The sequence below is a fragment of the Phaseolus vulgaris genome, chromosome 1, assembly GCF_000499845.2.
Source record: "Phaseolus vulgaris cultivar G19833 chromosome 1, P. vulgaris v2.0, whole genome shotgun sequence".
In the NCBI taxonomy this organism is placed as follows: domain Eukaryota; kingdom Viridiplantae; phylum Streptophyta; class Magnoliopsida; order Fabales; family Fabaceae; genus Phaseolus; species Phaseolus vulgaris.
This window is the reverse complement of record NC_023759.2, coordinates 5,478,449-5,622,627: the sequence shown is the minus strand read 5'-3', so window position 1 is coordinate 5,622,627 and position 144,179 is coordinate 5,478,449. Positions and strand designations below refer to the sequence as shown.

Sequence of the window (144,179 nt, the reverse complement as noted above, 5' to 3'; positions counted from 1 at the left end):
TTTATATGAACTTTGTCCGTTGAGTTTTGATTATCTTTGGACTTAGATATTTCCATTTTTGTATTGTTAATCTTCTCTTTCGTATTAGACGCTGAAATAGAAAAGTTTTGATGTACATCTTTAATTCCCTTTGATAGCTTCTAGAAAGAAAAGAGTATTAGTGAAAAATATAAGGTATCACTAAAGCAACATCTTTTAATATTTATGAATTATTTAAACTTTCTTTTTTAGATATTGCACATTTAAACCACATTCAAAAAATTTCTAAGTTAATATTAATTCAAAACATTGAAGCATAATTATATTTAATCTTTTAAGACTTTTACAGTGTAATAATTTTTACACAAATTCTTTCCAAAATCATTTAATTTTATATGTCGCTTGTATATATGACAATTTTAAAACTGACATAAAGAGTCTATTTTAACCATCATAAAAAATGTTTCTTGACGAGGTTATTCCTTACACTTGATGTTCTCGATCTTTGGTCTTTGATAGGAGTACCTACAATTGCACCATGATGCTCTAATCAATTCTCGGTCAATACAACGAGTATATAGCAATAGTAAGATATTCATTATCTTTTATCTTAGTGTATTTACTTATTTATATAAATCGCATGGGGTCCCTACCTATACATATAACTAGAGTAGGCTCTAAATCATGAATAGTCATTGATTCATTCGATACATAAAAATTTATCCTCTTTTTGACGTTTTTGTTTTTTCGTTTTCTTAATAGTAGTTTATGACTTTTTTTTACTGTGTGATACTTCCTAATTATGTGATTAAGCTCTTATCTTGGTTGTCATATACTCGTTGAAGATGTTGCTGAGATGCTAAGACGATGATCTTGGACACTCGAGTAGTACATAAACAATAAATATTAATAAAATATTTATCTTAATAAAATACATAAAATTATCAACATGAAAAATTAAAGTTTAATATTTATTTTGTTTGTTTCTTAAGAAACAGAGAAAAATAAAAAAATGAATGTAAAGATTATTTAATTGGAAAATTAGATAATAATAATAATAAATTAATATAAATAATTTATTTATTTAATATTTATTAATGATAATATTATTTGTATTTATTTGTTATTATAATAAATTAGAAATATATTTATAATCAATTATAGAGTCATATGATCATAAAAAAAATATTTATTTTTTCTTATTTTAGATTATGTAGTCCTCATTTATTCAAAAGTTTATATGGGAAAATGGTAAGAGTTGACTTTTGTGATGTTTTTGAGGTGAGTTGATAGAAAATACATTATGCAGAAAGAGTCTAATGTTTGCCCTATTATGTAGGAGACATTTATTGATTGGCAACTACTTGAATCACAACTCCCTATCCTATTAATTATGTCCATTTCTTCTTTATCTTATTGTGTAGACTTATTGCATATGCTAAGTGTAGACCACATGACTTTCATACAAACAAGTCTCCAGGTTATGCTTTAATAATTGGTCTCATTAAATCTTTTACTTGCATTTCATATCAAGATAATCATCTCCTCAAAATATATTCAAAATGTATAATGCTAACTTGTGTTCTATAAATTCTAAAAATATATATCAAAATATAAAAAATGTTCAACAGTTTTTCTACATAGTTTATTATGATTCACTAATTAATAAGAATGAATTATCCACCTGTATATATAAATTCAATACTCTTCATTTCTAGATATATAGATTCTCAATTTTTTTTTCTCCTTAAAAACACAATTTCATCATATATATTGTTAGTAGTCGCTATCATACCACTCATAATATATAGTCTTATGCACGAGTTAGCAGTCTAGACGTGAGGAGTGTTGGAGATCTCACAACGACTAGAGATTAGAACCTTTCATAATATATAAGTGGGTGCAAACCCCACCCCATGAGTCAATTTTATGGGGTTGAGTTAGACTTAAAGTTCACTTCTTAATATGGTATCAGAGTCGTTTCGAGCCTATCCTAACGAGTGTTTGTGTTAGACCTATTGTGTCACCTGCTATCGGGCCGCTATCGGACCACCCATAATATATAGTCTAATTCTTAATGTATATTTTTATGTTTTTTAAATTTCAAATTTATTTGTATTTTAAAATGTTTTACATTCAACATTGATTTTTCTTCTCAAATAACCTGAACTCGTTTTCATCAAATTATTTATATATTAAAAGGTGTGTATAACATAGAAACATAGATTAGATTGATTAAATTCTTCTGCATGATTTTTCCACATGTATTGCATCCCAATACATTAACATCATATAGCAATATGATGAAATTGTCAATATTACACAAGCCAAAAGAAGCATATGATAAAGATAGAAGAAAATGGACATGCTGATATATATATTTCAACACCAAATTTTCCTTTTTGCTGTTTTTTTTCTTTCTTAAAACACTAAAGGTTAATTAATTACTTAACCACAGGGATAATAATTCCAATTAAGAAGCTCATCAATCATCTGCATGGCAATTCTATCTTCTTCATCTTCTTCTTCACCATCACTAGCACTTTTTTGTGGAGACCCTTCTGATACACTTGACTCACTCTCTGCATGTTTCTTCCCAAGCTCCACCCTGACTATCCAATTGGAGTCTGAATGTGGTCCTGCACCCTTCTGCCACACTCCAATGTGGGAATTGTCAGCATCCAGCCTGAGACATGTGAGGGATGGAGAAGGGTCTTTGCAGCACTTTTTCAGCTTTCTACTCAGATGCTCAGCAAGAACATTGGGAGATGAAAAAGGGTCTTCACAAACAGTGGCAGTGGTGGTGGCACCTTCAGGCTGATTCAACGGTGGTGCAGGGAAATTGGTCTTGGCATTTTGACCATTCATCAAAATGGCTGCTTTGTCATATGCCCTTGCTGCAGCCTCTGCTGTCTTGAATGTCCCTAGCCACACCCTTCTCTTCCTGTTCATTCAAAACAATCTCAGTTAACACATAAACTTTGAACTCATACTATAACTATAACATATTTCTAATCATTCAATGTATCAAAAAGAGTTTTCCAAACGTGTACACACTCATTGGAAATTTGTTGAGAAGTGAAAAATCACGTCTGAGAAGTAGAAGCTACAAGATATACGTAACCAAACACAGAACAACAAAAGATCATTTCCTAATAACAAGGAGATAGCAGTTGAAAGTATGAAGTATGTGAAGAGGTGATTACAGCAAAGGGTGACGAATTTCTGACACCCATGAGCCCCATTGGCGTTGCCTCACTCCTCTGAACTTCTTTGCTTGTACCATGGCTTTGTGTGTGGGTGCTCTGGGTCAGGAAAAAGGTACTTTAAAATGAAGACAACCTATGTACGAGGTTTATGACATAGTATAATGCCAAATGTTGAAGACTTATATAGTGAGTTTGTGATAACTTGTGTGAGACTTATATATATAGATTGTTGATTGATTGGTGGGAAAATGTGGTCAAATAATTACCCAATGTTATTTATAAATAGAGTAGGAAGAGTTGGCATTAACAAATTATAATAATATATAAGTAAACTTAAATTCTTTTTTTAAAATTCTTTTTTTCAAAATTAAGTTAGATTTTAAAATTACTTTTTCAAAATTATTTAACTTTTTCTGTTTTCACTTGATATGTTTAATTATAGATTTTCTTATTCTTCATAAATGTCTATTTAAAATTATTGATCATAGATATTAAACCCATAAAAAATTATTAAATAAAACTAATTTTAATAACAAAAAAATAATTATATATTAACTAAATTAAATGATAAATTAATTATTACTAAAATTAATAGTTAATTAGATAATAATTTAGAAACTATTATTAACGATAAAAATTACTTTGATATTGATAATTCTTTTAATTTCTAAAATAATATTTAGTTTAGTTAATATATAATAATTAGTTATTTTTTTAAAAAAATTAATTTTTATTTAATAATTTTTTATAGTAAAGTGGTATAATTTATGTAATTTTTCTAAACTTTAAAATATTTGTATAGTTATTAAGAGAAATATGTATAGTATTATTTTCGACATAATCTTTTTTTTAGAGCATTATAACAAGTATTTTAAGAGGCTTATGTATCTCTACACTAGTGCATTTAATTGAATGAAGTTAATTTCTGTTTTTTTTTTATCTTCCTTATAATTTCATTTGAAGCTTTGCAGTTGCATTAAAAGTTTCACCTATGTGTGGATGAGTCCCTAACTTCTTAACAACTTAAATAAATGAGCAACACTGGTAGGGTTACCTTTCCAACACCCCTAGCTGTGCTCCAAACCAAACAAAATAATAGTAAAATTTTCTCTTCACTTTTAATCTACCAATTTTTTTTATTACATAATCATAATGGAATGTTTTATTTTTATTTTTTCAAACAGTAAGATATCTATTACATGTTCATATTTTATATATATATATATATATATATATATAATATCATTGCTTTTTCTAAATTTTTGACAAAAATCACAAAAAATATGGATTTAAGAGAAAAAAAATGAATTATATTTTTTTATGCTCAACAAGGCAACGTAAATTGAAAAGACAAGGTTAGAAGAAAACAAGTGATTCAACAAAAATATTGGTTAACTTTTATAGAAAATCATAAAATTTTATGGATCTCACTCATTATTTAATATGTCTCACTTGTAACTTTTGTAATTTTTAAATAAATTTTAAATTGTTACAAAATATAATAAGTAGTACTCCTCATATATATCTATTATACTGCCTCTAACTTTTGTTTTTAAATTAATTTATTTTTTTTATGAAATGAAACTTAATACATATTTCTTATGAAATTAAAACAACTTTGTACTATAATATTAAATATTTATCATAAATTCAAAATATTTTGATATATTAAATGTTTACAATTACATTATATTGAAAAGGTCATATATTTAGAATTTAACTTCCGCGTTGCTTATTTTGTGGGTCGATTTAATGATGTTGGCAAGTACGTTGACTTTACGTCTTCATCTTCAACCATCTTGTGATTCTATAACACATTTATTACATAAATTAATATTATTCTTTATTTATTAAATTCTTATTTTTTTAATTTAAAAAATTCGCAATTTTAACTTTTTTGTGTGTGAATGATTATGTCGGTTGAAAATCTAACAGCACACTTTTAGTTACGTCTTTTTTTCTAATTAATTATATTGTTTTATCCACAATAAACTTAAAATCCTAAACAAGATTTTAATTATTTTAGTTAAGTTATTGACAAGAAAGTGATAAATTATACGTGAATAATATATTTATATAATCTAACTTTTTAATACATATTTGACTAGGTCCATGGGTCTTAGTGATTGATTACCTTGTTAATCAAGTTTTACCTAATAACGACATGCTAAACACGATAATTAACTAATAATTGCCTTATTGATAAATTCGATGAGTTGAGACATATAGTCAACCAAAAGTTTGACCCCATTATAAATTCTAGGAATATTTGGACTATGCACATTACATTTTAATTAATTAAAGTATTTTCAACGATATTTTAAATAAATATGTTAAATTTTGAATTTAATTAGACTAAAATACAATACAATAAAATATATAAATTAAGGATTAGACTCAAATCACAAGTTTTATTAATCTGGAAATTAAAATAATAGAATATATAAATATTACAAAAAATATTAAAATAACAATTAATTTTAGAAATAAAAAATAATTATGTATTAAATAAATTATATACTATTTTTAAATTAAAAAAATAACAACTAATTTAAAAAGAAATATTTACTATATTATCTAAGTTCAGTACAAAAGAATCATGAAATAAAAACCAATTTTAGAGACAAAAAATAATTAGTTGTTATAGTCACAAAATTAGAGACTATCTTAAAAACAAAAACAAAAATTAAATTTTTTTTGTTTCTAAATTAGTTTCCATTATTGTTAAATAGTTTCTAAATTGGTATCTAATTAGATACCAATGTTTTAACTACCAATTATTTAAATTCTAAATTTGATAGCAAAAACTTTGGCAACTAATTAAACTAATTAGATAACAATTTAGAAATCATTTAACAATAATAGAAACTAAATTTGAAACAAAATGTTTGTTTAGTTTCTAATATAGTCTCTAATTTAGTCACTATATCAACTAATTATTTTTTTGTCTCTAAATTTAGTTTCTATTTCTTGATTTTCTTGAAGTGGTTATATATTATAAAAAAGTTAAATTAATTTTTAAATTGATATTTAACATTGGTTATCAAGATTTCAACTATTGTTTACTTTATATTAATTATTTTAAATTTTAAATAATTAATAATTAATTTATATATTAATAATAAATACTAATTTATTAATTAATTTATAAATTTTCATTAATAATATTTTTTTTAATTTATAAAATAATATATAATTTAATTAATATAGTAATTAATTATTTTTTATTTTTAAAATTAATTATTATTTAATAATTCTTTTATTGAAAATTAAGAATCATATAAAGTATAACAAGTAGATGAAAATTGCAATTTAAATAAACAAAATATAAACAAAATTACTCTTTTGTTTTTGTAATCTTGTGAACAAGATTTGATAGTTGGACTTTTTTTGAAAGAAGGTGGGGATTCATCATCCTTAGACTATTTTATTACTTTATTTGCAAACCCACAAGAACAGAGGTGTCCATGGTTGTAGCTTCTCGTGCTTTTCAATTTATTGTTGGAAGGGACGAAATAGTGGACTTTCAATTTTCAACGGGTGCCTTTTATTTTTTTGTTTTTGTTTTTATTTTATGATAAAGAACACTCCAAAATGCATAATTAATGTTTTGACAAATTCTTTCTTCATACTCAACAACCTACATTCATCATTCATCACAATCAATTCAATCCATAAAATATTCCTTTATTTTAATTAAGTTTTTATATTCGAAGAAACCATAAGATAACAACCAAGAATAATAATTTTTCGAATTTGCTTAACATTTATTTCTTGATGGATAACAAGAAATAGTTTTTTTTTTATTAATAAAGGAGTGTATAGTATGTTCCCATCCACATACAAATTTAAAGACTGTATAGCAAAAAATAATTAAAAGGGTTAAATTTTTTTTTTTTCAGTACTAGGGAAATTAACTTTTATTTTTAATCTAAAACTTTAGATCTATTGATTACTTGTAGTAGAAAAAACTATTAAAATTTGTTCTTACTAATTTTTTGGTAACAAACTGATATCCAATGTGAACTAGAATGTTAAAATATTTTATATTAACTTATTATTGACGTGACTATTATAATATTATACAATAAAAAAAAGTTTGTTTGTTAAGTAAAAAAACATGTGATCTTGCTTTTTTTTATATGAGAAACAATTTTTTTTTCTTCTTCTATATATATATTAATTTTTTTATGCTTTAAGTCTCATGTTCCATCAATGAATTCTTTATCAAGAAAAGCTACTTTACAAGTATTATTGCATTGTGTATCTCTTTTAAGAATTCAGTATCAATAAAAAGTTTATCATGTTAAGTTTAGATTAAATTAATTGAATGAATATTGTGCATGTTCGTATTAGAACTTTGATGTAAAGGTGAAAATGGAGTCTTGTGTCGCGATATTTAGTTTGATTAAATATATATGTAAGTTTGAGTATAGAACAAATTGAAATTTAGGGTTAAAACTTGTTAATAAAATTAAAATTTATAATATTCATAATGAACGGTTGAATTTCCTTAAACACTTGAATCATAATGTGATAAGTTTAGTTTGTGTTCTACGTTGAACTATTACTAAAAGATGTTAAATAAATATTTATTTATGAATATCAATTTTATAGTATAGATTCATGTGTGGTCTATGCTCGATGAATGTTATGAATTAAAATGTATTATTTAGTGTAAATAGATTCATATATACATTATTAAATTATTTACCGTATCTTACCCTTGTGTTTGTCGTTGAATTGAAATCCTATTTGTAATTATGTTTTATAGCATATATTAATGTTGGATAGCATATATTTGAGATTATGGTCCAAGTTGAGCCTTTAAGAGAATAAATTCAATGTTGGATTTGAGTTTCTTATTATATTTTGAATGAATGTATATAATTATCCTAGGATTTATTTGAATTAGTGATAGTTTTATATGGACCATCTTTTGGATAAAATAATATAAGTTGAGAATAAAATTAATAAGTAAAGTTATATTATTATTTTTTAGAATGTTATAGTGTGTGGAATGAAATGTATATCTAAGTGTTATGTTTGTTAAGAAATTTAATATAGTCGAACATAATATATTGGTGATATATTTACTTAGAGTTCAACAATGTTTAAATGATAAAAATGTTAGTATTTTGTAGGACTTTCTTAATATATATTATAGTTAATATATACGTGATTCGAGAATATATATATATATATATATATATATATATTAAAAAAATCATGAATTATGAAATACAAATAAATTTTTAAAGAAAAAAATAATTAGTTGATATAGTGACTGAATTAGAGATAATTTATAAATTAAAAAAAATTTAGTTTCTAAATTAGTTTCATTATTGTTAAATGATTTTTAAATTGGTATCTAATTAGCAATCAAGATTTTTCTAACAAATTTAGAATATAAATAATTGGTAGTTAAAACTTTGATAGCTAATTAGATACCAATTTAAAAATTATTTAACAATAATATAAACTAATTTAGAAATTATTTTTTTTAGTTTCTAAAATGGTGTCTAATTTAATTAATATAACAACTAATTATTTTCTTTATCTAAAATTGATTTCTATTTCATTATTTTCTTTATTTATATATATATATATATATATATTACATGTGTCTGATGGTAAGATGCAGAATTACAATAATTTTCATTATTTATTTTTGTATGAATGTTTTATTGCAGACCTTAGTATAATGATATATTTCTTTTGAGTAGTTTAACTGTGTTATTGTTTTTGTGATGACTTGCTATGTATTGAATACATGAGACGCATGTTCAAACTTTATTATTTCATTTTTCTTTCTTTTATCACACGGACCATGCATATATATAGATTTATGTTAAATTTAATTTGTTATGCATACTCTTTGTTAGCAGTTTTAGATTTTTTTTTTTTTAATTAGAGTAAGAAATCAAATTATTATCATCATCATTTTTTCATTTTCATATATATATATATATATATATATATATATATAAATTTATTAATGTGAATGTAATATTTCTAATAAAAACCTTCACTATTATCACTATTACTTATTAAATTTGTAAAAAATAAAACTATTGTTATTATTATCATTATTTTTCTTATATATTGAATAAAACTAATAGATGATTGAGACACTACAAGAAAAAATGGTTTTAATGAGGGTTTATTTTTACATTAAAACCTCCATTAAGTCATTTACCCAGGGTTGTAGTTTCCCCCGCTAAACCATCTTTGGGGAATGTGTTTCCCAGGGTTTTTTTAAACCTCAGGAAAAGTCTTTCAAAACTCTTGTTAAATACCATGGGTTTAAGAACCTCCGTAAAATACCATGGGTTTCAAAACCTCTGTAAAATACCATGGGTTTCAAAACCTCCGTAAAATACCATAGGTTTCAAAACCTCCATAAAATGTTTTAGAACCTCCTTAAAAAATACCATAGGTTTCAAAATTATGAAAATTTGTTTTTTTTTTATTCCTTTACCATTTAGGCATTCATGTGTTTTTTAAACCACAATTATTTGTATCTATTGTATTTATTTATCTATGTTTGTTAAAGTATTTTTTTCAATAAATAAAAGAAATAAATGGGACCAAGCTTTATCTTCAGCAACATCTTAGGATGAAGATTAAGCAGAGATAAGTTAGTGTTTAACAAGCTTTTTATTTATTTCTTTTCTCACTAAATTTTAACATTAAACACCATGCATACAATAAATCAACAACTCGACGATGATCAAGATAAAGTACACATATCGGTCCAAAGATTTATTTTGTTCCGCTTTATTAGTTCAAAAAGATTACTTATATCAATAGACTACATCATTCTTCAAATTTATCCCAAGAAAATTCATTTCTCCGAAAATTAAATTCATAAAAACTTGAAGGACTAGACTGATATTAAAACAATCTTTTGAGAATCAAAATATTAATCTATTGTAATAATTAACTTTAAGCACAATACTCCCTTCAAAGGTATCCCAATTTCTAACCTTGACCAAATTGAACGTGGTCACCCCCATAATATCATGTTGAGCAAGTCCCAATAATTCTAACCCTTCCTCCCCACAAAAATAGAATCAATTCATGTTTGACTAAACAGTATCAAACGCACATAAACCCCACGGGTACAAAACCTTGACTAGAGAACCTCCAAACTACAGCAGTAGTAATGCATTAGAAGATTCAATGATCATTAGGCACCTTAATCTTATCTAATAACACAAAACACCTAATAAAAGCACTGAAAAACATTTAAGAAACCAAAAACAGTGAAATGAACGTAAGAAAATTAAGAAAGAAAGGTTAAAGCATAAGAGAATCTGAATGCATATATGAAAGGAAATGAATGCTAAGAAATAAAAATCTTGAATGGCACGAATGCATTGAAAATAGAATTGAAAACATGAAGAAATTGAATCTAATAGAAAGATTGAAGAAAACAAAAATTGAAAAGCAAGTAAATCAGAAATTGAAATGGATTATATTGAAAACTGTATATTAACTGCAGAAATGAGAAACAGATAAAAGCATGCGTGTTACAATTAAAAAAAAACGTGTTATACTTAGAATTGGAAAATACAAAAAATATACATACATTTGGATAGGAAAGTGAAGGAACAAAAGGAATGGAAGATAATGATTTAAAGGTCCTATCATAGACAAATGCTAAGGAAATAGAAGACAATGGGAGAGAACAACTATCATGTTCAGCTTTATATATAGCTAGTTCATCTAGTTCATCTGTTTAACTGGAACTTGAATTGGAATCCTGAGAAGACTGAAACAAATAGTACAGAATTGAAAACAAATGTGAAAACATAATGACTGGAAAAACTGGATCAGAAACAGTGAATGAAAACAAATGGTTGGGATCTTTTTTTTTTTTTTTTTTTTGAGCTGGAGCAGATTTAACTATGAACCTATAGCAACCCTTGTACAATAGCTAACCATAGATCAAACAAAGACCATCAAAAGGAGCCTACAGGACTGCCTAATCAACAACTAAAACCAAACAGATTATAAAGCTAATAACCGTACTGGCTATAAGCTTTTCAAAGCTCTCGGGCCTCCACAGATAAACCACCCTTTACTGTAGCCTGTGATCAATTGGTTAGAATTACTTCTTACATAAATGCTGCTCTAAAGGACTTGAACCTGCAATATAAAGTTATTAGAAATCTAGCAGCTTTTGGACTCAAGCCACCATAGCGTCATGAGCAGCAAGCAAACCCTTTCTTACACATGTACTATTTGGACTCAGATTCTAACATCTCCAAGCCTCTCTTATTCCAAGTACCATAAACCAGCTCCATGCTAACATAAACTTAACTCACCTTTGACCCCGCACTCCCCTCTTTCAAGCCACCAGAACTTGACATACCAAACTTTTGTTCCTCCAACAAAGGCAACCTTACAAGCAGGACAACAACACACCAACAGAACCACCACTCCAATTAAGCCTTACCTCTCCTACCAACACCCTACTCCCATCACCAACTTCCGGACCGCACCAGGAACCTCCAATCTATTCCAAAATAGCCTGCATAACAACCAGACCATCCACCTCTCCTCACCCTTTGGCTAAAGCTTTGAACTCTAGTACCACCAAAGATAGGAGAGCCACATACTGCACCTGCAAAGGCCACATCGCCCCCTTCAGTCTGAAATGGCGTCAACATAAAAAGAGCCCTTTCCCCAGCCTTACTTCTTCCAATCCACCCAGACCATCCCACTCATACTATTCAATTCATTTTTCATTATTTTACCCATTCTATGTGTATAATTCTACCCTACAATAATTTTGTCAATGCGTACACTTCATCTAGAGAAAACACAATGAGCCAAGAAGCACAAATCTAAAAATAAAGTTGATAGTATCGAAAGCGTAAAATCAATGCCAACTGAAGAAATCGACAATGGAAATAGAGAAAGGATAATGAAAAAAAGAGCAAAATAGATGGTGATGACGGTGGTGTTGCGTTCGCCGGAGAGAACAATGGTGGTGGAGCGTATAGGGGCGTGAGAGAGAGAATATGTACTGAGAAGAGGAAGAAGAAACCAATTACCGTGGTGAAGCAGTAAAAGCAGGTCCGTGGTGGAGGAGGAGAAACAAGTCCGTGATGGAGGAGGAGAAGCTCTGTGGTAGAGGATGAGAAGTAGCTCTACCATGGAAGAGGAGAATAGCTCTACGGTGGAAGAGGAGAACAATAATGAGCTTTTTAGTCAAAAGTTGGAAAAAGTGTGAGTATTTTCTTGAGGTTTAAAAATACATCTTTGGAAAAGTTAAAAAAAAGAAGATATTTTTTCTTTTTTTATTAAAAATATTTATATAAAATAAATAAAAATTAATTAATTTTAATTAAATAAATATTTAAAATTAAGAATATTTTTAAAAAAATTTATATGTTTAAACTTACACTTTCAAAAACTTTAAGAATTTAGTTATCAAATATATTAAAATTATTTTTTAAATTATTTTTTTAAAAAAAGTTTAATTATATTTATTTATTGAAATTTGAGAAAATTTAAAATATTTTATTGATGTTTTACAATAAACATTTCAAATTTAATGAAAATTAAAAAAACTCCATTATTTTAATGAGATTTTAGAATAAATTAATGAAACTTAACAAAGGTTAAAAAGCCTCAACTATTTTTGCAGAGGTTTTAAAATAAACCTTTGAAAATTAACTAAGGTTAAAAAACCTCTATTATTTTGCGGATGTTTTGAAATAAACCTATGGAAATTAATGAAGGTTAAAAAAACATCAGTTATTTTGCGAAAATTTTAAAATAAACCTTTGGAAATTAATGAAGGTTAAAAAAACCTCCGTCATTTTGCCGAGGTTTTAGAATAAACCTTTGGAATTTAAATAAGGTTAAAAAACCTCCGTTATTTTGTTGAGGTTTTAGAAAAAAACCTCCATTAATTAAATTAAATTCTAAGGTTATGTTAACCTCCGCTAAATAACCTTCACTAAAACCTTTTTTTCTTGTAGTGAGAAAAGTAAGATAAAAAATTGTATTTATGAGATTATAATTATTCTTTAATTTTGATTTCATTTTCATGAAAAGTCACGTATATTATTATTGAATTTTATACATTTATATTCTAATATGTGCTCATTTTCTAATTTCAGAAATTTAAAATTATAGTTTAAAATCTAATAATACAATATTAAAAGAAATATCAAACTTTAAAATTGTTACTGATGTAAAAAATAAAATGTCAATAATAGCATTGATTATTTTATTTTAAATAAGGAAAAGTTAAAAAGAAATATTAGTCAATTCTTAAATTAATTAATATTTTTTAGGAAAAAAATTCAAATTAAGATATCAAACCATAAAAACCGATGACTAATAATAAAATAAAATATACTCTATTAATGAAAAAAATCATTTCATTATTAATAAATATTTTTATAAATAATATAAAAATTACTTTCAACTTCATAAAAAGACAAGTATTATCTTAAATCTTATTTCATTCTAAACATTTAATTAAATTTAAACAATAATAATAATAATGAAAAATAATATATCAATAATTATATAAAAATCTTTTTTGTTACTAAAAAAATCTCCATATTTTCACTTGAAACTAAAACAATTTTTTTTAAATTAGCATATTCAAAATTGTCAGTTCACTTTACATGTTAATTTTCTCATTTTAAAAATGAAACCACCTAATAAATTTAAAATAAACATTTTCTTATGATATTTACTTTATTACATGTATAGTATGTGGTTGTAATGAATTAGGCCACAATTATATACAGTCAAGTAGGATTTTGATAACAAGGTCGAACACATATCGATCTCTTAAAATAATAACCACTTAAATATGAGTTTAACATAACTAATATACATTCAAGACTAATATAAGGATTAACAGTGGTATATACACTAATCAAACTCATCAACTTAAAGGCCCTACGACTCTATAAATAGATTGATCAAAGTCATGGGAATGTATACATTTAATAACATTTATCATACCAACCACCGAATATCGAATATTGACTTGAGTGTTAGATGATCTTTCACAGGTACCTCTTTCTCTCGCACATTCCAACCAAGATCCAACCCTTTTGACAAAGAATTTGAGACTTATTAGTGAAGGAAAATACCTTCTTAACCTATATAAGAACAATTGGCACCCACCATGAGGTTGAGAAGGACACATGATAACTACGAGAAACATGACCAATGAGAAGAAGACAATAGATTCAAGAGTAACTAAAACTAAGCATATGGCCCTTCTCTTGACACTTCAATGGTAAATGGTCGTGATGAAATAGAAGAATGCGGAAGAGATTCACATCTTGCGGCAGGAGAATGAGGAGATGAGGAGAAGGCTCACGGAAGGAACACATTAAACTCTCGAGAATGAGTTCGTCGGGGTACCCTGCCAAGAAGGTACCACCCCCTGATGCACTTCTCGTTGGCCATGACCTGACCATTGGAGGCTGGTAATCAAAAAGCTGAATCTTGGTTGAAAACTTTGTCCCACACCTTAGAACAATAAGAGGAGCCCACTGACATCCCTTTGTCGATGGAATTATGGAAGCTCAAATACACTCAAGCTAGAAGGGGTTAACCATAGATAAATATGATGGGACGACGGACCCCGACGAGCATGTCGATGGTACACAACGCAAATGAGCTTATACACAATGCAAATGAGGTTATACACAATTATTGATGTTGTTATATGTCGAGTCTTCCCCACCTCGCTAAAAGGTGAGGTGCTCAGTTGATTCACTTGACTACCTTCTTTATTAATTGACTCTTTTGCCACACTAATAACCAAATTCGAGACCCAATTTGCGACATGTTGACCTCACCACATAAATTCCATTGTGCTAGTGAACATTCGACAAGACAAGGATGAATCACTACACACATTTATGGAGAGATTCATAAAGGTGGCCTTGAACATTCATAACTTAAGTCTCAAAGTAGCATTGCATCACATGATCACTGCACTGAGGTCGGGACCATTTGCGGATAGCCTGTACAAGAAATTGATAGATGACCTAGATGAACTGCGATGCAGGGTTGCGAAGTTCATGCAACTAATGGAGTTGTGCGAGTTTAGAAGCAAAGCAAGGGTTGCGATAGTTGCAAATAAGAGGGAGACCAAAAAGTTTGACAAGCAATAGGCAGGTCCCAAGACGAGAGAACACAAAGTGCCAAAATTCTTAAGATACATACTTCTTAACGTAGATTGAGGTCATATTCTCAATCAACGAGGCTCTTAATATCGAGCTCATTCCCACTCCCAGAAAGGTGCCAACCCCATCCAATGTGGACACAAACAAATCGTGCAAACATCACCACAACTTCGGACACACAACCAAGGAGTGTCAGGCACATCTGAGAAGTTAATCCAAGTTGGACATCTGAGAAATTTCATCAAAGAAGCTGAGCACCAAGTCAGGACTATCTCCTAAGAAAAACCGTGATAGAAGTCACTGTTACACCAACTATCACCGAAATGAAGAAAATAGATCGAGGCAAGCACAACAACCACGAGTAGAGGAGACCTAGGATGCAACATTACGATGGGTCATAAACACAATCGCTGAAGGATATGATGGAGGAGAACCATTAGTGTTAGACCGAAAGTGCCATCTCAAATGGTGCAATATGATAACACTATAACATCGTCGCCTAGGAGAATGCTATCGATCACCTTCATCGATGTCGACTTCAAGGTCATCGACCCATTACAAGATGACCTCGTGGTGATTACAGTCAAGGTGGAACAATTTGTAATTATGAAGACCCTAGTAGACAAAGAAAGTTTTGTGGACATATTGTATTGGAAGACCTTCAAAAATTTGTGGATATCCAAAGACAACATCCAACCCTATGACGACCAAATTGTAGGGTTTTCAGGCAAAATGGTGGACACCATGGGATATATAGATCTCTACACAAAGTTCGGGGAAAAGTCACTCAATAGTAGGATAATCAAAGTTTGATACCTCATTGTCGACGCTAACACGTTATACAACATGAGGTTGGGGAGACATTCTTTGAACAAGCTTGGAGCTATAATGTGCACCCCACATTTAGCCGTGAAGTTTCCCTCAACCTCCGGAGACATCATCACGATCCACATAGACCTAAGAGCAGCCAGAGAGTGCTACGCCACTAGCCTTCAAGTGAAGTGCCTAATGCCAAACATCAAGACCCAACGCCCAAGTACAATCACGATAGCGCTAGTGGATCTCAACCTAAGGGTAAATTATGAAATTTGAGTACATTTGGGTGAGAAAACTACAATCCTAAAGCTCGGAGGGGAAGAATGTTGCATGTGTGTGGCGAATTTGTTGTCACCAGTTGAAGTCAAGATTATCTCTCAAACCCTTATAAAAAATGTCGACCTATTCGCATTGACCGTTGTTGATATGTCGGGCGTAGACCCAAATCTCATCTCACATAAACTCTCGAATTATTGAGAAGCACGTCTAGTATCTCAAAAGGAAAGAAAGTTGAGGGATGAGAAAAGGTAGACTGCCATCCGAAGAACCTAATGAGCTCATGGAGGAATGCATCACTAACCTATACGTTAGAGATATTCTCAGCACTCAGCTACTATTCATAATACAAAAAATAACAAATGGTGGTCCCAACAAATGAGCCCCCTATTTATAGAAAATGAAAGTAGACGAACACAAACGTAGCATCTTTTCCCAACCATTAGATTGATCACCCATCTAACAGTTGCAATCGCCTCGGGCACGGATCACAAAAAAGACGTCACCTCATTGTCCTCACCAAAACAAAGCTTTCTAGACTCTATAGGCCTCAATCCCTTGAACTTGGGGCCGATAGGTAGTCGAGATCACCTCATCACAACCACCATGGTCTCCCCAATAACAAATGGTCGAGACAGCTTTAGCATAACTAAAGAATACAATTTTTTTTTGCAAACTTTTTGAAGACAAAGACAATCTCAATGTAATAACTATAGCAGAAACAAAACTCTACAAAGCTAAATTTTGCAAGTCTAAAGGGCAATTGTACTATATATGGCCGATATGGGTTAGGCCACAATCATATAGCCAAGTAGGACCTCAACAACAAAGCCCAACACATCTCGACCTCCTCAAACAATGACCACTTAAATAGGAGTTTAACACAACTAATTTGTACTTGATGTCAGGCTAAGATTAACTGTGGTATTGACACTAATGAGACCCTTCAACCCAAAGATTAAATACGACTTTATAAATAGGTTGACCAAAGTGAAGCAAATGTCAGCATTTAATAACATTTATTACTCCAACCACCAAACATTGAATATTGACTTAAGCGTGAAAGACCTTTTACATGGATCCTTTACTCTCGCACAAGCGAGATTCAAAATCAAATAGTTCAAATCCTGTAACAAAAAATTGAAGATCTAACTGTAAAAAATAAAAATAAAAACTTCACACTCTAAAAGAAAAAATTCACAAAAACAAATAATAACAATTATAACAAATTCACATCCTCACATCCACGTGAGTGTCATTTATAGAAACAAATAAGTTAAGAGTTGGTCTCAATATCATATATTCCAAAATTAAGTCTCGAATTGTTTTAGAATTTCATTTATGTCTCTAACATCAATCTATTTTTTTCATCTTGATTCTTGAGCAAGCGTTATGTTTTTCAATTTTGATTCTTAATCATATATTAAAAATAATTAAATTTTTGAAAAGCTATTAATGTATGTTATACCAAAACGTATTTTTTAAGAGTTTCTGCCTGTTATCAGCCAAACATGTGTACCCTTACCTTGTACGTCACGACATAATAATCCATTCCCATTAACACCTGCAAAACCAGAAACAAGACAACAACTAACAATAAACTTAAAAACATAAGAAAGAAAGAAATATAACGTAAAAAGATGGATACCAAACACCAATTGTTTGGATTCAAAAGGTCAAAATGTGTGCCAATTTATGCAAATTTAGGTAATAGCTTCTGATGTTTTCTTTCATCGTGTAACATTTTTCTCGACTCTCTTGACCCGCTTCTAAAGAATTGCTGATTTTAAATATTAATTCAATTATAATTAATAATTAATTTATGAATATTTATTATCTAAATTATAATATTATTTTATATCTACATTCTTCAAATAAATTAAAATTTTTCTAATTTAATTTCAATAAATTATTTTTAACATTTTGCGTATATGATGTAAAAACTAAAAGCATAAGAGAGATAAGATAAATTAAAATTAAGTGACGATGAAAATGTCATCTTAATACGACAAATTAATAATATCATCTCATTTCCATTGAGTAATATGTATATTCATACGCATTCTTTTCAGTGTTAGAATGTTACATGTTTTTTTCTCTCTAATAATATCAAATGTTAAAAAATGAATTATAATTATATAAGTCTTTTCAAATCAATATCAAATAATTATAAAAATAAATAATTCAGAAATCTTAAACTTAAATAAAATAATCAAACGTGTGTCTCATAAACAAATTACAAAATCAAGAGAAAAAAAAAGTTAATATAAGTTTTTTAAAAAAACTTAATAAATTCAAAATATTTTAATAATTCAAAATAAAGATAATTTTTCTTATAAAAAAATGATTATATATATATATAAGAGATACAATAGGTGTGTCAATCTTTTACATAAACTCCACCCCCAAAAGATAAGATACTTAAACTATTTAGACTTCTATCTATTATTTAGACGAATAGGATAAAGATAAAGATAGATATTGAGATAAATACGTATATATTTATTATTGTTTTTATACTTAATTTAAAAAATGAAATATTAACTATATTCGTACGTCTATACAGTCAAATAATTCTTACGAGGACGGATTTATTAATCTTAATTATGATAATGATATTATGATTAGAGATGTTTTAGCAATTTTTGAGAAAGTAAAAATGAGATATAAATTCTCCGTTATATTAATATATGAAGAGAAGGCTTAACTAGGAGCTTATCACCGCCGACACGTTAATTGTAAATTGTGCAGCAAAGACTAGGGTATGGGTCAGCGTTGACCTCTACTTTACAAAATCTATGTATGCTTAAGTATTAAAATACGATTATTGTATAAACACAAATGAAAACTATAATAGATTAACTATTTAATTAATAATATTAGTGTATAAACAATTACTAAGTTAATCTATCATAGCTCATCTATCCTATGTATAAGAAATTATTTTTAAAGATTAATATTAAAAAATTTAGATTTTGATATTAACGCTTAACATGAGACAAACTTTTATATAGATTTTATCTCGTAATTTTTTTATATATTTTATTTTATTGAGTATTAGTGACTCTTTATCATTAACTTTAAAGTTAATGATGTTATAAATTTGTATCGATTCTCTTCGTCTAATATTTTTTTTTTCTATATGAGTAGGTGTATTATAATCTAAAATTTCATTTAATCTCTATAATTTAATATACATACATAAAACATCAACAATCCAATAATATTTCCTCGATTACTATCAACATAACACATGTATTTATTTATTACAATAATATTTACTTACTAATATCCTAACAACTTTCAATTCACTCTTAAATCATAAAAATGAACAATAATATAATTAATACTTAATATTTAATATTTAATATTTAATTTATTCAACTAACTTAAATTTCAAATACAAAAATTGTTAAAAGAAATAAACATATAAAGTTTGAATTAGACATATTCCAAACAAACTCTTTTTCTTTATTTTTATCAAAGTAAATCAAAATTCACTAAACAAATTAAACTTAGACATGGATTAATGGATTTAGTCGAATTAGTTCACATATTAGACATTTATTCTTTGGATAAGATACACGAAGGGAATGTTTATTTGCTCAACAAATTATAGAAAACCAAACAATTATGCAAAATCAACTAAAATATATCTAATAAAAAAATAATAAATTTTAACCCTCCAATAAAGTTTCAAACATATATTTAAACTTGTTTTCACTTTATAATGTTCACATATACCAACTCAAGTCAAATATGACTTGATAATTGGTTTAACTCACTAAATTGGTTTAACTCAAATCACCTTTACAATGTGTTTGTTTCCACTGCTTCATTGTTCATGCAAATAGAAAGGTAGATGACCTAACTATTTATATCCAGTGAAAGTCGCGGATTTGCAAGCACGAAATGATGGGGTTGATTGTTTTTTTCTTCTTCACTGAAGTGCATAGAAAGCATGGAAAGTCATGCTAGCATATAAAGATTGATCATGGTGCCCTTAACTTTATGCGGGAATCTGCACGTAACAGTTGCATGTAATGTCCTAACCAACACAGTAGCAATGCACAACTTTGCAGTGATTCTTGGACACAACTTTGCAATGATTCTTTGACCCTTTAAATTGGGTAACATTATAGGTGGTGTTCTTAAATACTCATCAATGGAGGTAGATGAGTTCATTCACAATTAAAAGCGTAAATGTTATGAGGTCTGAGGTACTCTATTTTTGTTGTATTGAAGCTTTTGGTGTGTTAGTTTTGTGCTTTTGTGGAGCTTTCCTGCATATTTCTTGGTGCTTTGGTGATTTTGTGGAGCATCTTTAGTGGTGCAGCTTTGAGGTAAGAACACAAACCCAATGACTATTTCAGCATAAAAAATGTTTAAAGGAATCATAATCGATTACATGTTTGAGATAATCGATTATGCTAGTTTTTCCAGTTGATAATCAATTATCCAATGCCTTTGAATAATTACATAATCAATTATGACTCACTTTTTAAGTGAACATCGATTATATGATGCCCATATAATCAATTATGGTGTTTTTTTTAGTCACATAATCGATTATTCCGTGCCTTTGTAGAGTTACATAATAAATGATTCTTGGTTTTTTCACTGAACATCGATTATACCTAGGCCATAATCAATTATCTACGTGTTTTAAGTGGATAATTGATTATCCTCGTCACTTAATCAATTATCTTGCATGGTTTTGAGATTTTATCAATTTGATTTGGTTCATTTGTTGTGTTGATGATGTTTTCAAAGTTCACATTGGTCTTTATTTGGTGCACGAGTCCCCGGTATTGAAGACCTTCTTAATCAGTCACAATTTTTTACTGAGTGAGAGCATATGCTAGAGTATGGCATGAATTTTATAATAGATTGATCGTGGCCCTAAAGTAATGAATTTTCCCTTCTTTCAGGCAGCATAGTTTGATTTTAGCCATCATTTGGAACATCAAGGATTGAAATAATTTGTGATGCTGAGATATGGATGTTTTGAGGATATGATGAGAGTCTTTTACACAAATCTTAGGATCATAGATGATGTACCCCCTGTTCCGAGGTGAACTGAAAGAGGATTACTGGTGGAGCTCTAGATTGGATGTTGCTGGCTAAATTGAAGTATTAGGGACTGAAAATGAATGTTGCAAACCTTCCTAATGATTTGAATTACGATTGTGATATGGCATTAGCAGCCATGATGAGGCCAGGGATGTAGGGTCTTGATGTTAGGACTGTAAGTGGTCTATCAGTGGATGATAAACTTCTCCATTACACATTTGTTCACATCTTAAGTCCACGACAAAGTAATTATTCTCAATTGTTGCATGAAAATATTTTCATATTATGGGAAATAAAAAATAATATAGTGATTAATATAGGCCCCATTATATAATGGCACAAAAGATCAAATGTCAAGAAAATAACATGTTTCTTTCCTATGCCATGCTCATCACACGGATCATGAATGTGTGTGAAGTCAATTTATAGCTCAAAACAAGTCTCGAGCTCGGATGATCCCACTTCTTTAGGAAAAAAATAGTGAAGAAGTTAAATATTCATCATGTACAAGTGTGTGGTAGTATGAGACAGATCAACTAGAGAATGAGGAAGATGACGTTGATCCAACCATTCTAGACGAGGATGTTCAAGATAGTGCACCTTAGGCTCCATTCTAGGATCACTCGGAAATGATACCACAAACTTGGAGTGAAATTCAAGAGTTGCATAAATCAATAAAGATTATGAACCTCAACATCAACACACATTTCGATAGGGTTCATTACATGATTCAGTAAATTCAGTAAATTTGTTTATGTTGAAGCGAAATTTATGGATAAAGTGTATGCATAATAAATATTAAGCAGAGTATATATATAAAGAAATATGAAATTATAATATTGTCTTGAAAAATAATAACAATAATATAATGAACTATGTATTATTTTAAAGATTTCAGAATATAATGAAGTTGTTGTTGTAGATGGTTTGAATATTTGCTATAATTCATGTTTTTTTTTAGTTAACTCTAATACAGTACTTACAAAATAATGTTTTCATTTTTAACTACTAATAATTTAAATTAAAACATCTAAATTTATAAGAGAACTCGTTTAATTAAAAATGGTGCCTGACATATTATAAACTTCCATACATATGACTATTTTTTATTAAAAAAATCTTAAACTTGACTAATTTAAATTAACAGTAAATAGATATGTCTTGTCAATATAACTTTTTTTTTCTGACATTCAATCAAATTTAAATAATTTATCATGTCATTATTTCCATTAAACTGTAATTTAAATTAAAAATAAAATTAAAGTTAGGGTAGAGTTGGTCCATGTCTCTTTCTCTTTTAGGAGCCTATGTTAACATTTCTTTCTCTATGTTCACATCTTCCCTGAATATCTCTTGTTAACACTTTCATTATTCTTCTTGGGAGTTAGGTGGAGATGGAGGATTGAAAAAATGGGGTAAAGAGTCTTCATAGGCAGTTTCTTCCTACACCCTACATTTTTCTTCCTGCACTTCCACAAGGTTGCGCAAAGACAAAATTGTCCCTATATAAACTGTACATTTTTTTTTTGTATTTCGGATTATGAAATTCGGTAAATTTTCGGATTGAAGCTTCCGGTAAATTTTCAGATTGGCGCATCCGGTAATCTCCCAGATTGATGCTTCCGGTAGTACATAAATGATAGTGTTAATCCAAAATAAAAAGATGCAAAACATCCATAATTGAAAAAACCATTCTAGATCCGCTAATCCATAATTCAAAATATGCATTCCGTTCAAAAATTGATAATGAAAAAAATCATTCCGGATCCACCAATCCGTAATATAAATTAGGTTTCCGGATTCAACAATCTAGAAATCAATAATTTATGCAAACTTTGCTTCTGGAACACCCCCTCATCCAGAATGCAACATGATTCACTTCCGGATTGATGAATCCGTAACACACTCCCAAATCCCGAAATTGTGGAGGTCAGTTTCGAAATTTACAAAATTGTGGGGGTGCAGGAAGAAAAATATAGGGGTGCAGGAGAAACTGCCGTCTTCGTATTCCTAGCTTAGAATTTTTTTTGTTTAGCCCAATTTCTATGACCGGTGCATTATGTGGGTTTATAGACTGTTTCTTCCTACCCCTTTATAGGTTTTTTTTCTATTCCATACAAAACGTGAAAATACCTTTTTATCATTTTTGTATCATCCCATAGAGTAGTTTTTGGATTATGTAATCCGGACACACATTTGAAAAAAGACTTCTGGATTACATAATCCAAAAGCTAAAAAAGACTTTAGAATTACATAATCCGAAAAATAATCATGCATCCGAAAAAAAACTTCCAGATTATGTAATCCAGAAGCTAATATTACTATTATTATTATTATTATTATTATTATTATTTTATAATTATTATATCAATTTTAATTCTAATATTTTGAAATTATTAATTTGTTTGAAAAAACTATATAAATAATCTGTTTATTAATGATTAACCTATACAAAATGCAGTACTTAAAACATTTTTTCATAAGTTGTATTAAGCTTTTAAATCAGATTAAACTTTAAAAAACTAGCTTAAAACTAATCCTATATTAAAATTACGCTTCAAACTCTAATTTGAATCAAACTACAAAAATGTAGTAACTCCAAACCATTTCCACTCCTATTCTTAAGCAACCTTCTTTATGAGCAAGATTCATTTGATTGTGTTTCCGACCAAAAGGGTGAGAATATCATGTTTTGGATTCTCTTACAATTTCTCAGCAACCAAACGTGCCCATTATTTTCAAGAACAAAACATCTCGAATATTTGCTAGCTTTATGTCTCCCCTCCTTTCTTTTATCAAAGTCTAAGAAATTCTCTACTTTTTTATTTATTCAATACTGTTAATCTGCATGCAGCATTGAATTATTCCCTTCAAGAATTCACATTTTTTTGTGTGAAAAATCTCTTCTTCTTTGACTTATGTAAATGCAGCTGTGTAGGTACGTTCCACCTTTGGTCTATGGCGTGCATGGGGTGAGTTCTTTACTGTCTTTGTTGTTTGTCTTGGTTTGGCAGCTGAATTTTCAATTGCTGTTTTTTGAATGTGACTATTCTACTGCCCCACTTATTACTTAATCTGTAAGAAAATAACTTTTTCAATGTGTTATTTATAATTGTGTGATTTTGTTTCACCAAGTGAGTTTTGAGGTTTTGTCTAGCAATGAGTGAAAATGGGTCAATATGAAAGATCCAAAGTCACTAGTTGCCTTGATCAAGGTGATATTGCTGTTTTTGTGAGGCTGATTTCTAGAAAATTGAAATTTTTATTGCTTTGCATCTTTTAATCTTTCTGGGTATGTTAAGGTTCTTCTCTGAAGTTTGTAATACTTTTTTAATCATGTTTTGGAATCTTTGCTTGCACTTGCTTAGTTTTCAAGCAAGCAAAAGATATGTCAACAGGGTAGCCTGATGGGGCTTTTTGTTGTTTTTCATTCTTTCTTTGGATTCTTTGGAAGTTTGCATAAGATACATACAATTTGCTTCTGTGAAAGTTTCATCAAACAAATGTGTTCTAGGGGTTGCTTTCTAGAACCGTTGGTTAGATGCTTTGGGAAGAAACCCTCATTTTCAGTGTTTTGTGGTGATTGGTTTCGGGTTCTTATGCTCTCTTCCATGGATAGGTTAAAGCTCAAATGCAAGGGTTTTTTCTGTGTAAGAGAGACTTATTTTATGCTTATTTCTATTTTAGGAATAGGGTTTTTCCTATTTGCTTCCATTGATATCTTGTCAAAACAGTTAGCACTTACCATAGTGCTAGCATATATCTCTATAGCAGTGAGCCTTGTAGCTGTTCTAGGCACAGGTTTGTTTCAATTTTTTCTTGTTCATATGTAAATTCAGGTAATTGAAAATTCAATTGACAGGAAAAAGGAAAAACTATATAGTACTGGTTTGAACTTGATAGTTACATTTAAATTTTGAGAGCATTTTTCCATAATCTTTCATTTTACAAATAATCATGTATTTGTGTTGTGTAAGACATTGATTGTAAACAAATAAACATAGAAGTTAGTTATATGAGGAAGTTCATATCTGTTATAATTGGTACCACCAGCAATTCTTCTGTATCATCAACATCATCTTTTTATTCAAGCTGGTAGATGAATGTTACTAATAGTTGGTGTTGATCATGCTTATGGTTTAACCTGCTACAGAACATAGGTTGTCTTGGATGCTGCAAAAAAGCTCCAGGGATTATTTCAATGGATGAAGCTTCTAAAGGACTAAGAACTCGAGAACTAGCAGTGACTAAAGTGGATGGACCAGATGGTTTCTGGAGCAGCAGCACCTCTGAATTAGACCACAGTGCAGCTCACTCGCAGAGAAGCATCTCATCAATCGGAAAATCAAATAATCCTTCTGATCCTCAAAGTAGTGGAAGCAGTCAAAGTGGTCCTCCTGAATTTGTCAACCATGGCAAGTTTGCTCCTATATGTTCATTATCTGTTGGTTCTCTGCTATGGAAACACTCTTGCTTGATCGTTCATAGAGTTACTCAAGTCTTAGCTCTTTTTTGCTATTGTTTTAATATTGAGAAATGCTAACTAGATACTTCTATAAAATTTATTGAAAATATAAAATGTTATAGGTTTCACATCTTACTTAATGAGTCTAACTAATTACTTTGTAATTTTTGACAAATTTTAACCGATAGTAGAGACTGTGTTAGAAAGAGCAATCAGAAAATGTGTTGCTAGTATTCGTCTTTAATATTTTCACAAATGTTTGCATCAAACACCTTGAACATCAAGTTACAGTTACAATTCAACTTCCTTGGTGTAGGTCGCAAGTCATCTTCTTATGTTCATTCTGAAATGCAACTTCATTTCACATTTTTCCTTTTTCCTTTCATGCTCTAATTGAAGAGAGAGAGAAAGAAGAAGAAGAAAATAAAGGGTTCAAGAATAGAAAGTGAATTGATATACAATAACTGAATGTCTTGCTATATTCCTTTCTCTATTTTTCTGTTGTTGTAAACTGTAAGTGCAATTTCTTTAATCTTGATGTATCCTTGCAGTCAATTTACTTATGTAAAACAGTACTAAAACTACTGTTTCTGGAAACTGTTTTCAGGATTTTGGTTTATCTGTATGCATAATTCTTTGATTCCATTCATTTCTGACTGAAAAGTTTGATCCATGCAGGGCTTCTTCTCTGGAACCAAATAAGGCAACAATGGGTAGGAAACAAAGGGTCTGAGAGTATCCCAGAAATTCAAGAACCAAGAATAAGGTAAATAAACATAGACATTCCAGGGTGAAATCTCAAGTGCTGAGTTAGAATATGTACTCCCTTTTTCTTTCAAGAATGCGTATAATTTTCTGCACTAAAGAGAAGCAATAGATAATTTTCTGAGTTACAATAGTGCTATGTATGATTAATGTCAAACTGTGTAGCATTCATTTATAGTTATTCTTTTTAGACAAAACTTGCATGCAGATTCTTAAGTGCTTTTAGTGGTGCATGCTAATACAAATTATAATTTTACTTTGATAGCTTATGCTGCTCACCTTTACCATAACTTTTACCATGCAAATCTTGGAGTTGAAACTCATTCTAATTAGAGAGCATAAAGTACCTAAAAGGAATTCTGTACAAAGATATGTCTTTTTGAGGTGTTTGCAAACCTCCTAATTCTGAGCTTATGTTCCACAGTTACAATGCCACCAGTGACACCCTACTTGGGAACAACAAGCCCTTTCCCCAACGCATCCCTTTGAGAGTATGATTTTCTGAACCTAGTTCTTCATCTATTCATATTTTAGTAAGAAAAACACTAGCAACACATTCTTTTGAACACAATATTTTCTAAAATTACAAAAAAATGTGGATTTCACATCCTATTTAATGATTCTGTCTCATTCCAATCAATGAAACCAAATTGTAAGAAGTGTGGTAATTAGCATTGTTTTTCTTGTAATATCCACTTACTCAAACAAAAGGGGTAGCTTGGTTCACAAGCCTCCCACCCTTTTCTTGAACATATCACTAATTGTTTATACCATATGTTGTGATAGGAAATGATTGACTTTCTTGTTGATGTTTGGGAGCAAGAGGGTTTGTATGGATGACCAAACAAAATTGTATTTTTTTTCCAAGGATTTTGGAGGAAAGGTGATGTGGAATTTGTTTGTTGTCACAATTGCTGTGAAGGGAAGAACTTCCAAATTTTCTCTTTCTCTGTGTAGCTTCTTTTCTTGTTCCAAATCCATTAGATTACTTCATTTGTATAACTCTTGATTCTTTGGTGGAGTGATTCATAGACAAATTATTCATCTGCAAAGGGATAATTCAGCTTCAGCTGCTGCAAGTTTCTGTAATATCTGAGACTTGAGAGCCAATGTTTGTTCTTCTCACTAGTCATTATTAAATGATGTGACAATGTACAAATAAAGAGAGTGAATAAAAAATATTAAGAAGGACAACTTGAGTTAAAATAATTGATTATTGTAAGAAATGGTCTAGAATATATAGTTATAACATTATTAAAACTATATAACCTTTGAAGTCCTTAAGAATAATATTATATGCATTTTTTTTCTTGACTATTCCTTTATGGTTATATAATCCAGTTTTTATTTTTATAATAACCAATTGCTCTCACAAGCTCCTTGTTACCTCCTCAATGGAGATCTTAAATTGTATCGATTTTTTTTTTTAGTTTTGAAAATGGATGTCTTTGGAATATGTTGTCCAAATATGTCTTTGAAAATGGATTTATTCTGTGCATGATTCATTGAAGATAAAAGAAAAGGTTAAAAATAAAACCTACATTAAAAATGTCATATCAAGAAGTAATTTACAACATGAAATGAAATATTAGAATGTGAGTTTTTACCACTAAACATAGATATTTCCAAATATTATTTTGTCTTACTATTATTAGCTTGATTTTACTCCCTTTCATTTCCCACTAAAGTCAATAATCCCATAATACCTTAAAAATTACAAGCTGAAAATTATTAAAATGATAAATTAAACATTACTATTATTTAACTTGCCGATTAGATTGGAATTATCATAACCTCGTATAAGAATGTGAAGAAAGTACCAAGGAGAACAAATTTGTAGAAATTGTAAATTATTATTATTATTATAAGGAGAAAATTAGCAGGCGTGTGAGATGGGAAAAAAAGAAATAATTATAAAAAATAATTAGTTGTTATAGTGACTAAATTAGATATCATTTTAGAAAAAAAAATGATTTTTAAATTAGTTTCTATTATTGTTAAATGGTTTCTAAATTGGTATCTAATTAGCTACCAAGGATTTTGCTACCAAATTTAGAATCTAAATAATTGGTAGTTAAAACCTTGGTAGCTAATTAGATACCAATTTAGAAACCATTTAACAATAATAGAAACTAATTTAAAAATCATTTTTTTTTCTAAAATGATATCTAATTTAGTCACTATAACAACTAATAATTTTTTGTCTCTAAAAATGTTATATCTTATTTTATTTTATTTTACTTTTTTTTCTTATCATGAGTTTTCTCAAGTCCATTATATTAGAGACCAATTAAACTTGGAGTGATGTAAATGTAGTTGTCTTAACAATTTTTTACGCATAATAAGAATGGAACAACAAATTCTCTACTATATGCATTTAACTTAGAGTAGATTAAGTTTCATCTTTATTTTGTTTATATATAGTCACACACTTTCAATTAACATTTTATTGCTTATTTATATTTTAAATATGACAGTAATAAGAGTTATATTTACATACACATATAATCTCTGAAATTAGCGAGTTACACCTCCACAATAACATTTTAAAGTCTTAGTACATTTTGATTACATATTGATTAACATAGTACATTTTGATTACATATTGATGAACATATAGGTCACTATTTAGATGATTAAGTGACTGATTAAGTACTTAATCAAAAGTTAAAGTCATATAGACACACCATTAATGCCTATAAATAAGTGATATATTAAGGTATTAATAAAAACCACATTTCTAACTATCAAAATATTGACAAAAATAACCAAAAATAGGATTAATCAAAATAAGATACAATCAACTAAAATTACATTGTCTTGTAATACAAGACTCAAATTACCAATAAAAAACTACTTTAAGTTAAAAATAGTTTCATTATCGATGTTGTTTGCACTATTGAAACTTCTCAATAATATTGAAGGCCTCTCCAAACCCTCTTTCTTTGCATGGGATTATCTTTAGCTGAGATGATCTCGTCGTAATGAAAGTCATTCAACATCAAAATTTTCTTCTTCAAGTGGAATCTTATAAAGGAAAGCAACTTGATGGAGCATCTTGTTGAAGCCTTCCTCGTGTTAATCAATAATGTATCGCTTGACCTCCAAGGTATCTCCCTCTGCTTTCCCTTTTACAATTTGCTCAACATAATCTTTAATCAACCACGAATCTTAGACTTCAACTTCTTCTCATTTTCTTTGCCAATAGGTGTTTCTCCTTCCAAGAAGACCCATAAATGGTTATTTGAATGCACCTCACCTCCTACTATTTACTTTTGTTGTCTAAGAGATATAGACTTTAGGAGCATCCTTCAAAGAACTTCCTAAGTCGGTCATTTCTTTATTTAGCTTTTTCCCCTCCATTGAGGTCTCCCATTAGCTAATTTTGAACCCATAATCTTCTTTAGCAACATAACCTAACCCATGAGTTTTAAAAACAAGTTCAACAACTTCAAAGGAGGGGTCAACTTGTAAAATTCCTTCTAGGTTGAACTTGAGGTAAAAGTTCACCCTATTTGACAACTAAATTTTCTAGCCAAGAAATTCACTAGTTGTTGAGCTTCGTCTAAGCACCAAAAGTCCACTAATGAAGTCACTTTGAAAAATGCTACGAAGGAGATCTCTCCTAATGATGCTAAATTTTTCTTATATTTTCTACCTTGATTTGACTCTAATGACACAAGTCAACACAAGGTTATTCTTGTAGGTGACTTTCTTTTCCACCTTCATGACATGCATCAAGAGACAAGTCATCCTTAGTTGTTTGAAATAATTCTTGTTCCTTGAATTTAACTAAGTTAAAATCACACAAATAAACAAACATGGTAAGAATAAAACATAGCGTAAAAATCTAAACGACGACGTGGTGACAAAAACACTTTTAGAAATTTTTGGGTGAAAAATTTATGGGAAAGTTGATTTAAAACAATATCTTCATTTGTCATCATTGATCTTAATCAACACATACCTTATGGAATCCCACACCAATAAGAGAACATTTTTCTCACTATTCATAAAATAACTGACAATTTGCTAGCTCACTAGCTCCTTAAATGTTTCAATCTACACAGGCTTGCAATTCTACTCAAACACCGAAAGTTACAAGCACTCACAATATTACTCAAAAAAAATTCTAAGAAGTGGTACCTTCATGTTTTACCTCACTACTTATTTATGGACAAACACAATAGCAACACATCACTGTTGCAAACCCCACCAATCGTTACATTGTTTTCATCCAACTGTCGTAAACACACATATTTTTCCACTTCCTTAAAATTGCCAAGCTCCAGTAAATGCTCATGAATCCCAGCATCATGCATATATTTTAGACTATTTATCACTTGCATACACTTGAGTCTGTGGGGTCAACTTGTTGTTGACTAAAGAAATGAATTTTTTCTTCTTAAAACACCTCATCACTTACACCTCCTCCAACCTAGAAGATCAATGTGTGAACGTATATCCTGAGAACATCTTGGACTATCAAGTACACCTCAGCAATAACCTTTCAAAGTTCTAACACATTGATGAATACTTATGCCACTAATGAGATGAATAAGAACCTAATAGTGTTAAAGTCTATATGAATACACCATTAAGTGACTTAATATATACACTCACATCTTGATTTGAATGCTTACAAAAAAGACATCCAACTTAAGAAATAAAAACTATCTTAATTTTAAAGAACTTATATGAGCTTTTTATAAAAAAAAATCTATATTCAACTTATAATTCTGTCTAGTTATTCTAAAATTTCTATTTCACTCCAACCTACTTGACAAAAACAAGCAAATCATCAAGACTTTTTCAAATTTACTGAAAAATCTATTCCTTTTGCGAAGCATTCATTCTTCCTTCATATCATGGTCAAACTACAATATCTAAAACAAATTACTATTTGCGAATAATTAGTATTCCAAGGTTGTTAAGAAAAAGGTTGTTGGAAGACCATATCATTGAAAACCCAAGTGAAGGCAAGAACCGTTGAAAATATGAGCAAGAACCAGTAAGAATTAAAGGATATATATATATATACATATATATATATACATATATATATATATATATTATATTTTCCAGTGTTGAAATTTTGCAACACAAATCTAGAAGTTTAGTTGTGACTTTCTGCTCATGCCATTGGATTTGTTTGAATATGAGAAGTTTTGTCGAGAAAGTATGTAAGACGGATGTGAATTTTTTTTTTTAAAAAAAAACTAAACAAGTCCTGTCAATTGAGGCTAAGAGTAAGTTACCTAAATTTTTCTGAAAATGTTTCAATTTTAAGGAACTAATATTATTATAATTATTGTATTTGAGATATTATATCTTCCCTTGAATATTTGATTATCCATTACAGTTTTATCCTAAATTGTAACACAACAAAACATGTATGATCATTAAAAATAATCACTTTCCATGAAACAATTATTAAATTGTTGTAACTTGGAAAAATTGAAAATGAAACCCTAATATTGCCATTTCATGTATCTTTGGTGAGGGTAATGTCAAAAAAAAAAAAAAAAAAACGAGTTAGAAGGCAACAATCATTTAATAAGAAAAGAAATCAAAGTGTATTCGGAAAGAATTTTGTTTACTTTAAGTGAGAAAAAAATCAGCTTACGTATGCATAGTTTGTAGAATTTAATTTTTATTCAAACTTGGTTTTAAATCCTTACATAAGTTCATTTTAATTTGAGGAAAAGAAAACTTCTATCCTCCTTTAATAATGCTTACGAATAAGCTTTTTAACATATATATACATAAATTAAATGTAAACTTTATTTTTTTTTCTTTTTTATATTTTTCTCTTTTAGAAATCTTTATGAAATTAGTTCATGTCCTTAATTTTGTTATGTTAAAGCTCTCACAATTTATAAAATTATAGTGTTATTGTCACTTTGTTAGGTAAAATGATTATAGTTATATAAGAAGATGGAGTTTGAGTCATGAGGAAAATGAGGTACAAATGACTTTAATGTTGGGATAAGAACAGCAATGAAAGGGTAAAGTTGGTTCCCTTCTAAGGCAGCAAGAGTCAAACACGTTAAGAGAAAAGTAAGACAAAATAAACTGTGGCAAGTGGCAAATCACTTATATAAAATAAGGTGTGAATGAATTCACATTCAAGAAATGTATGGCCTCCAAATTGGACCACATAATACAAATATATCATATGTGTCCAAAATATATTGCTCCATAGATAGGGTTGTTATGCTGTATACATCCTTGTAAATATTGTGTGTAACATTAATATATTATAAGATTTAGAAGTAATTATAATTTTAATTCATGTTATCCCACGCACGAGTTGTCATTCTCGGTGTGAGCGGGTGTGTTAGAGATCCCACGTCGACTAGAGATGAGGACAATTCATTGTATATAAGTGGGTGCAAACCTCACTTCATGAACTGATTTTATGGAATTGAGTTAGACCTAAAGTTTATTTTGTAATATGTTTAATCTTTTAATTCAGAAGTAACACGTTATAAATTATATTTTAGGTTGTGACATAAGTTTTAATCTTTACAGTTTTTTTTATTGAGCATTAAAGAGATACTTCAATCCGTATAGATAAGTTAAAAGTTTTGAAACAAAATCTAAAACATACCAAAAAAATCACCAACTGACAACACAATAAGAAAATTATGAGCAAACAATGTTTCCTATATGTAGATTAACTATAACAAAGGATTTATCTGCTATAAAACACCCTGCCCATCGAAAAAAAAAAACACTTGAAACACTAAAAAAAATATGCTGCAGACTCATGCAGACACTAAAAAAAATTTAATCATATTTATTGTTCTTATCGAAAATGAGGTTTCTAGTTTTGATGTGGAGGATTTCTTTCTGAAACAAATTGTTTGATGTTGATCAATTTCAAGAATAGAAAGAGTGTTCACTTATAAAAAAACTTTTCGAAACTCAAATCAATAATAATGATAAACATATGTAAGTATGAGTGAATATATAGAGTTCAATGACTACTTCCCGAATAACATTCATTCTTATAAGCATATGTCAATTAAACGGTAAATATATTGTAGTGAGTAAAAAATAAATGATCATTTAATCAAGTAAACTTATAATATTGTGATTCTCCTTATATGATGAATTTTTGTATTGATAAAACTTGAACTATGTAAGTGGTTATTTTACTTTAGTGGTGGGTGAGTAAATGCAATGACAAGAAAGTCGCATCTACAATAACATCAACAAACATATCAAGTAGTTCTTTTTCTACTTTATTGTTGTGTGGTTTCTTGTATAAACCAAATGACTTAAATAGCATCTTAATGTGAAAAACAATTTTTTCCATAAAGTTAACTTATATTAAAAAAAAAATTGAGATATATTAGAAAATTTTAACGAATTAATTTATGTATAAGTTAATTTTAGAATAAAAAGATACGATTTCACCTTTTTTTCTTCTTAAAAGTGTTTACAGAAAAATTTGTCCAAACATATCTCTAATCAACTGTCACAAGTAATCTTTCAATCAAAGAGATGTGAAATAATTCTTAAAAAGTTTATACGAAGATATTATTTTAAAATGTTATTAGATTATCCTAATGATATTTATATTCACTTGGAGAAGCTTCTCATGTGAGACAAACTTGATAAGAAACATTTTAAGCTAACCTTAAATAACTTTTTAAAGTTACGAATCCCTTTAAGATTTTGAGATGTTAGTATTGGTTTTTATCGTTATTAGTGGAAACACAGAATAATCGTACTTATGTATCTATATTTTTTTTTCTTAGTTTTTATGATCTAAAAAATAATTTTGTATGAATCGAAAATAAAAAACAAAAAATAACATGTAAAAAGATATGAATTAAAAAACTTTTTTTTTCTTTTTCTTCAGTTTGAGTCTCTCTTCTTCTTTAAATTTTTTCTCCTCTTCCTTTCATAGGTTTGGGATCAGAGAGTGTAATGATGTTCACAATAAAGTTAGGATTGACTTGATGATAGATGCAAAAGAATAATAGTTTTATCAAAAAATATAGTTGTTTGAAATGGAGTGAAAAAATTGATTAAAAATTAATGTTATTTTATTTGATATGTGAGATTTGATGTAAAAACGTGTGAGAGTATTTTTTCTTTCTTCCTATTGTTGCCCTAAAATAAAAAAATTAAAGAAAAAAGTGAGAGTCAATTTACTTATAAAATCTGTACATTAATATTAAATTAAAAAATAGTTTAACAAAATCCGTTAAATGCAAATTTTTATGAATATTTGAATATCAGATTAAATATAAGATTATCAACGATGAAGATCAAACATTAAGACAATCAACGGTAGAGATCGAATGTAGGAGGTTATGAGTAGTTAGGACCAGTGACGTATAAATATTAGGTTTCTATTTTGTAATAAAGGTTGGAATTTGTAAACACCCATAAGAATTTTATCTCTTTCTTTTATTTTCTTTATCATCTAATTTACGCATTTTTTATTTCTTTTTTCTATTTTCTTACAAATATCAAACATCTTTATTCGTAATGATGTTTGTGATTAATAACGTTTATCTATAAAATTGGATAAATAGTCGATTTAGTATAATAAATATTAATAAGTTTCGTTTTTAATACAATAAAAAATTATAATTATAATTTTAATAATTTTGTTAATAATTAATATAACTGAATTCATGTTGTTTAATAATTATCACATGTATTTATTAAAGAAAAAATTAAGATTATTATGTTATTAGCTTCAAAGGAAATTACTAAAAAAAATTAATTTATAAAATAAAAGAAAAGTAAAAGATAAAGAGTTTAATTGTGATTTAAAGTTAATTTTCTCAACAAACACACACGCAATTATTAAAGGTTAAATACATGTTCCATTATATTAACAATGTTTAAACAAAATTAAAGTTTTTGTATTAAAACTGTAATTTTTTCTGATTATATTGAAAACAAAATATATTTATACTGATTACAATAAATAAACTATTTACCCTATAAAATTAAACACAAACAAACATTCCCTAAAAATAAATCATGAAATAGAAACAAATTTTAGAGACAAAAAATAATTAGTTTCTATATTGACTAGATTATAAATATTTTAGAGACTAAAAAAATTATTAGTTTCTAAATTAGTTTCTATTATTGATAAATAATTTCTAAATTAGTATCTAATTAGCTATCAAATTTTTTTATACCAAATTTAGAATTTAAATAATTGATAATTAAAAGATTGGTAGTTAATTAGATATCAATTTAGAAACTATTTATTAATAATAAAAACTAATTTAAAAATCAATAATTTTTTTAATCTCTAGAATGATCTCTAATTTAGTCAATATAAAAACTAATTATTTTTTGTCTTTAAAATTGGTTTCTATTTTATGATTTTCTTATAGTGAGTGAAGAATCTACAATTTCTTAAATATTTGTAAAATTATGTTTATTTTTACGACAAAATTCACTTAATAAAACACATAAACAAAGTTTGAATTACATAAAATAGATTCATTTAAGATCTAAGAAAACAATTATATTTACACAAATTGAACCTAAAAAGGGGATTCTCCATTTATTATTAAAAAAAGCCAAATATCCTGAAAAGTTGGAAGAACTTACTAAACCTACCATATTGGGTCAAACTCAGTAGGTCACATGTGTACTATGTGCACAAAAACTCACCAAAGCCTTCACCACACTTAATTAATCTTCTTCTTCAAGCAATTATCATGCGTGAACAATTAATATATACGTAAATCAACTTGCATATCTCCATGTTTCTCACTCTATAAAGCATAGAATATAAATAATGAATAAAAAAATTGATTCGAATATATAAACATTGGCATGGAGAATAAAAAAGTAGATTGAGAAACATGCATAGTATGATCATGATTCGTCATAGATATACAACACATAGTCAAACACAACAACAATCCACAAACTTCCAAAATTTGGCTGAGTTGGCATGCAACAACATAAGAAAAAAACTATAATGAATCCTTGTTCTTGGTACCTAGTTCTAAGGTTGCAAAAACAATTTCAAAACCTTGTAATGAACCAAGAACACTATGAGTGTGTATATTATAAGTTATAACACAAGTGGATGACATGCATGCTTCTAGGAAAAGGGAATCTCTTTTTCTCTATTTGTTAATCATCATCAATCCAAATACAATGCATGTTTAGGGTTAAGAGAAAATCATGATTCATAATTATAGAAAGCCTTGGCCAGGGTCAAAAGTAGCTGGATTCATAGGGTTTCTATTCAAAACCAAAAAAAAAAAGATGGTGATCATTTATCAACGAATATTAAATCTTCATAGAAAAAAAAAACAATTAACACTTGCAATATTATTACATCACCTCTTACAAAGAAACCACAATTGATCCCACGTTCCACATACACAACTATACATTTAATTAATGTAAATACAGGGAAATTCATCGGATCTATACATACATACATACATATATATATATATATATATATATATATATAAGCATGCATATTTAATCAATCTAAAAAAAAGGTTGTTGTAAGTTGGTATTTTAGTTTTATTAGTGAAATATCTTGGCAATCAGATTCACGTATTTTAGTAGTTTTTTTTTTATCAAATATATTTTATATGTTGATGCTAAGAGTCAATTATGCTCTCGTTATTGGAAAGATCCATGTATTACAGTGTCTTTAAGTTAGACTTTACATTCTTCTTTTTCTTTGAAGCATTAGATTTATGTCACTTTAATTATAATATTTTTTATTTTCTTTAAATTGATTGATTTTTCATTTACAATCACCAACATTTTATATCTTGAAATAGCATTTCAAGCACTAGTGTAAAATGTAAAAACAACTACTATTTATTTAATGTGTTTCTACGGTCAGATACAGTCTTTCAAAACGCGGTGATATTTTTGAAATTAAGTTCATTTACTAATTACAAATAGTTGTATTCTTAAATATATTTTTATCCTAATTCTGAAGCGTACCACTTACGTGTTCATACTTTCTTTCTCTTCTTTCGCTTTGCGTTTTTGAAGCTCTATTCATGCTCTCTTGTTCCTCTCTTCTTCTGCGAGTTTCATTGTGTTTTCGTGCCATTGTAAGTTCGTTCTAGCTCTGTTTCTTCTTCACCAATGATTTATAAAAAAAATTTCGTTTCCTTTACTTTGTTTGTTTTCTTGCATTGCTCAAAGTATTGTTTCATTGCCTTCACGCTTCTTGTGTGTGTTTTTCTTTGCTCCGTCACTGCTGTACCATCCGCTGCCATCGCTGTTGCTGCCGGTCTTGTGCCTCTCTTCACCAAAGTTGCCTTGACGCACAAGGTTGGTGGTGTTTTAAATTTTTTTGAATTTTTTTTAATGTTATGAATTTGTTTATTTGTTTATTTTTTATAATTTGTATTTTTTAAAATTTACATTATTTAGTATTTATTATAATTTGTATTTATTATTAATTTATATTATGTTAGTTGTTAGTTTAGAATAGAATTATCATGTTGGTATTGAGTTCGAGGGTGTTCGACCCTCGACAATTAATACGTGATGATATTGAATTCAAAGGTGTTCAACCATCGGCAAACGCATGAGATATAACACTTATTAGAAAACACCTGAATGATTATTACATAATATAATGGATCGAAATTTGATTAATTATGTTCGCATAAGTGATGAGTATGAAAGAGGAGTAGATGAATTTATACAATTTGCGCAACGTAACACGAATAATAGTGGTCATGATGGAGCAAAGATCAAAGTTAAGATTTTATGAATGGAAAAAAAATATAATTAAAAGAGGAAATTCTACCAAAAGTAGGTTAATGAGGAAAAATTAATCATCCACAAATTTAAGGGATATTTCATACCAATAACAATTATTTCACGTATAAATCATGTCTAGTTGACCAAATTTTTAATAAGGATAAATAGTTCATTTTTTTACTAAGGATTTTATCCTTTTTTCTTCTTTTCTTTTTTGAGTATTTTGTATTGCTAGTATAGGGTCTGATATTTGCATACTTGCAACAAACTCGATAGAATTTCTCGAAAGTACAGAAGAAAGGATTTGCATCTAGGCAAACTAACTCCACGTAAAAAAAAGTTAATAATAGTTTATTTAATTAGATGTCATACAAATGTGTAAAGGATGTGTTCATACACACACAAACATAATGATAATTGTATATTTATGTGTATGTTTGTTATGGAATTAATGTAATGATGATAAAGTGCATGTTATTAGATTTCCTTATCAGTTTGGGACATATAGCATAAGATATAGAAGTATGAGATTGTATGTGTTTTAAGTGTAATTTTTGATAAATTATGATCTTTATCGTGATCATTCAAGTAGTTGCATATTGCTCAAATGATGTCCAATCAATGACTCATGCTTGCATGCACCTCTAACCATCGCTCAAGTAACAATATGAACGATCATGTGAAGACTTCTGGCTTGAACAAAATAGAGATTGAAACACTTTCTCTTTTTTGGAGTAGATGGTGCTCAAGGTCACTCAAATGTTAAAGTTTAGCGGTGGTGCACGAACTTCTTGAACATGTGAGACCATGTAATTACATGTTAGCACTCAAGTGATGATACAACTTCTCAAGTGATGTAACAACCACTCAATTCTTAATAAAATTGTGTATCTCATGTTTTTTTGAACTTGTTCTAAGTTACACAACAAATCACTACTCAAAGGTTGTGAGAACGCTCCAACGTTAATGAAAAGACATTTTTAAGTTCAAAAAAATATTCACCAATTACAGTAACCAATACATTATTTATTAAAACTTCATTCATAACATGTTTCTAGTCGACAAACCCAATTGAAACTACAAATGAGAGTTTACCAAAATTGACGTACAATATGACAAATCAACAAATTAAAATAAAATGATGATGACGAACTTATACATGATAAAACTTTAACAAAAATTGACTAGTCATAGAGATTCAAATATTGAAATCAATTTTTTTTTATCATCAATTCAAACTCAAATTGATATTCAATGTAATTTTCTAATTGTAAATTTGACATTATCTTATTCTCTAGGTCGGTTTTACATTTCCAATAATAATGAAATATATGTTTTGAGTGAATATTAAATTTCTAAAGATAATAATAAAAAATATTATATATTTTAACATATAAGAAGGATAAAGAATGCAATACGAAGCGCAACTATATTGACAGAGAAATATAATTTTATTGTATATTGTATCTTAGATAACTTTATTTTTTAAAAATAGCACATATTAAAATAGAATGTATATATATTTTAGTATTATTACTCATTGTGTTGTGTATATGCTGTTTATTATAATTTCTTAAAATTAAGTTTATTTTAAAAAGAAAATAGCCCATACTAGTAGTTTGTGTTAATGCATGAATCCAATGAAAAAGAAAAATCCCTCTGGCATTAGCTTCGTGCCACCTCACACATATATGTATACTTTATATGCAACTTACGTATTTGACAAGGAATTGTGAACTATAAAAAATATTAATGTTGTAGTTTTAGGAATACCCATCACGTTGAGGTTGTGTGAGATACCAAACTTCAAATTTAACTTAATTCTATCAAATCAATTTTTAAAATAAATTTATTTCTATTTATATTATAAAATATTATTATTTTTAATTTATATAAGATTTTTATTAAGTAAATTATAGTTAATCTGTATATCATATCTAATTTTCCTAATAAATCGTATTGGTTTATAAACCATTATATATTCATATATTAAGTACTTAATTAGTATATTAGTATATTGTACGATTATTTACAAGCACATGTATGTAGAAAACATTTAATTCAAGGGATGAACTGTGAATGATGTTTTTTATCTGAAATATATATTTATATATATATATATATATATATATATATATATGATGAATACACCAGACGTATGTGATACGACATAATATGAAATGAATAAATTTTACAAAATATCAAACATGACATTAATTATAATATGATATATAAATTATATTGAAATTAACATTTAAAAAAAAAGTTAAAAATCACACAAAAAAAACTATTTTTTAAAAGATTAAATTACAATAATTAATATCTCTTGATATTTTTTTTCAAATTACATTTATATTATCTGTTTTTTTTTCATCATTACTATTATTTTTTATGAGAAAGGATATTGTTTTTAAAACTCAGTGGAGTTTAGTTATAATGTAAAAAAAAGATGACAATGTAAAAAATTTTAGAAACAAATTAAGGTTTCTCTAATTAAAATCATTGATTACAGACATTATGTACAATGCAATATTTAGAATTCCCAAGAACAAGAACAATTCATGAAAGCTAGAAACTCATGACATTAAAAATCTTTAAGAAAACCCTTCTTGAGAAGTAAAAACAAAACTAAAAAGAATATATAGAAAGATATCGCTAGGGTGTAAATGTGAAAATAATTAGCCTATTTTGCATTTGAGTTTGACTCATTTTTCCTTTCTTGAAATATTTATTTTTAATCTTTCTAAGACATAATCCAACTTCCATATATTCTCAACTTCAACTTTGTTGCATGTTGACACAAATAAACTAAAATTTAATAGTTGTCACATGTTTAACAACAGAATAATAATTTACCCATTATAAACTAACTTGTATAGGTATATAATGAGTTTTTTTGTTTAAAGATTTCGGTGCATGTTTTGACACAAATAAAACTATAATTTGAGTATGTTCAACAATTATGTATGTAAGTTTCAAAATGAGCCAACTCTTTGGCTATTCAAAATGTGATCCACCAAACTCACTTTATTGGAAAACAAATACACATGTTGACTCAACCTAAGGTGAATTAGTGGATTGGCTCATAAGTTGGCTTGCCTAATTTTACAAAAATATAAGCATGCTTACCAATGACATGCCACCTCATCATTTAATGTTAATATTAAAAAAAAAACTAAAAATGTCAATAGTAAATAACTGAAATACTAATATTAATCAAAAATTTGATTAGATACTATAATTTTTTTAAAAGTTTATAATTATAAGATATTAGACCAATAAAAATATCATTATCACTAGTACAAAAATGACATACTACAACAATATTTTAGGCCAGTCAAACGAGAATCAATGTAAACAAAAATGCAGTGACTTTTTTGTAAATATTTTGTACATATTACACCGGTTAAGTCATTTAATCGATGTAATATACTACTCTAAGACTTACACTTTTAATTTTTTTTTTGTGTTAACATGGTATATTACACCGGTTGGATGGCTTAATCAGTGTAATATACCGTACTCACAACAACAAAAAGGTTTAAAAACACTTAAATGAGAGCGCGGTATATTACTCCGATTGGATGACTTAACCGGTGTAATATACCAAGCTCTCACTTAATTTTTTTTTTAAACCTTTTTTTGTTGTTGTGAATGGGTATATTACACTGGTTAAGCCATCTAACCAGTGTAATATATGGTGCCTAGAGCAAGGAAAAATAAAATTAAAAAATTTAACTCTGAGCAGTGTATATTACACTGGTTAGATGACTTAATCGGTGTAATATGGGTTAGTGTTGGGCTTGAGTTGCTGGTTTCTCTTTGTTGTTGGTTGGTTGTTTTAATTCTCTTAGGGGGGAGGTTTTGGAAGTGCTTTTCGATTTGTATAAGGGTTGAACCACTCCTAAAATGTTTTACATTTATTTATTATTTCTTGTTGATAAAAAAAATGGACCATTCAGAGTAAAAAATATAAATATTACATCAGTTATTACTAAAACCGGTGTAATATATTTGTCTTAACTTATTTTCAAGCTCGCGCCTCACTGCTTATTCGTGCTACTACTCTTTTGTTCCATTCTACTCCTTCGTCTTCCATAGTCGCTGCTCCTCTCGCTTTCATTCTCGTTGTTCCATTCTTCTTTGCCTTCTTTTTCATTCTCACTTTTGTGCCTCCATTTTTCTTCCTTCATCGTTGCCCCCAACTTCGTTCATCTCCTCTCAGTTCACCACTCTTACTTTTCAAAACTTTCTTTCTTCTTTGCGACCACCAATCTTGCTCTTCGGTGTGCTACTGTTCTTTCGTTCTTCCTCTTCGTTGCCACCAATACTACCGTCGTTGTGCCTCCATTGTCTCACAACATTGCCCTTGTTCCGCGGCCACAACTCCTCCATTCACATTCCAAGGTTAGTTTTTTATTTTGTTTTTTTTTTAATTTTAATTTAATTATTAATATAGTTTTAATTATTTTTATAAATAATTTTTTCTGCTTGGTTTCACTACCGCCGCCACAGCTTATCAGTTCACGCTCCAGGTTAGTTTTTTTATTTTCAAACATGTTAATTTTAAAGTTAATTATTAATTTAGTTCACAGTTATTTACATAGACGATTATTTTTATTTGTATTTGAAATATATTGTATTATGATGAACGTCTTGGTATAGGGTCTGGGGGTGATCGACCCTCAACAATTTGTAATGTGTTTTATAATGTATTATGTTTGGAATATATGTTGTTTTAATTTTTATATCATTCTATTTACAATGAACACTAGCTTAGAGATGGCAAAATTGATCAGTTTGGTCCGGTCCGACACGTCATTGACACACTAGAAGCGGGGCGAAGTGGGTTAGGCCGCCAAGGATATACATGTTAAAATTGGTACTCACCCTGTTATAGGGTGGATTGCGGCCTGACCCGCCACTTTTCAATTTTTTATTTTTTTTGTTTTTGAATTTATTTATTTAGTCATGGTCATTTATATCACTTTTAGGACAATAAAAATACAAGAAAGAACAATAAAATTGAATCAAAATTTAATATTCTAATAAAAAAAAGTTTATTGCCTAACAAAATAAAATAAATATCAACAATATTTCATTGATTCAAATGATGTATAAAGAAATTAATGTAAATAAAATTTTATATAAAACATTTACTGTCACCAATTTTAATTTCAAAAGCATAAGATTACACTCTAAAAGTGTCAAAATTAAAGAAGGAAGGGCTAGCCCGCCCCTCCCATGGCTTGTCGGATTGGTCCATCAGATCCGACCCACTTTGTTATCCCCACACCAGCTCCATGTCCTCTTCTTTGCATGATCTCCTTATATTGACAATAGAGTAAAATAAGATGTTTGATACTTAAGTTAAAGATGAGTTATAGGAAAAGAAAACACACATATATATATAATAAAATTATATTTTATTTAATTTATTTGACATAATATTGATATAACATTTTTTTAATCATAGTAAGATAAATAAGAAGAAGATTTCTAATATAGTAAAGATAGATAAATATTTTTGTTATTATCTAAACTTTTAACTTCTTATCATTTTTTCCTATTTATATGTTTATCAACAATTTTATAAAAAATATGGTGTTTGAGAGATATTCAAATTATTAATGAGTGAGAGTTTATTTAGTGTAAAAATATTATAAGAATATTTAGGACAAAAAAATAAGAAAAAAAATCTTCTTCATAAATAATATATTAAGAAATGAATTTTAAGTATAACTCAACCTTACAAAATAATCTTTTGTATTCACTTATATACTATGAAATGTTCTTATTTTTAATCGATATGAAATTTATAACACAATATATTATAATTTTTTTTACATTTTTATTTTTAAATTATGTATAGACTTATTTTACATCTTATAGAAGTTAGAAAAAAATTGTCGAATAATAAATAAGATGAAAGTGTGGTAGATAGTTGAAGTTGTGAATTGTTATGATAATTGATGAAAAATGTTTGTGGGAGAATAGGAAGATGAATGCATGAGTGTTGTTTTGACCTAATAATATTGAAAAGAATTAAGTAAGAAAGTGAGGGCATGAACTTGGATGAATAATTTGGCAAATGAGTTTGATTGAATTGAATGATGTTTGTGGTGGTGGGTTGGGTTTGTCTCTTTGTCTCGTGGTAACGCACAAAAGGAGTTGGCTGCGTCCCAAGTTGGGTATCAAACATTGTGCTTCAAATTCAAAGGGATGTTAACGTTGGTGGGGATAGGTTCATGAACTGCTTTTTTTCTTTTCTTTTTTCTCAAACTCATTTCAATAACATCACAATTTTCAACACTTTTCTCTATAATTTCATTCAATGAAATGCTTTAATCTCTAGTCGATGTAGGATCTCCAACACATCTCCTCACCTGAGAGTGACAACTCGTACGTGTGATAACATATTATGGATGGTCCGATAACGATCCGATTGCGATTGACCTGATAAGCCCAACAAACATTCACTAGGATAGACTTTAAATAACTCTGATACTATATTATGAAGTGGACTTTAAGCCTAATTCAACCTCATACAACCGACTTATAAGGTGAAGTTTACACCCACTTATAAACAATGAAATGCTCTAATCTCTAGGTCGATGTGTCATCTCCAACGCACTTCAAACATCATATAAATGAATAATATAATAATCTATTTTTTTATATTATTTTTCATTTTATGTTGTCAAATAATGAATAATCACAACTATTAAAAATCTATTCTTTTATGTTATTTTCATATGATGATGTGATGATACATTCTGTTTAATATGAATTTTAATAAAAAAAATATAGTCTAATCTAGATTTGAATTTATCAATTTTTATGCTGTTCACAAGTTAACTTAATACTTAATAATTAATATTCATTATAAGATAAATAGATAACATTTATTTTTCAAATTTTAAAATTTGAGACGTGATATTAGGTATAATACAACATTATTATGCGTTTCTTTGACTTTTTTGTTTAATAGATAAATGATTAGTTAGTATAAAAATATTTACTTTTAATTTTAGAGGATTAAAAAAAAAAATCACTTGAAGTTAGTTTGAATACTATATACAAATATTTATAAGAGAGTAAAAAAAAGTAAAAAAACAAAAAGATAAATTTGACTTATTTATCATAATTTTTTTTTATCTTTCAAAAATAACTATAAATTTGACATAGTATTTAATAATACTTCAAATTAGAGACTATTCAAATTACTTTATCATGTTCAGTGTGTTTTATATTACACGATAGATATTAGAGGATGGTCGTTTACGACAAAATAAAAATAGAGGATGAACATACCAATTTTTTTTACAATTATTGGTTTTAGAAAAAATAATTTAACTAAATAAGAATTCTTAAACAGAACTCAAACTTTTCATAAATATTATAACAAACAGCATAATTAAGAGAACAATATGTGAATTAAAATTTATAAATCTAAGTTTGAATGATTTTTTTTTTCAAATTAAGTTTATAAAATCAATGCCCTTTATTCTATTCAAAATGTGTGTTAAGATAAAATTGAATTTGTAATAAGACCCAAATAAAATTAAAAAAAAAATCAATGTTACTTTTTGAATTGATAATATATATATATATATATATATATATATATATATATATTCTTGAGTTCATCCATTAATTCATATTTTCTTAGCTTATTCAAACAATAAAAGTTAGAAAAAATAACAGTCTTAAATAACTTATTTAACTACCCATGTCACAAAACTAAAATACCTGAAATAAGTTATTGCTTAAAATTGATAATATACATGTTTTGATATTGTTTAGAAAAATTTAAGAAAGATAAAAATATTACTAATAAAGTTTTGGTGAGTTCAAAGTCTTCTCCCAAGAGTCAGAACATGGGCCAACATTAATTAATGCTTATACAAATATTTATTAATTGGATTTATTAGTTAAAAAAAGTTAAATTGATATTTATAGGGGGAAAGTTAAATAAATGGTTACAATAATAACAAGTGAAATTATCAAAATGAATGATTAGTAGAATATTAGAAGTATAAAGATTTAAAAAATAAAATAGAATATAATTTTTTTACATGAAATTTTCTTATCTTTTATATACAACTATTTATGATAAAATTTCAACTTTTTGGATCAATCCAAGCCGTTAGATAATTATTTATTTATGTAAATAAATAAATTATATTATTATTATAGTAATAAATATTTTAAATTTTTTTTGAAAACTTGTTGTGATATAAGGTTGTTGTGATACAACCTATGAAATTCGGACACTCCTCTTAAATGGCGTATCGGTGTCGAATACTCGTATCGGATATCGACACTTGTAGGATACTTATTCGTGAAGTGTCTAATTCAAAAAAGTATTTGTTGAATTTCTGACAATTCTAGTTCGCTTCTAACACAATTTTAAAAAGAAAAAATACATTAATTTTTTAAAAACTCAAACTTATTGTATAAATTTTTATTATGATTATAAAAATAAGAAACAATTTATTTTGAACCAGTCATGAAAAATATTTTTTTCTCCAAAAAATAATCTGAAACATACTTGTGCACATAAATCTTTATTATCATTTTATATAATTCACTATAAATATCGTACATTTTAAAGATTATACGTATTTTCGTATTGATATCTCTATCGTATCAGTCTCTGTGTTACCTAGGATACTGCACCATATCAATTGAACAATGAAGTAAAAAAAACACTATTTTTTTTTATTTTAAAGAAAATATCAATAAAGCTCTCTATCTCATATTCAAACATAACTTAAATCACCACTAAAAAAAACTCCCAAATAACTTTATTAATATCATATATGATTCATCCTATTCTAAAATCATATTCAACATATATATTCAATCCAATATACATATAATCATCCATACACCACGAGTTTGACCCATCACATTGAATAAATCTAATTATTAATCCTACTTAAATAAATCTAGGTATCTACAAGCTTAAACTTATCAATCCCATTTCAAGAACATTTCTATTTAATATATATATATATATATATATATATATATATAAATTTATTAGTTGTCGTAGAAATGCAACATTTTCTATTTAAAAAAATATATAATAAAAATAAAAATCTTTTAATTATTCCCTGCATGAATATTGACAAAAAAAATAAATGTGAAAAAGGTAATAATTAATTATTAGTTAAGAATAAAAATGGTTATTTTACAATTGAACAGAGCCCCAATAAATTTTATTTCTATTTTCTTATGAAAATATATTACAACTTTTTTTGAAGATCATCTATGTTGTTCACTAATTAAAACTAGATTTTTATTTCCACAATTAGATATTGTATTATAAAAAAATCCACAAATTACTAAATTACAATAGAAAAAAAAAAAGGAACACCCAAATAACTGCTTGTAAACTTTACTCACAGAGTTTATGTCTTGGTGGGTAGAAAAGACAAAAGTAAAGTAAAGAAAGGCAAAAGAAAAAAAATAAGAATTAAATAATTTAATTGAAAAGTAAAGAACTATTTTAGAATTATTTGTCTTCTAAACCTTCTACAATAAGCAATTATTTTGATGTAATGAGGATGAGGTCCTTCTTTTAATCAACCAAAACCTTAACCTTATGCTAAATTACAGACACAAGTTTTTGTGTTTTGAGGAAAGTTGAAAGCAGTGACAGTATCTTCCCAATTACTATAATTCCCAATAAAACCAAAAACAAGAAGCCATCTTTTCACATTAAATGAACAGATTGATCAGAAAATCAGGTCACCATTTTCAGAAAATGAAATAAAGAAAAGGGAAAAAAGCAAAACCCATGAGCCACAGTGGTTTGTGGTTTCTGGTTTTTGGTGGTGGGGGAAAAAGAATATTACAAAAAAACCCCACTTTGCTCAGATACATTGCATGTAGGAAACCGTTCAGTGTACGGGAATCTCTTTCCCTTTCCAATAAAAGCCTCCCTTTTCCCAAACACTTACCCTTCATTTTTTCTTCAAACCCCTTTTTTTCTCTCATCTCTTCTTTCTCTTTTTTTTTGCCCTATCTCATAGGGTTCCCGCGATCTTCACCTTCTTCCACTACTCGCTCTCTCATGCGTTCTTGCCCCCTTCAATCACACACCGCCGTCGCAGTTCTTCTTCTTGCTCTTTTCCTTTTTGCTCTCGTTCGAGGGTTCTTTTGTGAGGAACGCTGTGGGCTTCTCCGCCCGGCTTTTATTCACCCGTGCCCATGTCTAAAGTTCTTGGCTTTTCCGGTGAGTTCGCCGACTCCTGCTGTTTTTGCCCGCTTTGTGTTATGGGTTTTTTTTTGGCCCAACTTTTTTGGAGATTAGTTTTTTAGGCTGTGATTTTTAGGTGCGTTTCACGTTTCTGTTTTGTGATGATCAAGGCTGGTTTTTAATCTTTTGGGGATGGAATTTAATGGGTTGGTCTTAGTTTTTGTTAATTCGTTATGGGTCATGGGTGATTAGGTGGCTGCGTTGGGTAAATAGAGTGGAATTTCGAATTGCATGATAAAATTTTTGGCTGGCATATGCTGAGTGGTGCATATGGATTTTAGAATGGTTTATTCTTTTCGCTGGTAGATGAATTTTGTATGCAAAAAATCGTTTTGATTACTTAGAGAATCTGATAGGAGATATAAACATATTCATGGCTTAATTGTTGATTAGAGGTTGAGGTAATTAATTCAGGTAGGAAGCTGTTTGAAGGAACTTTTGGATCTTGTTTTGTAGTATGTTTTCAACGGATGGTTCTTTTTTGTTGTAGTTTGTTTTTATGTTTAAAGTTGATCTGAACCTGATGTTGGTTTAAAGGATAAACGGGAATTATGTTGTTAGAGTGGTTGAATCAGCATGTTTAACCATTTTTATATGGTGAATTTGTGCTAACTGAGTTTGTGCATACGTTTGGGTTCTCAGGAGGTGATGACTTTTGCCCTGGGGGATCACTATACGCCAACCCCAAGGAAGCAAGTTTCTTCCTGCCCCTTGGCCCTCAAGTTGATGTATACTTTCCTCCTAGGAAGAGATCGCGCGTCAACGCTCCATTCGTGTTCGATGGAGAATGGTTTGAGCAAAAGCAGAAAACCTCAATTGAATCCTTGCCAGATGAGTGTCTCTTTGAGATCTTTAGAAGGTTGCCCGCTGGCGAGGACAGGAGTGCATGTGCTTGCGTTTCCAAGCGCTGGCTTATGCTTCTAAGCAGTATTTGCAAAGATGAAATCTGTGTCATCAAGAATTCCAGCGCAGAAAACATTAAAAAGGATGGTGATGATGTAGAATTTGGAGGTGAGGGATACCTCTCTCGGAGCTTGGAAGGAAAGAAGGCCACAGATGTTAGACTGGCTGCCATAGCTGTTGGGACTGCATCTCGCGGAGGGTTGGGGAAGCTTTCCATCCGTGGAACCAACATGTGTCGCGGAGTGACTAGTGTTGGTCTCAAGGCAGTTTCTCATGGATGCCCATCTTTGAAGTCTCTTTCTCTATGGAACGTTTCTACTGTTGGTGATGAGGGCCTAATGGAGATCGCTAATGGTTGTCACCAGCTGGAGAAGCTCGACCTTTGCAAGTGCCCTGCAATTACTGATAAGGCTTTGGTTGCAATTGCAAAGAACTGCCAGAATCTGACTGAGCTGTCATTGGAATCATGCCCTAATGTTGGTAATGAAGGTCTACGAGCTATTGGGAAATTCTGCCCCGATCTAAGGTCCATAACCATCAAGGACTGCACAGGTGTTAGCGATCAGGGAATTGCTGGATTGTTCTCAACTTCTTTGGTTCTGACAAAGGTGAAGCTCCAGGCACTGTCTGTGTCAGATCTCTCTCTAGCCGTTATTGGACATTATGGCAAGTCTGTTACTGATCTTGTCCTTAATTGCCTCCCAAATGTCAGCGAGAAGGGGTTCTGGGTAATGGGAAATGGTAGTGGGTTGCAGAAGCTGAAGTCACTCACAGTTGCATCATGCAGGGGAGTAACAGATATTGGACTTGAAGCTGTAGGAAAGGGTTGCCCAAATCTGAAAATTGCACACCTTCACAAGTGTGCCTTTCTGTCAGACAATGGGTTGATATCGTTTGCTAAGGCTGCTTCTTCACTCCAGACCCTTCGATTGGAAGAGTGCCACAGAATCACCCAATTTGGGTTGTTTGGTGTCCTTTTTAACTGTGGTGGGAAATTGAAGGCCATCTCTGTGGTGAGATGCTACGGAATCAAAGACCTGAGTTTGGTGTTGCCGACTGTATCTCCTTGTGAATCACTTAGGTCATTGACTATCTCCAACTGCCCTGGATTTGGCAACGCCTCCCTCTCTGTACTGGGAAAGCTGTGCCCTAAGCTTCAGCATGTTGAACTGAGTGGACTAGATGGAGTGACTGATGCTGGGCTTCTTCCAGTGCTCGAGAGTTCTGAGGCTGGTTTGGTAAAAGTGAATCTCAGTGGTTGCACAAATGTCACAGACAAAGTAGTTTCATCCTTGGCCAATCTTCATGGTTGGACTCTTGAGAACCTAAACCTTGATGGTTGTAAAAACATCAGTGATGCTAGCTTGATGGCAATTGCTGAAAACTGTGCATTGCTATGCGATCTTGATGTCTCCAAGTGCTCAATCACTGATGCTGGGATAGCAGCCCTGGCACATGCCCAACAGATTAATCTGCAAATTCTCTCTTTGTCAGGTTGCGCTTTGGTCTCTGACAGGAGCTTGCCCGCCCTGAGAAAGGTGGGCAGGACCCTTTTGGGACTGAACATCCAGCACTGCAATGCAATTAACAGCAGCACGGTTGACATGCTTGTAGAGCTTCTCTGGAGGTGTGACATCCTCTCATAAGCTGAAACAATTAATCTCACACTGCAATTTAGGCCAGGATCACATCTTACAGGAAGCTTCTTATGCTTAGTGTTGCACAGTAGTCTTTTTTAGGTTCCATTAACAGGTCTTCGTCATTGTCATCATCCAGCTGCTCGGTTCCCTTTTTCCGGAGTGTGCAGTCATTTAACCCCCATTTTTGCAGGTTCCCACAATGGCACCTGTTTTTTTGGCATCAAATGCCACCTTTTAAATGGCTGCATGTCTCTGAGAACATAGCTACCGGGCTCTGGAGTTAGCAATCTTTGTTACTGCTGTTGGCACCTGATGTTTCAACCTCAGCTTTGCATCGGTTTTGCCACCATGTGTGTCCTAGTTTTATAAGTTTTTACGGCTACCTGTACCACTCTCCCAGTCCTTGTTTACCAAATGTGTCATGTGTTTGAACTATGTTCTTCACATGATGTTTGGGTATCAGTTTTATTCGAAGGGCAGGTTAGAACTTCCTAGGCTATGTGGTTGCAGTTGTCAGGTTTGTTTTTATGAAGTCTTTTTTTAAGGGCTTGGCTTTGGCAGCAAGTTGTACAGGTCTGCCATAACCACAACCCTTTTCCCTTTGGGAAGGGTTGTTTTTTTCACCAAGTCCTAGTTTTTTAAGGCTTCATTTTTTTTGAACCAGGCACTGCAGCTACTACATTAGCCAATGGTGTTCATGTCTTCCCTTTTTGCTGTATGTTATGATGAAATGTAATAAAATAAAAATCAGTCTCATTTCATGAGGCAAAATCAGATGTGTTGATATCTCTCATCCCTTTGATTATATCCTTTTTCTAGTTTTAACTCAACTATTATCCCATGTTCATTATTAACTCATCTTTATCCATGTGGAGAAGCAAGTTTTGATATATACAGAAGAAAAGGATACATACAGAAATGTGAACGACATTTCTGCATAATAAGGCTGTGAAAGATAAATGCCACAGACTCTTGGTAATAATAACACTGACAGATTCAGCTACCTGGTGGATGAGATTCCTTCTTTTGTATATTGTGAGAGGATAGAGTCGTGTACAGTGTTAGGATGAGTTCATAGCAAACAAGGAAGTGAAATAACTAAATAACAAATAGTGAGGGGGAGAATGGAAAAGAAATTAAAGGAGAAATAAAGTATAAATTTAATTAAAGTATGGAGAAAAAGACATTATTAAGTTTATATGTAGATAATATAAAAGATCAAGGAAGAGATATTTTCTTTGATTGAAACAGTAAAATGGAAAAAGAATAATACTAAAAAATATATATTTTATATAATGATATAGATATTTTGAAATGCTACTTAATATAAAAATATGCTTCAGTTTTATATTTTTATTGTGTAATTAGATATTGTATTTTCACATCAATCTGTTAATTTTTCAAATTTCAAAAACACTCAAAGCTAATCTCATTCAAATTTCAGAAACATGAAGCTGCTCTTTCTTTCAAAAGTTCACAATTTCAGTCAAATCCTTAATTTTTCGTATATTTATTTTTATTCAATTAAATTATAAAAATTTAAGATGTTCATTTAAGGTGATTAAAAACTTATAAAAATAAAGAAGGTGAGAAAGAAAAGAGAAAAGTGAAGTATGAGTCGTGGAAGGTGAGTTTCCACAAGTTTGCCACTTGAAAATGTTATTGATTTGGAAGCATTAAGTAATAATATAAATAAAAAGTTTGGCGTGTGAGAAATGTGGTTGAAATTGAAAGGAGAGAAAGATGATGAAACAGTGTGACAGAGTTGAAAGTGGCACATGCAGATTCACATGCATTGTTTGTGTAAAGCAATGAATGAATGATTCATGCACCTCAATTTCCGAAGCTTCCCTTTGCGTTTCTGCCACTCACCACTGCAACAACAAGACACAAACAGCAACTTAGACCCTCCAAAACCCCACTTCTCACCCACTTCTTTCATTTCAGACCAATTCCATGCTTTTCGTTTACATTCTTCTTCTTCTTCTTCTTCTTCTTCCTTTTTTTATTTATTTATTTTAATGCTCACTTAAAACACTGTTACTGTTAATGTTTTTTTGTTGCTCTTATTCATGATGGACAAAATATCTGGATCCTGTTTAACTCATTATAGAACCATTTGTGATTTTATTCAAATATGTTATTGATGATCCTTTTTAGTGGCAAATCCTAAGTGGTTAAGGGTATCCCATTAGATGAACCATTCTTTTTATCCTCTATTATTAGGGCTAGGACTTTTTGTGCATCAACACTAATAGTTTATTGATTTTTTGGCCCTTTTTCTTTCTGTTTACAGAGAATAAATATAGACAGAATATTTCTCTCAAACTTGTAATCCTTATGTCAAATGATGCTTCCTCATTGATGCTCGTTTCTGGTTACAAATAAAAGAAAAAAGATATTGTTTGATACTTGTTTAAAGTGTTGCATCACATTGACAAAACAATTTAAGAAAAAAAAAAGGTAAAAAAAGAAAGAGAGATTTTAAAATATGTTAATTCTAAATAGTGCTGTGCATTTGTTTGACTTTATAAATAGAGTTTTTTTTTAAATAATCTTTTGTAATATGACGCTTCAAGTCATTTTGAAAAAATAAATGATTTATCTATAAATCTATTTATTTTTCTTTAAAATTTTAAAAAATAACATTATTGCAAAAAAAAAAAAGAATTTGGTTGATATTGTTTAGGATTTGAGAGATTGAAAGAGTTAGTGTGACTTTCAAGTTTAAAAGTTTTTTAAGGAGAAAATGGTGAGAAAATTTTGAATTCCAAAATGAATAATATTTAAGATAGAGTAATTGATCTGATGAAAGGGATTTGAAGTGGTAAAAAGTGATATAATAAATATATGTTTATGGTTAAATAAATAAAAAATTAGGGATATAAGTAAGAGTAGAAAAATGGAAGTGTTTGGCAGAGAAACAGTAGAGAATGAATGGAAAGTTAGAGAAATGCATTGCATTTGAGTCTGACAATGAATTTGTAGTTTTTCAAAACTCTTTTATTCAACAAAGGACACTCTGAAAACGATATGGATAACTCTCCTGCTGCAAAATTTAACACATTCGTCTAATTTTTTTTTAATGAATAAATTTTAAGAAATTTAGTCTTATCAATAACTCATGTTTATAACCACAATTTCAAAGTAAAAAAAAATTGAAAAAAAATTGTGTTTCATTTTGTAACTTAATTTTTTTAAATTAGACAAACGTTGTGTTATCGTTACAAGAAAATTTCATTTTAGTGTTCAACAAAAAATAAGAGTAAGGGTGAAGTTTATTCAAGTTGAACAAAAAATAAATGTCAAATATTGTGTCCATAATGGAAATATTTAACTTAAATTAAAAATTATTAAAATAATAATAACAAGTTAGTGTTTATAACGTGGACACAAAGTAGATGCAATGAAAAAAAATTAAGTTAGAGAATAATATTAGTCTAGAATGGGAACACAGATACAAGTTAAAAATTATTAAAATAATAATATAAATTAGCGTATAGAACGAGGATATAAAGTAAATACAATAAAAAAATAAGTTACAAAATGAAACTGCACACAACGTGAATGCAAGTTAATATTTTATTACATTTAACGTAGGTTTAGGCGACACTAATATTTGTTTCCCAAGTAGTATCTTCAATGGCGACAATTTACTCACATTTGCTTTCTCACGTAGTGTCTCCAACAACGACGTTAAGTTTAATTATTATTGGAGATCCCACATCGACTAGAGATTGAGACATTTCATAGTATATAAATGGATGCAAACCTCACCTTATAAGCTGATTTTATGAGGTTGAGTTAGGCATATAGTCCACTTCTTCATATGGTATTAGAGTCATTTTGAGTCTATCCTAGTGATTATTTGTCGGACCACCCATAATATAGAGTTAGGCTTAAACTCCACCTCTTAAAAATTATGTAATTTAATTTTATATCCACTTTAGTGTCTCCTAAAACTACGTTATAGTTAAATAATATATTTTTCTTTATATAAGCTTAACTAACACTATCTTGTAAATTAGTGTCCCATTGGAGACCGTCTCTAATGTATAACCGCTAAAAGATTGACTTCCGTTTCTATTGGGACGCTAAGTTCACACTAACCTCATGTAACATCTCTCTTTTTCTCTTTGGGTCCCTCTTTTGAAAACTATACCGTCATTATTTCTTGTAATGTATGTTTAGTAACACGATTTTCGTTTATTTAATTTTCTTTCAAATGAGGTGGTACTTGTAAATATAACTTTATTTTTCTAGCAATTGTTCTTACATGAATTTTTATTTTTTCTATTTATTATGTTTTGTATACATTTATTTAATTTAATTGATAATATAAATGGAATTGATAGATTGTTATGCATGATTTTGTTTTATGTTTAGATGTTTATTTAGGTGATTTGATAATGTAAGAGAGAGAGAAGAAAGACTAAGTTTGTATATTAATACTTAAAATGAATACATTGTGTTTGTTATCAATTATAAAGCAAACAGAAACAGAATATAAATACCATGCATAGAGTTTTTTATGTATAAACTTATGGAGGAGTTATCTAGTTAAAATAATAATAATTTTTTTAATTGAGAATTAAACGAACTTACATACTTCCAAAAAAGAAATAATTGAAAAAATTTCAATTACATAGCTTCTGTACATAATGATCTATTTATAAAAGTGATGATAAATTGATAGAGAAGAATGGAAGAGGAGGTTAAGAACATGTAAAAAGAGAAAAAGAAAGAAAAGAATAAAAAGAAAAGAAAGAAGTGGGACTTTGTCCTACGCGTCTTAAATCCAACACACAAAAATTAATAAATATGTTATGTGGATTTTTATTTAATAAAGTCATGAATGAATTTAAAATTATAAATATATTAGGCTTTTATTTTTAAATAATTAAATTGTTAATATATTTTTATAAAAAATAGATTGATAGTTAATAAATTCAAAATTTATCCTAATGACATAATTAACGCTCCTAACTTCAAGAATGGTTTCCATATTTTATTTGGAAGCTATTTTAGTAATTAGGGTCAGTTTTAATAAAAAAAATTATGAAAACAATAAAATTAAAACCATTTACGAACATTAGATCATTCATATTTTAAAATACAACTTTATATAAAGTCGATTTCAATTACTTTTATATTTTTACATAAAAAGTGTACTATAAGTGAGTGATAACGGTATTTCATGAGCCATAACTGATACCCAAAATATGTGGAAAATATTTATGATGAATTAGTTAGCAATTGAATAACTTAATGAAACATGTCCCTATTAATAAGATACCTCAATGCATGTCAGTTAACGACCCGTGATAGCCGGGACCCATGACCAAGTCTATAAATAAGATCCTTCATGAAGAAGTAAGATACATTTTGATCATTTTTATCAAAATACACTTTTTACAAAGCACTTACTTGAACGTGTCAGAGTACCTGGTCATCCCTCGACCGGTCGAATTTCATACTCTTCCTCACTTTGGTTTCTAGGAGAGGTAGGGAACGTGCACCTTTGATAACTATGATCACTCATGACAATCCCTCTTGTCCGCGTACGTTTATTACCAGATCCGATAACAACGATTCTCCGTCTCTGACCAGGAGGTATCACATCTACAGACATTAGCCCCCCAAATGCTTAAAAAAAAAACTTAAAAAAAACAATTAAAAAATTACAAACACCTCAACAATTATACACTTAGTTATACTTAATTATCATATAAGTACTCTACCTATACAGATCCAATTGCCCTCTGCTTATACAGGTAAAAAAGAAAAGATGTTGAAGTAAGGATTGAAACCATGACTTCTCTAGTTTTGTTTTGGAAAAAAAAAAAAAGTTGTGTTTTTAAACAATTTATCCTGTATATGTAAGTAACTCAAAATTTGCTTCTTTTTGTAGTTTTGTTAAAAGTTCATTTTGCTTGATAAAAAAAACCTTGCTTCGATTAATAGAGAGGAAATAAATAGAAAAAAAATTTAGAATAATTGAAATATAGAGAAAAAATGGAATAGAAATATTTTTTAGGGATAAATAGGAATGGGAATAAAAAAAGTAGAAAATTTATTTTATTGGTTTGGATGAATGAAATGAGAGTAGAAAAATAAATAACATAAAAATATTTGTATACAAAATCAAAAATTAATTTTATTATTTTTTCTTAACACAATTTTTATTTATTATTTTAAAAAAAGATTTTATTTTTAAAATTTACAATGGAAAATAGAGATGCGATAATAAACCCTCTCCAAATTGCGACCAACATGAAGAGATTTACAAAATGGTGTTAAGGGAAAATTTTAACTTCTTTTTGTTTCTTTTCCAACCAAAGAAGGGAAAGTTTAATTATTTCTTCCATTTCACTTTCATTTATCTTCTAAATGACTTAATATAAACATATTAATGTGAGTTGTGATGAGAAAAGCAAAATTATTTTAAAAATTATTTTAAAAAATTGATTTTAGTTAAAATGATTTTGAAGTAATATGGTTTATGTTCATATGTTTTTTTATCATAAAATAAATTATTTAGTAAAATCTAATATAATTTATTATCCGAAACAAAAGCTACTTAATTTTTTTTCAACTCACATGATCAATTATAGATTTTAACCAATTTTTACAATAAAATTAAACATGTAAAAGTTTATATAAATTTAAGTCAATTGTTATTTTATGATAACCATAGAGAACCTTACATAAAACCTAAGTCATGCTAGTAAAATATTTTTCCCAGTGATTCCTTATCGATGATCCTTTTATCATTCCAATTAGATGAAAATATGTGGTTGTTTATTCCTGCACCTACGTACGTTTTTTGGCACCCCCATAACTTTTTAAATTTCAGAAATATCCTTCTATAGAAAAGTTAAATTATATAAAGTTTTGGGTTTCTCTCTTGAGTTGCAAGATGGTTTGCAGTTATTTGTGGTACATGTAGTTGGAGGAGTGTGTTTATAGTGGATTTTTGTTTTGTTTTTGGTGTGGTTTTGATTATATTTTGGATTGTATAATTTGGATATCCACTGTATTATAAAATTTGAAATGTGTAAATATCTTTCGAATTTGTTCATTCAAAACTTGTTCTTAGACCAACTAATTTGTAATGTAATGTTATATTATGGAATTTAAAATCTATAATGTTTTTCTTGATCTGGGAATAAGTTCTTTGTCCAATTTGACAATACACATTTCAAATCATTATGGATTGTGTAGACTGGAACATGTATTTTTGGATTTGGATAAACATTATAAATTTTACAATCGGAGTACAATGTTAAGAAATATATTGAGAGCCTAAATTGAAAGATGTTTCCGAATTTATAAATATCTTTCAGATTTCAGATTAGAGTCTGGTGTTTGACTTTTGGATTCACCAATTCAAAATGTATTTTCAGATCCATAAACACACCTTTTGAATTGACATTGACATGGAGTGTCACAAGGGTAAAAAAGGGAAAGAAAGTGAAATGTAGGACAAAAACATATTTTCAAAGAACCTATGAGGTTTACATAGGTGGAGGAAGTAACAGCCAAAATATGTTGAACTCCATTGTTAGAAAGAAACTTTGGGCCTAGATCTACTATTACTTGAAATATTTCTTTTTGAGTAAGTATAAGACGCTTAAGTGTAAAATAGTAAGATAATTATATATGTTTGGAATTGCATCGATGTGATTTTATCATCTGAAAACGTGTTTTCAAATATGTACTTGCTTTATCTTAGTTTTTTAGAATGTAAAAAAGGTTATAATAAAGTATTTCTTACAAAAAAAGGAAAAACATTTAAATAAGAAATCCATCAATAATTTCAAACCTTTCATGGAAATTTAGACTTGTGTAATGAGAAGTTCTAGTAACATTATTTATGAAGATATTTTAAAAATACTCTTTATTGTAAGTTAAAATTTTATTAAAAATTAAAAAATGAGTAACATTTATATTAAATAAAAAAGAACGTAAAATTGGGTCATTTCCAATACATAAAATTTTAATGCAGTCAAGCATACCATAAAAAAATGGGTTAAGTTAAATAAAAAAAAAGAGTTGAGAACTAAAAGCATATGATATTAAGATGATGTTGAGGACCAAAAATGGCAAGTTAAGGAGAGATTACAACACAAAAATAGTGGGGGGAAGAAGCAAAACTTGAAAGTCACATAAGTACAGCATTGAATAAGTTATTGAAGTTATTCAAAGGTAGGTGTCATGTAACAACAATGGCATGCCTACATCATTAGTTAAAACATTCTTTAGTTGATGTTGGGGAACAAAATATTCACTTTAAAAAAACAAGTGATTGAAATAACAAAACTTTTGCTACAACAATGAAGTGATATTTTTTTGCTACAACAAGTGTGGCTCAATTGATTGGTAAATTGTTGTAAATTCTGATGTAGTTAAATTTTACGGATGAAAAAATGATGAAAAATATACAACAGTTGCCCGATAGTAGAGATAAAGTACCAAATTCCAAGTGAAATTAGTAAGAGATTGAAAGTGCATTTTGAGGAAAATGGAGGGAGACAGAAGACTGGCAATTTCATCATTAGCCTAATTGAAGAAAATGTGTACTTATTGACCTTACTGCATGCTGCATGTTCACGAGTATAAAAGAATGAAGGGTTAAAAGCAAAAACTACAGTCAAAATGTACTACACAATGAGAGCAAGAAGTGGATTGTTATAGTGACAGAAGAATTTGATCTGTATGATTCAGCTAGAAGGGCCACAACACAAAAAGCTTGTACATGAGACAATGTCAAATTGTTTAACAAAACAAAGGCCTGAACAACTTGAACCATCACCAGATAGCAAACTTTCTCAAAATTTTCCTCCAAATAAATTTCCATTAAACAGACAAGTGCTGCATATACCAAAACATCAACTAGAATAACCTGGCAAATATTACATGCATTGCTGCAAGCGCGAAAGAGAAGAATGAGAACCAAACTGCCAAGCTTGGGAGTCAGTAAACACAGAAAGAAACAATGCTGCTTGGACATCATGATGACAACTGACAACACAAACCATAATGCAAATCTGCAAGCCTTCATTGTCAAATAATTTGAATCATATGCTTCTATAACATCTCATCAGATAATGAATCATTCTTGAAAAGTAACCTGCTCTTTTGTTCATTGCTGTGCAGCAACAGGTTCTTGTGCCAAGGGGGGCAGAGGTTTCTCTTCAACTGCTATATCAACATTCACATGAGAGTCTTCACTCGACTTATTATCTGAAGCAGCCACATTCAGAAGCACAACCTCAATTGTTTGACTGGACAAGATACTTTTCTCCTCATTTGCTGCAACCGTGTCGGTTTTCACTTCTCCTGTGGCATTGGATATGATAGTATCCTTTTTAGCAGCATGAGATAAGGAAGACTTTTCATCTTTGATAGCCTTGGATGAAGTATGTGCAGTTGTTGATTTTGATGCACTGTTCCTTTCGGAGGCCAGACGAGAAGGAAGGGATCTTCGATGCGGCTTCTTTTGAAGGACAGGATTAGGTCCCTTACTGGGGTTACTCTCTGACACTTTCTCATCCAGACTTAAACGAGCTAATCTTGAACCACTGCTATTGTTTCCATCTGACTCTGAATTAGCTGAAGTCTTCTTACGACCAAACTTGGGAGATTTTGGCCTTGTAGTTGGTATCTACATTAGTAACACCCATAAGCAAAAGATGCTTAATTTTCTAAATGACATGACCAAAAACTTGCATTCTCAAAAAATGACCTTTTAGTTATACTAAATTTTCAAAAATGTCGCTGTAATCTAAAAAAAGTGTACACGTGTTGTTGGATGAGTGTTAATAAAATTAAATTTGAATGAAATTTATTTTAAAGTGAAATGATTTATGCTTTTAGATGTTTTTACTCTAAACACCAGTAAGTAAAACCTAGTATAATTTTTCTTATCCGGTGAAAATTTACTTTTGGACTAAGAATCAATTCCTGAGTGTGCTATCAAATAAGTTAACATTACTTTATTTGGTAGTTAAACAAGACTTTGGATGATCCAACCTAAATCCAAACATATGCTGATGATGGTATCCTACAATTGTGAAAATTTTTACATAGGTCTTTACTGGATGACTTATGGTCAACTCTATTAATGGATACTCGCAATTGTCTGCAAGTCATTCTATATCTATACTGGTATTACAAATTATAGGGATTTGATTATTAATTTTTGTAACTAGTAAGGAACTAACAGAAAAAATAGTAAAAATTATAATAACTCATTCAAAAGTTTTTAGAAGCATACAGATCCTGTTAAGAACTTTTAGATTGGAGGGACCTATCCTGAAAACTCAGTGAAGTGACAGGGACATTCAGAGTAATTTATTTAGCCTTATCAGAACAATATAACACATTCAAAAAACAATTACAACTACCGTTGCTCACAATGATATGTTTTGTCAGCAAAGCAAGGAATACAAACAATTCATAAAAAACTCTCCAAGCAAACATTAACCAGTTCTAGAAACACTCAAGCAACTTGTTTACCAATGGGTATACAAGAAAGGAAGTCATTCAGGAAACCAAATTATACTATGATGTGATGCATGTAGTATCTATTGTGTGATAAAAAAAATGATATAGGTATGATTTACTGTGTGATCTCCCCACAAATAATGGTCGAACAATCTTACAATTTATTTTTTTTACCAAATCTCCCTTTCAAAATGAAAGTATTATTTTATTTTATATCCAATACAATAATTAATGAGTGAATCTACATCATGATTGAAGATCAAACATTTCATAATCACAGGATATTAAAGAACAAGCAAGAAACATAGCATAACAAAATAAAACAAAGAGAGAGAAATGGAAACAGTGAGAATAAAGCTTTCATCTGCAAACAACGCTCTTTACTAATTATTTTTAGAAGAATATTGTATGCTGTCTCTATCAAACTCCAAGTTGTATGTATGCTTTCATCTGTGTTTTTGTCTATTTCCATGCGGCACATGCACATAAAACACACACACATGGCTTCAAAGCAAAAAAGAAGAAGACATAATCTGAAAATAATCAGTGCAGGCTGAAGGTACACATGCAAGCAAGTACAAGGAGACACACATGTTGTGTGTGCACGTGAGCAAACACAACCACAGAGAAAGAGAGAGAAAGGACCTTCTTTAGCTCAACCTTAGGAGGAGCAGGCTCCTGATAAAAGCTTGGCATTGGAGTTGCTTTAAAATTTAGACTCTTCCTAAGCTTCTTAATCTCGGCATCTTGGGTCTCCTATAAAAGGGATTAAAAGATTAACATTATTAAGAGATAAATTTTCAATCAACATTTTAGCCCATATATCAAGTAGTCTCACCTTGGTTTTTGCTTGCATGTTATTCTTCTCCTCTTCCTTTGCCTGAATCCTTTCCTCAAGCTTATCATAGAACTGCTCACCAAAATATCAATTGAATTTTAAAACTGCAAGCTTATTCAAAAGAAACCTGGACGTCAACAATGTACAAGTTACTCACCTCTTTTCTTCTCTCGGCTCGTTCGCCACACTTAAAACTGAATCCATAATTTGGAAGTGTCCCCACCCTTTGAGGTTTGGCATCTTCATTGTTGGTGCTTCTAAGTGGATTAAGGTTAAACCACAATATGCACAGCACCATACTAAATAATAAATTTAAGTAATAGAGACCCAGTAGTTCCAGGTTTTCACTCACTAGGAGAAATACACAATCCCAAAAAAGGATACAAGGAAGAATCTATTTCTTGATCTTTAACAGGTCCTTTTCTCAATGATTTTGTTTTTGTCTTCTCCCTGTATACAAAACATCAAGTCCTCCAGTTAAATAATAACAATAATCTATCTTTCCAGAGATGAAACACTGACAAGAAGTAAGCATTACATACATTGATACTTCAGAAGATGCTTCATCAGACTTCAAAGGGTGCTGAGAAAAACAAAGTGAATCAGGTAATACCTAAACTATAAACTTTATTGCCAAAAACAGATAAGATTAAAAGAAGCATATTATATTCATCCAATTTACTAAATAAAAAAATGGGAAAGCACGCAAAGGTAATAATAGAGTTTACTTTGGCATACAAAGAAAAGAGAGTTTACCTTGGGATTGGACAATTCAGTCTGCCGATCATTGAATGATCTGCTGCTTTTAATAGACTGTTTTGGGCGAGAGTCTAAAGCTAAAGTACCATTTGAAACAGATGAGGATATTTCTTTATCTTTTCTAATTTTGCTCTTATTCACCAAACCTGCATGAACACCACTGGAACTTGGAGCCTTTGCATTCTTATTCTTGACAAAACCCTTTGGTGCCCTTGACTGTTTTGTTTGATCTGATATTTTCATATCCTCTTCCTATAATTGAGTGAATATATGAGATTCATATACCATAAACAACTTAATGAAAGCAACACAAGGGCCACAAAATCCCCTAACCTTAGTAATGATCATGCTATTGCCATCAATAATGTCATTTGATTCTTTGATTTGTGCCACAAATAAGTTATCAATTGCAGCACTATCTGACTGATGGACATTATCAAAATTTCCATTTGAAGCTACAGTTTCTGCAGTTTCAGTGACACTGGGGTCTAAATCATATGAAGCACCACCATCCTCCCCAGAATTTGAAGGTTCATCGTGGACCCCATTTTGGTGGACCACTTCAACCCCATCAGCAGGTAAAAGGTTAATTGGATCCATCACTCACAGTAGCCTACAAGTTACATAGAAACAAATAATTGAGGCTTAGATATGTTTGTACACAAGAAACAAATACATCATGAACACTAACATGAACAGTTTTAGCCATTAATCTAGTGTTTATATAAAAATTTATCATGCTGCAAGACTACCCTTATAGCAGGGCCAGCTTTCAATAATATATAATCAGCAAAATTTCAAACATTTCTCTTTCCTTTCCGTCGTCCAACAAAAAACAAAATAGAGATTACAACATTTTGAAACACAGTTCATCGGGCAGACTTTGGTTGTGATGGCAACTTACCCACTTGAAGAAGAAATTAGGAGTGAGATGACAAAATGGAAGACCTGTCAGTTTGTGTCATAAGTTATTTTCCATTCAAATTGTAGTAAGTAACACAACACAACGCAATCACCATAATTCCAAAGTATCAGTAAAACTATTAATTTTCCCTGAGATGATAAACACACAAACAGCCCCTTCTCAAAGACATTCAGACTAATCAGTAACCAATAACCATAATGTACACCGATTCTGCTTTATAATCCAGTCTCCAGGTTTCTAGTGCATGAAGAATAATCGGGGCAAGATTTTTATTTTCAATTAAGACAAAAGAAAAGGGGGGGAAGGCAATACAATGAGTAAGAGTCCCCATATTCAAATCTTCTGCTGCATTTTCCTAGCAATTACAACAATTATTAAAGTCTTTGTAATACAAAGCTTATGTCATCAAAATAAAACTAGAGACTAAAACTACAACAACTAGAGATTCATACAAATCATCATGATGATAAACAATGCTTAGATTCCCAATCCCCCTCTCCACAATCTTCCAATTCAACACTGATCTCACATCAAATTCACAATCCAATGAGAACCCAAGTTCCGTTTTTTCGATACAGGACATTTCCAACAAACAAACAACCAAAAGAATCTCGCTTCCGATTTCACAAGAAACAAGAAGTCAAAAACAGAACCCCAGAAGCAAAAATAAGATTTTTATTCTGTTTGAGTCCCCAAAAGTCAAAATTCCGCATGAAAAAGTCTCACCTGGTAAAAGGGTATTCAAAACGCCATCAAAAGGTAGACAGTGAACACTAGTGATGGAAGCAGTGAGTTGAAGCGTGGTGGGTGGTTGACAGAAGAAAGAGATCTAATCCCGAGAAAGAAAAGCAACCCAGAATGAGGATTGAGTAGAGGATCAGGATCCAAGGATCCACACACAAAGAGACCCACAACAGCAACAAGATCCGAAAGATTGAGAGTGTAGTAGATGGTGATGATTGAAGGATTGTGTTGATGAGATGTTAGAGAGAAAGAGAAGGCAAAGAAGAGAGAGAAAGGGGGAGAGAGAAGTCTTATAGGAAGGAGAAGGAGCGGTTTTGAAATGGGATTGAAGGAGAGGTCGCTCTCTGTTACTGGAAATGGCGAGTGAAGAGTGAGAGACTGAATGGGTCACACAGACATAGAGACACAGAGACAGGGTCAGACTATACGGTTTTTAAGAGATAAATAATTAATTATTAATAATAATAAAAATAAATTACAGTTTTCTTTTTTACAATTTCTTTAACTGCTTCTTCTTTTCTAGAATTATCTCAGGTCAAAATTTAAAAATAAAAATTATTTCAACTTTCTTTTATAATTTATATTAATTAATATATAAGAGGTGTGAAGAGATTGTCATCTATCAAATTTCTTATGATACATGGAAGAAAAATCAAATTACTAAACGATTTCAATTACCATCTATATATCCATTTTTCTTTAAATTTAAGATTATAAAGAATGAAAATAAAAAATACAAGGACACCAAATAAAAAACTAAACAGTTTTTGTAGACATAAGCAGATATTTAAGGATTATATATTATTTATAAAATTAATATAAAAAAAAATTTAAGCCTATAAAAAATAAATTTATGCTTTTGAATATTTGTTTCTGTATACAAAAATATTTCTTTCTTCTTTCAAGCGATTGATAGAATAGAAATTTTTAAGTCTTTGGATAATCTGAAATTGGTAAACTATATTTGGCATGCTTTGCTTCGTTTGTTTTTTTAAAATATTAAAAAAAAATATTTTCCAGTAATGTTTTTTTTATTAAATTTTCTACATAAACATTCCAAGAGACGAAAAATATATGTAAAATTCAGTTTATTTAGAGTAATAAATATGATTTTAAATTAAATAAAGAATAAATATATTTTTAAGAAATCTTTATAAATAAATTTAAAATTATTTATTACTCATTTATTTTATTTCCCTAGTTTTAGTTTTTAACAACAATCACCTCAAGTAAAAAAAATATTATTAAAAAAAAAAAATTAGACCAAAATTTATATATTAACAAAAATAATATATATTAAAATATTATTAAAAAAAAAAATTAGACCAAAATCTATATATTAACAAAAATAATATATATTTATTAATAAAAAAATTTAAAAAAATTAGATGAAAGTTTATTACATCAATTAAAATACTTATATATTTGTGGTTTTTTTCTTACAAAGAAGTTATATTTAAGTAATTATATAAATAGAAAGTGATTTGTTTAACTAAAAGTTCAAGAGAAATAATGTATTGAAAGTAATTATATAAATAATAATGTAAGAAGAATATAACAATTATACTATTAGAGTATTTTTGGAAAATGAAATATGTAGGAGATAAATTTTTTTATTACTGTTATGGTTATAAAGTATAGATAGATTATAGATATATAAAATAAAAATATTGGTTTTAGTTTCAATAATACACTGTTTAACCTTTTTTCATGATTACGAAATACTAGTATATATGCTCCATTTTTTTAAAAGTTTATAATATTCCATTACCTACTTTTTCATAACTTTTGTGTTTATTAAAGAATTATTAATGTTATTTTGAAAATTTAAAATGATACATAAAACTTTTTCAAAAGCAATGATTAAAAATAAATAAAAATAGTACATGCATATTAATTATTTTATCAACAAATAATTTATTTTCTATTTTTATGAAAAAAGTGAAAATATTTCTCATCTAAATTTATAATAGGGTTAATTAAGTCCCTCATATTATTTTGTTTCTGCTTTTGTTCTAATCAAAGTTTGACTACTAATGATCATAAACATTTATTTTCTACTTTAGTCTCTTTGATTAAATTGAATTGTTATTTTAGTAATTTATTAAATGCTGCAAAATTCTATCATTATAAAATAAGTAGAAATGTTATGAAAATTAAAATAAAACAAACAAAATCAAAGAGAGAAAAAACACATGATTGCACAATCTCATTCAAATCAAAACTCCAAAACACAATACATTCTAAATCAAAATCCAAAATCTTAACCAAAAACCCAAATCACAATTATGATTTTTGTACATTCTCTGATCTTGGATTCTAATTTTGATTGTTTTTACCTTTTATATTTTTGTAATATTTTTTTAAGACTGGAATCTGAGTTATTTTTTAAATATAGAATACAATCAAGTTGAAATATATATATATATATATATATATATTGTATGCACTCAAAGTTTAATAAGGTGTTTAGTTATTATTTCTTAATAATTGTTATTAATATTATGATTATATATAAAAAAAACTTGCCATAAGTCTTCTAGCTAGACAGAAAATTTTGATCAATTAAATCAATTTTACATGAAATAAGGAAAAATAATTATAATTTTTTTTAGAAAAGCTTAGAGAAATAGATAGCTCATATGATCAATGATTTAAATTTATTGGATTCAATGCATGAGAACTGAAGTTAAGACACAATTTATTTTACAAAAAGTGAAACTTCTTAACTGAAAATTTATGTGAAGTTATTAATCCAACTTTGGGTAATATTTATGAAAATTAATTTCTTCAATGTTTTAAAGACCATTTAAGAAACATTCCATACCTAAAAAGTTAAGTTAAAAATACCCAGATAGGTTCTTTTTTTTACCTTTTTTGTTTTTTTCTTTTCCAATAAGGGTACGTAATTTTTATCATTTTTTTTTCAATTTTCCTAAAAGTCAATTAACCCATTAATAACATTTCTACAAAATAAAAACTATAAATAATTGCGACACGATCACATACATTTTTCACAAGTAATTTCTATGAAAATGGAAGTTTTTATCCTCATCTTAAATTGTTGCTTTGTCATAAACTTAAACGTAAGGTGCAAGATTTCCCTATTTTGTATTTTTATTTGTAAGAAACTTACTCAAATAAATAAAAAGAGTGTCCTAATAAATCCAAAAATAAATGAACTAATAAATTCAATCAATTATGGTTGATTATAACATGAATAAATGAATAAACTCCATAAGAAAAATACATGTATATGATCATTATACAATGTATTATAAAAAAACTAAGTATAAAAAAAAATGCAACAAGGAATATTTTAGTTAAACTTTTAACTAATATATACTCAATAACTTTTCACTCTCTCTATTATATTATATTACATTTTTGACAATATTTAAATACAAGATTTTGTTTAAGAAAATAAAATCCAAAATTAATCTGAACAATAATTCCCTAAAAAAAACCCATTAGTAACCAAATTTAGAGATAAAAAATAATTAGTCACTATATTGATTAAATTATATATTAATTTAGAGACTAAAAAATTATTGATGTATAATGTGCTTATTATTATTAATAAAGTATTATAAAATGTTTTTTAAATTGGTATATAAATTAGTTACCAAAATTTTAGTTACTAATATTTTATATTATAAATTAGTTTCTAAAAGACTAATAGAGACCAATTTAGAACATAAATAGTTAGTAACTAAAATCTTAGTAGGTAGTAGTTAAATAACAATTTATAAATTATTTATAAATTTTTATTAATAATAGAAACTATTTTAAATATTAATAGTTTTTAGTTTATAAAATGATTTCTAATTTAGTGACTAATTATTTTAGTTTATAAAATTAACTTTTATTTAATAATTTTTTTATAATGATTCTTGATATGTGTTTTGTTTATTGAAAAAATAGTGATCAAGAAATAATCTTCCAGTTAAAAAAGGAAAAAAATAAAAATAAAGAAAAGCTAAGTAGAGAAAGTAAAACAAAACTAGAGAAGAAGCAAATAAAGTTTGGTAATGGACCTACTTTCACATTCAATTAAGATAAAGTTTTTCATTAATTACAACCTTTCTGTCGTGGAAAAAATGATGTAATTTGCTTTTTATACATTGAATAAATACATAAAAAGAAATTGAAAATGAAATAGAAAATAATGATAATTGAAGAGGATGTGGGGTTGTTGATATTCATTAGATAGGACCAGTTGGGTCATAGAAGGTTTTAGTTTATTTTAATTTAATCAAAATTATTGTTTTTGCTTTGTAATAGGAACATGATTAGACACATACTTTTTTAGCCAACTTGGGTACCTCAAATCAAAAGATAAGGATTCACACTGTGCCACCAACACTTCTCTCTTACCAATGCTGTCTTCATGGATTCATTTTTCTCCCATTTTTCTTCATGGATTAGCTCAAATTACAAATTCAAATATTTTTACAATGACTTCAAAATTATATTTGGCTTTCTATGCTTTAATTTATGTAGGATACATTGACCCACCACTTAAAAACAGAATTTTTTTTTACAAAAATAATATTAAATTAAAATTTTAATTCTTTAATATGTGTAATATGTTATGTACAAATTTGGAAATATTAGCATTTATAGATAGAAGTAATGTTACAATTTGAAAATTTTGAAGTTTGTAAAGATTGAGTTGTGAGTTACCGTGACATTTTTAATTTTTTAATTATTTTTTTTTTATTATTATATGTAATATTTAATTCTTAATTATATAGTTTTTAATTTTTACGTATATTTTTTAAATATAAAAATAATAAAAATATTTATTTTTCAAACAACTATTTTAAATTTAAGTAGATTAGTTAGTTTAACTCACCAATCTATGATGAATCGGATCATGTTAATATTTTTAAAATTGCTTGAGTTTAGACAATACTATACGCATTTATTCAAAGTATAGTTTAAGTTCAATGTAAAAAAAATAAAAAATAAAAATAAAAAATAAAAAATAAAATATATATATATATATATATATATATAACAAAGAGTTTTTTAAAAGAATTTAATATTTAAACATAGTTATTATGGATATGGACTTGAACATCAAATATCTTTTGTAAGATATACTGGTTATTTTTCCGTTGTTGAACTTTTATTTTAAAATTATATATATATATATATATATATATATTTTAAATATATCTAATTATACAAATATTTTATAAGCGTTTAATATTTTGCTAACAAGGTATAATACCACTGAGAGAGACATCAAAATAGATTTAGTATGATATTGGTTCAAGTTAACATTTTTCTATATTTGGTTCAATCTATTATATTTTTTTCTTTGGGAGATGCTAATTGTATAGATTAACACTTTCAAAGTACGACTAGTTCACTTTAAGCTTTGGAAGTATTTTGAAGTTGTTTACTCACTCATGTACACTACCTTTAGATAGGGGAAATTAATAAATTGCATCTACTTTATTCAAAGTTGATTTAGATATGTTGGAATATATTGATAATGATATTTGAATTAAGTCGCATTTGAAATTTAAGATAACTATTTTGAGCTAAATTGATTTAAAATAATTATTGAATGTAAAATCATTGTTTTAGACAACTAAGATATAATATAATTGGTAAAATTGTAATTACAACACATAATTTTAAATGAATCTTCATGAATTTGGATGTTGTTCAAGCGATTAGTGATCTTGACATGTATCACTCAAGGTTGCTCAAGTGACATTACATGTCACTCAAATTATGGCTTAAGAATTAGGTGAGAGAAATTTTTAGGCAATTCTCTCTCCTTTAGGGCTTCCAATAAGCGACAAAGTAGTCGCTCAAACGTTGAGACAATGGTGGTGACATAATATTTATGGAACTTGTTATACTATGTAATAAATCTCCTTGATCAAGTGTTGATGTGACACTTGGACAATATGAAGGCAAATATAGTTGCTTAAATGATTAGAGGTTGCTTGAGTGAGAGAGAGACCACATTAATTTTCTCTTCTCTAAAGGTGGTATCGCTCAAGAGACATAACGATGGAGGACCATCCACAAGTTTCAAGTCAGTTTACACATGACTAATAACAAAAAAATGTACAACATAAGTAATTGTCTTAGTCTGTATGACAACTGTAAAAAGTAGAATAGTTATTTTCAAGTCTTGTATTTCTGGACCATTTCTAGAGTAGGATGTCAAATAAATCAGAGACACTCTAGAAACCTTCACTTGTCATACAAGCAAGGGTTTATTAAAGCATCTCAAGAGGACTTGGGTGACACCTTTAGGCTACTACAACTCATCATGGTTAAATTTGCTTAACTAGAGTTATGGTAGCTTAAGGAGCAATCTACCTTCACCTCTTCATATATAAATAGGTGTTATTCACCTCTTGTATTCATATTTGGCATAACTGAATGAAAACCTATGAAGTTTTAGAACTCATTCTCCCAAAATCTCCTTTTTGCTAGAAAGCCTAAATGCCTACTGAATCCTTAGGGAGTTGGTCGAACCTCTCCTTAGTTTCAACACCAAAACCACTTCAAAACTTCACCAAACCTCCATATCTTTGGTGTGTCATATTACTTCTGCTACATCTTCAACTCTCATAATCTAAAGCTCAATTTGAATTGCATCACATAAGGTCACTAAAGTAAGGAAATCTTCATTTTTTAGAGGATCGCTCAAGCGAGATAAGCTCGCTCAAGCGATATGCATATTTGATAAGAGTGTTGGATATATATTTATATATATATATATATATATATATATTTGTTACGTATCGTGGCATATAATGGTTGTGTGAAGGATACTGATATTGTATTGTGACCCCAGGGGGTCATAATATTAACTAACTAAATTCATAAGGAAAAAATATATATTGACTTCCGATAATCGAGATCATATAAACTAAAATATTAGATGGGGAGAAACCAAAAGAGGTTGGTGCATCAAGTTATTACAAAGTAGGTGTAATGAGCCACCATAATGTAGGAAGATAAGGATGAATTTCCAAGATATTTCTAAAGAGTTAGGTGTTAGTATTTGGTGAGATATACTTAATACGATTTTTGTTGAAGGCGTACAATGTGTCAAGTTATCCTAAAGTCATTGAAAAGTAATTGAGTATTCCCTATAGTATTGGAGAAGAATTCATGTGTGATTTGTTGTGTGTTTTCTAGAGGGAGAATATGTGATAGTTCTTTGATATGGGAACATGTGCTGATGAAATAATATACATATATATGTGTATATCATGTTGAAAATGATGATTGTTTAAATTATTAATACACTCTTAGACATATATTATGAAACTACGATGATCGTACTTAGTACATGAGGGGGTGATATTGTCAGTGAAAAGACCAATTGATGTTACAAAGACATTTATAACTTTTTAGTCTTTTTTATAGAATATATATATAATGTTTGAGAACCTAGTGTTCTAGTATTTTTTGTGTGTATATGTATTTAAAGTAGTAGATGTATTTATTAGTTATATATTTACGATGAGTATAATTTAATTATAGAATGTGGAGGTGTTATACATGGAAGTTGGAAGATATATGTAGTTTGTACGAATTGAGAACTCAAGTAAAGTATAACAGACATAACCTAAAAAATACTTTGCAATAGATATTGAAATGTCATGTCATATTATGAAGATACTAATATAAGTACCAACTATAAATATATGAAAATACCTTTTAAAATCATGAGTGATATAGAGACATTCATATATAATTATCACTTAGAGGCTTGAGTGTTGCATGATGCTTGAAGATAAGTTTCTACTATGACATTAAATATCATTAGTTAAATATCATTATTCAAGAACTAACAATGATGCGTCCCTCAAATTGAATCTAACATTTTAAACTTTTGAAACACCTTATTATTTCTTCTTTCATCAAAATATCTATTTTGTCCAATTTGATTCTCCAATACTTGAGGTTTTCCAATAATAAAATATTTAATAACAATATTATAATTCATAACACTGTCTTTTAACAAACTATACTCCAAATTATTCATTCAACAATTAAACTCTTAATTTTTCTCATACGATTATTGAAACCAATTCCATAATATCCATGCTAATAATAAACTCAACATTCATTAATATTAATTTAATATTTTTTTATCAACAAAATAAATAATCAAATTAATCTCAAATCTAAAGATTTCAATATATCTTACAAATATTTTCCAAATATGCTTTCACTTGTAAAAATCAAATATCCACACCACATATCAACATATATATGGTCAATATAATCATTATGATACTCATTTTTCAATCCAAATCAAATAAATACCATATTAACAATTCTCAATTCTCTAAGTGAAGATTTTACTCACAGTTGAATATAACTTCTCATTATAGTTTTACTATACTAAAATGAGATGGTGAAAGTGTAATAATGATATTTTATATAAGAGTTAAAATATCTCTTAAATACTTTTATTATTAATTTTATTCTTTGTTGATAAAAAAACTATATTAAAATAGTCAACTCAAGTTAACTTCGAAGAATTGTAATTTTTTAAATAACATTAATTTCAATAAAAGAATTATCTCGTGATGTTAATGTTACAAAGTGGACTTTAAGCCTAACTCAACCCCATAAAACTGGTTCATAGAGTTGAGGTTTGCACCCATTTATATACAATAAAAGACTCTAATCTCTAGTCGATGTCGAATTTTCATCAGTTAATTTTCTCCTAGAATACCTATATCAAAATGTTGGTTGTATGAGATTCACTTATTATAGTTGGTAGTCTCTTAAGAGACAAAGGCAAACATTCACTTTAGTAACTTAAAAAAAAAGAATTTGTTATATATATATAGCTATAAATTAAAATAATAAAATATTTACTTTTTACCTACCTTAAAATTTTTATTATACTCGTAAAAGTACAACGTCTTACATAATAATAAATTAAAGGATTATCACAATTTTGATTTAATTCAGGTAGATTTTTTTAAATAGATTGATGAGTTACACTAAAAGAAAATTAGTAAATTAAAAAAATTAATTAATAACAATTAATTTTAAAAATAAAATAATTAATTAATACATTAAATAAGTTAGATATTATTTTATAAATTAAAATATTATTAATATTAGAATATTTTCTACTATTAATAAAAATTTGTAAAATAATTTATAAATTGATATCTAAGATTATCTACTACCAATTAGTTACTAATAATTTAGAATTTAAAATTGTTCTTACAACAAAGACCGAGAATACTGAAACTAGATTGACAAGACCAGACTTTACGCAAATACTCTACTCTTGGGCCGGATTCTCTTAGTTTCTTCTTGGGCTCATGTTCTGGACCCCTCTTGGGCAAATGTGTTAAGCTTCTCTCTCGGCAAGGTGCTCTCGGCTTCTCCCTCAGCAAGGTGCTCTCGGCTTCTCTCTTCACACAGGTTGGGGGGGTACCTGCAAGGCGCTCCGATGCCAAAGTCAGATATGATTTCAAAGTATCATCAGACAATACTCACTCTTACCTTTTTCTTACTCTGAACTCCTATTTATAGGGTTTCTCTAATGGGCTTTCTTCTTTACCTTTGGACTTTCTTTCTACACCTTTTTATTATTTACACATCCCTCATGCAGGTTTTTATCTTAATTGGGTTTCATTTTTATAATAATATTTATATTTTGTTTTATTTTTTTATGTATATCTTTTATGCTCTCGGCCTAAACCTCTCGGTTTTAGCCTTATCACCTCTTGGTTATTTAGCATGTTATTCTCGGCCTAAACCTCTCGATTTTAGCCTACCAGTACACTAGCCCCCGAGACAGAAATATTTTATTTAAGTTTTAAACAAAAATATTTGTGTCTTAATATAATATAATAGTTTTGACATTTGATTTGATTTGATATGAAATGCTTTGCTGAGTTTAAATGACTTGACGTGAACTTGCTATTTTGACCGTTAGATGATATATTTTTGAACGGTTTCATATGTTTTCCAACGTTTCAAATTCTAGGATTTACTTTGGGTTATAAATAGGTTTGTCATTCATTGTTTTATGATTTTGTGTGAGCTTTGTTGCTGTCGAGAAGGAAGTTTATTGTCGATCTCCATTCAGTTCTTGCAAAGGTAATGTCTCTTTCGAGTTCTTCTGCTACTGATGAGTACTCAAGCGCGGGTGGTGAATCAACTGGCCGAGTGGTTCGAGAAGAAGTTCATGCTGATTCGAAGTCTTCATCTGCTACTCCATCTTGTATGAATGATTCAAATGGAGCTCATACTGTTGATGCTCCTCAAGAATTTGAAATTATTATGCCTCAGAGAAATCTTCGTCCAGGTTACCAGTGGGTTAATCCTAATGTCCGAGAGTTTTTCTCGAAGTATCGTTCTGCTAACGAACTTCGTAGCTTTCTTTCCCATTCTCAAATTTATTACTCTGATATTAACAATGATATCATTTCGTTTAGGCGTGTTGGGGATGTTGATAACGTTTGCCATGGCCGAGAAGGTGATAGCTATGAATTTTTTTATTTTTATGCTTGCTTTTTTAGAGATCTTCATATTCGATTGCCTTTGAACAACTTTCAAATAGGCGTTCTTAATTTCCTTAATGTTGCTCCTACTCAGCTTCATCCTAACGGTTGGGCTGCAATGCAAGCGTTTAGTATTTTGTGTAAACTATTATCACTTTCTCCTAGTCCCTCTTCTTTTCTGTACTATTATAGTTCTCGGCCGGGTAAACGGCCAGGATGGCTATCCCTTATTAGCAAATCCAATGTGTGTTTTCTTAAGCCCTTTACGTCGTCATATAAGGATTTTAAGGGAAGTTTTTTCAAAATTCTGATAGAGCCAATAGGAAGAGAGTACTTTTTTAATGGAGATTCTCCAAAGTTTCCTCTGTATTGGACAAGAGATCCCATGAAGTTTAACTTGATATCTTTTCAATCGATGGGTGTGGCCGATCGTCATGTTATCGAAGTTTTTAGTCGCCTCTCGTACCAAATTCCCACTCGCGCCTTGTTACAGTTGTATACTTCATCAAGTCCTCAAGAAGTCTTATTGGTACGTGGTTGTTCTACATATTCTTGCTTTATAGGATGAGTTTTTTAACTTTGCTAAATTTTTTATTGATTTTCAGCTTTGATGGCAAGTACTAATCCGAAAGCTCGATCTTACTTTTCGAAATTGCTGAACAAGGTGGGTGATGTAACTCCCCGTCGTGAGAATGTGGTGAATCCTGTGGTGGAAGAAGTCGTGGAACCTGTTGTGAATGTTGAAGTGGTTGAACCGACAAGTGATGTTGATGCTGCCGGTCCTTCGAAGAAATCGAAAAAACGCGATAGAAGTAGCAAGAGGTCGCATTCGTCTTCTCGGCGCCATCGCCATGGTGAAAATGTTTCTTCTGAACCTCTTTCTGAAACGATATTTAGTGCTACAACTAAATATGCAAAGTTTGTTCAAACGTCTTTTGGTGAATCGTCTTACAACATGCTGAAAACTATGGATGCTGCTTCATTGGCGGATTTTGTTATTGAATTGTCGAGTAGAAATCTTTTGATTGGAAAGATGATGAAGGAGAAGAATGGAAACTGTGTGGCTTTATCTGAGTTTGACGAATTGAAGAATGATCTTGCTGAGTACAAAGAAAAAATGAGCCCTTTATCTTCGCAGTTAGAAGAGATGAAAAAGCAGAAAAAGGAACAAGAAGTTGAAATAGAAGGTCTTGAAAAGGAAATTTCTGATTTGAAGAATGAGAACTTGAAATCTAGTGAAGAGAATGCTCAATTGTGTAAAGAAAATCAACTCTTGAACGAAAATGTATTGGCGTTATCTTCTACAAATGATTCTGACAAAAACACCATCAAACTTATGGATGAGGAGATAAATCAGCTGAGGACTAATGTTTTTGAAGCCGAAAGCTTTATTTTTGAACAACATAAGCTTGGTTTTGAGAAGGCTCTTCAACAAGCAAAATATTTTTACAAGATTCCTATTGATGAAGGGAATTTTGATGTTAAGAAGGATTTTTATAATGGTGAATTAGTTCCTGCTAATGAGATTCCGGATAATGATGCTGAGGATATCAATATCGAAAATTAGGGGGATATAGATGTTAATGTTTTGTTTATAGTTTCTCGGTTTACATGACGAGAATGATTTGGTTTTGAAATGTTGATCTTATATATGGATGTTTGCGTCCTTTATGTAATCTCCTTTTGGAATCTTATCAGGATTTAAAGATTATTGCTCCCCTTTTTTAGTTTGAGTTTGTTTATTATTTACTAGATGTTACGTTATGGCTCTTACTTTCGGCATTTCACTGAATGTTATAAAAACTTCTCGGTTTTATCCTCTCGGCTGTATAATAAACCTTTCGGTCGTATGCTATTGGGACTGTGCTTTCGGTTATTCTAGTTAAATGCTTTAAATGCTAAATTACAAATGCTTAACTATTGTTCTCGGTGCCTATACCGTTAAAGCAATAAGATTACTGATCGGTTTTTATTACCTTCAAGTAATAAGTCTATCTTTCGGTTTTTATTACCTTAAAATAATTACTACCTTCCGATTTGGATTACTCTAGAGTAACAAGACTACCTTTCGGTTTTTATTACTTGAAAACCATAAAACTACTTTTCGGTTTTTATTACGTGAAAAACCATAAAACTACTTTTCGGTTTTTATTTTACAGTGCAAAATGAAGGATTTCCCACTCAGTGGAATTGTTAAGAGCCTAACCAAAAACGTAGACGTATAATATCAAGTTATATGTACTTTACCCGTAATTTCATTAGTTGATAATTTTAGATAACCAACTATAGTTAACATGTCGAATTTTACCTCTCGGTTTTGGTTTTGGTTCTTGGTTAATTAAAATAAGGACCAGCTTGGGGCTTGAATTTTAATTTACTTTGGATAGATCTAACTCTTTCCTTTAGTTGCCGAGATTTGAATTAGACGCTTTGATCCTATCGGTTTTTATCCATTCCTTGAAAATGTCTTGTAAGCGAGTTGAGATATTGTGGTAAAGATCGAAAAGTTATGTAAACAGTTTTTTCGGGAGGGATTTCACCTGAAGTGAAAGCATCCAGGACCAAAAAAGAATTATGTAAACAATTTTTTTGGGAGCGATTTCACCTGAAGTGAAAACATCCAAGACCGAAAAGAATGATGTAAATTTTTTCGGGAGGGATTTCACCTGAAGTGAAAAGCATCCAAGACCGAAAAGAAGTATGTAAATATTGTTTCGGGAGGGATTTCACCTGAAGTGAAAGCATCCAAGGCCGAGAAACAAAGAAAATGAATATGTACACAAAAGAAGATAACAAGATGAATTGTTTCTTGGGACTGCTTCTTCATTATATGATAAGTATTTACACAAAAAGTCTTCTTTTTACATCTATTTTAACTAAAATAGAATTTTAGATGACTTGCATTCCAGGTTCTCGGTATCACTTTCTCTTCCAAAGTTTCTAATATATAAGCTCCATTTTGTAAGTTTTCTAGTACCCTAAAAGGACCTTCCCAATTGGATGCCAACTTTCCATGTCGTGGATCCTTTCGAGCATCAGTTCACATTCTCCATACTCGATCACCTTCTTTAAAAGTCCTAAATTTTACTTTTGCATTAAATCTCTTCATTGCTCTTCGTTTTACTGCAGTCTCCTTTATTTTTTCTTTTTCTCTAAGTTCTTCAATAAGATCAAGATCGGTCCTCAAACACTCATTGTTGATATTCCAATCTTCCATTTGTCTTCTTAATGTTGGTTCATTGACTTCTACTGGTAACATTGCATCTGTTCCGTAAGTGAGATTGAACGGTGTTTCTCCAGTTGATGTTTGTGGTGTGCAACGATATGCCCATAAGATCTCTGGTAGTTTCTCAGCCCATAATCCTTTAGCAGTTCCCAACCTCTTTTTTAATTGTCCAAGAATAACTTTGTTTGCAGCTTCGGCCTGTCCATTCGTTTGCGGATGTTCAACTGAAGTGGTTGTGGACTTGATTCCCAAATCTGCATAAAATTCCATAAGTTTTTTGTCAATGAATTGTCGGCCATTGTCACTTACAATAGTGTGTGGGATTCCGAATCGACATATTATATTTTTCCATACAAACGTTTGGACTTGCTGGGCCGTTATCTTTGTCAATGCTTCTGCTTCTATCCATTTTGTAAAGTAGTCTACAGCTACTATCATGAATTTGGTTTGGCCCCGTCCAAGCGGGAATGGACCAAGTATATCAATTCCCCATTTTGCAAATGGCCATGGAGATATAATTTCTTGCAATTCCTGTGCTAGTATATGATTTAAACTCCCAAACTCTTGACATTTTTTACAAGTCTTAACATAAATTTCACAATCCTCTCGGATTGTTGGCCAATAATAACCAGCTCTGCAAACCTTTGTTGTCATTGTTCGAGCTCCGCAATGCAGTCCACAAATTCCTTCATGAAGTTCTTTGACTACATATTCTGCTTGTTCTTTGGTCAAACATTTTAACAGGGGCATAAAATATCCTCTTTTATATAACTCGTCACCAATTAGAATGAAACTAGCTACTTTCTTCGCTGTTTTTGCATCTGGCTCAACACCTTGCTCCTGGTTCTTTATGACTTCGATGTATGCTTTTATCCAGTCGTCTTTGGATGTTATAATATTGAAGCATTCGTCCAGACTAACTGTCGGATGACTGAGGGTTTGTTGTATGACTGAATTGTGTTGCACTTGCCGTTGTTGGCTTGCTAACTTAGATAGTGAATCTGCTTTCATATTTAATTCTCTTGGAATATACTTCATCTCGGCTTTGTTAAAACATTGCATAATATTTAAGACTTTATGATAATATTTCATTAATAAAGGGTCTTTTACCTGATACTCCACGTGCACTTGTCCTACCGACAGCTGCGAATCAGTTTTGCAAACAACATTTTCAACTCCCATGTCTCTGGCCAGTAATAACCCTGCAACAAGAGCTTCATATTCGGCCTGGTTGTTGGATGTTTTGAACTCAAATCTTAACGCCATCTCCACTTGGAAATTATCTGGTCCTTCAAGTACTATTCCTGCTCCACTTCCTCTTTTGCTTGACGTGCCATCTACATACAAAGTCCACTGGTCCTGTTGTGCTGATGTTGGCATCTGAATGATAAAATCTGCAAGAGATTGGGCTTTAATTGGTCCTCTTGGTTCGTACTTGATTCCATACTCTGAAAGCTCCATTGACCATGTCACCATTCGACCTGCAAGTTCTGGTTTTTTTAAAATTTTAGATATTGGAAAATTTGTCCTCACAATTATCTGATGATTCTGAAAGTATGGTCGAAGACGCCTCGCGGCATACACTAGTGTTAGGGCAATTCTCTCCACCTTGGGATATCTGGTTTCGGCATTTTGTAGGGTTCTACTCACAAAATATATCGATTTTTGCTCTGGTTTTTCTTGGATCAAAGCAGCTCCTATTGCTTCATTTGAAGTGGCTAAGTAAACTATGATGGGTTGAGTTGGCACAGGTTTTACTAAGATTGGGGGTTCAGCCACCATGCTTTTGATTTGAGATAAAGCTTGCTCACATTGTTCACTCCACACAAAGTTTTCAGATTTTTTCAACAAGTTTATAATCGGTTTGGTTTTTTCGGCCAATACTGGCAGAAATCTTGATAATGAATTCAGCTTTCCTACCAGCCTTTGTACTTCCTTTAGGTTTTTCGGTCTTCCCATCTGCATTATCGCCTCACATTTATCAGGATTGGCCTCGATTCCTCTGTTTGTCAACATGAATCCCAAGAATTTCCCCCTCTTACGCCGAAAACGCATTTTTCTGGATTAAGACGAATATTGTACTTTCTTATCTGAGCAAACACTTCTTCAAGATCTTCCAGATGTTTCTGTATCTCACTTGATTTAACAACCATGTCATCAACGTAAACTTCCAGGTTTTTTCCAATTTGTTCTTTAAACACTTTGCCCATCAATCTTTGGTATGTTGCTCCAGCATTCTTCAAGCCGAAGGGCATGACTTTATAACAATAGTTTGCAACATCAGTGGTGAAAGCTGTTTTCGGGATATTAGGTGCATACATCTGTATTTGATTATACCCCGAATAAGCATCAAGAAAACTCATCATCTCTTGGCCAGATGCCCCATCAACTAATCGGTCTATATTAGGCAATGGATATGTGTCTTTTGGGCAGGCTTTGTTCAAATCGGTGTAATCTGTACACATTCTCCATTTTCCATTCGGTTTTTTGACAAGTACCACATTAGATAGCCACGTAGTATACTTAGCTTCTCGGATAAAACCAGCTTGTATTAATTTTTCAGTTTCTTCAATTGCTGCCTTTCGTCTTTCTTCTCCTAACTTTCTTCGTTTTTGAGATACCGGCCTTGCTTCTCGGCAAACAGATAACTTGTGACACATTACCTCTGGATCAATTCCAGGAATATCAGATGGCTGCCAGGAAAATAAATCCTTATTGTTACGCAACACTGTGATGAGTTTGCTAAGTAATTCATCAAGCATACTTCAACTTATGTAAGTGCATTGTCTGTCGTCTTGGCCTAACACCACTGCTGTTGTTTCTTCTTTCGGCTCCAACCTTTCCTCATTTAATCTGGGATCCAAATCCACCATGGCTACTATTTTTTCAGTATCTCTATCCATCTTCAAATTCATCTTTAAACCTGCCGCGTAACACTCCCGAGCATCTTTTTGATTGACATAGATTGTTGCTATCTCTCCTTTTTCTGTTGGGAATTTCATGGCTAGGTGCGTTGTTGATACGATTGCTCCTAACTTGTTTAAGGAAGACCGTCCTAACAACACATTGTATGAAGTGGATGCATCCACCATTAGATATCGGATTTTAATTTTTTTTAATTTTGCTACCTCTTCCAAATGTTGTTATCAAATCAACATACCCTTTTGTGTTAACTCTTTCGCCCGAAAAGCCAATGATTTACTCTCGGAAAGGCACTATGTCTTCTTCTCTCAAATGTAACCTTTTAAACGTATCCCAGAACAAGATATCAACCGAACTCCCTTGATCAACCAAGGTCTTCATGACAGCATATTCGACTATTTCCACTGTTATCACCATAGGATCATCATGATCTGGATCAATTTCTTGAAAGTCTTCGTCTGTGAACAGCATTGGTGGCAAAGTTCTTCTTTTAAAGACATGATTAACAGTTCGGATACTTCTCCAATATTGCTTTCTTGCTGACAAGGATTCCTTCCCAGAGAAACCTCCCGAGATCGTATTTATAAACTCCCTGACCGGCCTTCCCAAACTTCGCTCCCTGCTTCGTCTTACTGATTGGGTGTTTTGATAAACTCTATCACCTCTTTCTTCTAGTCTTCCAATCCTTCTATCATCTCTTTTTTCCACTCGGTTATTTTCTCTCCTCTCAAACCTTTCCACCCTTCTTTCACCCAGCTCTCTCCCTCTCACATCTTTTTCAGGCCTCAACCATATTCTTGCATTTCCCCCTCGAACAAAACGTTTTAATTGTCCCGCATGAATCAACTTTTCTATTCTGTCTTTCAACCCAATGCATTCTTCTGTATGATGACCATGATTTTTATGATATTCACAATGTTTGGTGCGGTCTGCTCTTTCCGGTGTTCTTGCTTTTCTTGGTGATGGTATTATTTTGGCTGCCATGGCTTCCTGTAGGATTCTTACTCTGTTTGTATTTAGAGGTGTGTATTGCTGGAATTTTCGACTTCTAAACTCTTCTCGGGCTCTTCTTGCGACATGTATGTTTTCTCTTTCTATCACCCTCTTCTCACCTCCATCAACCCTCACTTGGTTTTGAAACTCCCTTAGTTCTTCCATCTGCATAAATTTTGATGCTCGTTGCCTTAGTTCATCCAAATTGATCGCGGGTTTTTTACAAAGACTATCGGCAAATGGTCCCGGTTTCAGTGCCGTTATCATGTGATGCATGGTAACCTCAGGGCTAAGATTTCGAATTCCCAAGGCAACCTTTCCAAAACGTTCCATGAACATTCTTAAAGACTCTCCTTTCTCTTGTCTTATGTTTACTAAGGCAATCGAAGTTAAATGATGAGGGCGACTAGTTGCAAACTGAGCGCCGAACTTTTCCACCAACGTATCAAAACAATCTATACTCAAAGGTGGGAGGCGTGTGAACCAGCTCAATGCTGCCCCTTTCAGAGTTGTAGGAAATACTCTGCACATAACAGCATCATTCCACGTATACAAGCTGATTTGAGTAGTATATATCGCAATATGTTCATCAGGGTCCGTACTTCCATCATATTTATCAATGGTCAAGTTCTTCCAATTGTCGTGCAACGGAGTATCTACTATAACGTCATAAAACGGATGTTTCCTAGAAGATGTCCCTGCACAAACCCCAGAGTTTTCAAGCCATCTTCTTTTGGTTTGGGAACTTTCGTTGTGATATAGCCTTTCATTCACTTGTATCCCAGGCTGAACAGTTTCGAAAGATGAATTCAAAACTGTTTCCTCTTGTAACTTTCTCCTCATGTGTGCGTTTTCGGCTCTTAACATACTCAATTCTTCTTCATTATTCTTTTTTAGTGTCTCAAATTCTTTTTGTAGTTGTACCAACATTGCCATTGGCATATTAACATTATCTGCATGCTCTCCACCTTGTTCTTCTCTTAAACTCATCTTGTCTTCAACCTTTTTTCAGTTACCTCTTGGCCCCACGGTGGGCGCCAAAATGTTCTTACAACAAAGACCGAGAATACTGAAACTAGATTGACAAGACCAGACTTTACGCAAATACTCTACTCTTGGGCCGGATTCTCTTAGTTTCTTCTTGGGTTCATGTTCTAGACCCCTCTTGGGAAAATGTGTTAAGCTTCTCTCTCGGCAAGGTGCTCTCGGTTTCTCCCTCAGCAAGGTGCTCTCGGCTTCTCTCTTCACACAGGTTGGGGGGGGGTACCTGCAAGGCGCTCCGATGCCAAAGTCAGATATGATTTCAAAGTATCATCAGACAATACTCACTCTTACCTTTTTCTTACTCTGAACTCCTATTTATAGGGTTTCTCTAATGGGCTTTCTTCTTTACCTTTGGACTTTCTTTCTACACCTTTTTATTATTTACACACCCCTCATGCAGGTTTTTATCTTAATTGGATTTCATTTTTATAATAATATTTATATTTTGTTTTATTCTTTTATGTATATCTTTTATGCTCTCGGCCTAAACCTCTCGGTTTTAGCCTTATCACCTCTTGATTATTTAGCATGTTATTCTCGGCCTAAACCTCTCGGTTTTAGCCTACCAGTACAAAAATAGTTACTAACTAAAACCTCAATACTTAATACTATCTATCAATTTAAAAACTAATTTACACTACAAGAAAAAATGGTTTTAACGAGGGTTTATTTTTACATTACCAAAGGTTAAAACTTCCATTAAGTGGTTTTACCCTGGGTTGCGATTTCCCTCGCGCTAAACCATCTCTGGGTGTTCCCCAGGGTTTTAAAATAAAAACCCAAGCACCCACAATTAATATTGCAAAGAAAGCACATCAGCCAGGATTCGAACCCAAGTCCTTCCAATAATCAAGGAAGGGTTAACCACTGGACCAGAGAAGTTCTTTAGTCATATTATCATTTTTATTTCACTTATAATTATTAATATTATTACTATTATTATTGTTAATATTATTATTACTATTATTATTGTTAATATTATTATTACTATTATTATTGTTAATATTATTATTACTATTATTATTGTTAATATTATTATTACTATTATTATTGTTAATATTATTATTACTATTATTATTGTTAATATTATTATTACTATTATTATTGTTAATATTATTATTACTATTATTATTGTTAATATTATTATTACTATTATTATTGTTAATATTATTATTACTATTATTATTGTTAATATTATTATTAATATTATTATTGTTAATATTATTATTAATATTATTATTGTTAATATTATTATTACTATTATTATTGTTAATATTATTATTAATATTATTATAAATATTATTATTAATATTATTATTAATATTAGTATAAATATTATTATTAATATTAGTATAAATATTATTATTATTATAAATATTATTATAAATATTATTATAAATATTATTATAAATATTATTATTAATATTATTATAAATATTATTATAAATATTATTATAAATATTATTATAAATATTATTATAAATATTTTTATAAATATTATTATAAATATTATTATTAATATTATTATAAATATTATTATTAATATTATTATAAATATTATTATTAATGTTATTATAAATATTATTATTAATATTATTATAAATATTATTATTAATATTATTATAATGAATAGTTTCCAGTGTCGGATTCTTCAAAATTTGATACTGCAAATGTAACCAAAAAATAAATTATGATGATGTATATATGTGATAAGTTAATGTCACTTCACAAACAACTTATTTTTACTTATTGAAATTCATAAAAACAATCTTTAAGAATTGAATAATAATTTCAATTAATGAAGTGCCTTCTAACTTCAATTAATGAATCAACCTCTAAGACCTAAGTTCAAAGCATATTTAAATATATATACCAGTTTAGGCTAAACTCACTAAAAAATTTAATTATATCTATTTATTAAGAATTGAGAAAATATAAAATATAAAATATTTTATTGATGTTTTACAATAAACTTTTGACACTTAAAAAAAAATTAAAAAACTCTATTATTTTGATGAGATTTTAGAATAAATATTTAGAATTTAACGAAGGTTTTAAAATAAACCTTTAGAAATTAACGAAGGTTAAAAAAATCTTTGTTATTTTATGGAGGTTTTAGAATAAACCTTTGTAAATTAACAAAGGTTAAAAAAACCTTCGTTATTTTGTGGAGGTTTTAAAATAAACCTTTGGAAATTAACGAAGGTTAAAAAAACCTTCGTTATTTTGCGGAGGTTTTAAAATAAACCTTTGGAAATTAATAAAGGTTAAAAAAACCTCATTTTACTGAGGTTTTAGAATAAACCTTTGGAATTTAGCTAAGGTTAAAAAACCTCCGTTATTTTGTTGAAGTTTTAGAAAAAACCTCCATTAATTAAATCAATTCCTAAGGTTATATTAACCTCCACTAAATAACCTCTATTAAAACCTTTTTTTCTTGTAGTGTTATCAAAATTAGAAAATCTATCAACATTAAATCAGAAATACTCAATTAAAAAAATAAGTAAATGTACAATTAAATTTTAAAAAGAAGAAGTTAAAATTAGGCATTCAAAAAATTATGGTTTGATTTAAATGGTTTTCATGAGTTTGTTGAGATGTTTGGCACTTAAGAAATGATAAAAATCATGTGGGAACTGTTTAATTGTCTTCTTTCTTGTCACTGTTTTATGCTGTCTTGTTGCTTTCTTATGTTTGGTCACTTTTCATGCTTGCATTCTTCAAACCCCTTCATCTCTTTCTAAATTTATACATAAATTCAAATCTATTTTTAATATATAATCAAATTTTTAGTTTTTCAAACAAAACATGTACAAATTAGTCCAAAAAAACACAATGTTACTCCTTTCGTCTCCACTTGTTTAGAATCATTGTTCAAATAATAATTAATAGAGGATACATCAATAACTTTCACATCTAATATATAATTAATAAATAGCTGTTTTAATATTCTAGTCTAAAATAAAATACATGCATCCCTGTTTTAATAAAAGCTAGTTATTGAGTTGTTAGGTTTATGGTTTTTATTATATAACTTTTTTAAGTTTTAGTGCTTTAAAAACCAAAATATATTTATTATTATTATTATTATTGATTTATTTATAAACTCAATTCTTCTAATACTAACAGGAAAAATTATCTTTTTTTATATAAAAAGTTTTCATGTTAGGCATCATTATGCTACTTGACATCTCAGTTAGGTTGTCACCTCAAGTAACAACAATCATTTGTCATTACATGAAAAAAATATTATTAAAAAAAAAGAAAAAATAAATACAAAAATATGAGGGAAATAGACCAAAACCCATGTGTTAACAAAAACGTAGACTATACTTATTAATAAAGAATTCTAAGAACAGACTAAATGTAAACCTATTATACCAATAAAAGGATTCTCTATGAATAAATCCTAAATTAGCCAACTTATCAGCACATACATTCCCTTCACGAAAAATATGAGTAATCCTTTAGAATTTTTTAACTGAATTTATTATTTTTTAATTTGGATTAATTATACTAAGTAATAATTCAATTTTTTTGTTTTCTATCTTTGATAGGTCAATATCTGGTTTTTGCCATCTTCTAAATAGGACAAATCAAGATTTTTAGTCTATACTACACCATTTATGGGATGAACCAAAACATACATAAATGACCATTTTGTCTCCCCAATTCATACAAATGAAAAGTGATTTTAATATTTTACTTGAAGATCTCTTAAAGAAATAAAATTACAATTCCTCTCATAAAAAAGACAGAAAGGAAAGAAAATTATTCTTCTAAGTATTATATACTTCTCTGCATTTTCTATTTTCAGTTTTTGTCTATATTGTTAAGTTTATCATTGTTAATTTTTTGTAAAAGTGATTTTATACTAGCAGACAAACAATCACCAAAACTTTTGACAATAAACTTACCATTTTCTTGTATAGAACTAAAACTTAAAATGGAAATAACTATAAAAACTGAACAAATGAATTTTAGTCAACTATTTTGATAGATTTAAAAGTCTCAAGTTGATTAAGAGTTAAGATTAATAGTAGTTAATTGATATTTATCTCTCTTAATCCACCAAAAAGTGTTTTAAGAATAAATACTAGTTTGTTGATATATACTAAAAGAATAATTTAGTAAATAACATAAGTTATTTTAATTCGATAGATTTTTAGGACACAATTGATAAGATTTTTTATAAAGAAATAAGTAGAAATTATTTATTTATTACAATAAAATTATTAAATAAAAACAAATTTTAGAGATAAAAAATACTTAATCACTACTAAATTAGATATTATTTTATAGACAAAAAAAATTATCAATATCTAAAATAGTTTTTATTATTAATAAAATTTATAAATTAATTTCTAGTATCTAATTAGTTATAAAGATTTTAGATACCAATTACTTTATATTTTAGAAATTCTTTTAGATATCAATAATTTTTTAATTTATAAAATAAATATTTAATTTAGTTAACATAGTAATTAATTATTTTTGTTTTTAAAATTGATTTTTATTTAATAATTTTTTATAGTAGTGATTATACATTTATGAAGATTTTTACTGACATGAAAAATTGATGATTCACATATAAACATTTCAATTTAAGAAAAAGATACATAGTTTGGTTTCTATTTAATTTTATTTTTTATTATATAGTTTAAATCATACATAAAAGAAAATCAAACTCATTACTACTTGAAGTCACTGCTGCTACTGATACACAATAGAAGAAACAATGTAATAAGTTGTTGAATCATCCTCTAAACCCAAATTGGTTAATTAGTTATCATTCATTGATTGTGAGTTATTTCTTTGAGTGAATTTCACTCTTGCAACCACAACCTCCTCAAACAATTGCTTGGTAACAACATTTTATCTAACTACCCTTTCTAGAAACAACACATATCAATCAAAACTCTTCAATTATTCTCAATATTCTCTCACATTATGTAACCTTTTGCATGGATCTTACTTTCTGTTTTTAATTTCCTTCTTTGACATGCATTGAGAAATCTATAGAAAATAAGAACAAAAATTATTGCAACCATTTTTGGATGCATTAAGGAGATTGTGGTCCTTTTGGCTATAATTCTCACCAATTATCCAAATCTTCTACCTACAAAACCATATATTGTGGTCTCAATACTAGCTCCTAACTTTGACAGCTACTTCATTTATTTAGATAGTAATAACTAGTACATTTTTATGATTTCATATCCTATAAATTTTCATTATTATGAAACTAAATTTGAATGAACCTTTCAATTATACTTCTCAAAGTGGTTCAATTAAAGGTTTTGTCATGGGTTACATCCAAAGTCACAATCTGCATATTTTTCTTTTTTTGATTGGTGCATAAATCTGTTGTTTTGTATAAGGATGATCTCATGATATATTCATTTAAGTTGTATGATTGTTTGTCCCATATGTCTTCCTCTGAGTTAGTTAGGAGAATTCTAGGCAGACATAGGAGTAAGTCTAGTGAAGGAGGTTATGAAGAGTTGGATCACTCCTAAAATGATTCATATTTATTTATTTTTTATTGTCGATAAAAAAAATACTTATAAAAAACACTTTCCACTTCATCAATAAATTACTTTTTGCATGTAACTATACTAAGTTAAACTTTTTTAGTTAAAATGCATTGTTAAACTTGAACAATCAACATATATTAAAATTTGTAGGGTGGAATCATGTAATTTTCTTTAAATATTACATGTACATCTTTTTAGAAGTAAGTTTACTACAGTAAATTGTTTATCTGAGTAACTTCATAATCAGAATTTAAAATTAAATATTATTGATTAAATTGTAACAATTCCGTATTTTTGGTTAATGCATATTGAATAATATTAAATTTAGTTTTGACTTTAAATCTTTGGTGATTGTAAACCCCATTACAAGCCTTTATTACTCATATGTGACCTACTTTGTTGGAATGATGCATACTGAGTTAATTTGACAGTACCTACACTTAAAATTTGACAGAAAAAAATTTAGCATATTAGCAAGTAATAATTTTTTTATGGCAATAGTACATAAACACTACTAGAATAATCTTTATTAATATTATGGTTAAAAAAATTACACCCAGAACAAATAAGGAGACAGAGAACTTTTTACAAGCATTGTTCTATTTCTATAAAATCACAGTTAGTTTTACAAATTACCTTTTTGAAAAACTGTCATTGTTAGTTACAGTATATTTCTTTAGATATGTTTTATAACCTATTAACATGGATTCTAGTTCAGACATTTGACACTAATGTCCAAAACATAACACTGTGGGAGAATATATATATATATATATATATATATATATATATATATATATATATATATAGCACCTTAAACTAGATGTAAATGTATCACTGCATAAAAGACAAATTGAATGATGGAAGAAAGTTGTAGAATTATTGTGAACTATAGCTTTGGGCAGATGTCACCCATAAGATTTGATGGGCTACCCAATCCATGACTCCTATGCAATTCCTTAAGCTAGATTGAACTTTGGGATTGGACCAAAAATATATTCAGGTTTTCTCTTATTTCAACATCAATAATTGATATCATATACAACTTTTACCTCTTTTCTTCTGTGTCTTTTTTATATGTACACATTTCAAAAAATTTACCCCTACATCAGAAGAGAAACAAAAGTTATCCAACTTTAGTTCTTAAAAAATATTCCTTTTTCAGAACTGCAAGCAAATGTTTTTGTCTTCACAAACATCCTAGTACACAAACACGTAGTGAAGGTGTATGTCACAAAATTTGAGTTACTCAAACAAAATTTCCAAGGAAATGATGTGTGGTGGTGATCCCATACTACAAGAGTAATTTACTATTTTTTTTTCTTCTAAACCAACTAGAATAACTAATTAATTTCCTCAAGAACAACCTAAAAAGGAACAAAGAAAGTGCACAGCTAGTGTTATCTTGGCCCTGAAAGCCTGACAGCAGAAAGATTGGCATCACTGTTACAATCTGATGGTCCTGAAGAAGTGCCAGCATCACTATTTGAGTAAAACTGAGAACCAGGGACATAACAACTTGGTGGCTTATGAACAGTGCATAGACCCTCTAGCATTTGGACAACTTTGGTCATGGTAGGCCTCAAAGACATGTCTTCTTGTATGCACCACAATGCAACTTTTACAGCAGTTTGAACCCTCTCATCATTTTCATTAGTTTCTAGCTTTGAGTCTAGAATCTCTCTCACCTTCCCTTCTTCCATCATCTTAAAAGCAAAAGAAGGGAAATTGGTTTTCTCTGAAGTTTCCCGAGGATCATAGTTTTTCCTCCCTCCAATGATCTCTAGTAACACCATGCCATAGCTATAAACGTCACTTTTCTCTGATATGGCACAGTTTGTGATCCACTCAGGTGCAAGATACCCTCTAGTGCCTCTAAGTGTTGTGAAAGCATGACTTTGTTCACGTGTCATGAGCTTAGCCAGGCCAAAATCAGAAACCTTGACCAGGAAGTTATCATCTAGAAGCACATTTTCTGGTTTGATGTCACAATGGATGATCTTTGAGTCACAATCTTCATGGAGGTAAGCAAGTCCTTTTGCTGTTCCAAGTGCTATGTTATACCTTGTATCCCAATCCAACACAAATCCCTCTCTGTTCTTGTTGAATATCCATTTCTCCAATGATCCATTGGCCATGTACTCATAAGCAAGAAGTCTATGAGACCCTTCAGCACAGAACCCTTTAAGCCTTACTAAATGGTGGTGATGAATGCTCCCTATAATGCTAACTTCAACCCTGAACTCTTTCTTCCCTTGGCCAATTCCTTCCAACTTCTTCACAGCTAGTTGAGTACCATCTGGTACAGCTCCTTTATAAACTGATCCAAAACCCCCTTCTCCTAGCTTCACTGAGAAGTTACTTGTTGCAGTTTTTAGATCATTGTAGCTGTAACGGATTGGCATGCCGGTTAAACCCTCCAAGAAATTGTCATCTTCTGAATTCTCTTGAGGAGACTCAGGCAAATCTTCTTTTTCCCTGAAACATCTATGTGCCACAAACAGCATAACAGAAATGACAAACAATGTTACTATCACAATGATAACAACAACTATTGCCTGCATAGTGCTGCTTCCACTGTCTCTAGTGTCTCCATCTCTAGATACCACCTTAATGTAGGACACTAAACCAGAGTCTTCGACAGATTTCTCAAAGCTTCCAATCCAGTCCAATAGGAAACAGTTCCCTGAATTGCTGTTGAAGAACATAGCAAGGCATGAGCAATTTGCACTGCAAGAGGTTTTGCAACCAATCAAATCAGTCTTCGAAGAGGGTGGAACAAACCCAAGTGCAAAGTAATTGAGTCGATCATCAGCTTTGAGGAGCTCAATGGTGCCTTTTGAGCTGCAAGGAGAGACAAACCCGGGTTTGCAATTAGGACTAGAGCTAAGAACAGAAGGGCAGGTACACTTTTTTTCACCACTGCATATGTAATACGGATCACAAGGTTCTGGGGTGCTGCAAGAATCTTGTGGTATTCTTGTTGGTGAAGCAACAGTTGCTCCTCCACTTTGGAGATTGAAGAATGTGATGAGGCCGTCACTCCCCAAAACTAAAATCCAAGTGCCATTTGAATCTGATTCTTCAGCAAAATTAAATTGCCACAACAAGGATTTAGTTTGATCATAGAAGCTCCAGGAGCTTGCATTAATGGTAGCTGAAGCCACCACATCACCATTTTTGTAGATGATTTTTTTGCGGCTATCCTCCTTCATAGACCAATAAGGCTGTGGAGTTTGTAGACCAGTGGAGAGAATGGGATTGCCAGATTCAATCTGAAGAACATAGGTCAAGTTGTTAGGACCAGGTTCACTGAAAAGTTTCATTCCCTCAATGAAGTCCTGCATTGGCAACAAGGTATCTGTTGGGTGGCTGAAACTCTGCCAAATCACACTACTATCATTCCCTAGCAAAACCAAGTTTCCAGTGTCTTTCAATTCCATTGAAGAAACTCCTTTGTCTTCTGTACCTGCAGACCACACCACTGCTGCTCCTTTAAGCAAATAGAGGTTGCCCTTCTCATCAAACACAAACTTATCAGAGTTGGAAACAGGAAGACCCCTATTTGCTACCCAAACCATTCTGTTGCTGCCCATGTGGAGTATTGCTAGTAGAAACAATGTGGTGTCATTTGGAGTGGTGACAAAGCCAAATCCATATTCTCCTTCGTATGAAACAAGCAAAATGCCATCCTTGTCAATCCAATTCATTTGAGAACCTTCAATCCGCGGATAGACTTTGCCAACCTTAAGAATACTTGTCAAAACTACTTCAGACGAAAGAAGGACACACAACAAAAGGGTATCCATAACACTGAAGAGAGACCACTGTTTTCCCATGGTTTTCCTCCAACACCCTGCTAATCTTTGGGGAAATTAAATCTCATGAAGGAGAAAAAGAAAAACACGAAACTAGGAATCCATTAACAAGAGAGAAGAGGCTTGAAAGAGCCCATAACAATAACATCCTTACAATCACGAAACAATAAAAGGAACTTTCTCTGCTGATTTTTCTTCTTTGCTGCATAATGGAAGATAAACATGGCACAGAAAAAGTCAAATGTAAAAGTATCTGAATAAAGAGAAAGCAAAAACTTCCTTTGTTCACATTTGACCGACTCAGCCACAGTTCAATTAGCTGAATTCCGTTCTTTATTCATATATTGTGAAATGGAAGAAGAATATTGGAAATTGGATGAATGGAAGCTATGTTTTTGTGGAAGGAAAAAGAAGGTGGAAGATGAGAAGAAAGAGCACTTTGAGGGAAGACCAATAAGAAGAGTGGAAATGGGTGATAACAAGTAGTTGGCATAGCATTTATTTGGTTTAATTGTAACAAATTAAAGAAGAGAAATAGCAGAAGGTGGTAGGGAAGTAGCACGTGAGTTGGAAAGAAATCATAATTAATGCTGAACTGTGAATCAGTTCAAGCAAATTGAGGCAATGAATGGAGAAGTACAATAGTATGAATACAATGATATTTGTCTCTGAGTTATGAGTTTTTGACTGTGGCTATGCATACAGATGATAAATTTTGGGACTTGGAAAAGCTTGTTTCTGTGAATTGGCTCAGGTCAGTTCAATGGAGGGATTTTTGTTTTGCTTTTCTTAACGTGTTATGGGAGCTTGATGAACTAGGAAGGAAAAGTTGTACGGAGAAAAAAATGGGTGGACCAAATTGATCAACCTTAAATAAGAGATAATACGTGTAAAGGGTGTTGTAGAGTTTTGATTGAGATGATTTTGTTTCTGGGTGTAAATGGTGTCGTAGGGCTTGGTGTCAAAGGGATATTTATTTATTTATTTAATGGACAATTGAAAACTAGTTTCATCTAATTCACATAAATTATTAGAATATTATATATAATCATAACCAATATTAATATTTTAATTATTTATTAATTTTATCAAATATTTTCTCCTACAGTACAAGATTTGTTTTTTTTTCATATTAATAGTAATAATAATATTAATAATAATAATAATAATAATTTTAATATTAATAATAATATTAATATTATTAATAGTAAAAATAAAATTATTATAGTTATTACTATTAATAGTAAAATATTTATATTATTATTAATAATAGTAATAAATATTATCACTATTATTAATAATAATAAATATTATCACTATTAATAATAATAATAATAATATTATTATTATTATTACTATTATTAATAATATTATTATTATTAATAGTAATAATATTTATTGCAAACATACTTTTGAATTTAACTTTCTTTCTTGATATTATTGTTATAATTTTATTCAAAAAAAAAGTTATACTTAAATACATATATGTTTAGTTTTAATAGGAAGGTTTTCATTTATTGAAGTATTTACCAATTAGACTGAAGTATGGTTGAGGTTAATTAATGTGTTAGTCGTTCTAAAAAATGATTTAAGATGTGGTGACTTGGTCTAAGTTTTTGCAAGGATCAATGAATGAGGTGAACTGGATTTATTACACATGAAATTTATTTATGACATGAAAAATAAAATTGATTACTTTAAACATTTTGAACAATGTAACATGGGTAACACAGACTCGCTGACTAATAAAATTGTCCAACCTAAAACATAAATTATAAATTTGTACACAACTACATGTTTGACTGGTTCATTAGGATAAATGTACATTGATAATAGTAACATGAGAGAAACTCACATTGGTGTCTTCCACTAGGGTTACTTTAGACATACCTCATGCACCGTCCCACCCAGTAAACTCAAAAATGTCAAAAATTTGTTTAGTGATATCACCACTTATTCCTACACATGTCAGCACTTACTATGACTAACTACATTGATATTGATATTGATATTAGAGAACTTTTTCTGGGTGTCTTCTATTGAGGTCACTTTACACTCACCTCATTTATCACCTTACCCAAGAACAACACAAAGCTCAAAATTTATAAAATAACTTCATTGTGCACAAACTTGGTAGCAAGTCACCACTTATTCCTACCTAGGTCACCACTTAGTGTGTTTGTCACTAACTACATTGAAACTAAGATTACAAAACATGACCTTAATGTCCAACACTGAGGTCACTTTACACACACCTCATGTACCACCCCACTCAAGAACAACAGTAAGCTTAGATTTTCAAAAATTTGATGTGTGCAGAAACTTAGTAGCAGGTCACCACTTATTCGTATATAGTCAACACTTGTTGTGAGTAACTACATTCACACTGAGATTAGAGAACTTGACCCTGGTGCACTTTACACACACCTCATGCATCACCTAACTCAAGAATCAAATAAATCTCAAAATTTCTAAACTTACATCACTGTGCAGAAAAATGGTAGCAGGTCACCATTTATTCTTACATAACTGAGATTAGAGAACTTGACCTTGATATCCTCCACTGAGATTACTTTACACACACGTCATGCAGTACTCAATAACAAAACAAAGTTTAAAATTTCTAAAATTACCTAATTGTACAAAAACTTGGTAGTAGGTCGTCACTTATCCCTACATAGGTCACCACTTATGTGACTGTGATTAACTACATTAACAGTGACGTTAGAGAACTTGACCATCGTGTCCTCCTCTAGGAAGACTTTACACACATCTCATGCACCACCTTACACAAGAGCAACACTACACTTAAATTTTAAAATTACTTAATTGTGCACATCTTGACGCTTCATATGCGAAATCAAACCAAACAGTTGATTGCTAAATATTTTAATAAAATAAGAAACATTTTCAGAGTTGAATATTGAAATATATGTAATACATTATTGAAAAGTTAATTTCCCAACCACTTATCATAATGTTGGAATGTGAATGACGAAATAAAAAATGGTTAAAATAGTCAATAAGATCTTCATGTTCTTAAATAAAACTACTAAATTTCAATTAGAGACATGTGTCATGTAAGATCTAGTCTTTTCTGATTTCACGTTAAGCTACAACTCGTGGATACTTATTAAATTTAAGTTCAACCATTTTTTTTAATGTGGTGAAGAAATTATTCATTTAATAATATAATAAAAATTAAAGTTAATATTTTATGTCTATATATCACTCATCAAATATATAATAATAATAATAACATGCTTAGTTTGATTAATTATTATTCTAATATTTTTATTTAATCATTCAATCACATATATAATATATGTTTATGTAATATAAAAATATATATATATATATATATATATATATATTATAAAAGGTATCAATGGGGGGTCTAGGTTTTTTTAAAATGGGTTGCAATTTTTTTAGTATGATCTTATTTTAGTCTACTTTAAAAAATACAAAAATGAAAAAACACATAAATTTAAATAAAAATAAAAATAAAATATGTATGCTTAAAATTAATTATATTAGTAAAAATAATTTTAGTATTAAATATAAAAATTTGACAAATTATAATACATGTATTTGTTTTAAAGAAGTATATTGTTCTATTTTTATTTTAAATAATTATTATTTATAAAATAGATTAACTCATAATTTTATTTATTGGATAAATCTAAATTTATTTATGTTACAAGATGAGTCAAGTAAAAAAACCTAGTTTAAATTTATATTATAATTTTTATTCAATCTAGTCTATTTTATTATAACCTCTCGACATATACAAAACTCATAACTTTCACACATACAGACTCTCTCTCTTTCTCATACTCTCTACCTTCTTTTTTAATCTTTCTCCCAGTAAACAATTAGATCGCACCTCACAATAGTTGAGGAACCAATGATCAGTTGAGAAAAGTGGTCGTATCAACTTGTTTTTATCATTGAAATTCTATTATGTTTGAATAAAGAAGTTGCTTTGAAGATAAGTATTCTAAGTAAAGGAAGCTAATTTTAACTTTTTAATAGTATCCTAGACTAGAAGATCTGAATGTGAAGGTAATGTGGTCACAAGTTCTACATTGCTCTTGCATAGATATTAATTGATGAAAATCATTTTATTTTATGTTCTTTGAAGGTGTAGAGATGATATTTTGATAGTTTGGTAGTTAAAATGTTTTTGATGTTAAAAATAGTATTGAGTATTGTTGAATTAGGTTATAAATGGTTTTTGGAGTGTTGATTTTGAGTGAATATTTGAAATTAAGTTTGTTAGGCTACTTAAGGTTTTGAATTTTTCGCTCGAGCAAAAGAAATTTTCGTTTAAGCGAAATCGGTATTGCAACCAACTCTACTTTTGGGTCCATTTTCGCTCAAGCGAAGAGATTTTCGCTCAAACTAAAAATAATCTCTCTTCTTTTCTTCTTATATCTTTGAATTGAATTGCGTATGAATGTTTTTTTTACAAATGTAAAATAAATATTAGTTTGCATGTTCAATTAGTTTGTGAATGTTTTAAGTGACATGTATTGTATGAGAATGATGAAATTTGTATGAAATTGATGTCATACATTTGGGATAATGTATGAATTAATCATTGTTTGATATGTGTATTAAGTATTGACTCCAATGTTGTAACAAAGATCTTTTAGCTCCACTAAAGGTAGTCTCATAGACTAAAAGATCAGGTGATGAAAAGTTGATGGTAAAATTCATTACACAATGTGACCCGCTGTAGACACATGATATTGGATGTCTTTAACTTATCCTGGTCATTTCTCTTAGGTTCGCTTGTAATATTAGTCTTGGGCATTGCATCATATGTTAGTCTCTGGTAGGGGCTACTTAATACGAGTCTCCTGGAAGACATCAATTGATATTCTACTTGTTGAATATCCTTGATGTATAGATTCATGTATGGTCTATATGATTGTCGTATATTGATATTGAAATGATATTGGACTATTGTGGTTGGTACATGAATTTTGTATGTTTATGTTTGATTGAAAAAAAACTAGATTAATTATGAATTATTAATCTAATGGTTTCCTTTTGTATATATATCTGTATGTTAGAAATTTATTTCAATAGCTTACTCTTGTATGTGTTTGTTTATATTGTGAACTGTGATAATATACTATTTCTATTGGTAGATATTAATGCAGATACAAGAACATCTGAAAGATCTTTCAGATCATAAACACTTTGTGTGATTTCATTTTGTAAATATCTTGTAATTATATAAATTTTATATATGTATAAGTAATATTTTGAAAAAATGTATACCTTGCCTAGACTCAAATTTTTGGATTCACAACCTAATACATAGTAAATAGTGCGGTGTTACAATTTAAAAGTTGTTTTAGTATTAAAGATAATAGAAGATTTTCAAAAGACATTAAGAGTCTTTAATTTTATATTTGTTTAATATTTAAATGTTCTTTTAGATCATTTAAATAAGTGTTTACTATATTAGTTTTAGGGTGATTTTATTTTATATTTAAAATTAATTTTAACTTTTTATAATTTGAAAGCACTTGTTTTCTTATATTTATCTTAACCTTTTCGAAATGAACATTAAACAAATAAACATATGATAAGATGTTTGATGATAAAAATTGTAAATCAAAATAAGTTGTTGTGTAAACAGTTTATGAATTTTTAGTCAACAAGTAAAATCCTTAACTGTTTGGACAAATGAATTAAAAGAAGTTTTTTTTTTAAATTATAAAAAAAAAATTAAATTAAAAAAAATGCTTACCACAAAATCTAACAAAAAGATAGTGTTTAAAATACAAAAAATAGAAAAGAAAAAATTAAACCGTGACAAGATAAACTCAATGGATTGAAGTCATGGTTGAAAAAAAGTAGGTCACAACTTAACAAAGTCTTTTATCAGTGTCTTAGACAATTAAATGCATTAGTTTTTGTTTTCATCAACTTGCATTATTCTATTTTAAAAATATAATAAATCAATCATAATCTATTCAAAATTGATTTTTGTTATTAATTTAAACTTTATATTATCCGATTACTTGTAATATGAAAACGATTAGAATGAATATTTGACAATAGATAGCATTAACTTTTTTTAATATGATAAACGAACTTCTAGTATAGAGTAAAGTATATTATAATATTAAAAAATTTACGTCAACTACAAGTCATTGTCCATGTCGGTATGAAAATTCTCACATGAACAATAACTCATAACTGACGTGGACTTTTTAATATTATAATATACTTAACGTTAAGACGTTTGTCACGGCAAAAATTAATCATTTTTATTGAGATTTCATTTCATAAAAGTCAACTTAAAAGTTAAATTCTAATATATATCACATGTTAGTTTGACGTACCATATCTATTACTTTTTAAAAAAATCAGAAATAATTATTTTAGAGATTATAAATAAATCATTATGTAACCTCACATTAAATATTGAGATTAAGACATTAGGTTTTTAAGCTAGAAAAGTTTCGATGAAATATTCTTTTAAATAACCATGTTATATGATGGTGATTTTCTGTATGGCTAATAATTATTAAAAAAACTAATCAATTATTTTTAACGAATTTCTCATTACATATATATTTTTTAAACCTTGTCTAAGAGGAGGATTGGATCAGCACTATAGGTATTACAATTATGCTATTAATATTTTTTTAGATGTTAATCAGTTTTACATCCATATATTTTAACTAAAAAGAAATTAAAACTATATAATTATTATATTTATAAAAATGTAATTGAAACCTCAATTATTGAAACACATGTGTGGTATCCAAGAGATCTATTTGATGCAACTAAAATATGAAATATGATAATTACACCATTAACATATCAAGACAATAGAAATACAAGTAACTCTAAAAATATTAAACATACAAAATTCAAATAAAGTATAACATGATGATGAAAAAAATGCATTAAATAATGGAAGTGGCAAGAACATGTGTTTGCTCTTGTGGGACACCTAGGGCTAGGAAATAGTATCAAACCCTAACAACACCATTTATTGAAGTGATGATAGTCAGCATAAATCAAAATAAAAAAGTTGTAAATAGGATTTTGATGTTACAAATGAGGATGCATGAAATGGAAAGTTGAAGATTTTGTTAGATTGAGTAGAGGAACAATGAGATGAAGTGTTGAAATTTCTAGAGGAGTCACCATGTGCTAATAAATTAGGTCAATGATTGAGTGAAGGATTTTCTACACATATATGTTTGTATACAAAGTTAAAAATGGTTTTGAAAGTTTTGAAAGTTGTTTTAGCAAAAAAAACTATATTTTCAATACAAAATTTCTAGAAAACAAATATTATTGGATTTTGTTTAATCTCTTAAAACATATCCTTTTAGTACTAATCTATAAATTAATCCTTTGCATGTCTTTAAAAGGTTCTTAGAATAAGAACTCCATTTTATTTTATACTTTTATTGGAGAGGGATAACTTGTCTATTACCTATAGAATGATTATTGTAAAAACTCTAAAAGCTTGTTTTTGCTCGATAAATAACTCACAAAAAAAAATTAAAAAATTAATACATTATAAGATCCCTTGAAAATCAATTTAAAAACTTAAATTAAATTTGATTTAGAGTCTAAAATTTTGAAAAAAAAATAATTAATTTATGTATAACAGTACACTGTAATAAGAAAATTATTAAATAAAAATTAATTTTAAAGATAAAAAATAATCGGTGATTATATTAATTAAATTATATATTATTTTAGAAACTATTTTTTTTATATATATAAAGTTACTTTTATTATTAAAAATTTTAAATTAATACTTAGTTAATTACCAACTTTAATGATTAGAAGCTTGTTAAATAATTAGATAATAATTTAAAAAATAATTTAAATTTTTTATTAATAATAAAAAATAATTTAAATATTAATAATATTTTTATTTTTTAAATTAATATCTAATTTAATTAATATAATGATTATTATTTTTTAATTATTTTTTTAATAATTTAAACTATAGGTTAGAAGTCAAAAGAGATCTAACATCATGATGAGTTTCTTTCATCTTTTAAGTGTATGATTGTTTTTAATATTGGTGTACTGTTTTAAAACTAATCATCAAAGGCGTATTTTAGAAGTCTTGTATCAGAATATTCTGTTAGAAATGTAGGTTCCTTCTTTGTGTTTCTGTTTGCGTACACCACAAAAAAAATATTAAATTAATACTGAAGAAAAAATAAACACAACAAAATATTAAATTAATGATAAACAAAAAATAAATAATGTTTACGTGTAGGACATCAGAGAACATGGTCAGAAATGTTATGATGAGTGACAACTAATCCATGAACAATTCTTTAATGAGAAAGGTGTACTTAGTAGTTTCACATTTTTTTATTAGGGTTTGAGATTCTTAATGGATGAAATTAATAGCTTCAGATTCTTCACGATTTTACTAAACTTGTTTTTCTAGATAGATTTACATAATTTTCTTAATTTTGAGATGTATTTGAAGAGATTTCTCAATAAAAAATTTGAAAAATTAAAATAATATTTTTTATAATTTAAAATTATTTTATATGCAAATTATTTCCAGTTGAACAGCTCTATTATTCATCATATTATTTTCTTCCTGCACTCCTATATTTTTCTTCCTCACCCCTACAATGTCGTGCAAAGACAAAATCGTCCCTATATAAAAACTGCACATTTATTTTTTTCATTCTGAATTACGAAATCTAGTAAATCTTCGGATTGGTGCTTCCAATAAAATTTTGGATTGGCGCATTCAGTAACCTCTCAAATTGGTGCTTTCGGTAATACATGAATGATAATGTTAGTTCAAAATAAAAAAATGCAGAACATCCATAATTAAAAAAATTATTCCGGATCCGTCAATCCGTAGTTCAAAATATGCATTCTGAATTCAGAAATCCATAATTGAAAAAAATCATTCTGGATCCACCAATTTGTAACAGAAATTAGGCTTCCATATTCAACAATTTGAAAATCAACAATTTATGTAAACTTTGTTTCTTGAACACCCCCTCATCCAGAAAGCAACATGATTCACTTTCGGATTGATGAATCCGTAGCACACTTCCAAATCCCGATTTCAAATAAAAGGTGAAGGTCAATTTCGGAATATACAAAATTGTGGGGTGCAGGAAGAAAAATTTAGGGGTGCAGAAGAAACTGCCTTGACAGAAACTATAATTAAGTTCTGCATTATTAATTTTGGTTAGGATGAATTTATGATTTACAATATCAATATGTGAAAGTGTTGAAATTTATAAAGTTATATATAGTCTGTTTTCTTATTTTGCAGAACATTTTTTTTTTGAGATAAAGAGTCATAATGTATATATAATTTTTTATAGTAATATTTTAATTTTTAAAAAATTTATCACATCAGTTATATATTTTTTATTTTATTCTTGTTTCTTTTATATAAAAATTATATACGAATAAAAAAAGTGGTGCGAATCGTAATCATTTAAAGAATAATTGAATTGAATTGGTCCAATTTACATGTCAGAGCCCAAAAGGGGTCCAAAGAAATGAACTTCCTAATAACGATGACACAAACAAAAGACAACTTCTTCCTGCAACCCTACGTTTTTCTTTCTGTACCCCGAAATGTTGTGCAAAGACAAAACCATCCCTATATAAAAATTGTACATTTATTTTTTTGCATTCTAAATTACGAAATCCAGTAAATTTTTGGATTGACGGTTCTAATAAAATTTTAGATTGTTACGTCTGGTAACCTCCCGGATTGATGCTTTTGGTAGTACATGAATGTCAGTGTTAATCCGAAATAAAAAATGCAAAACATTCATAATTAAAAAAATCGTTTTGAATCTGCCAATCTGTAATTTAAAATATGCATTCCAGATTCATAAATCTATAATTGAAAATAATCATTATGAATCCACCAATCCGTAATAGAAATTAGGCTTAAGCAACATGATTCATTTCCAGATTGATGAATCCGTAACACACTCCCAAATCCCAATTTCAAATAAAAGATAAAGGTCAGTTTCGAGATTTAAAAAAATTGTAGGGTGGAGGAAGAAAAATGTAGGAGTGAAGAAACTGCCCAAACAAAAAGAAACACTTAAAATATAATCGTATTTATTAAAGTAGAACACATAATAGTTTAACTTTTTTTGATAAATTTCTCCTACAATAATAACAAATGTAATTTTTTTTTCATTTCACTTTTAGTTCTTTCAATCTACTAATTGCTAAAACAATCTTTTGAATCTTAGGTGCACTTTTTTAATGTCAATGTTAATTCTTATGTGAACTATTAAAAACAAGGTAATTCATAAGAATACTCAGCATTCATCTTTTGAATCTTAAAAGTGTCTTTTTTTAATAAATTGTTATTATAGTTTTTATTTAATTCTTCATTTGCAATCTCGCTCCCTCTATTTTTTTACCAATGAGTATCATCGAAACCACAACATATTGATATTTTAATATAAATTTTTTAATTCTTATACGATTTAAAAAAAAGTAATTCAAATATAGGATAAATTTTCCACAGCCTAAAAAACAGTTTATTTAATATACAAATTAAAAAAAAAACCTTTCTTCTTTCTTTCTCTACTTTTACATAAAAAAAAGTTGGTCCTTTTAGAAAAATCAAATAACATATGTAACACAAGAACCAAATTTTTGGTGTGACGTGTTCTTTCTTCCGTGTTGACTAACCCATATTTCTTCACGTTGTTTAAAACAAAACCAAACAACATAAAAAAAAAACACGTGACTAAAATCTCATGCACATATAAAGTAGTTGATAGAATATGCTATGGTATATAAAAATGCAACCTTTTCTTTCTCTCGCTTTGTTCTTCACATGTTTTTCATATCTCTGTGTTGATTAGTGCTACACTAACACCATGCTAATGGAGAATTGGAGACCATGTTTCGAGAAATACTACGTTGTTAAGCTTACCCAATTGAGGTTTGAATTTGGGGCAACAAAGGTGGGTGCTTTGGATGAGGACATAGTTGCCCTTCAGATTACTGGAACAGCTACGAACATAGGGAAACTTTCTTCTTTTTCTTCTTCTTCTTCTTCTTCAAATTGTTCCCTTAAACTAGGATCCACTCACACCACCTTGACTGAAAGAGTCATCAATTCTAAGGCACCTATCCTCCTGTGGGACGCACGTGACCTCGCTGCCTTTGATCTCGTCATCAACAATGGCACGTTACACATGATGTTTCTAGTTTTACATGTAAGGTTTTCTGCAATGTAATAGTTATATTATGTAATTTTATTTTACTTTATATTGATCTTATGGCAGTTTTAAAATCTCAGCTAATGCACTGTTTACTTATAATTTTAAGACCTCATTTGTGTAAAAGAGTTTGTACTCATCATTTTACATGGGACTGTTGAAATTCCAATCTTTATACTCATCTTTTAGTGTTTGTGTGTTTGAATTAAATTCTGATCTTAATGTGTGTGTGATTAGAATTTGTCCAAATATGAAATGCAGGGTGAGGGTGATGTAGGAGAATATGAACCTGAAATGGTGGTGGTTGGAGAAGTTTCCATGAGCATAACTATGGCTGAGTTGATGTTGGAGGAGGAAATGAAAAATGAGTCAAATTCTTGTGAGGTTCAAAGAACACTTCCAGTTCAATTGAAGATGCATGGTTTGTTCTTGGAGGCTTCACTTTCGGTATGCTCCAACCACAGGATTTTTTTTAACTTTATAATGAATGCAGCCCCATTATTTTATTTTTCTTAAATGAATGTAAAAAGCTAAAAGAACAGTGTTAATTTGATCATTTTATCCTTCTAACTTGTATTCTCTTTGTTTATATCAATTCAAATAGTTAAGTTTCAGCTTAATTAAATTGTGAAGAAATAAAATAATGATTTCTCAGATGTTTGTTGATTTCTTTTAATGTTATGTATCTGAAACGAATGAGAGTTCAGAAAAACAATTCTTATTGTAGTTAATTGACTTGACCAGGTTTCATTGAGTTTATTGAAACTCAAAAATTTTGATGATGACTTGCCATTGCCAAGAACATTTGTAAGCAAAGGGACAAAAATTGGGGAAAATAATGGGAAGTTTGATCAAGTTGAGGAACTGTGTTCTTATGAATCAGACGAGTTAGCTGTGTTTAATTCGGATGACTCATCTGATGAGTCCACCACAACCTCGAGCAGTGACAGTAGCAGTAGCATTGGAAATCAGTGTGAAGGATCAAAAGTTTCAAACGAGTCAGAGAGGTTTATGGACTCAGATACAGAGACCCTTTTGGACACAATGCAGAGGAGTTGGTCCATGTTGCCATGGAATAGAAGCTTCAAGGGATGGACTTTTAGAAGAACCACCTCAAGGAAACAAGAGCCTTTAACCTCACATCCAAGTCATTTCACGGTATGTAACAATAACATTAACATCATTTACTTATCTTTTTGGATCATAATAATCCTGGTATTGAATTTAGATTAATACTTTCAACTAATTAAAGCATGAGTTTAATGTAATTAGAACAAAACCATCAGTTTTAACAACCATAACCTATGATTGATTAAATGACAAGAAATATTTCATGATCCACAAATATTATAATCTTGGACAATCTTTATTTGACACATAATTGAACTGTAAAATGGAGTAATGTGCTGCACAAAATTGTCAGAAATTCATAATCATAAACACGTGATGATCTTAGATAATGTAACAATCTCTCTGAATAGTATGAATTTTTTCAATTTTATATTTGTAGGAGGTTCATTCTAATTAATTTTTTAATCTAACAGCTTCTGGGGTCATTTGAGTAGTTAACATTTTTGGATCAGCATAAAATGGTTACTTTAGTAAACTTATTACCAATTGGTATCATCCATTTCTTGCAGAAATTGGATGAACTTTCTACACAGCCATACTTTCATCACACTACAAGTGGTTGGGAAAATAAGGAATTTTGGAGCAGAGATGGGCAAGCAAAGCTCAAAACCAATGTGTTTTTTGCTTCATTTGACCAAAGGAGCAAACAAGCTTGTGGTGAGAGTGCATGTACAACACTAGCAGTGTTCATAGCACACTGGCTTCATTCAAACCATAACATGCCAACACGGGCCCAATTTGATAGCCTCATCAAAAGGGGTTCCGCAGAATGGATAAGGTTGAGCCACAATGATCACTACCTAAAGCTCTTTCCAGATAAGCATTTTGATCTGGAGACTGTCTTGAAAGCCAACATTAGGCCTGTGGTTGTTCTCCCTCAAAATTCCTACACAGGATTTTTCTCCCCTGAGAAATTTCAGTGCTTGGAAGGAGCCATGTCCTTTGACGACATTTGGGATGAGATAGCTAGAAAAGATGATGAGGTTGATCAAGACCCAAGAATTTACATAGTGAGTTGGAATGACCATTTCTTTGTTCTAAAGGTGGATGTTGATGCTTGTTATGTGATTGACACTTTGGGAGAAAGGCTTTATGAGGGATGCCAAAAGGCTTTCGTAATGAAGTTTGATGGTTCAAGTTCGATGCATGAACAGAGAAGTAACAAACAAAGAGGTGAGATAGTTTGCAAAGGAAAAGAGTGTTGTAAAGAGTTCATCAAACGCTTTCTTGCTGCTATACCACTCAGACAACTAGAAGAGGAGGAAAGTAAAGAGGTTGTTTATAATCCTTATTTTCACAGACAATTGCAGATTGACTTCCATTATAGCTTGTTATCATCCTTCTCTTCACCTTCTTCTATGGGTGAACCTTTGCAACCTAATTATATAACAAGAGATTAGAGTATATAACTCAATTCATAACCTTGTGAGTCTTGAGAAATTGTTACAATTACAAATCCCAAAAGCACGATTCTTTGTGTGAAGACCAAAAGTTGAGGTAATTCTTGGGGTTCATCAGGATTAGGACAGATCTCAAGGGTCAGAGTTTTTGAGTTACTCACAAAAGAAATTCACACTGACAACCAGATTCAAATATACATTCTTGTACAAATGAGTCTTATTCTTATCAACTAAACCAGTTTTCGCTGGCAAAACTCAGACTTCTTTACTAGCATAATTCCTACAGCTTCTTTTTTGTGACAGCAACTAGTACCAACCATTTGCAAACTATGAGATTTTACTAGATTGAAGCTCAAGTAAGCCAAAATTCCATGATTATTACTATAAGAATAGAACCTCAGAAGTTGATAAATGTAATCGTTGCTGTATTTAGTGGAGTGGATCTGAATAAAGAAGACAAAAAAATTGGTATAGTGTGTATCTACAAAACCTGTTGTCCTTGTACATTTTATTGGTTTTTGTTTTCTCAATCCAGTATTATGCTGAAAAAAGAAGGGAAACCATTAATGGAAATCGTTGAATTATTTATTAGTTATTGTTCCGATTTTAAATTGATTGAGACAATATTATTGGACCAATTATCACATTTAAGGTATTGTCTGCTTCGAAGTTTAAAATTCCATCACAGTTTTATTCTTAAAAGACACATTGAAGATTAAGGAAGAAATGTTTATTTAAATTGCTTTTAACATGACTCTTAATTGATGTGAGACTATTGGACGTATCTAAATAATTATATTTTTTGCTGCAATTTGAACATCACTGTACCGAATTTGTCAACTTTCTTGTTACATACACCTATCTTTCTGCACAAGAACTCAACCTTATATTTATGATTGATGAAGGTCCTGTTTATGCATGCCTCAACTTTCCATTCACTTATCTAGTTTGTATAATATTAAAATATAATGCAGAAGAACAGTGATATATAATCAGAAAAGTGCTTTGAATTCTTTGCTTCAGGTCTAGAAAGGTAATAGGAATTCTTTAATCATGATTCATGAGTCGTGACTGAATGAATGCATAAAATAAATCTGAATCAGATAAGTCACCTGTACCAAAGAAAAATAAACATACTTCAGGATTAGATTCACTATGTTAGGTAACCATGAAGTCTCCTTATAATATCGTTGATTACACAACAAAAGAACTTGACATGCTTATTGGTAAACCATGTCCTTAGTCCACGCAAAACACACTCATGTTAAGTTCTCGAATCTGATTCCATCACACTTAATTGGTATAAAAAAAAGAATATTTTACCGACAGGTTAGGATTCGACCTCTGCTAACAACCTTATTTTGAGGGTAATATACCCATAGATTAGAATCCAACCTTTATTACTTTATTTAATTGTTTTTTAATTAAGATTCTTTATTAACTTCATTAATTAGATTCATTATCTTATCTTTTCTTTTATATTTTATTTATTTATTTATTATTCCTTCTTATCTATTATAAGATTCTTTTAAATAATTGTTTTTAATAATTAAATATTATATTCTTTTGTAATTATTTTTTTTTATTATGTTCGTTTTATTTAGTCACAATATTTACTAAAAGTTATTTGATTCATTTTTAATATTCAAACTTTATCTAAATAGATACAAAATATAAAATATGAGTTTAATCATCAAAGTTAAAACGTAAATCTTTTTAACTCTTATTTCAAAGTAAGGATAAAATATAATTATTTAAAAGTATGGATGTTACATTATTCTTCCTTTAGGATTCAAAAGTATGATATTGTTTGAATTTGATCTGATGTTGTTGGAACTCAACTTGACCTTGTTGTCAAACAAGGTGCATATGTTCTACTCACTCTTTTATTGCATAACTATAATTTTTTTTTACATTGTTTTCTCATTCCTTTGAAATATGTCTTCATATGTGTTTTAAGGTTGTTCAATATTATTGGGAGATCCATATGGTCGTTGAATAATCAATATATAGTATTTTGACTTATAGTAAGAATTGTAGACTTGTGCGACTTTAATAAGTTTTACTCGAACTCCAATATTGAATATGCAATTATTTTACTAAAATATAAAAACTTGTAAATCAAGAAAAAAGGAAGAAATCTCTTTCTTAAGATGTGGAGGATAACAAAATTTAAGTAGATAATGGAAGTTTAATGATATGAGAGTAGAAAGAACTTATGCTTTGTTTAGGAGAGGGTGAGAGTGGGAAGAGAAGGAAAGGAGGGAAAAATGAGTTGAAAAATGTTATTTGGATGAATAGAAAGTGAATGAATTTGAGTACAAAGATTGTAGATATATGATTGATGTAATTTTTTTCATAAAAAATTAATTAAGTTATTTATTAATTTACCTAAATATTCTTGGCTTAAAGTTGTTTAGGAGTTGAATTTAAATAAAGATAAATGTTGATATATGAAGATTGACTCATGTATTTTTTTATATTTTAAAAAATTGTAAATAAGAAAAAATAAATTTTCATATAATCAATATTATGATTATAATGACAAATTTTATTGTTAATTGATTTTCGAAAATTTCAAACGTAAAATGTTTATATAATGTTAATTAAATTACGAACAATGTGTATTGATAAAAGTTGTTATTTACTCTTATTGCTTAAAAATTGTTATTGAAGAAAAGAATTTGATAAACAAATTCTAGCACTAGACACTTTCTCTCTCACACACGAAGACACACAAATACACCAATAAAAATATTAAGGTTGATAATATTTTTATTATTTTAATATGTTTATATATAAAATCATTTTTTTATAAAATAACTTATATTTTTTTATTAGTAATGATAGAGTGTCTAAAATATTTTTTCTTTTTCATAATAATAAAGATATAATTAGTTAAACTACAATTCACATTAAAAAAAAAAGGAGGATATAAAAAATGCGAAAATAGTTATATATTTATGTGTCAATTTTAAAATATAAAAGTGGGTGAAATATAATTGTATTGAATTTTCATATAGCATGTGCATTTTTTTAGAACTTAATCGATTAGGGATCAATATATAATTGATTAAGATATAATATATAATTAATTAAAGACCATAATCCCTTAAGGGACAAGACACAAACCTCCAAAACCTAATTGATTATTAGCTTGTAATACACTACTTTTTCATGCAAAACTACACTTCACTAAAACCATACAAATTCAATCCAAGTAAACATACGGACACAAGTAAATACACATAATGACTCATTCTTTCTCTACCTCCCATTCTTTTCTTTGCAAATCACCTCAAATCCTTTATTCCAAACACCTAGAGTAAATTCGTATCATTCATAGGCTTATAAATATCTAATTTTTTTATAGTTGCTAATTATTTTTTATTGTAATAATAAGAGCTACATCAAAATTTGAAGTATATTTATTGTTTTTTATAATCATGTATTCCACTCCTACTTAGAAATCAAAAAGATGATTTTAATTGAAAACATTTTTTCCTTAAGAAACTAGTTAGGGAATTATAGTGGAGTGTGGTGGAGAGAGTTTGAGACATGAGAATAGAATTGACCAAGTCCTGAAGTCGGGATTCGCAAGTGGCCTGAGACTGACTCTGACACTAACCCCTCTCTCATTACCTTTCACTTCCTCGAATTCTCCTTCAAACTCCAACCCAATCGCAAAACCCAATCCTCTCCAATTCCCTCTCTCCATGTCTCTCAAACCGTCAAATTCCTCGCAGAATCTCATGCTCCCCGTCTCCAATCCTCCCTCCAACCAAAACGATTACGCCGACGACAAGCTCTTCAGAGGCTCCGCCATGACCAAACGCGGAGCCTTCGCCGCCGCCTCCTACATGTCCTGCGCTGGTGCTTTTCTTCCCGATTCCGCACCCTTCTCTCATCGTCAATTCTTCAATTGCTTCTTAAATTCATTATATCCTCTTTCTTGCGTAGTTTTGTTGGTGATGTTCAATAAAGCAGCGCTTTCGTCTTATAATTTTCCCTCCGCCAATGTCATCACACTTCTTCAGGTTTTATGCTTGCATCCTCCTGATTTTCTATCCGCGCTATAATTTTTCGTCTGTTATATTGGTATTGGTTCTCCGAATTAGTGAGACTTTAAGGAATTGTCTTCATACATTTATTTATGCCCTAAATTTTGAGTTTATCGGTGAGGTGAAAGCCATGGACATGCTTACAAGTACCTTTCACTTATAATCAAATATTGGTATATGTTACCAACAAGTACAGTACAGTACAGTGGATAGATATCTAGGTTCCTTCAAAATGTTGTTAGGGTTTCAATTTTTTGGTTTTGTGTATGGAGAAGACTTTGTTGGGAGAGACGAATCCATTGGTTCGTGTTTGTGGTGTGACGAAACTTTTAAAATATAAGGTACGGGATGATAAATTATGTGCAAGGTTTTAAATTATGGTTGCTGTAGTGTAGCAGACACTCCAAAAACCTTAGCAGCGTTTACTTTGAGTATTTTATGTTTCCATTTTTTTTACAGAAAACAGAAAAATTAAGTTAACAATATTGAAGATTAGAAAACAATTTATTTAAATTTTTTTCAAAAGATGCCAAAAACTGAAAATAAAAAATGTTGTTTCATTTTTTGTTTTCTTTATTTGTTTTTGTTCTTGTCAGAAACAACCATTAAAACCTTCACTGCTATCAGACCCCCACCAAACCTACACTTCCTCTCAACCTGCTAACTGTTCAGTCATCGATTTTGGAGCCGTTGGTGACAACGTTTGATATGACACTGATACCATCCAAGCGGCCATAAACTCCCGCCAGAAGTCTAGCTGATGCCATGTTATTTTTCCAACGTCAGGTACTTGATGACAACGGTATTCTTGAGGTTGGGAAGACACTGGACGTGGAGGTGGGCGGTGTGAGGGAGGAGGAGTGGTGAGTTAAACAAATGAAACCATGATGTAAAACCAAAAATGTTTTCTAATATTAAAAAATTGAAAATGAAAACAAAATATAAAAAAAGAAATTATTTTCTCATATCCAAAAACCCTTTATCTCTGAAATTGCAGTTGCGGATCATTTTTTAAAACCTTTTATTTTATGCATGCGCAGTGGAATCTGTAGTAAATAAGTCTTTACAAATACTATTACATAAGGTTTTAACTCCAAATTTCCATATATTATATGAAGAAAGCAAAAGCAGCTAAAGAGAGCACGCGATTTTAAGGAGTGAAGTAGCATTTAGTTTAATTGGTTCCGTTCCGAACAACTTAGTAGTTTAAGCTAGTATTATAAGTCATGCTAGATTGATTTATATTAACAGTCCATTTTTTCATCGTCTCAGAGGATGGAATGCTATGGAAATTAGTAGTTCTGCTCCGAACTTGCATTATTGATTTTATGTTTACTTTTCTACTGTTTTACATTCTCTCATCTCTTTGATACTCATTAATAACGCTTTGATGCTCCGTATATTAAGCTAAGTATTTTAGGAGTTGACTTCTTCAAAATAATTGTTGGTCTTAATGAACTTATCTGAAGTAATAATGCAGAAAAGCAATAGTTTTTTTTATTCATTGGGGAAGAGGAAGAAGAGAATTATACTGCATCTAGATTTTAGGTGTCATACAGTGTCTACACTAGGCATTATAATTGCCGATCTGCTGATGTGAAGATCCACTCACTTTATTCATTTCACAATTTTAAATACACTTCTATTCTTCGTTTTCCTGCAGATGGTATGTTCGTGTTGCTTTCTCTATTTATTGAGACGCTGGAGGATGATATCTTTCACAGCAAACGAATCCTTACTTATATCAGATAACTCAACAAAATTTGTATCATTGAAGACTTTGAAGCACACTTTTCCTCTGTCAGGAGCATACTTATTTTACATGGTATACCCTTTTCCCTCCTGTGAAACAAGAGAACGAATACTTAGCAAGTATTGTTTATTATTTTCTATTCACCCCTGTACTTCTCCTTAGCTAGTCACCATGGAGTCTGTTCGTGGGGTAAATGTTCCAATGTACACAACTCTAAGGAGGACCACAGTGGTGTTTACAATGCTTGTTGAGTTTGCCCTGGTGGGGCAGCGGTATACGCCTTCTGTCATTTTAAGGTAAAGTGCATTTTCCTCATTGCATAATATAATCTGCAGTATATCACATTTTGTTCAAATAAATCTTTGATTCATGCACCTAAAAGTTTAGCAGCATATGTAAAGTGCACAGTTTAATGTAGGGGCAGTGGACTGTATTATCGCCAGTTTGGACGAGTTTCTCCATAAAAGCCTTCGAAGAGAGAAAAATATGAAAAACAAATTGAAATATACTTCTCCATGAGTTAAAAATAGCTTATGTACAAGTTAAAAATAAAATTTGGAGAAGCAATATGAGAGGAGCTTCTACAAATTAACTTGTGTGTAAACTAATTTTAACTTAAAGAATTAAGTCTAGTTCAACCTCACAAAACCGATTTTTAAAGTCAGTTTTGCACCCACTTATACATAATTTTACTTGATATGGGATCTTCAACATTAGCTTATGGATAAGTCAATTTCATTTTTTTCTTCTTATTTTTTCTCTTCCAGAAGTTCTTAGGGAGAAGTTTGTCCCGACAGACCTATTTTTTTATAATATACAAATTAGCTATAATTTCTTATGTGGTATATAATTTGAATGGTTTGTCATGGAAATGGTCATTACCAACTTCATAATTACAAGTGCCCTAAACTGATTCTCAAAGAAGCCTAAGTTGTGCTGGGTGAAGGAACATGAAGTGCATTATTGCATCTTTAACATGTCCCCCTCATGCAAGGGCCCTTTGGACTTGAAGTATGGAAAGTGCATTGATCTACTTTTACCACAATTATCAATCCTAAATATCATTGTGGAATGGCCAACCTAGCGGGATGGCTGCTATTTGAAAATTATAGAAATTAATTAAATAATTTATACTACTCAGAAAGGGTTAAGCTTGTTGGTTGTTGAAAAGCGTCTCCTATTTTGGGTAAATGTCCCCTATTTAGCGATTGTACAATTGACTATATATTCCATAAAGATTTAGGATTATTTGACTTATTATCCTAGTTTTCTTATATCAAATATTGTAAATCATGTAGATATAATTAATCTAGCCACGGAATTCCTCCTTATGTAAATGAATGGAAATCGATGTGTGAAATTTTCACATGATTGATGATGTCTCACATTGTCTTCTCTCTTATAATGTTAACATATCTTCATTCAAACTACTTAATCAAAGATAACAATACTTATGTCCACGGAGGTAAAGGGAAATGAGCTATTCTGATTTTGGAACATGTTTTACACTACACTTAGACTTGATATATACGCTATCTACATTTGCTATGTTTGAAATTAAGCTATGTGAGATGCCCCCTGTATGAACTTCTTTTGGTTCCCTTTTCATTTTTAACACAGTGAAGTTAAAGTTCCAATTTTTATTTGAATGAGCATCTGCCTGATTCCTTCATTTAACTGAAATTTATAAGGCTGTTATCAGTGTTGGCTTGATTGTCTTTGGTGCGTTTGTTGCGGGAGCACGGGATTTTTCTTTTGATGCTTATGGCTACGCTGTTGTTTTCATGTCAAACATCGCCACAGCAATATATCTTGCAACCATATCCCGCATTGGTTGTATTCCTATACTCTCATTCTCTCACATGAAGCTGAAATTTTATAACTTCTTTCTTTGGCCTGCATATTTTTGTTTATAACTTATAAGGTATCATGTTTTTTTATCAGGGAAAACTAGTGGTCTTAATAGCTTTGGCCTTATGTGGTGCAATGGTAAGCGGATATATTGTGTATGATGGCCTATTAAACTAACCCTTTTTAGTGTAACTGAATTTCTTATTTGAAAATTGAAATACTTTTCTACTTATATTATAGGTATCATATGTGGGCCTGTTTTACTCATCTGGACATTTGTTCGTGGTGACTTGAAGACAGCAATCAATTTTCCATATCTCTTCTCACCTGGTTTTATTGTATGTTCTTCTTTACCCATTCTCATTCAATAAGTTGTAGTATTCACTAGTCATTGTTGGACCTTCATTGGTTACTTACCAAAAGAAAAATAATATGTTGATAGGGATACTGATCCAACTAATCTAGCGGACTAGGATTCATTTAACCCAGTGGCCACTAAGATTTGAGACTTACTAAAAAGCCCCAGCAAGAATATTCCTAAAGCCTGCGAAGGTGATATGGTATTAGGTCTGTGTATCTTGTTAAATTGAGGAATTAAAGAGTAAGGAGTAATTGTGTGTATACTTTCCACTTTTCATCTTTTAGTATAGGTTAAAAAATGTCATTATTAGTATAGTACTTAGTTTAGTATTTGTTTATGTTATAAATTAATTTAATTATGCTAGAAATTTATTTCAATGTTTTTCTCCATGATTTTATTTATATACGAGTCCCTGGGGATGAACCTGAAGCCCTAAAACTCTCCTTCCAATTTTGAAATCGTTGAATATATTAGTTGATCAATATTTTCAATAGAAAGGTCTTCATTTTGTTAATAAAGAAGCAATAGTATTCTGTGTATATAACTCCGCACCAAGCTTTAAATATATTTCCTCATAATTTGAAATGATGAGAAGTTGTAATTTCTGTATATTTTTTTTCTTCTGCAGGTTATTTTGCTTTTTTCCTGCATACTGGCATTCTTTTTGAATTACTTTATTTTTCTGAACACAACACTAAATTCAGCAGTGACACAGACAATTTGTGGTAATCTGAAGGTATGTATGTATGCCTTGTTTGTTTTTTTTATCTTGCATAAATAGTGCACCTAGATTTACAGGTTGTCAGTGATGATGCTGTAAAGCTTTGCTTTCATAATGATGGCATAGTATAGTATGATCTTTTCTGTGGAAGGACTTTTGTGTGCAATAGAGCATCTACGAATTTTGACTAATATAGGGTGAGATATGGCCTTATTAGTACACTGGTCTGGCTATTAATTTTGGAATTTGGGGAGATTTTTCTTGTACATTTTGGTGTTAAGAACGACCAAGTGTAATCAACTGTTAGTTTGCTTCTGGATACTTATGCAGATGAGAGAGATAAGGGGGACTTTATTTGAAGTGGCATAAATTTTTGTTGCAATCTTATTTGGAAGTAAAAAAATGTGCATAATCTGGTGATTCTCTTGGGAATCGTCATCTCAAATCATATTTGACTTATGAACAGTTTGGGTAAAAGAAAATAACTTCAAGATAATTGTTTCTGATCAATTAGGCTTAAGATATTTAATCTGTTATAAACCTTTAATTTGGACATCATACTGACTTGGCACAATAAATTGGCTTTATGTATTTCATTCTCATTGATGTTCTTGCCATATCAATAATTCTTCGTGTTATTGCTCTCATCAAAACCCAGCGGTCCTATCTCACCATTCTTTTCTCTGATTCTCAGTCCTTAATCACATTCCACTTTTTCACTCCTCAAATATGTTCCAATCACTCACTTAACTATACACATCCAAGAGATTCCAATGGAATCACTAGCACTGACAATGGGTGGGGTGGGGCCTCACAGACCTCCAATTTCATGCATAATCATGTTTTTCACTCACCCAATAAGATTCTTTTACTTCTTGTTCTCTAATGAATCACAAATACAAATATGAATCTGATCTTGTTTATGCGGTCACAAGAGTCTTTGAACCAAGAAAAATGGATGTTTCCTCCTATTCAAGTTATAGAAGATTGGATTTTAATATCATGAAGCAATCTAAAGGTCTCATATTCTGGTTGAAGATTTCTACCTATGTGGAATAGATTCTTTGTTCTTGATAGTGGCTATCTATCTTAATTTCGTGCAGGTGTTCCCGCTACTAAGTGAACTTTGTTGCTATTGCTTTCCTTGTTGCAAATCCCGTATTCTCAATTTGAGCCTACTCTATGTTCTTTGCTTATCATGGTTACAATTCATTAACTCAAGTTTAACATGTGAAACGGTTACAAGTTTCTTAATGAATTTCGTCTCTTGGTCAAGGTTTTCATTTGTATCTTGATACTTGAAAATTTGTTAGTTCACTGTTCATGCTGTGGTGGAGTTACCTTGCCTACGGTCAAAACATTTTCATTGAACCTAAACATGCTTTTGCGATTTACAAATTTCTTCAATTACCTTAGGGAGGATTCTGGGTATTTCCAAAGCATGGTATTTATAGCTACTAAAGCCAAAATTTCATGTTGATGTGATGAAACTTGTTCCAGTACACTCAAAAGTTCCTCACCATTTAGATGTTGAGGTCAAGGATGGATTGTACATATATACATTCTCATTTGTTAACCCACCAAAACATCTTTTAAGCACAAAACCATGATGGAAGTATCAAGCTCCAAAGAAGACAATACCTTAGACATGGTTATTTACTCTAATGATATAATTTTAGTGGACTTGAGATGTAAACATTGGCATCATATGTGGAGATGAAAAGGAGGGTTCTAGACTATTGTATCCCTTATCCCACAATTGGGAGGCTTATTTTGGTACACCTAAAAGTTTCACATTATTTAGAAGTCGAGGCCAAAAGTAGTTATATATACTTTCCTTCCTTAACACACTGAGTTTCCTTAAAATTGCAAAGGAAGTATGGAGTTCTAAAGCAGAAAATACCTTGTGTGCAATAATTCTCTAACAATGCTATATCTTACAAGACTTAATGTCACAACATTTGTTCTTGTACACCCAAAAGTTCTATGTCACTTAGGAGTTGAGACTAAGTGTAGTTTATAAACACCTTTCTCACTTAACCCACCAAAACAACTATTAAGGACAAAACAATGACAAAAGTATTGAGCTCCAAAGCAAACAATACCTCGAATGTGTTAATTGATCCTAATAATGCTATCATAGCGAACTTGTGGTTAAAACATTGACATCATTCGTGGGACTAAATGGAGGGTTTCGAGTCACTACTACAACATAGCCCTCGATTGGGGGATTGTTCCAATATGTCCAAAAGTCCCACATCACTTAGAAGTCAAGGCCAAAAATAGCTTGTATACACCTTCCTCCTTTAATCTATTGAGATGCTTTTTAGAAAAAAAAAATCTACGGAAGTATCGAGTTCCAAAATGAATAGTACTTCAAATGCAGGGGTTGACCCTGACAATGCTATTTTGGCGGATTTGAGTTTGAAACTTTATCTAGTTTACCTAGACAGTCTAACTTTGATATCTAAGCTATGATGATGAACCTTGGCATTAGAATAGAGTTAGCTTCTTCTTAGAGCATCCAGAATGCATGGTTGCTTAAAATGAGTTGATTATCATAATTTTGTGGATCTTATAATGCCACATAAGTTTAAGCACTCCAAGCAAAATTTCACTTCAATACTAAGATTGTTAAGGTGAGTGCTTAACCTAATTTTGTAATTCTTATAATTGTGACTACATATTAGTAACACTTAAACCCCATTAATTCGTCTCATTCAAAGCATATTTTTTTAAGCAACGGTGCTTATATATAGCAATGTCATGTCATTTGATCCAAAGGTATAATTTGTTAACCAACCTATGTAACCAATTTTATTAGAGATGACCTTATGTTATTAATCTTTCTTTGATTCACTTTTTCGTAACTGTTAAGCATCAACTGTAGCTTTTTTGCATGGTGATTAAGCTTGTTTCCTAAGTTGGCATTGTTAATTGCACCAACATATTGTATTTTGCCAATGTGCGTATTTTTCTAAATTATTAGTGTTAGCATTCACCTTCTACCATCTAGAAAGGGGGTAGGGGTACTCGAGATATTAGCTGAAAATTATTTAGTTGAGATGATAGTTACACTAGTTAGCTCCTTCTCCACGTATATACAAGGCATTCATTCATTCTCTGAACTTATTTCTACTTTCTCTCAAATTTGGGCTCTATCATGTTGCCACGATTGTTTTAGACAGCTTTTACGCTTTCTAATTATTCTCAATTGATGTCTAGGATCTGTTTACTATTGGTCTTGGTTGGATAATTTTTGGTGGGCTACCTTTTGATATTGTGAGTATTCTTGTCCTTACTATGCATCTGTTCTGGTGTTCTCAATGGAGCATACTTTTACTAATGATAGAATATGTTTTTATTCGATTTCAGTGGAACGTAAGTGGCCAATTTCTTGGTTTTGCTGGATCTGGTCTATATGCCTACTACAAGCTCATTGGCAAATAACTCACTCAAGTCCTCTAGATGAAGTTTTATGTTTCAATTTGGGAGTGCCATTTGCTTCAGTTTTCTGCCCATTACTACATCCCTCGAGAAGGAAGAAGAATCTGAACGAACTTGGGTATGGGAACTTGTGATCGACAAATCGATACTTCTGGGAAGTTTTGCTAATTACAACTTGACATACAAACTGTTTCTGTGGAATCAGAGGAGATAGGCTGTCATGGCTTGAGTGTATTCAAACATATATTGATCTAGTCGTTGTTGCATTTGATGAATGCCATGCATATCTCTCTCTAAGTGTAATTGTTAACAAACGTTGTATTTTAATAGAAAATTCATCGTAGGGAGAAATTTTAAATCTACGAATTCATTTCATCACAAAAAATATATATATTGAAGTTCATATTGTCTATCCCTATTATATTAGGAAAATGTTTCTTTGTCACACAAGGTAATTTCATATCTAAAGTATTTATTTAATGTATTTTCATATATAAAATTATTCATACAGAATTCTTTTACATCAATTTATGAGTGTCCCTTTATGAGATTTCCCTATAGTCAAGAAGGCATATTTATATCATTTATGCTTTGTTTGGTAAGAGTGCTTTATTATTTGTGTGAATTTGTGGGGATTGATTTAAGATTATTTATGAGGATTGTGTATTTGGTTTAGGTGAGTTGTCATTACATTAAAAGTAATCTATTAGTTTTTCTAATTCAATAAAATCAATCTAATAACTTTTACTCAAAATTATTATTTTTTTATAAAACGAAATCACTTAATTCACTTCCCGTAATCTATTATTTTTCTGGGTTTATTGGGTTCTTACTGAGTAACTTGCTAGTTCTGATCCTCAGAACTTTTCAAGAAGTTTCTGTTGTATCTTGAGGGACTTGCACAATACATCGCATATAAGTCCTTATGAACAGTGATCACTCAAACTTTGGAAAATCAACTTTGTTCATGTTTTAAAGCCTTATTTACTACACTTTTATGGTAAAATTAATATACATATATATATTTCATATTTTTCTCTTTAAATAGGTAAAATGAGTATGGCTCATTCGTGAAGACTCGTTGAATCTATTGTTAAATATTTTATGAATTATGTGGTATATGATTTTTGTATTGTTTTCAAAAAGATTTATGATGCATAGAGTTTTATAAATTGGACATATGCTCTATGCTTCCAGTTATTAAATCTAGTCTCCTCCTCAACATACAACATCATCGTGTATTTAGAGTAAGTGATAAAAAATCAGACACAAAACACAAACAGGAGAAGTAATGATGAAAAGTCAATTCACTTTATAGACCATTTAAAGTGTTTTGAGATAACGTTTTGTCATATTTAGATCATTATAACATTTTTTTCAGATTTGGTATAAAAGTTACGTTAATCCTCTACCTTGCTTTTGTTCTCTTCTTTTTGTGGGCATTGTGTTTTTGACATACCTATAATTTCTTTTTAAAACTTGAAAGGAAGAGGATAATGTTTTTATAAGGTTTTTGTAATTAAAATGAGTCGAAACAATAAAGTTTTGTTTTCAGATCCGTAAATTGTAAATGGGTTAAACAAACCCGTCTCAAGGCAGGAGATTAATGAAACTTATGATGTTCTCTCGTTTTGTTATTTGTCTTCCACTGAATCACATTAAGTTTTATAGTTTTTAAGACCTTTTGTGAACATGCATCATATTTTGTGTAGTGGTTAGTACATTGCTTGAGTAAGTGGGTTTTTCATGACTTGATCTTAATCTATTTTGAGTTTTTCTCAAGAGATCTATATCAACAAAGGTTTAGAGGCGTGGAAGATTTTCGATGAGTGTGACTCATATTGTGAGGGTGATAGGCTTAAATTGAGTCTGTGCCCAAAAAATGATCTTGAGCGAAAATGCACGAAAAATATTTCACATGCTTCAATAGTTGGAAGTCTTATGTTTGTTCAAGTTTGTACTAAACTTAACATCACATTTGCAATTGCAGTTTTGGGAAGATATCAAAGTTATCTAGGTATTCACCACTGGAAAGTTGCAAAGAATGTAATAAAATATCTTTAAGGAACAAAGAATTTTATGGACTAATATTTTGGAGGTGATAAGTTACTCTGATTCAGACTTCATTGGCTATACTAATACCAAGAAATCAACAGTTTGTGAAGTTTTATCTTAGTGTAGTTGAAAACAAACCTTGACTACTACTTGTGAAAATTTTTGTTGGAGATCTCAAATCGACTAGAGATAAGGACATTTTATAGTATATAAGTGGATGCAAACCTTACCTTATAAGTTGATTTTATAAAGCTGAGTTAGGCTTAAAGTCCACTTCTTAATATGGTATTAAAGTCATTCAGAGTCTATCCTAATAAGAGTTTGTTGACCTTATCAGGTCACCGGCTATTTGATCGCTATCGGACCACAAAATAAATATATAATCTCACACACGAGTTGACAGGTCTCGACATGAGGGAGTGTGTTGCAAACCTTACCAGTTTTATAAGGTTGAGTTAGACTTAAAGTCCACTTTTTAATAATTTGTAAAGGCCGAGTTGAGGAGAGGGAGGTAAACTAAACTAATATCAAATTTTCAAAATAAGATGATAAATGTATTTAATTGATTAAACATAGTGTAAACCAAATTAAGTTCATGTTTAAAGAAAATAAAAAAAAATTCAAGATACAAAATAAATTATGTAATATAAGGAGAGACAAATATATACCAAAATTTATATTAGTTCACTTTACACCAATAAAATATCTCATTATATACTTTTAAGATTTACAAACATTCATCAACCAAAAACACAACCTAAAAACTTTATTTAAGTTGCTAAAACAAATAGAAAAATAAGAACAATATTGTCTATAAGAACAAACTGTTATAAAATATTCCATCTGAAAACCCATGTTATTTCTTGCTCCAACCAAAATATTGATCGCACTTTCCTAAATAAAGTCTTAGGGTTTGAACAAATTAAAGATTCGTTTTAACGTGTTAAAATCATTTTTAAGTAAGTTTAATTGATTAATTGATTATTTTAATTGATTAAAATAGAAGGGTTTAAAGGGTTTTAAACGAAGTCTTCAATTTATTTATTTAATAAAATAAATAAATAATTTGTCTATATTTAAAAAATAATCAAATACCTTGTTTTTAAAAAATAACTATCTCATAACTTTTTAACCTTACTTTTATAAAATATATATTTTAATATTATTTTTATAAATTTATATTATTTGATTATCTATAACTATTAAAATGAGAATTCTTCTCTATAATCACCAGTTTTAGTATACATAAATCATTACCAATTTTACAATTAACAATACATCTCATTATTATTTTTTGTAACTATTTTTTAAAACTCAATTAACTATCTATAATAAAAAATACTACCTATCATAAAATTATAAAAATTCTTTATTTCACAACTACTTTCTATGAACACACTTTTTTAAAACTCCAATAGCATTTTTTATAAGAATTAATTATTATCATTTCGTTATAATAAGAAGAAAAAAAGAGAATAGATACACGCATTTCCACTAGTTTAATATAATAAAAACGTGAAATACATCGAACAAAGTTCATTTGTTTTCCTAGAGAATAATGAGAAGTTCTTCCTACACTCAATCATTTTAAACCTGCATTCAACATAATTTTTTTTAAAAAAATACCTTTTATAATGGAAATAAAAATTCGGAACTGAAAATAATAAATTCCAAAAAAAATATATCCAGAATTCAAAATTCATAATCTCGAATAAAAAAATTATTTTTGTCTTTTAATTTAAAATTAAAATTGGGTGCAGTGATATGGCGCATTGCCGAGAATAAATACAAATTCATGCCCACGCCCACTCCAAAGCCCAAAGCCCAGCCCAAGCCCACAAAAATAGACCGTTGCGGGCAGATGTAACGGTTTTCTGTTTTGTGTCTTCTGTGTGGAAGAAGAATCAGAATCTCTCCGACAGAAGCTGAAGCAGCAAGCACAGTCCCAAAAGCCAAACCCTAACTCCATTTCATTCCTCAATGCGTGTCACACTCCTCCAAGAATCTCTCCCTCTCCCTTCTATATACTCCTTCCCACGCCTCTTCCCTCTCTAACCCCTCCGCCATGTCCCACCACCAAACCACCTTCATGCCCACCCCTTCCCGCTCCTCCTCCCTCCCCCTCATCCACGCCATCTTCTCCAGAAAATCCCTCTTCTACAACCGACTTCCCTCCCTACCCCTCCGACTCTCCGTCCTCAAACTCGACGGTTCCTCCTTCCGTAAGCAACCGTTTCAACTTCTTTTTCATCATCATCTCTTCACGCACTGCTCAGATTTCCTTCGCCTTTCGCAGATATTCAGGTTTCCAAGACGGCCACTGTTGCCCAACTCAAAGACGCAGTCGAGGCTGTCTTCTCCCACGCGCCTCTCAAGGGTCCCGCCCAAATTTCATGGTAGACGCGTAGTGTTGTCAAACATTTGGATTTGGTTGGACACACATGGAATTGATTACAAATGCTTTCAGATTTCAATTCTTACAATTTCTTCATCGGTTTTAATATTCGTCATATATTTTTGTTTTTTTGGATTATTACTCTTTTCACTTACATCAAATCACGCACAGAAATGACCCTATGAATGATAAATTTACACTCATTGGGTTTTCTTCAATTGATGCCCCTGTTTTTAAGTTCTACACGGATCTCCAATTTGTTCTAGAGCATCTCTTTTTTCAATCTAAACGAGTTTCCTCAGATATTGCCTAATAACAAATATCATAAAGAAGGATAAATAGTATATACACGGGTGATTTGAGTTAGTTTTATAATAATTATTTTTAAAGTAATAACAATTTTTACTTGAAAATCCGTGCGGGAAAATTATAGTTATTTTACCAAAAATATAGAAGCGAAATTTGTTATGTAATTATATTTAATGGACTAACAGGGTTTGGTATGTTTGAAATTTATACTGACTTAGGCGTAATTTAAATTGATATATTATGCTGGCTTGTGAAGGGCGCATGTTTGGGGGCAGTTTTGCTTATGCTATGATGGACAGAAGCTGGTTACCGAGAATGATTATCTTCGAAATTATGGCATCAAGGATGGTGATCAGGTTAGTTACTTTCTAAGATTTATTTAATGTTATCTTTTTATTTAAACCTTCACTGTTTAGTGAAATTTTTTTCCAAGTGACATTATGTGCTTTTGTGACCCTTTTTTTTTCTATTCGTTTTGGAGTTTCTAGATAATCCGTCAGTTATATGGGCCTGTAATTGTTTCTTGTATTGATGTTAGAGAAAGATAACATTTGACGTGAAAGAGTTGAAGATGGAAGCTCATTGTACAGTGTATGGCTAATTACATGTATTTTTTAATTTATTTAATTATGCAAAAGCTGGTGTGAGTTAACAACAGGACAGTCAAAGAAGACATCTTTGCTTTATAAATAAGTGGTTAGTTTGTAATCAATGTTTAGGAAAAACAAAGATTTGATTGTAATTTTGTGAATCACGTGACTTCCATTGGGGGTAGAATACAATCTTTCTAGGTTGCCAAGTACTATTATGTTGAATATTGAGTCTCATCTCAACTACTTGGTGCTTGATCATATTTGATATTTGGAGTTTGCTTTTCTGGCATTTTATGGTTCAGTAGCATTTCGTGGTTGCTTTCTTCAACCAGTGTATGGGAAAAAGGAAATTTGAAGCCCGGTTTATTTTGTAGTCTGTTCTTGTTCTATTCTCTTATTAGTCGTCAAAGTTAAGATTTAAGCATTGTGTCATTGTGATGCTCTTATCATGACTGCTAGAATATGGGAGAATTGTGTTGCTCATAATATGTATTTTTCTTTTTCTATTTTGGTTTGCATAGCTTCGTTTCATTCGCCATGTTTCAAACAATTGCTGTGTCCAAAGAAAGCGGTTGAAGAAAAGAATTGTCTATTTGAAACAGCACAGGAGGTAAAACTTTTCCAGTAGTCTCCTGTTAACTATACATATATTGAGCTGTGTTTCCTGCATCATGCAGCAGAGGAATCGACATGATTGTTTACACTCGGTTAAGTCCTTGGCCTTTGTTGTAGTTCGGTCATGAAAACGTCAAGTTGTCATCAATAACCAATGAGGGATTAGCAATTCCTCGTAAACCTTTATTTATGACTTAATGAAATATGCGTGAAAACATGTTAGCTCACTTGCGCAGTCATTTAGAGTCATCTTATCACTGTTTGCAAATTACTGCTTTTTCATCTGAAACAATCAAGTAATATGCAGATGCACCTGTCAGACACTGAGTCAATTTAATCCATATTGTACATCTTGAAATAAAAGAATAGCATCTAAATAAACAGGTGCTCGACATAGCAGAACGTACCCAAAGAAATTCAATACGTACTACTTGATGTTTCTACATTAAGAACACAAAGTGTTCTGAAACAAAGTACTCACACACGATTGGTTATATGCAAGGTGCAGGTCTTCTCCAGTGAATAGTCATCAACACAAAGGAAAGTGTGTTAATGATGAGATTGCTTCTGATGATGAAGCCACGGATAATGAGAAGCATGATATTGAAGAAGTAGAAGAAGAGCGCGTTGTAAAGAACAAATTTGCTGGCTTTGTGGGAGAGTTGTTCTCATACACTCCACTAGCAGTTGTGAGAAGAACTACTACTAAAAACAGAATTTGGCCATCAACTATTCCCAGATGTTTGCTGGGTAGTTTTAGAAAGATTAGAAGTATTGTATGCTTTGGCAGGAGGAGGCCCTATTCTCGGAGACTTACATGGAAACATATGGGATAATATTTGGAAGAGATGTGTCCAGAATAATACCAATGACAGTAGCCGAGGCAAGATGAAAACTGAGATGTGAAAATTTTGGTTCCTATGCAAATTATGTGCGTGTGAAATTGTTTTGCCGGTATTGACCGAGATGGCAGCAACATGTAGATCTTGCATATGTTTAGTGACTTCTGAAGGTTAGAAACATCGATCACTTCATCAATGATATGATATGATATATTGGTTTATGTCATCCTTTAATCTAGATAGGAACATCCATCCTTCCTCTCTTATTTGGATGGTAATTAAATTTAGACCCACTGAATATATTCACATACTATTTGAATTTCTAGTATTATCAATTGTTTTTATTTGTTTATTAAGGTTTCATGCAATTTTATGTAATCAAATTGATTTTTTTGTAATGAATTTGAAGAAGTGTTTCTTTGGAATATAAAATAATAATAATAATAACAAAATATGACCAAGGGGAGAGAGGAAGATAAATTACCCTTTGTCATATTCTTTTTATATAATCTATTTGCAGCAATAAATATATTCCTTAAGCAACTATAAATATCAATTATTCATATTGAATTTAAAGGACCAACATCATCTTGGCCTAGTTGCTCAGTATCGTTAGAAGGTCCATCAACAAAGACAAAGTAAAAGTTAATTTGAATAAAGGAATATCTGTCACCAAAATAATTTAATTTTTTAGCTTATCAGATGAAAAAGAATGTGTTTTTCCCTGTTACAGATTTTTCTTAACCCAGTCACAGATAGAAAGAAAGTATGTTTGATTTATATACTTTTTCTATTTTAAACTACATTCTCTTAGAACTATATGTTTTCATATGTAAATTCCTCTTTCTCACACAATCAAATATAATCAAACTATACTTCAAATATTATAACTTTTAACAAAAATCACAAGGCACAAGAAAAAGGGGTTAATGTCCCTGGAACTTCTTTGTCTTTTCTTTCTATCAGAGGTCTTAAAAAGATCCTCTTTTCATTGGTGGACAGCTTGGTGGACAACTGACCTACAAGCTAACAAAAAATTAAAACAGAAAGATCTTTCAAGATCTTCACAAACAGATAAACATTGACAAATAACTTTTCCTAGATAAAATTTGTTAGTCGTGCGGGCTTAGATGTCTTTCTAAAATTGTTGTCCCTTGTAGAGCAACATTGTCATCAAGGTTCTTGGATGTCTTTCTAATGGCCATTAGAGGTATGACCTACTATCAATTGATGTCCCTGCAAAGCAACCTTGTCCTCAAGGTTGTTGGATGTGGAAAGGCAAGGTATGTTGAATTCATTTTGATTGGAAGAGGCTGTGGGTTTGTGATGGGTTTCGTGAGTGTAGAGTTGGAAGGTGTTATTATCAAGGGCCTAGGATTGGATAAAAAACTTGGGTTGAGTGGTGATATTGGTTGGGTCGTAAGTGAGGTGTGTGGGGCTGTTGTTGGAACTGAAATTGGTTGAGTGGAGAATTTTGAATGGGTTGGTGAATTTTGTTGGGCCGAGTAAGGTGAAGTAATAGAAGGGAGTTGTGTGGTTGGCAAGACCAGAGTTGTTTTTGGTGTGGGCGAGTGGGGTGTTCGAGTGGGTTAGGGTTGAACTAGGGTGAATTTGAAAAGTTGGGGAGGGTAAGTGCACACCAGCTACAGTATTAATGAGGATGTCAGTTGTTGTATTTATTATGGTGGTGTTAATGGAATGTGGATGGGTTAGGGTTGGAGCAATGGTGAACGCGTGTCAAGGGTAGCGAAAATCTAACAGATGTTGGTGAGGGTGTCGTGTGAAGAGGAAGTAAAGAGTTTGAAGGGTTTAAGTTATTTCCTGAATGGTGAGTTGAGTTTTATGTCGTGAAGAGTGTTGGGAGGTGGAGGGAAAATGGGAGTGTTGTCGTCAGGGTAGGGGTTTTGTGGTCGTGGTAAGGTTTGAGTAATGCAATGTGGAAGACCGATGGATTTTGGACGAGGGAGGGAGGGCGAGTTTGTAAGCGGCCTCTCCTATGTGTTTTGTGATGCGATATGGACCATAATATTTTTGAGTGAGTTTGTGGTGAGGCTCGGAAGAGAGGAACAATTGACGATAGGCTTGTCGTTGGAGTAACACCATATTGTTAACGTTGAAGACGTGGTGACGACGTGATTTGTTTATGATTTTGGGTCATGCGACGTTGAGTGAGTGTGAGAGATGGTAATCCTCAGCTGGTGCATTATTTGTGCGCTTTTGTAAGGTGGTGGTGAGGGTGGTTTCGTTGTGATGTTGGGAACGTAGTATGGTATGGAAGGGGGAGGTCGCCCATAAAGCACTTGGAATGGGGTAGTGTTGATTGTAGTGTGGTAGGACGAGTTATACCGTGTAAGTACTTGTACCATGTCCTCGAATGGTCACTTGTGAAGCAATGAAGATAAATTTCCAATCCTCTTTTTATGACTTAAGTTTGACCATCTGTTTGAGGATGATAGGTGGTGCTAAATTTGAGTTTGGTGACTTGTAGGTGAAAAAACTACTTCCAGAAATTGTTGAGGAAGAGTGAATCTCTATCGAAGATGATGGATTTTCAAACGACAACGCAACCTGCAAATCTCAATAGTGAAACGATTAGGCAATTGGGATGCGGTGAAGGAGGTTGGGAGGGCTATGAAGTTGGCAAATTTGGACAAACGGTCACATATGACCCATATCACCATGTGGCCAAAATACAAGGGTAAGTGTGTTATGAAATTTGTGGTGAACTCATCCCAATTTTGGGTTGGGGTTGGGGGAATGGGTTGTAGAAGACCTAAAGGTTTGGTGGTGACTGATTTATTTTGTTGGCAAGGGAGACCGTGTTTGATAAACGATTTGGCATCTTTATACATCCCTTACAAATAGAAGGACGCGACTAGGCGAGCCATGGTGGCCTGAAGGCTCGAGTGTCCAGCAGAGAGAGTGGCATGGAACTCGTGAAGTATGGTGGTGCGCAGAGACTCTATGAATGGAAGATATAGTCTTCGATTGTGATATAAAAGGTCGTTTTGAAAGGTATATGTTGTGTTTTGAGAACCTGCAAATCTCAATAGAGAAACGATTAGCCAATTGGGATGCAGTGAAGGAGGTTGGGAGGGCTATGACGTAGGCAAATTTGGACAAACGGTCACATATGACCCATATCACCGTGTGGCCAAAATACGAGGGTAAGTGTGTTATGAATTTTATGGTGAGCTCATCCCAATTTTGGGTTGGGGTTGGGGGAATGGGTTGTAGAAGACCTAAAGGTTTGGTGGTGACTGGTTTATTTTGTTGGCAAGGGAGACCGTGTTTGATAAACGATTTGGCATCTTTATACATCCCTTACAAATAGAAGGACGCGACTAGGCGAACCATGATGGCCTTAAGGCTCGAGTGTCCAGCAGAGAGAGTGGCATGGAACTCGTGAAGTATGGTGGTGCGCAGAGACTCTATGAATGGAAGATATAGCCTTCGATCGTGATATAAAAGATCGTTTTGAAAGGTATATGCTGTGTTTTGAGAAATTGTAATTTTGTGTACTTCTTATTTCCCCAATTGCATGAGGATTTTTGGGATTGGGGAGGAGATGGCTAAAAAAAACTGAAGTGGGTGGCCGAGAGAGGAGATCAATTGTTTGATTGTGGCGACCTGGGCGGTAAAGAATATCAAAACTGTAATCAATGAGTTTGGTGGCCCATTTATGTTGGGAGGTGGAGGGAAAATGGAAGTGACATCGTCGGGGTGGTGAGGGGTGGGGTTTTGTGGCTGTGGTGAGGTTTGAGTAATGCAATGTGGAAGACCGCGTGAATTTTGGACGAGGGAGGGAGGACGAGGTCGTAAGTGACCTCTCCTATGCATTTTGCGATGCGATATGGACCATATTATTTTTGAGTGAGTTTATGGTGAGGCTCGAAAGAGAGGGACAATTGACGGTAGGCATATCGTCGGAATAACATCCAATCGTTAATGTTGAAGACGTGGTGACGACGTGACTTGTTTGTGATTTGGGCCATGCAGAGTTAAGTGTGAGTGAGGATGGTATTCAACTGGTGCATTATCTGTGTGTGCTCTTAGGATTGGTTCTATTGTCATATCGGGAACATAGTCTAGAATAAAAGATGAAAGTCATCTATAAAACAGGAATAGTATTGATTGCAATGAACATAGTCTAGAATAAAAGATGAAAGTCATCTGTAAAACAAGAATAGTGTTGATTGCAATGATTCTAATATGAATTCTAATATGAAATTGATAAAGAGTAACATGACCAACCATATTGTTATGTTATATTTTTATTTGTTATATTTTAATACTATATTAGTTTATCATTTTCTTATTATGAACGTAAACTTGTTATTATAAAGTAATAAACTTGTTATTAGTATTACAATGTATTTTATTTGAACTTCTGTATATACTTAAATAATAAGAACAATTGTAAAATATAATTTATTATACATTTTAATGTTATAGAATAATAATCATATATTTATTTAATATTATTTTATAAATTATTTTTAACCGATATTATTATTTTAATAAGATTAGTTTTACCATGATTTACAGTTGAACTATTGAACCATTAAATCTTTTGAACTAATGTTTTATCTGTTCAAAGACCAATTAATCTTTCACTGAATTCATATATGTGATTTGTGTCTTTCTATATTTGTCATATATATTTTATAAATGATAGAAAAAAAATAGAAAAATGCATGTTTTTGGATATTATGGGATAGTTGTAACTTGTAAATGAAGTAGACATTTGATGCTACCTACTATGAAAAAGACACCAACTCAATCCTCTCTACACCATTTTATCCTTCTCTCTTTACCAATATTTCACAAAATCATATATATATATATATATATATATATATATATATATAAAACGAGGTATCGAACAATTTTAAAAAAATGTATGAAGAATGTAATATTTGTAAATGTTATATTCATGTAATTTAAATTCTCTGTTATATTTTTATATGTATACTATTTACGTTAATAATAATAATAAGTATTTAAAGATAATATTGATTGCATTTGTGAATGAGGATGAATAGTAGAGTGTGGTTTTGAAATTTTGCTTACTTGTCTAAGTGAACAACTCTTCTCACACTCCAAATACTATCACACAATTATCTCACTCGTTTAATTACATTATTCTATGTCAAATATTTCACAATATGTAAGTATAACTTTATTTTTATATATAAAAAGTGAAGATTTTGTTTTCTTATTCAACCCTCTTCTTGGGCTTTTGTTTCTAAACAAACATGGTAAATAAAAAGAATTACACTATCAATATATTCTACATAATTTATATTTTCGTGAGAATAGTGTAATAAAAATTCTTAAGTGGTGGTAGTGATGCATAGTTTGAGTATGAAGAAAATAAAACAAGTACAGAAAGAAAATTATTAGGTAAAAATATACTTTTTCCTACAAAATTATTACTTTCTTCTAATATAATAAGAAAAAAATATCAATCTTGTGGTAGAAAAGAAAGGCAAACATGTGGAATCTTTTTGTTGATGATGAAGGAGTCTAAAAAGAAGAATCTTGTTTTAGATTGAGTTAAGTTATAATTGTACAATATCTCTTATTTTATTATTTTATGTTATTCATTAAGGGTTTTTTCATAATTATGTAATTTATGTAATAATAATTATGTGTCACGGTTGTAGAATGTTTTTTTTCATAATTGTAATCTATCTTAAGAGATAATTTTTTTCAACAAACCTCATTTGATATCTAAGGATGAAGATCTTAATATTTGAAGAAAAGAGACTTATGAAAGATTTTGGATATCAATATAAACGATATGTTTAAGAAATTTAAAAATGATGGACATTTTCTTGATTAACTAATTATGCAATTTGAAATGGAAAACCAAACATGCCTCTACATTAATAAGTATTGCAAATTGAGATAGGAAATGATATTTATTTAAAGTAACGTGACTTATAAATTATCCTAAGTATAAATATAGGATATAATCAGCATGAGAGATTTAACAACACAATTAACAAGATAAAACATACTAAACAACATATAAATCATAATTAATGGTACTTGAGTGGTATTGAACTCATCCTAATTAAGAGTGGTATTATTGACATTTTGTTAATTTTTTTTATTAATTATGTCTATTTTATTTATAAATTTAAATTTACCATCTTATTTAAAATATCAAAATCAATCATTTTCAAATCAAGTATATAAATTAGAGAACACTTTCTAGTTTAAATCTGATTAATGAGTACAAAAGAATGAAATATTAGAAACAAAAACTTGGAAGTTATGTTACTTTGAACCGTAGAAGAAGAAAACGGTAATATGTTGCGTGCAGTGCACTCCTTCACCTCCAGTGGTAGGTCCATCATTTAAATGGTGGGTACCACACCTCAATTCTTTTTTACACTACTTATTTATTTTTTATTTATTATATTTAGTTTCATATTAAATTAATAAATATTTTGGTTTGATTATTTAATTTAAATCGGTACAATTTTATTTTCTAAAATTCATATAATTTTATATTTGTATCATCTAGCACTCTTAGTTTTAATGGATTATAGTGTTACTCAAATTTTATCATTGTTAATTCACAGAAGTTTTTTTATTAAAATATAAATTTAATGTAACAATAGTTTAAATTTAAAAATAAAAAATATACATTTTAAAAGTAAAATAACTTATCCAAAGATCTAGACATTTTTTAAAGAATAAATAAAAATACTAATTTTTTTAATAAGAATCTAATTATTTAAAAAAAATTAAAAGTATAATCACTTAATAATATAGCTTTAATAACATTTATTTTAGTAATTATTATAGTAATTAATCTTTTATTTACATATAGTTTTTATTATCATAAAAAGAAGATGAAACTTATGTTTCCAGTGGTAGTAGGAAATAAAAAACAATTAAGGCAAGAAATAAATAAAATTCTATCTTCCCTGCATTTCCGTCTTGTGCTGTTGGTTTGTTAAGGTTCTCTCACTTCTCTTGCTCCATTTTTTTCTGTTTATCCGAGATTCCATTGCAGGTAGTTTCTTTGACCATCACCTCTTAAATTTGTGGCAACTTATTGCTCTCTCTTCCTGTTTTTGTTTCTCAAACAATCACTTTCTTTTTCTATATTCATCTTAAAATTTGTAGAAACTAGACTCCCTTTTCTGTTCTCCAAACTTTCTTGATGAAGCTCTTCATGGGTACAAATTAATTGCATAAATTTACATACTTTTTATTGCTATGTTATATATTGTTCTTTGGTTCTTAGAAGGGGGAGAAGAGTTTGCTTGTTTTTATGATGATTGGCTTACTTTTATATGCATCATGTCATGCACGTTTTTGACTTATCCGTGGTGGTGGATGAGTGAGGGGTTAGCTTTGTTCTGTTTCTGCGTGAAAGTTGAGTGCTTGTGTTGATTCACTGAATTCTCACTGAAATGGGTCTTGGGAAGTTTATATTTCAGGCATTCAGTGTCAGCATCTTTTGGAATTTGATCGGGAAGTGAGTTTCTGAAAGCCTGTAATATTTCACTTACAATGGAAAATATAGTTTTGTAGATTCTGGTTTAGTCAGAAGTTTTTTTTTTTATACTAATTTTCATGTAGTTCAAAAACTTTCATTTTGAATCTTGTATTCCAATTCTTCTTTTAATTCCTTCGTATACCATTTTTAATTCCTTTTAGTCATCTTTGTAGGGACTACAAGGGACTAAAAAAATTAAAAGATATTAAAATGATATATGCAAAGACTAAAAGTGAAAAGTTTTATAACTACAGAACAAAAAGAGTGATTAAAGTCTTTATTTTCTCTCCGAGCTGGTGTTGGAAACTTTGGAACTAGTGGCGCTCCTTTATCTCCATTTGATCTGTTCTGTTCTTTTCTTGTATCTCAACTTAACTTGTTATAACTTCATAGTTTTGAAGCTGCAGTTTCGATATGTGATTATCAAACAGTTTAATAGATCATACAATTCCAGGTTCATTTGGGGTGTCATGTTGTATTGTGTTATTTATCGATGACAACAATCTATGGATCCTGTCCTATCCGTCAAATAATGCCGTATATTCTTAATTTTCTTGTTATGTTTTTCCTGTGTCCTAGGGGCACTTGATTAAGGCCAAAATAAATAGAGAAGGAAAAGGAGACGTTCCACCTCCTCCTTTACATTTGTTACATTATACAATTCGTTGACATGCTAAATCTTACATACTAGAGTCCTTTGTATACTTGTTCTTTTTTTAAGCTTTCTATTACCCTTTTTTGCTTATTTGTGCTAACCACTAACTGTTGTGTACACCTGCATGTTCAAATGTTAATAATCTTACTTGATTAATTGTCTTGGGATTTGTGCAATCTGCTGAATTATTCAATGAATATTACACTTTCAGGTTCAAGGATGTCTAAAGAAGTTATTGATGCTCCTTCAGCTGCTCCTTTTGAGTTTGAGATCTTGGATAGTGATTCTGAAATTGTTAGATCTGTTAGAGACTCATCCAAACGTGCAAATCCATGGATTGAACCTGAAAGGCTGAAACTTAGACACAGAATTGGCCGAGGCCTCTTTGGTGATGTTTGGTTAGCAACTCATCATCAGTCAACTGAAGATTATGATGAGTATCATGAAGTTGCTGCTAAGATGTTACATACAATTGAAGAGGATCTTATGAAGTTTGTTATAGAGAAGTTCAATGAATTGTATTTTAAGTGCCAAGGAGTTGCCAGCATGTCCTGGCTGCATGGAATTTCAATCTTAAACGGAAGGGTTAGATTTTAAAGTTCATCAATGTGTTGGAGATTCTTAGCTATCTCTTTTACTTGTAGCTGGCTTACTTATTTATTTGCGTTCACAGCTATGCATCATTATGAATTTGTATGAGGGTTCAATTGGTGACAAGATGGCGGGACTCAAAGAAGGAAGGATTTCATTGCATGATGTTTTAAGGTGATGTGTTTTCAGTTTATTCAGTGTAATATGCTTTATCATTTTCAGTAAATAAGAGAGATGGGAAAAGCAGATTGATACTGTGTGCATGTTATTGTTGGCTGCAGGTATGGAATCAATCTGGCTCAAGGTGTTCTGGAACTTCACTCTCTAGGGATCCTCATTCTTAACCTTAAACCATTCAATGTTATTCTCAATGAGAACGATCAAGCAATTTTGGGAGATGTTGGAATTCCTAGTCTTTTGCTTGACTCCTCATTCCTAAGCACAGATATGGATAATAAGAGGCTTGGAACACCAAATTACATGGCTCCAGAGCAATGGGAACCAGAGGTCAGAGGTCCTATATCGTTTGAAACAGATTCTTGGGGATTCGGTTGCACCATTGTCGAAATGTTGACTGGTAATCAGCCTTGGTTTGGGTGTCCTGTTGGCAGAATATACCAGTCAGTTGTTGAAAAGCATGAAAAACCCAATATTCCCAATGGCCTTCCTTCTTCAGTTGAGAATATCCTCAGTGCATGCTTTGAGTATGATTTGAGGAATCGCCCCTTAATGGTGGATATTCTGAGTGTCTTTCAAAGGTTTGTATATATCTTGTATAGTATCTAGAATTTTTCTGTGACTATCTACGGTTTTGGTTTGGGTAATTTCATACAGTTGTAATTCTGTTGGGTCTGATGCATTTTATTTAGTGAGGTTTATGTGTGTGAGAAGGTCGACCGTAGGGAGCATTTGCTTTTATAAAGGATTTGATCCTGATACAATCATAGATGAATGGCTACGTTGCCACTACTAGATACAACTGATTCTATCAGCTAGAGTAACTGGCCAGAATCATAGATACTTTACCTCATGAAAGTTGTTTACTATAATTGCGTCCCTTAGTTCTTGTTAGCATCATCATCATTCTTGTTGCTCAAAAACATTGAATGTGAAGAAGTCATTTTGGAAGCCCATGCATGATAATGTGAAACTATTTTTTCTGGTATTTCAAAATTCAGACTCGTGTTCCACAGCTTGAGATTGAGATTATATGAAAGCATTAAGTTGAATTGTCTGCTTGGGATGTACGTAATGTATTTAGAGCTAGTTATTAAATTTCAATTATTTTTTATAAAAGCTTCTGAATACCATTTTTTCTACTGCATTCTCCACTATTTTGATTCTACACTTTCGTTGGCTAGGCATTGCAGTGGGAGTTATATGGTCTTTTGGTGCATATCTTGTTTCATCATATGTTATTCTGTCTATATTTGTTTCCAAAATATTGTATTAGTAGGAGCCAAGGTGCAGAAATTATAATATATTTGGGTCTAGAGCTTGAACATGTTCAAATTATTATTTGTTTGTGGCTATACTGCTACAAGTGCAGTTCTTAATTTTACGTACATAGAATGATTAACATGTCTGCTCCCCATTTGATGGAGAGTTCCTAGGATTAGTCTGAGTTTATGTGAAGAATTTTGTTAACTTTATGAACATCTTCAACTGTTTTACTAGTGAAACTAGTTTTAGGGTAACTTCTTTAGGATGATGCAAATAGTCTGTTGTAATGGTGCAAGTGCTACCACGATTATCAATAGTCATATCTCATGGATAATGTGTGTGTAAGTAGATAAGGGGTTTAATAGAGAAGAAGCCCAATCCTGTTTCAGCCCAAAATCAAAATTGTACCAACCCAAATGATTATAGCTTTTGAGGAATAGCTAAAATAAACTAGTTAGGATCCTTCTAGAATTGCTGTTCTGTATATATCCTGTACTCATTTCAGAAATGAAATTCAAGTATTTCTCTCTTTCTATTTTTGTCCCTTTTATGGTATCACGAGCCTTTCCTTGAAATGTGAGGCACCACTTCCAATACCTCCCATTCAAATATGGTAATCCTCTTCCAAATTTTCAGCCAAATCCCACTCAAAATCCTTCTAGTCCTTTTCATATTCACCCTAGTGAAAGTCCTTCATTTGTTATTGTTGCTTCGACTCTTGTTGGCAACAACTATCATTTATGGTCTCAGTCATTTCGCATAGCTCTTGTCTCCAAAAACAAAATGCGATTCCTCAATGGTTCCATTCCCACCCTTGCTATCTCAGATCCATTCTTCCCTCATTGGGAAAGATGCAACTCATTCATCATGTCCTGGTTATTGAACTCCTTTTCCCCTTCCATAGCTCAAAGTGTGATCTATCTTGATAGAACTGTTGATATTTGGATTGATCTTCGTGCGCATTTTCTCTAAAGTGATTTACTACAAATTGAAAAACTTCAAGAAGAAGTTCAGTGTAGCAGAAATGTTACTGATTAATTTACTGGCTTAAAATCCTTGTAGGAAGAACTAGATAATTTTTGCCCCATGACTGCTTGTGAATGCTCTACCAAACTGTATCATGTGCAGGACTTCATCATTTGATTCCTTAAAGGTCTTGATGATCGTTTTGGAGTCGTTAGGTGTCAAGTGCTCTTTATGGTTCCTCTACTTACTCTCATTTTTTCCATGGTCATTCAACACGAACGACAATACCCCGATGTTGTTCTCTCTACTAAGGAGACTAACTCGTTTGCTAATGCTGCCATAACTAGAGATGAAATAAATCTGCACCAACAAAGGAAACTCCACAAAAAAAAGTGTTCCTAATGTCATCGTCAAGGTCACACTATGGACGTCTGCTATAGCCAGCATGGCTATCCACCAGGTCACCCTCATTATCCCAGTTGGCCATGATTCAATCCTCGTGCAAATAGTGTTGTTTCTCCTATTACGGAGAAAGAAACCAATGAGGGTTTCTATCTAGATTCTGGGCTTAATCTCACTAAGGTCCAATGTCAGCATTTGATTAGTCTTCTTTAGCCACCTCCTTCTACTAGTAGTTCAGGCCCAACACAGAATCTCTTCACCTAAGTTCAGTTTGGGCATTTCTTGTGTATCTTGTGCTGCCTATCATGATTTTTCTTCACACACCAACCCCTCCTGGATTGTAGATTCAGGAGCTACAAATCATATTGCTTCTTCTCTTACTTTATTTCAAATTTATCACAAAATAAATCTTGTTCAAATAAATTTACCCAATGGATCTTCTGTCACAAGTTTTTCTGGAATAGTGCAATTTTCCCCTTCATTTGTAACACATGATGTTTTTTATGTTCCAGACTTTAATTTTAACCTTTTGTCCATTTCTAAACTTATCTATAACCATTGTTATAAAATCGTTTTTTTCTGGTGATTCTTGTATAATACAGGATGTGAAATTGTTGAGGATGATTGGTTTGGCTAAACTTAAACAAGGTCTCTACCATTTGGTAATCAACAAGGCATCCCAACCTTTAACCCAATGTTCATCCTTTGTGAACTCATCCACAACAAGTCCCATCCCCACCAACCATATTTGGCATTACAAATTAGGACATTTGTCTGGAAAATGTCTTCATATTTTACATGAACAATTTCCTTTTATTTCTAAGTATTTGAATGAACATTGTGATGTTTGTCATTTAGCTAAAAAATTAAAGTTGTCTCACTTTTCTAGTCATAATAGAGCTTCTAAAAGTTTTTATTTACTCCACATGGACATTTTGGGACCCTTTTCCAAAGCATCTATTCATGGTCACAACTCACAAATATTTTCTAACCATTGTTGATGACTACAATAGATATTCTTGGGTTCTCCTAAAATCCAAGGCAGAAGTCCTTGAATGTTCAAAATTTTGTTACTCTAGTTGAAACTCAATCTGACAATGGATCCAAACTTTTTAAAAGCTTTTTTTTTCCTTCAATGGCATTTTCTATCAAACAAGTTGAATTGCCAGACCCATTTTAAACATTGTAAGAGCACTCCTCTTTCAATCACATATGCCAACTCATTTGTGGTCTTATGCCATTAAACATGTTGTACCTCTCCTGTCATTCAAAATAAAACACCATATGAACTTTTAAACAAACACCCACTAGAATTTTCCATGCTTAAAATATTTGGTTGTTTATCCTATGCTTGCACATACAAGCGAACACAAATTTCCCCATGTTCAAGACGTGGTGTTTTCTTAGGTTTTCAAACTGGTACAAAAGGTTATATCATTCTGGATTTAAACACTTAGAAATTTTTCTTTCCAAAGATGTATTTTTTCATGAAATTTTTTCCCTTTCAGTCTAGACAAGAAGCCAATCCCAGCCCAAACTTCTCCTTACCTAATCCTGATTCCCTCATCAATGCAGGGTCCAATACTGATTCTGTTAGGGTTTGTAATATACTCCCCCTTGTTCGGTGTGTTAATAAAGTACACTTGAATTTATGAAATACTCTCAAAGGTACCTTAATTTGTTTTGGTCAGCAAAAGGTGTTGTTTGATAACGTATCCTATTAGTGGACCCAAGTAGGAAAGTATCTGTTAGAAGAAGCAAAAATGGCTCAAAGAATCAAGTGGCTAGCATCTATTTGTTAGGTCATGTTAGTTAAAGTCGTTTGTTGCTTAGCTCTCTAACTGCAATAGCAGATGTAGTTAAGGGGTGCATTACCAAACCCTTCTATAACCTATTTTACACTGATGCTTTTCTTTTTCCTGAGGTCGCAACCTTATGTAACCTATTTTGGAATGATTTTGATATGATTATTCATATTATATATATATTTTTACTCTCATAAGGATGAAAATTTTTCACAAATATATGGTGATTCACCAGATCAGAATTGCAATGGTCCCATGGGGATTCTCTCAATTAGTGGTTTGTCTCATGCTAGAAAGGAATAATGTGAGATATGATGGTGCAGTAGTTAGTTTTTATACATTTTCATTGCCATGAAGCGGTAACCATTTTCATGTATATTTATGAAAATCTGTTATATTTCTTTGTTTTTAAATTCCATAAATCAATTACATACGCACACCACTTTATAACATTGTGAAATATTGAATTTTGATCAGAAGATGCATCTAAGCTCATCTATTGTAGCTAGCTTGTAACTTTCTGGACATTAAATATGGGTGGTGTTAGATCAGAGACTCTAATCCAGAAAGAAGTAAATCAATAATCTTTCATTAAATAGAGTTGTTTGTAATTAAGCTGAGGTTTCTTTAGTTAATTTCTGTTTGTCTTTTGAAAGTTACTCTGTTATTAACTATCTTGCCTTTGCAGTGCTCTGAATGAATTGGCCAATGATGGAGAATGGAGATATCTAGGAAATGTGAAAGTTAATCCAAAATCAGATAGCACTGTCTACACAGAGTGGTTCCTCTCCAAGGATCATCTTCAGGTGGGCGACATGGTCCGAACTAGAAAGCTTACCAATTCATGCAAACCTCAAAACATGGACATCCCAGAAGGAACTGTTGTTAGTTTAGAGTGTAATACAGATCACAAGTTCGCCCTTGTGAGGGTCCATGGCAATGACGACCCTATTAGATTTCATATATCATCCCTTGAACGTGTCACATCTGGCTTGGTAGCAGGTGATTGGGTACACTTAAGGGATGAAAACGAGAAGCACTCACCTGTGGGCATTATACATTCCATCAACCGAGACGGTAGTGTATCTGTTGGATTTCTTGGGCTGCGAGCTATATGGGAAGGAAACTCTTTTGAACTCGAAAAGGTGAAACCTTACCGTGTTGGCCAGTTTGTCAGGCTGAAAGACACTGTTTCAAGTCCTCGGTTTGAGTGGTGTCGCAAAAAGGGTTCTGCCGGGGCTGCTGGCAGGATCTCATGGATTTTTCCAAATGGAGGTTTGGTTGTGAAGTTCCCAGGGATGCTTCCTTTTGGTAATGAAGCAAACACCTACTTGGCTGATCCCTCTGAGGTTGAAGTGGTTGAGTTCAGGACTTGTCCTGGGATCATAGAAAAGTATCAACATGTAGAGGATCATCACTGGGCAATTAGACCAGTTCTAGTTGCATTTGGTCTATTCACTGCTTTCAAATTTGGCATACTTGTGGGAAAGAAAGTGAGGAGGAACAACAAGGTGAATGCAGTAGAGATTGGAAGTCTTATTGGTCAAAATCAAAATGCCAACTCTGCTACAACAACTACTACCACTACAACGAGATCTCCAATTTTACAAAACAAGGCAGGGCAACATGGGTTCATGCAGATGCTAATCTAATTTTTAAGGAAGGTGGTAACTCATTCAATATTCGGTAGTTTTTGTTTTTGTTTTTGTTTACTGTTTCTAAATCAAAACAATTACTTAATAATATTATGAAATGGTAGGTACTAATTCTAGACAATGCTCTTCAAAAGGTCATGCAGTCCAAGAAAAAACTTCATAACAGGACACAAATGCAATTTGAATTTGCCAGTCTCGAGCATAAGAAAAAGATGTTCAGTATTATAACAAGTTGAGTGCGACAAAAATATATGTTGCTAAAAAAAATAAAGTTATTTCAAAATTATAGTTAATGAATCAGTATATTAGTCTCATTGTCAGACATTTCATAATCCATACTTTTAGAGATCTATTAAAAAAATTATTTATTTAAGATTTGAATGAGTTTTGATACACACGTAATAATGTAGTATAAAATGAGTATACTAACCACTACTTTTCTTAATCTCTTCTCGAGATCAAGAACTCAATTATTATTTGTTTTTACTTTTAGATACAAAGTTATAGAAGGTGTTTAAGAAATTTAGTGTCTTAAAGAGGTTACAAATTTATTCTCAGGATGGGATGCTTCACAAAGTGAAGAATAAAAATTTATCACCCTTCCATTGTAATCATACGAGAATATCTTTGCATTTATAACTTACTGAGATATGATTGTTATTTGACCAATCTTCTCTTTATATATTTCTTAATATCTTCAAGATGCTTTGTAAATAATTAATTGATTTTTTTTACATTTGTACTTGTGTCTTCTTATAGAAGGTTGTATTTATTTTGTGGGTAAGAGTTGTATAAACACATAAACAATTTACACATACATGTTTGTTTCCTTTTTTACAAGCACTCAAATTGATTCTATAGTAAAGCATATACCGTTGATGCTGAATTTATTAGACTCTTTATATAGAAACCATAAGTTTGTTGGACACTTTTTAACCATTTAGCTTAATTTGGGATTATGCATTTTACTCAATATAATTGATTTTACATATAGAAATAGTGGGATATTATTTTATTATGTTATTGTATTGTTAGATGATTATATAGACTGTTCGTTAATTTATTAAGTGTAACATTTTGCATGATCATGTGAGTTATAAATATGTTTCATATAATAGAAACACTAGATGATATAGGTTAACAAAAGATAAATTAATTGAACACTTTATATTTGTTAACATCAAAGCTTTATTTGAGAGATAGTCTAATGTAGGTAGATTATATTAGAGCTTTTGGGTCTTAACATTATTCTCTACCTATGATCATGGATTTTTCTTTACTTGCATATTATTAATAAGTGGATTTTAAGCCTAACTCAACATCATAAAATTGGTTTATAAGATTTTTCTCCATTTATAAAGTATGAAATGTTCTAATTTCTAGTTGATGTGTGATTTCCAACACACCCATTTCACGTTGAGGCTACCAACTCATGCATGAGACTATATATTATGGGTGGTCCGATAACGGCCCGATAGCAGGTGGTCTGATAAGTCCAACAAACATTCACTAGGATAAGATCTAAATGACTCTACTACCATATCAAAATATTATGGAAAAGATATTTATGTAGATTCATTCAACGCATGTTTTACTGTTTATATACAATCAGATTTGAGAGGTATGCTCCATATAATTTGTTACTCCATATGTTATGCCTATATATCAGCAATTACCCCAAATTATTGCCTTATTTACATTGATACATTTTCTATATACATCTATATGAAAAATATAATAATTTCAATAAGTAAGTGGGGGTGGGTACTATGGTGTGTGCATAAACAATCTAGCTGCTGATATATTGAGATTGTTTAAAGACTTTCCAATTCCTTTAAATACTTTCATCATGCTTTTAGTATTGTTTTTATAAGTAAAATACAGTTCTATATAACAATTAGACTACTCCTTTTAAACAACCGTGGGTGAAAGACGGTCTAATCATTTGAACAACAGAAGATTAAAGTCTGTTTAATGCCTTTAAATATGCTTAACTTGCATTTTATTTTTTTTTATCGGTAAATACAATTGTATACATCATAATGAGTTAAAAGTGATTATATGGTAGACGTTGTAGTGTTAATAAGAATTATACATTGTGATTATATGTTTTTTGAATAGTTTTATGAATGCTTTTAGTATTATTTTTATGAGTAAAATACATTTCTATATATCAATTTGACTGTCTAATCCCTTTAAACAGTAAATGATTAGAGGTTGTCTAATGCCTTTAAATATGCTTCACTTATGTTAAAAAACATTGCAAAAAATTACAACAATGTACTCATTAACAAAAATGGACATTATGATTCTAGATTTGTAGTGTCTTCAAATGTTCATCTTTTTGGCAGTAGAGACTAAAGAAAGAGGGTTATAGATTGTCTAATGTCGAAATCAATGAACAATAAATGATAAAATTATTTATAAATAAATTAAATATAATTTTTCATGATAATGATACAAAGAAACTCATCACACTAGACGATGTTTAGGCAAAACATTACAAAAAATGAAAAATTACAACAATGTGCTTGGACATTTTGATTTCAAGTTTGTAGTGTCTTCATATAGATGTTCATCTTTTTGATGGTAGAGACTAAAGAAAGAAGGCCATAGATTGTTTAATGTCCAAATCAATAAATAATAAATGAAAATAATTGATAATTAAATTAAATAGTATTGTATAATTGTTCATGATAGTGATACAAAGAAGTCCATCATCCCATCATCCCAGCAGGCGATATTTAAAAAAAAAAACATTACAAAAAATTAAAAAATTACAACAATTACTCATTAATCAAAATTTAGACATTTTGATTCCAGATTTGTAGTGTCTTCCGATGTTCATCTTTTATCTTGAACATCTTTTATCTTTTTTGTGGTAGACGTTGAAAAAACAAGGTTAGTGAGATTGATAAGTTATCAACTTGCTGGTCCAACCACACTGTGAATGGATTATGGGAAATTGCATGTCAGCTTACGATGTACGAAAGAGTCTTTTGATCGATGAAGCTTTGTTTTTGAAGCTAAGGATTACAGAGAGTAAGATGTAATAGACCCTAATTTATCGTCAAACCCTTAGTTTCAAAAGGTAAAGCTCCAACAATTTCTTCTATATGTGATGAAGCAATCATATGAAAATGATGTACATGTGTACATGTTGCAGGAATGGGAACGAATAGAGGAATATGAAGTCAACTCTTGAAAG

General features: G+C 30.3%; 10 protein-coding genes across 30 annotated transcripts; 6 read left to right on the top strand and 4 right to left on the bottom strand.

Moving 5' to 3' along the window:
- Positions 1-2,188: 2,188 nt before the first annotated feature.
- On the bottom strand, positions 2,189-3,376 carry LOC137815414 (ethylene-responsive transcription factor SHINE 2-like). The gene is made up of 2 exons (XM_068618552.1): positions 3,186-3,376; positions 2,189-2,923 (listed from the first exon to the last, which is right to left on the bottom strand). The coding sequence occupies exons 1-2, from the start codon at positions 3,263-3,265 to the stop codon at positions 2,428-2,430; spliced, it is 576 nt and encodes a 191-aa protein (XP_068474653.1). The 5' UTR covers positions 3,266-3,376; the 3' UTR covers positions 2,189-2,427.
- A 20,960-nt stretch (positions 3,377-24,336) lies between these two features.
- Positions 24,337-27,980, top strand: LOC137813324 (uncharacterized). Of its 6 annotated transcripts, none has more exons than XM_068615479.1 (5): positions 24,337-24,470; positions 25,686-25,947; positions 26,676-26,763; positions 27,187-27,253; positions 27,549-27,980. In XM_068615479.1, exons 2-5 carry the CDS (start codon positions 25,734-25,736, stop codon positions 27,600-27,602), a joined length of 423 nt encoding a protein of 140 aa, XP_068471580.1. In that variant the 5' UTR covers positions 24,337-24,470; positions 25,686-25,733; the 3' UTR covers positions 27,603-27,980. The 6 variants fall into 6 exon arrangements, with proteins under 6 accessions (XP_068471580.1, XP_068471577.1, XP_068471578.1 ...); XM_068615476.1 differs by having other exon boundaries at positions 24,359-24,504; XM_068615477.1 differs by lacking the exon at positions 24,337-24,470 and adding an exon at positions 24,613-24,747.
- Positions 27,981-48,267: 20,287 nt separating this feature from the next.
- LOC137813323 (EIN3-binding F-box protein 1) lies at positions 48,268-52,091 on the top strand. Its single transcript, XM_068615474.1, has 2 exons — positions 48,268-48,753; positions 49,420-52,091. Exons 1-2 carry the CDS (start codon positions 48,729-48,731, stop codon positions 51,324-51,326), a joined length of 1,932 nt encoding a protein of 643 aa, XP_068471575.1. The 5' UTR covers positions 48,268-48,728; the 3' UTR covers positions 51,327-52,091.
- Positions 52,092-59,991: 7,900 nt separating this feature from the next.
- LOC137813322 (protein WVD2-like 5) lies at positions 59,992-65,523 on the bottom strand. Of its 8 annotated transcripts, none has more exons than XM_068615466.1 (10): positions 65,078-65,508; positions 64,331-64,374; positions 63,760-64,039; positions 63,424-63,678; positions 63,210-63,250; positions 63,052-63,117; positions 62,825-62,924; positions 62,668-62,739; positions 62,475-62,585; positions 59,992-60,987 (listed from the first exon to the last, which is right to left on the bottom strand). In XM_068615466.1, exons 3-10 carry the CDS (start codon positions 64,024-64,026, stop codon positions 60,466-60,468), a joined length of 1,434 nt encoding a protein of 477 aa, XP_068471567.1. In that variant the 5' UTR covers positions 64,027-64,039; positions 64,331-64,374; positions 65,078-65,508; the 3' UTR covers positions 59,992-60,465. The 8 variants fall into 8 exon arrangements, with proteins under 8 accessions (XP_068471567.1, XP_068471572.1, XP_068471569.1 ...); XM_068615471.1 differs by having other exon boundaries at positions 62,490-62,585; XM_068615468.1 differs by having other exon boundaries at positions 62,825-62,921.
- Positions 65,524-82,042: 16,519 nt separating this feature from the next.
- On the bottom strand, positions 82,043-83,749 carry LOC137815369 (uncharacterized). The gene has a single exon (XM_068618512.1). It carries the CDS (start codon positions 83,747-83,749, stop codon positions 82,043-82,045), a length of 1,707 nt encoding a protein of 568 aa, XP_068474613.1.
- Positions 83,750-90,466: 6,717 nt separating this feature from the next.
- Positions 90,467-94,024, bottom strand: LOC137813320 (G-type lectin S-receptor-like serine/threonine-protein kinase SD2-5). The gene has a single exon (XM_068615464.1). It carries the CDS (start codon positions 93,177-93,179, stop codon positions 90,741-90,743), a length of 2,439 nt encoding a protein of 812 aa, XP_068471565.1. The 5' UTR covers positions 93,180-94,024; the 3' UTR covers positions 90,467-90,740.
- Positions 94,025-103,967: 9,943 nt separating this feature from the next.
- LOC137813319 (uncharacterized) lies at positions 103,968-107,183 on the top strand. Of its 2 annotated transcripts, none has more exons than XM_068615463.1 (4): positions 103,968-104,395; positions 104,660-104,845; positions 105,143-105,556; positions 106,039-107,183. In XM_068615463.1, the coding sequence occupies exons 1-4, from the start codon at positions 104,054-104,056 to the stop codon at positions 106,927-106,929; spliced, it is 1,833 nt and encodes a 610-aa protein (XP_068471564.1). In that variant the 5' UTR covers positions 103,968-104,053; the 3' UTR covers positions 106,930-107,183. The 2 variants fall into 2 exon arrangements, with proteins under 2 accessions (XP_068471564.1, XP_068471563.1); XM_068615462.1 differs by having other exon boundaries at positions 104,636-104,845.
- A 3,068-nt stretch (positions 107,184-110,251) lies between these two features.
- LOC137813318 (UDP-N-acetylglucosamine transporter UGNT1-like) lies at positions 110,252-119,535 on the top strand. Of its 2 annotated transcripts, XM_068615460.1 has the most exons (10): positions 110,252-110,802; positions 110,890-110,966; positions 112,654-112,815; positions 112,906-113,039; positions 114,446-114,576; positions 114,688-114,732; positions 114,835-114,932; positions 115,584-115,691; positions 118,902-118,958; positions 119,052-119,535. In XM_068615460.1, the coding sequence occupies exons 1-10, from the start codon at positions 110,646-110,648 to the stop codon at positions 119,124-119,126; spliced, it is 1,044 nt and encodes a 347-aa protein (XP_068471561.1). In that variant the 5' UTR covers positions 110,252-110,645; the 3' UTR covers positions 119,127-119,535. The 2 variants fall into 2 exon arrangements, with proteins under 2 accessions (XP_068471561.1, XP_068471562.1); XM_068615461.1 differs by having other exon boundaries at positions 110,451-110,966.
- Positions 119,536-122,952: 3,417 nt separating this feature from the next.
- On the top strand, positions 122,953-126,263 carry LOC137813317 (uncharacterized). 2 transcript variants are annotated; one of them, XM_068615459.1, is made up of 5 exons: positions 122,953-123,400; positions 123,475-123,574; positions 124,139-124,238; positions 124,997-125,085; positions 125,599-126,263. In XM_068615459.1, the coding sequence occupies exons 1-5, from the start codon at positions 123,244-123,246 to the stop codon at positions 125,924-125,926; spliced, it is 774 nt and encodes a 257-aa protein (XP_068471560.1). In that variant the 5' UTR covers positions 122,953-123,243; the 3' UTR covers positions 125,927-126,263. The 2 variants fall into 2 exon arrangements, with proteins under 2 accessions (XP_068471560.1, XP_068471559.1); XM_068615458.1 differs by having other exon boundaries at positions 123,047-123,400; positions 125,593-126,263.
- Positions 126,264-132,792: 6,529 nt separating this feature from the next.
- LOC137813316 (protein KINASE OF THE OUTER CHLOROPLAST MEMBRANE 1-like) lies at positions 132,793-141,092 on the top strand. Of its 6 annotated transcripts, none has more exons than XM_068615454.1 (5): positions 132,793-132,910; positions 134,321-134,694; positions 134,783-134,874; positions 134,982-135,458; positions 140,005-141,092. In XM_068615454.1, exons 2-5 carry the CDS (start codon positions 134,329-134,331, stop codon positions 140,966-140,968), a joined length of 1,899 nt encoding a protein of 632 aa, XP_068471555.1. In that variant the 5' UTR covers positions 132,793-132,910; positions 134,321-134,328; the 3' UTR covers positions 140,969-141,092. The 6 variants fall into 6 exon arrangements, with proteins under 6 accessions (XP_068471555.1, XP_068471554.1, XP_068471553.1 ...); XM_068615453.1 differs by having other exon boundaries at positions 132,801-132,965; XM_068615452.1 differs by lacking the exon at positions 132,793-132,910 and adding an exon at positions 132,962-133,131.
- Positions 141,093-144,179: the final 3,087 nt, after the last annotated feature.

Excerpts from the sequence above, each read along its gene's own strand:
- LOC137815414 (XM_068618552.1), bottom strand. The coding sequence starts at position 3,265 with ATGGTACAAGCAAAGAAGTTCAGAGGAGTGAGGCAACGCCAATGGGGC. Across the intron at positions 2,924-3,185 it reads GAAATTCGTCACCCTTTGCT|GAAGAGAAGGGTGTGGCTAG; the intron begins GTAATCACCTCT and ends TTGAATGAACAG.
- LOC137813324 (XM_068615475.1), top strand. The coding sequence starts at position 24,940 with ATGGGGCTTTTTGTTGTTTTTCATTCTTTCTTTGGATTCTTTGGAAGT. Across the intron at positions 25,948-26,675 it reads TCCTGAATTTGTCAACCATG|GGCTTCTTCTCTGGAACCAA; the intron begins GCAAGTTTGCTC and ends TGATCCATGCAG. Across the intron at positions 27,254-27,548 it reads CCCAACGCATCCCTTTGAGA|GAAATGATTGACTTTCTTGT; the intron begins GTATGATTTTCT and ends ATGTTGTGATAG.
- LOC137813323 (XM_068615474.1), top strand. The coding sequence starts at position 48,729 with ATGTCTAAAGTTCTTGGCTTTTCCG. Across the intron at positions 48,754-49,419 it reads TAAAGTTCTTGGCTTTTCCG|GAGGTGATGACTTTTGCCCT; the intron begins GTGAGTTCGCCG and ends TTGGGTTCTCAG.
- LOC137813322 (XM_068615465.1), bottom strand. The coding sequence starts at position 64,026 with ATGGATCCAATTAACCTTTTACCTGCTGATGGGGTTGAAGTGGTCCAC. Across the intron at positions 62,740-62,824 it reads GAGCCGAGAGAAGAAAAGAG|TTCTATGATAAGCTTGAGGA; the intron begins GTGAGTAACTTG and ends TTTGGTGAGCAG. Across the intron at positions 60,988-62,474 it reads CTAAGGTTGAGCTAAAGAAG|ATACCAACTACAAGGCCAAA; the intron begins GTCCTTTCTCTC and ends TTACTAATGTAG.
- LOC137815369 (XM_068618512.1), bottom strand. The coding sequence starts at position 83,749 with ATGAGTTTAAGAGAAGAACAAGGTGGAGAGCATGCAGATAATGTTAAT.
- LOC137813320 (XM_068615464.1), bottom strand. The coding sequence starts at position 93,179 with ATGGGAAAACAGTGGTCTCTCTTCAGTGTTATGGATACCCTTTTGTTG.
- LOC137813319 (XM_068615462.1), top strand. The coding sequence starts at position 104,054 with ATGCTAATGGAGAATTGGAGACCATGTTTCGAGAAATACTACGTTGTT. Across the intron at positions 104,396-104,635 it reads TGATGTTTCTAGTTTTACAT|AATTTGTCCAAATATGAAAT; the intron begins GTAAGGTTTTCT and ends GTGTGTGATTAG. Across the intron at positions 104,846-105,142 it reads TCTTGGAGGCTTCACTTTCG|GTTTCATTGAGTTTATTGAA; the intron begins GTATGCTCCAAC and ends TGACTTGACCAG.
- LOC137813318 (XM_068615461.1), top strand. The coding sequence starts at position 110,646 with ATGTCTCTCAAACCGTCAAATTCCTCGCAGAATCTCATGCTCCCCGTC. Across the intron at positions 112,816-112,905 it reads GAGCATACTTATTTTACATG|CTAGTCACCATGGAGTCTGT; the intron begins GTATACCCTTTT and ends ACTTCTCCTTAG. Across the intron at positions 118,959-119,051 it reads GTGGGCTACCTTTTGATATT|TGGAACGTAAGTGGCCAATT; the intron begins GTGAGTATTCTT and ends ATTCGATTTCAG.
- LOC137813317 (XM_068615458.1), top strand. The coding sequence starts at position 123,244 with ATGTCCCACCACCAAACCACCTTCATGCCCACCCCTTCCCGCTCCTCC. Across the intron at positions 123,401-123,474 it reads ACTCGACGGTTCCTCCTTCC|ATATTCAGGTTTCCAAGACG; the intron begins GTAAGCAACCGT and ends CGCCTTTCGCAG. Across the intron at positions 124,239-124,996 it reads GCATCAAGGATGGTGATCAG|CTTCGTTTCATTCGCCATGT; the intron begins GTTAGTTACTTT and ends TGGTTTGCATAG.
- LOC137813316 (XM_068615451.1), top strand. The coding sequence starts at position 134,302 with ATGAATATTACACTTTCAGGTTCAAGGATGTCTAAAGAAGTTATTGAT. Across the intron at positions 134,695-134,782 it reads TTTCAATCTTAAACGGAAGG|CTATGCATCATTATGAATTT; the intron begins GTTAGATTTTAA and ends TTGCGTTCACAG. Across the intron at positions 135,459-140,004 it reads ATTCTGAGTGTCTTTCAAAG|TGCTCTGAATGAATTGGCCA; the intron begins GTTTGTATATAT and ends TTGCCTTTGCAG.